Source organism: Eubalaena glacialis, chromosome 13, assembly GCF_028564815.1.
Source record: "Eubalaena glacialis isolate mEubGla1 chromosome 13, mEubGla1.1.hap2.+ XY, whole genome shotgun sequence".
NCBI classification, from domain to species: domain Eukaryota; kingdom Metazoa; phylum Chordata; class Mammalia; order Artiodactyla; family Balaenidae; genus Eubalaena; species Eubalaena glacialis.
Window position 1 is genome coordinate 64528480 of NC_083728.1, and position 130054 is coordinate 64658533.

General features: G+C 41.2%; 2 protein-coding genes and 1 non-coding gene across 4 annotated transcripts; 2 read left to right on the forward strand and 1 right to left on the reverse strand.

Moving 5' to 3' along the window:
* Positions 1 to 6972: 6972 nt before the first annotated feature.
* On the forward strand, positions 6973 to 66639 carry ATF7IP2 (activating transcription factor 7 interacting protein 2). Its single transcript, XM_061208974.1, has 12 exons — positions 6973 to 7023; positions 18781 to 19637; positions 20664 to 20788; positions 24561 to 24695; positions 25256 to 25354; positions 28677 to 28837; positions 30750 to 30752; positions 48381 to 48451; positions 49555 to 49616; positions 50063 to 50123; positions 65538 to 65623; positions 66226 to 66639. Exons 2-12 carry the CDS (start codon positions 18791 to 18793, stop codon positions 66637 to 66639), a joined length of 2064 nt encoding a protein of 687 aa, XP_061064957.1. The 5' UTR covers positions 6973 to 7023; positions 18781 to 18790.
* Positions 66640 to 88862: 22223 nt separating this feature from the next.
* Positions 88863 to 129701, reverse strand: EMP2 (epithelial membrane protein 2). Of its 2 annotated transcripts, XM_061209318.1 has the most exons (6): positions 129600 to 129701; positions 127984 to 128199; positions 100218 to 100349; positions 97941 to 98031; positions 93623 to 93769; positions 88863 to 92414 (listed from the first exon to the last, which is right to left on the reverse strand). In XM_061209318.1, exons 3-6 carry the CDS (start codon positions 100293 to 100295, stop codon positions 92227 to 92229), a joined length of 504 nt encoding a protein of 167 aa, XP_061065301.1. In that variant the 5' UTR covers positions 100296 to 100349; positions 127984 to 128199; positions 129600 to 129701; the 3' UTR covers positions 88863 to 92226. The 2 variants fall into 2 exon arrangements, with proteins under 2 accessions (XP_061065301.1, XP_061065300.1); XM_061209317.1 differs by lacking the exon at positions 127984 to 128199.
* LOC133104559 (small nucleolar RNA SNORD66) lies at positions 117256 to 117333 on the forward strand. Its single transcript, XR_009703623.1, has one exon. It is a non-coding gene; the product is annotated as a small nucleolar RNA SNORD66 (small nucleolar RNA).
* Positions 129702 to 130054: the final 353 nt, after the last annotated feature.

The window sequence follows — 130054 nt, forward strand, 5'->3', positions numbered from 1 at the left end:
ATTAAGCGCAGACTCTTGCATCTTCCCATACTTGGAAAGTGCTAAATTCATTAACTTCAGCTGTCTGTTTTTTCTTTAATTAACAGTAATCTTTTGATGTTTGACTATTTGGTTTTTTGTAAAAACTCCTATGTATCCTGGCTCTTCCCTTACCTCTTTGGAAAAGTCCCCCAGAGCTACCTGAGAGGCTGTATCCAGGCTTAAGTCCTCAGTAAAGCTCCAAATAAAACATACTTCTCAACTTTCAGGTTGTACATTTTTTTCAGTTGACATCTATAAGGGTAGTAGTAATGTTCCCACAATCATCCCTGACTTTAGTAATGTGAGTCTTCTCTATTTTTTCCTTGGTCAGTTTAGCTAAAGATTTGTCAATGTTGTTGATCTTTTCAAGTAACCAATTTTTTTTTTACTCTGTTGATTTTCTCTATTTTCTGTTGGTTTTCTATTCTCTATTTCCTCTATCTCTGCTCCAATATTTATTATTCCCTCCCTTCTGCTGGCTTTTGATTAGTTTTAGGAACTTTCTCTAGTTCCTTAAGGTATAAAGTTTGGTTATTTATTTAAAACATTTTATCTCTTTTAATATAGACATTTACAGCTATAGATTTCTCTTGGAGCATTGTTTTTGCTGCCTCCCATAAGTTTTGGTATATAGTGTTTTCATTTTCATTTGTCTCAAAGTATTTTCTGATTTCCCTTGTGATTTCTTCTTTGGCCCACTGGTTGTTTAAGAACATGTTGTTTAAGTTCAACATACATCTGAATTTTCCAGTTTTCCTTCTGTTACTGATTTCTAATTTTATTCCATGTGTCCAGAGCATATACTTTCTGTGATTTCAATCTTTTTAAATGTTTTGAGACTTGTATTGTGGCCTAACATATGGTCTACCCTGGAGAATTGTTCCAGATGCACTTGAGAAAAATGTCTAGTCTGCTGTTTTGGTGGGAAATGTCCTGTATGTGTCTGTTAGATCTGGTTGGTTTATACTATTGTTCAAGTCCTCTATTTCCTCATTGCTTTTCAGATTAGTTGTTCTATCCATGTTGAAAGTGGGGTAGCAAAGCCTTCAACAATTATTGTAGAATTATCTGTTCCTTCAATACTGTCAATTTCTGCTTCATATATTTTTAGCTCTGTTGTTAGGTGTGAATATGTTTATAATTGTTATATATTCTTGAAGGATTGACCCTTTTGTCAATATACAATGGCCTTCTTTTTCTCTTGCAACAGTTTTTGACTTAAAAACTATTTGTCTGACATTAGTATAGCCACCCCAACTCTCTTTTGGTTACTATTGGCATGAAATATTTATTTTTATCTTTTTCATTTTCAACTTACTTGAGTCCTTGGATCTAAAGTTAGTCTCTTTTATTTTTTTTTAATTAATTAATTAATTTATTTTTGGCTGTGTTGGGTCTTTGTTGCGGTGTGCGGGCTTCTCTTGTTGCGGAGCATGGGCTCTAGGCATGCGGGCTTCAGTAGTTGTGGCATGCAGGCTCAGGAGTTGTGGTGCACAGGTTTAGTTGCTCCACAGCACGTGGGATCTTCCTGGACCAGGGCTCGAACCCATGTCTCCTGCATTGGCAGGCAGATTCTTAACCACTGCACCACCAGGGAAGTCCTAAAGTGAGTCTCTTATAGAGAGGATATAGTGAGATCATGGTTGTTGTTGTTATTTTTAATCTATTTTGTCACCCTCTGTTTTTAATTGAGAGTTTAATTCATTTACACTGAAAGTAGTTATTGATAAGGAACTCCTTACTCTATTATTTTGATATTTGTTTTCTCTGTCTTTTTTTTTTCTGGTTGTGCCTCAATTTTTCCATTACTCCCTTCTTCTGTCCTTACTTTTTTTTTTTTTAATGGTGTACCATTTTTATTCCCTTCTCATTTCCTTTCCCGTAAAATTTTAAAAGTTATTTTCTTAGTGGTTACCTTGGGGGATTACAATTAGACTCTCACACTTATAACAATCTATTTTGTATTAATACCACTTTAACTTCAATGGTATACAGACACCCTGCTCTTTTACAGCTCTTTCCCTCCCCCTGTCTGTTGTTGTTATCACAAATTTCATCTTTACACATTGACTTTACTTAAAGTCAACTTATTTGTAGCTGTTAATCATATCTACAAAATACCTTCACAGGAACATCTTTTATAGTGTTTGACCAAACAACTGGGTACCATAGCCTTGCCAAGTTGACACATAAAATTTAACCATCACAACAATCACACCAACAAAAAATTATTCAAGATAATAATAGTTTTATCCTATAACTTAATGTTGTATTAATAATCAGCAATAATGTTTTAAAATGCCATTTTCCCTTAAATAAAATTTAGTTGTTCTGTTTTGATTTATGCTAACAGAAATGATACCATAAATGATATGCTGAAAAATTCCTTCTGAATGAATTCATTCATTTGCTTTCATTTTATGGACTTTTAATGAGCACTTATTATGTACCAGATAATGGAAATAGGAATATATAATGATAATGAGAGGGTGGCAATGATGATTTTATTAGTAATAGTAGTTTTAAACATTTATTAAGTACATACTATGGGTCAGGCACATCTTATTTAATATAATACATAAAAGATTGGTCACTGATCTCAAGGTGCTCATAAGCAGTGGGAAAAGACAAATGAAAAAAGAGACAACACAGTATAATAAGCGTTATGCTGTAGATAAAGATGGAACCACCTGACTTAACATGTGCATAGACATTAGCCAGGTGAAGAAGAGGAAAAAGACTTTTCCAAATAGTTGGAGCAACTATGCAACAAATGCAAATTCCCAAGTCTTGATTTAATATGGTATTATTATCTCAATAATAATATAGCCTCTGGAAAGGCTGGAGATCAAGGGGATAGAAATAAGAATGGTTAGCTAGGCAGGGGTTACTTCCCTGGAAAGTTACCACAAAAGTGTTTTTTCTCTCTGCCATTGCAGGCTTCCAGACTTCTCCTATGGCTTTTGAAAAAGATCCAGTAAAGACTGGTATAAAATAAACTGTCGGGCTTCCCTGGTGGCGCAGTGGTTGAGAATCTGCCTGCCAATGCAGGGGACACGGGTTTGGGCCCTGGTCTGGGAGGATCCCACATGCCGCGGAGCAGCCGGGCCCGTGAGCCACAACTGCTGAGCCTGCGCGTCTGGAGCCTGTGCTCCGCAACGAGAGAGGCGGCGATGGTGGGAGGCCCGCGCACCGCGATGAAGAGTGGCCCCCGCTTGCCACAACTAGAGAAGGCCCTCGCACAGAAACGAAGACCCAACACAGCCATAAATAAATAAATTAATTTAAAAAAATTATTAAAAAAAAAAATAATAAACTGTCTAACCCCAGAGTTGTTTTTCACAGTTGACAGTGCTGAGAACTATATATAGTCCTGAGTTCTTATGTTATAAGGTACTTTGTGGCTGCTAAAACTCCTCAATAGGTAAAGTAGTGACAATATGTATGTGTTTTCAAAATAGGAATGTTGATGATAGGTTTGGAAAAAGGTACAATAAATTGGCATTTGGTAGTGTCAATTTTGTTAATCATATGAATAACCCTTTAGATAAAATAGTAAAAAACATTTATTGAGCACATACTATGTGTTCAATATTCAGCACTTAAAATGGATTTATCCATGTAATTTAATCTGTCATGCATTATTGGTAATTTCACTTTATAGATGAGGGAACTGAGGCATGGAGAAGTCTGTAAGTGGGTTCAATCATGAAAATAGAAACTGCTCCAGGTATTTCAAGCATAATGGTATTTAGGACAGAGAATTAGGTGCTTAAAAGCCTTTGGAAGGGCTGAAGGAGCTAATGTCACATTAATTTTCATTTGTGCCACTGCTTCTATGGTTGGTCCAGAGAATAGAGAAGTTGCTGCTGCTGCCACCCAAAAGCCAGAAAAGTTCAGAAAAGCACTGTTGACTGTCTACTGAGGCAGAAACTGGCAGGCAAGCAAGCCAAAGCCCAAGCAAAAAACACCGAGCAATAATTTATGTCTTTCTGCCACTTTCCAGATCTCAGGAAATACATCCCACTTGACAAAATGTAAATGAATCCAGAACACTGGTGGTAAGGGCATCTGGGAAATGTAGTTCCCAGGATTCCAGTATGCCTTGGGGAGAGCTGAGAAGGGTATGAGAATGAATGCTATTATTAGTTTTCTATTGTTGCCATAAAGTTACCACAAACTTAGTGGCTTAAAACAATACCCACTTATTATCTCACAGCTCTTTAAGTCAGAAGCCTAGTGGACTCAGCTGGGAGCACTGTTTAGGTTCTCATAAGACTGGAATCAAGGTGTCAGCCAGCCAACACTCTGGGGAAGAATCTGCTTCCAGGCTTGTTCCAGGTTGTGGACGAATTCATTTCTTTAGTGTGGTTTTCATGTGGTTCCTTCCATCTTCAATCCAGCACCCGTGGTTTGGGTCCTTCTTACGTATGAAATCTTTACGAATTTCCTTTCTGCTGCATCTCTCTGACCTGCTATTTTGCCTTTAGGGGTTCATGTGATTATAGTGGGTTCACCTGAAAAACCCAGGCTAATCCCTCCATCTTAAGGTGAGTTGATTAGTAAGCTTAATTATATTTGCAAAATCCCTTTTGCCAAAGATGTAACATAACCATGAGAGGAATACCAGGGGACAAAGATCATGGGAGTCAAAATTCTGCCTACCACAATTCTCACTGGAAGAAACTATCAAACAAAAAAATTCCAACACAAAAGGCTAAGAGATTTGCTCAAGATCATCCATGTTATTCAGCTTTATCAATTTTAATAATAATACCTACAATGTACCAAGTGTCTACTATAAGTCTGGAAATATGCAAGGAGGTGTCTCCCTACTATCCCATGTATTTTTTAAAATCAAATATAGACAATATTTTATAAGAACTGTAAATGGAGTATAACCTTTAAAGATTGTGAATCACTGTGTTGTACACCTGTAACATTTAATACTGTAAATCAACTATACGTCAATAATAATAATATAAAAATCAAATAGCAAATTGAGAGACTTCATAGTACTTCATATATTGAGTTATGATAATTAATTTAAATAACATGGATAAGTGCTTTGTGCAGTGTCCGGGACAATTAAGAACTCAATAAATCCTTTGTTGTTATTATTCCCATTTTAGAGACAAGATCATTGTGGCTCTGAGAGGTGACCTAACTTGTCCAAGACTACATGGCTAGTAAATGACCCAGCACAATTTTGAATACAGATTGTCCAATTTCAAATGTGGAAATAAATGGGAAAAAATGCATGTAATGAACTTAATTAACATAACGTCCGGTAAATATCAATTGTTATTAAAATGGCACACAAGATACCCAATCACCCTAAATAGACATGATATTTCTAAAGGCTACTTACTCACTATTGACTGAATTAAGTCTAAATTCCTTATCTGGCTCTAATTTACTTGCCTCACACTCTCTCCCACACCATCCTTCTCTCTCAGCAACCCTATACATACCCTTCAATTATATTCAAAATTGTTATTTTCTCAAGAGATCAGATTTGTGGTTACGAGAGGTGTGGGGTGGGGGGCGCTGGGCACGGAGGGAAGCAGTGGAAATCAGATGAAGCCGGTAAAAAGGTACAAACTTCCAGTTATAAGATTAATAAGTACTAGGAATGTAACATAACAACACGTTAAACACAGTTAACACTGCTGTATGTTATATGTGAATGTTAAGAGTGTAAATCCTAAGATTTCTCATTACACACAAAATTTTTTTTCTGCTTCTTTAACTTCGTATTTATATATGATGGATGTTCACTAAACTTATTGTGATAATCCTTTCATGATGTATGTAAGTCAAATCATTATGCTGTACACCTTAAACTTATACAGTGCTGTATGCCAATGATATCTCAGTAAAACTGGGAGAAAAAATTTTTATGAAACAAAAAAATTGTGCAAAGATTGGCAATGTTTTACATTTTCCCTAGTGTTTGATGTAAAACAGCTGGATTCTCACATCTGTTTCTGCATTCAATCTGTTGCAAAAGACGTCAATTTTCTAGAAGCTTCTGGAAAATTCCATTGAACACTTGAGACTATGAGAATGAAAAAGGCCAATAACATCTTCCTATTGTTATGAAAATAGAGTGACCTTGTAGACCTCCAGGGATCCCTGGACCATATTTTGGGAACAGACTGGGTTAGAGTATGTTTTTCTGTTAATGACCTACTTCTAGATCGTCCTGCCTTGTCTCATTTTTCTAGTAGCCAGTAGTTACAAGCAGGCAGCTCCACCCTCCATGGTGAGGAGGCCTTAATCGAACTAGCTGATGGTGATATTTCCTGCACCGGGTACAGTGAGGGTACTTACCTATTCAACGAACGCAGGATAATCACCAAAAGTGTGGTTATTCGGCCGCAGAGTAGGTCTCATGAAGTCTGATGCAGCCTAGCGTGGCAGATCCCTGGGTCGATTTAGGAAACTCGAGAGAACACGATGGGGCCGTGACCACTCGCCTGGGTCGCAAAATTTAAGGAGTTGTCACAAACCTCTGAAACCAAGATCAATTATATTTTATTGTAGTGTTTTAAAAATTCAAATGGGCTAGCCAGTGCTTGCGGACGGGCCGCCTGTTTTTGTAAATACAGTTTTTTTAATAGTGATTTTCGGAAAACTTTCAGTCGCTCAACGGAGAGGCCCACTCAGGCGCTCAAAGGAGAGGCCCAGCTCAGACGCTTGGTCGCGTGACCCGCTGGTAGGTCTAACGGCCTGACAGAGAGAAGCGCGGGAACGCGAACTTTCCGCACCCCACAGCAGACTTCCACTTCCCCGCCGCGTTCTCCCCTCCCCCTCCACCCGGTCGTCTCTGATTGGCTGGGCTGTCGCAAGTGCGCGCTGCCATTGGCCGGAAGTCCATCGGGGCTGGGCGCAAGGGATACTTACCTCAGCTGGTCCGCGCGGAAGCGCTATTGTGATCGGCGGCAGCGGTTCTCGAAGGTTGTGGAGAGAGAAGCGGCCGGCGCGGCGCCGCTCTAGGTACGTTGGGGCCGGGCGAGAACCCCGCGCGAGCGACGGTTGGCCGGGACGGAGGTTTCTCGCGCGCCGCGCGCCTCTCTGAGGGCCGGCCCCCGGAGGCCTCGGAGCGCCGCGCGAGCCGGGCAGTTGCGGCGGGGTTGATTCAAAGGTGTCCGCGGAGTCGTTGGGGCTCCGACCCGGCCGGCAAGACAACGGCGAAGGGCGAAAGGACGTGTCTCCGCCCGCTGTCCGAGCGGGCGGCGGGCGAAGCGGGAGTGGTGGGCGGCGGCGCGGACGAGTCGGGGCCGCGGAGGGACGTTGCCTCAGGGTTTGGTACTCGCCGAGTAAGTAAGTGGAAGCGTGGGGCCCGACCGCACTGCTTTTACAAACTAACGGAGAAAATGTAGTCCTCCCCTCAACTTTGGGATTCCGTCACCAAATTTCCAGGAGTTTCAGTTATAATCTGTCTGAGGAAACCAGGTGCCAGAACAGTTAAGTGATCTTCATCAGGCGGTGGGGAGGCTTTCCTTGATGTACATTTTATGCAGAAGGCACTAGAACATCAGGGAAAATAGAAAATTCCGAGCCTTTATGACCACATGCCTTTTTAAAGGAAAGCGCCTGGAGCACAAACGTGTAATGTACACCTGTGGAACTCACCAGTGTAGGGATGCTGTGATTGAAGGATGAAAGCCGTGTACTGGCAGGCGTGGTTCTTTAACACAGTTTATTTTTGAGGAAGTTAAAAAAAAAACCATTTCCTGCTTGTCGCCCTTCCCCCACCTACTTTCAATTTTGGCAAGTTCAAGAATGTGTCCTGTACAGAGGAAGCAATTATTTTGCGTTGTCTCTCTGATTACAACCTTGCTGTGCTTGGAAAATTGACTTCCACCTTTCCGTGATACTGTGTTGAAGATGAAGTTTCCAACATTGTAAGCCAGCACGTGTTGCTTGCTTTGTGACGAGTCGGTATTTACTGCTCTGAAGACTCATAGATGGTCAAGACCTAGAAAAAGATGATCGTACTGAGTAATTCATTAGGAATAAAATGTTAAAAAATAGAAGAATTATGTAAAACCCACTTAAACGGGCTGTTACGCTAGATTGGAATTTAATACTCTTTTCATTATGATTTTGTCCTATATTGTAACCAGTAAATGACTGGCGACATAACTATTTGCAAAACAAATGGGGAAGAACATTCAAGATAAAAATAATTTATATCACAGGAAAGCTATTGAAAATACAAAAATGAAGCGTCCGGCTGAAGGACTGATTACACTGAGTTCAGCTCTTGTGAAGTATGTCTTCTTAGTTTGTTCATCCTTCAATACATTTTTGGAAATGTTGAGTCTGACCCTAATCAAATTAATCTACTTAACTCTCAGTCTTATCTGCAGATTTGTACAGACTACATCCTAAGATTGACTTCTGCCTCAACAGAAATGCATGAACAGTGTCTTAATGGAAATGATTTGCGTCTTTTAAGAACTGGTGTATCTAGGTACATCTTGAATTTTCAGCTGTTTATCTTATTGACGCTTGTACTTCACCTCAACCTTCAGTTCTACTGTATTTCCTTGCTACTTAATATCTTGAATTCTGGTATGAAAATATTGCATGATCCCTGCATCTTTGCCTGTGCAAATCATGTAGTTCTCTTATAGTGGGTGTGTACAGATGTATTTCATTTGATATAATCAAATTTTAAATAATATATTGGATACTTGTTAAAAATAAAAATAAACTATGATTTTAAATGCACAAGAGTACTAGTTCTCATTAAGTTGAGTGAGATTATATTCAAATACAAAGAAACATATTCTTCTATCATATTTTGTCTCCTATCCTTACATCGTTTAAATACTTATTCTGTTCTCTGAGGCTTAATTAAACCTTGACCCATACCTTTAAAATGCATTACTATAGACTCAGGTAACGTCGTATCCCTTTTTTATCTTTACCAATCTAAGTAGGACAGAAAGATTGTAGTCAGGCAATATCTAGAGGGAAGTAAACATAACTGTTTGGGTAGGGGAGATAATTGGATATAATGTGAATTTTTGAACTTCTGATTAAATTTCTAGGGATATAAGGGGCGTTTGTATACAGATCTTATTAAATTTAACCATTAATTGTATTAGAGGCACTATATGTATCTACTAAATGTGGTATCATTAGTATACCTTTGAGGTTCTACTGTGTATAGTGCTGCTGATATGAAATAGCTTATGGTAAAGCTATGGCAAAAATTGCTGAGGCCTGTTCTCGTACTCTTTATTAAGGAAAAAATAACCCTGGGTGGCTTTCCAGAGGTTCATTTTTATAAGTTGAGTATTCATTTAAGCAGCATTTAATAAAACTTCTACATGAAAAGCATCTCACTGAGGATATAAAAGTAAGACAAGTCTCTGCCCACAAATATCATGACTAAAATATAAATTTCTAATGGGAAATTCAGATAAGGAAGTAGTTCTCTTGGGGGAAGGCTTTCTCTGAAGAGATGATCTTTAAACGTGACCTTGAAGGAGTGGAGAATAAGGGAAAATGTTGGTATATGACCGTTCTGATGAATTTGAAAAAAAAGTGAAGGATAGGTTTATAGGATATTTGGAGATAAAATTTGATAGCTTCAGGAAAAAGGAAATATAAAAAAGATAATGCAGTCGTGATTCTCTGGTTATGTATTTGCTTGTAACAACTCAAGTATTAATTTAATTACAAATGTGATGAAAAGGTGTATAGGGTATAGAAAAGAGCTAAATCCTCATCTGTATGTATAGGACCTTGATAGTGGCTAAAATTTGTAATTCAAGAAATACTACTGTGAATGTATTTTAAAATACTGAGATTTAAAAAAAAAGTTAGTTAAAAATGATTGTTACTAGGCATTGAGTGTTGACAAGCAACTACTTTATTTCACTGTGAGCATTTTATGCTGCTTAATTTTATACCACTACATCGATAAAATTTTTTTAAGTAAAAGCAAAATTCTACTAGCACTTAGAAGATGCTAATGCTGCTGGTCCATGGACCACACTTAGAGTAGTAAGGATTAGTTCGTGCTCATTATAAGATTGTCACCTGGCATAAGTTGGTCACGTTTTGTCCTTTTGTTGACCACTATATATCCCTTAAAGGTAACCTTGTTACTTCATAATATCTGATTTGTACTTGTGATATGAGATTTCTTTGAGTCTTAAGATCCTGGGTTTAAATACTGGCTCTGAACTGTGTTTTTTTGAACAAGTTATACAACCTAGCTTAGATTTGTTTTGGTGTAAATGTAAAATATAACAGGAATTGTGCTTTGTTTAGTATTGATATTTATAATGTATTAAGGTAATATCTCAGCAACAAGCATCACTAGAGATAGAGATATTTTGTAATGAGAAAAACCAGTCCACCACCAGGAATAGAGAAAATAAACTCAATCAGTATGTACCCATGGCTTCAAACTATATACTGTAAGGGGGGAGAGACAGTGATTCAGTTAAAAGAAATAGACAAGTTGTGGAATCATAGTGGATCACTCTGAACACACTCCTGTTTTAATAGCTGGAAGATTATAAACAACACAGCTAAGAAATTTGAACTAGTTGGCGTCGACATAGAATAACACTGTACCCAACAGTGTTGGAATACAGGTTTTGCTCAAATACACATGGAGCTTTTGAAGAAATTGGCTGTGAAACTAGCCTCAACAGATAATACAGGATGGAAATTATTCAGAGGATATTCTCTGATTACAGTGGAATTAAATTAACCTTCAACAACAAAACTGCAACTTGGAAATCTGCAATTGCCTGGAAATAAATGTATTTCTAAATAATGCACAGATCATAGAAGGAATTACAATGGAAATTAGAAAGTATTTTGCACCAAGTAATAATCAAGAGGGCTTATCAGAATTTGTGAGACTTGACAAAGACAGGACTTAGAGGAAATTTTGTAGCTTTAAATGCAAAAAAAAAAAGGGACTGAAAGTTAAAGATTTGAGTTTTATCTCAAGCTGGAACAAAAATCAAGCCTGAAGAAAATTGAATGATAAAACTAACAGGAAATGATGAAATAGAACACTACATACAATAGAGAGTCAGGAAAGTCAGAATATTAGTGCTTTGACAGTATTGATTAAATGGATAAATTTCTAGTAAGCGTGACCAAGAGAAAGAAAAACAAAACACGTCAGTGATACCAAGAATAAAAAGAGACATCACTACAGATCCTGCATATATTACACATGTAATTAGAGAATATTATGAAGAACTTTATGAACTTGAAATTCTGTTAAATTTTGAAACTTTGTGTGAAAAAAACAACAGAAAAATAAAATATGAATGACTCCTGTATCTATTTTTAAAAATTCAATCATAATTGAAAACCTTTATCACTAAGTTAACTCCAAGCCCAGATGGTGTAATGATGAATTATTTCTAACATTTAAGGAAGGAGTAATACTATTTGCAAACAAAAACTCTTCAGAGAATGGAAAAAGACTTTCCAGTTTTTTATATGAAGCCAGAATAACCCTGATTTCAAAACCTGATAAAGGAAAAGAATGACTCGTCTTTCTCATAACATTGATACAAAGTCCTAAACGAAATGTTAGCAAGTTGAATACAGAAACATGAAGCAAAAAAAATGGCCATATTATGACTGACTGAAGTTTCTTTCAGAAATAAGCTAGGTTTAATATTTTAAGAGATCAACCAATATGATAGAAGTTAATTGAAAAAATGAGATATTATCATCTAAATATACATGAAAAGGATAAAATTGAAAATGCATTAATGATAAAATCTGGGAATAGAAGGGTATTTTATTAATCTAATATAGAGCATTTGTAAAACGTATAACAAAAATCATACTTAGTGGTGTTAGTAAAACCCCACACCCCTTTCAAAATTGGTAATGAGTGAAGGATGCCTGCTAACAGCATAGCCATTCATAGCATACTGGAGGTTCTAACTAGTGCAATAAAAATAAATAAGGATTAGCAAGAAAATTATGACACTACATAGAAAGTTCAAAGGAACTTATTTGGTTTAATAAGTGAATTTAATGAATTAGTTGGAGATATGATCAATAAAAAAGCACTGATTGTATTTCTATATGATACTAGGCAGAAAAATGAAATTTTAAAGTGATGCCACATAGAAAGTATTAAAAAATGGATACCTATGTCAGTAATGGAATAGAGGAACAAAAGACATGAAACATATAAAACAAAGTAAAATGGTAGCCAGAAATCCAGCTATATCAATATTAATGTCAAGTGTGAATGGATTAAACAATCCAGTCAAATAGCAGATTGTCAGACCAGAGGAAAAATAGCATCCAACTATATGCTGTCTGTAGGAGACACACGTAGATTGAAAGATAGAATTATGTTGAAAGTAAAAGCATAGAAAAAATCATGTGAATAGCAACCATAAGAAAACTAGAGTGGCTATACTAATTTTAGACAAAATAGACTTTAAATATTAGAAGTAAAGAGGGACATTTTTTAATAAAAGGTGCAGTCCCTTAGGAAGTTATAACAATTACAAACATGCCACTAACTAGCACCAAAATATATGAAGCAAATATTGACAAGAATTGAACAGAGAAATAGAAAATTTCAACAATAATAGTTGGAGACTTCAATACAACACTTTTCGTAACGGAAAACTAGGTGAAAGATCAATTAGAAAAGACTTGAATAACACTGTAAATCAACTAGACCTAAGAAACATCTTTTGAACACTCAACCAAACAAAGCAGATTATATTCTTCTTAAATGTACATAGAAAAATTTCCAAAATAGACATTATGCTAGGCCATAAAACAAACCTCAACACATTTTAAAGGACTGAAACCACAACAAACTACATTCTCTGACCACAGTCTGAATGAAATTAGAACCTAAGAAGAAGAAATTTGAGAAATTCACAGCTATGTGGAAATTAAACAACACACTTCTAAATAACGAAGAAGTCAAAGAAGAAATCATGAGGGAAGTTAGAAAACACTTTAACATTAATGGAAATGAAGACATAACATACAAAACATTTTGGGTGCAGTTAAAGCTTTTCTTAGGAAATTTGTAGTGATAAATGCCTATATTTAAAAAGAAGACTTCAAATCAATAAACTGACTTTTAATCTTAATGCAGAAAGAGGAAACTAAACCTATGCAGAATGAAGGAAATAATAAGAATTAGAGTGGGAATGATTAATAAAATCAAGAAAGAAAAAGATAAAATAAATAAAATCAAAAGTTGATTTTCAAAAAGATCAACAAAATTGACAAACCTTTACCTAGAGTGACCATGAAAAAGTCTCAAATTACTGAAATTTGGAATGAAAGGGTGCATTACTACTGATCTTGCAGAAGTTAAAAAGATAATAAGAGACTCCTATAGAACGATTCACTTATATACTGATCAGTTTTATAGATGAACTAGACAAATTCTTAACAAGACCAAAATGAACAAAACTGACTCAGGAAGAAATAGAAAATCTGAAAAGCAAGTAAAGAGATTGAATTAGAACACAAAGAAAAACTCAGATGGTTTTTATTGTTGAATTCTACCAAACGTGTAAAAATACCAATTTCTTACAAATTCTTCAGAGAGATAGAAGAGGAAGGCACACTGCCTTGATCATTCTGTGAGGCCAGTATTATCCTGGTAACAAAATCAAAGACACTGTAAGAAAATGATAGAACAATATCTCTTATGAATATAGGTGCAAAAGTTGTCAACAAAATACTAGCAAGTTGAATCCAGCAACGTCATGACCATGTAGGATTTATCCCAGGAATGCAAGGTTGGTTTCACATCCAAAAATATATTAATGAATGTACCATATCAATAGAATAGAGAACAAAGCCATATGGTCATGTTAATGCTGAAAAGGCATATTCTGACAAAAATCCAAGGTTCCTTCATGGTAAAAAAAAACAAAAAATCAAAGAAGTAGAGTTAGTTGGGAAATTTTTTAACCTGATAAAAGGCACCTGTGAAAAATCCACAGGTAACATCATGCATAATGATTAAAGACTGAAGGTTTTCCTCCTAAATAGGGAGCAAGACAAGGATGTCCACTCTTGCCACTTCTAGTCTACATTGTACAGGAGGTTGTAGTCAGGACAATTAGGCAAGAAAATGGAATAGATTGGAAAGGAAGAAATAAAGCTATTGACAAATTACATGATTTTGTATGGAGGAAATCCTAAAGAATCTGCAAAAAACTATTGTGAGGTGAGAACAAGATCAATAGAGTTGCAGGATACAAGATAAATATACAAAATTCTATTGTATTTCCATGTACTTGCAGTGAAAAATTTTGAAGTTTCATTAACAATAGTATCAAAAAGAAGTGTAAAACTTTAACTCTGAAAAGTAAACATTATTGAAAGAAATTAAATATCTAAATAAATGGAAAGACATCCCATGTTCATGGATCAGAACACTTGATAGAATGAAGGTAATTGCTCCCTAAGTTGATCTAAAGATTCAACACAATCCCTATTAAAGTCCCAGCTGGCTTCTTTGCAGAAATTGTTAATCTGGTCCTAAAATTCATATAGATATTCCAAGAACTCAGAATAGCCAAAACAGTCTTGAGCATTGAGGACTCACACATCCTGAATTCAAAACTTAGAAAGCTATAGTAATCAAGACAGTGTGGTACTGGCATAAGGACATACCTATATATCAGTGGGATAAAATTGAGAATCCAGAAATAAACCTTCACATTTATGTAGGCAATTGGTTTTTGATGAGAGAAACAAAACAATTCAATGCGGGAGAAGGAATGGCCTTTTCAAAAGGTGCTGGAGCAGCTCTGTGTCCACATGCAAAAGAATAAATGTGGACCTTCTCCCTCACTTTATTATTAACACACATAAAAATTAACTCCAAATGTATCCAAGAGGTAAAACGATAAAATTTTTAAACAGAGATAAATCTTCATGACCTTGGATTAGGCAGTGATTTTTTTTTTTTTTAGATATGACACCAAAAGCACAAGCAACAAATGAAAAAGTAAATTGGGCGTTATCAAAATTTAAAACTTCAGTTTCTCAAAGTATACCATCAAGAAATTGAAAAGACACCCACAAAATGTGAGGAAAAGTTTGGAAATCATGTCTATAGGGACTTAGATCTGGAATATATAAAGATCTCTTACAAGTCAACCATGAAAAGTCAGATAACCCAATTTTGAAGTGGACAGATGAGCTGAATAGTCATTTCTCCAAAAACAATATACCAGTGGCCAATAAGCTCATGAAATGATGTTCATCATCATTAGCCATAAGGGCAGTGCAAATTAAAATGACAGTGAAGTCATCACTCACACCAAGATGCAATACTAAAACAGACAGATGATAATGAGTATTGATGGTTGAAGAGGTGCTAAAATTGGATCCCTCGTACTTTCCTGCTGTGAATGTAAATTGGTCCAGACCCTTTGGAAAACAGTCTATTTCTTAGAACGTTAAATGTAGAGTTACTGTATGATCAGCAATTCCATCCTTGGGCATATACCCAAGAGAAATGAAAACCTGTTCACACAAAAATTTATACGTGAATGTTCATAGCATTATTCATAATAGCCAAATCTGGTTCTTTAGCAAGATGTGAATATCCAAAGTTATTCTTGAAAGTACAGTTTACCCTTGAACAACATGAGTTTGAACTATGCAGATTCACTTATGTGGGTATTTTTCAATAGTAAATGTTATAGTACTACATGATCTGCAGTTGTTGAATCTGCTGATGGAGAACTGTGGATATGAAAGCATCATAACCACATATGTGGAAGGCCAACTGTAAGTTATACGTGGATTTTCAACTGCACGAAGAGTTGAACCCCAACCCTTGTGTTGTTCAAGGATCAACTGTGTGTGTGTGTGTGTGTGTGTAAATATAATGTAAGAGTAAAGTAAAACCTGGGGTATAAAATTCTAAATTCAGTGAAAAGAAATCTCTTGACCTCAGTAGTTAATGAAATGTTGGCTGAAAAATGCTTTTAGGGAATGTTTAAATATACTAGGCTCCACGGAATTGTAAAGCTTTTGTAGACCTTAAAAAATAGGACATTTTCATACTAAAATGACATGGAGGTAAACATAAATAACAAAATGTAAAACATAACAAGTTATAAAAATTGGGGCATAAAACCAAATGTAAACTAAAGCTTTAATGTGTTGTTTACAATAAATGTAATTGGATTAAATTCTCTTATTAAAAGACATTCATTAGTTTAAAATATTTTCAATAGGTTTTACAAGAGACATCTTAAAAAAGTTGGTGGGATGGACAACAGTATATTCAGCATGAGTTACATCACCAGATAAAATAGAATAAAAGGGACAGATTAGATTATGTTTTTAAAGTTTAAAATTAATAGGATGCTTTCAAACAATTACAGGCATACCTTGTTTCATTGCGCTTCTCTTTATTGTGCTTCGCAGATAGTGTGTTTTTTACAGATTGAAGGGTTGTGGCAGCCCTGTGTTGAGCAAGTCTGTGGGCAGCATTTATCTAACAGCCTTTGCTCATTTGTGTCTCTGTCACATTTTGGTAATTCTTACAATATTTCAAACCTTTTCATTATTATATTGCTATGGTGATCTGTGATCAGTGGTCTTTGACGTTCCTATTGGACTTGTTTTGGCATTTTTTGGACAATAAATTATTTTCAAATTAAGGTATGTACATTGTTTTTTTAGTCTATTGTACACTACACTACAGCATAAATAGCTTGTATATGCCCTGGGAACCAAAAAATTCATGTGATTCACTTTATTGTAATATTTGCAGTGTCTGGAACCTAACCTGCAGTATGTCCTAGGTATGCCAGTATACATCTGAGGGAAAGCAAAATTAGATCCCTTCCTATAACTATATCCTAAAATCTAGATGGATTGAGGATGTAAATTATAAATGACAAATCTTTAAGACTTGAGAAAATGTAGATGACCTGTCTTTCTGACCTTGTGCTGCAGGACAGTACCATGATTCCAAAGACCTATGTGAAATGTGGCTTATTTGCAGCAAAGGATTCAAGCCTAAATGTCAGGATGGTGATGCCAGTGATCCCCCAATTAGACTGAGTTGTTGCTTTTTATGCTCCCAGTAATAAATTTCACTCACCCTCTCTACAACATGTAAATTATTTCTTCACCTTTTAGGCAGTTACCAGTACAGTTGACCCTTGGAATTATTCTCTCTTTTTTTTGTATTCTTTTATTTCTATAGCTCTTTTTTTTCAAACTTCATTTTTTTTAGAGTAGTTTTAAACTCACAGCAAAATTAAGAAGAAGATACAGAGATTTCTCATATATCCCCTGACCCCCACATGCATAACCTCTCCCATTATGAATATCCCCCACCAGAGCGGTACATTTGTTATAATTGATGAATCTATGCATCATTCTCTTCTTGATCTTGATTCTGGTTAAATGGGTGTATTCAGTTTGTGAAAATTCTTTTAACTGAACACATGATATGTGCACTTTTCTGTAGGTACTTCAGTAAAATGTTTGAAAAAAAAAAAAACCCAAAAAATAAAAAAATTAAAAATTGATCAACCTTGCTAGAGAAAAGATTTGGTTTGTCTTTGGGGAATATTACAAATATTGTATTCATGAAAAGGCTATCAAATATGTAGTCATATAGGGAAAATAGAGTTCTGTCTTGTATCAGGCCCTTAATGAAAATGTGCTATTTTTCTGGATTTCCTGATTTTTATATATACACGACAGGTTTTTGCAATTTGAGTTTGTGATTTTTTTCTTCTTCTAAATAAATATTCACTCAGCCTTCAGGTCTAACAAATCCTGGAACTGTTCCTGATCAAATGATACAGTGAATGAAAAAAATACAGTAAATGAAAACTAAGTAAGAAAATAGATAAGGATAAATCAAATTATTCAGGTAGCTTTGACTGGGTTATTTGCACCTTAAAAGGTCTTAGATTCTGTCTTCGAGTTTAATAAGTGCTCTATAGTTTGTTAGGTAATGGTCTATCATGTATTATGTAATTTTTTTTTTTTTTTTGCTTGTATTATGCCTTTAATTGCCTTGTAATTTGGCAGTTTTCCTTTCTTTTAAACCATTTACTTACCTATGGTTCAGATCAGGCTTGATGTGGATACTGAGAGATAAATACTAAAATATTTTTCCCTGCTATGTAGTAGATTTTTCTTAAAACAGAAATAATTCAGAATTAAGGATGTATTGAAACCTAACTTGGCTTTCTTATTTGAACTAGCATCACGTTGTGTATTTTAGTGCTCATTTCATACTGATGATTGTTGAGAATTACTCATGCAGTACCATTAATTTGGAAATTTGAATATTAGGAAGGCTTTAAAAAGATGCCACAGTATGTAGAAACTGGAATATTCCACACAAAACATTGTTTTTTGTTTTTATGAAGAAATGCAACTTAATCTTTAGATTATCTAAAGTATGGCCTACTTGGATTATTTAAATCAGAACTTAATGGTTATAGTAGTGAGGTGATATAACAAAAAGAGGCCAGATAAATTATCAGACTTAGTATCAAATAGAGGCTTACTGACAGTATAAATTTTGACTTTATATAGAGTTATAGAACAAAATTAAAATTATCAATGACAGATGAAAATGGGTATATTTTTCAATAAAAATAATTATCTAAATCGGGAAAGATTAGTCTCAACATTATTTTAATATTGTAAGTAAATGTTAACTTTTGTCTGCTAGAGATATTCATTTAAATATGGTATCTTAAATTCTAGGATATGAAAGATGGCAAGTCCAGATAGAAGTAAACGGAAGATTTTAAAGGCGAAAAAAACAATGCCTCCAAGTTGCCGGAAGCAAGCAGAGATCTTGAATAAGTCAAAGAATGTTGAAGCACTAAAAACAGCAGCAATTGGGAATAATGTGTCAAGTGGTAATCAGAATTCAAGTACTGATGTCATAAGTAGCAAATGTAGACATTCTGAAAATGATGCTTCCTCTTTGGACTCTATCAAAAATTCAGTATGTGCACCAAAAAGTAAAGTATTTTCTCAGAATTTAATAAAACCACTAGAAATTGTTGATTCCAAAACAAGATTAGAATACACTGAAGAACAAGTTGTGTACCCTTATGAAAAGCCAAGTAAAACAGTAGAATCTCCCAGGAAACTCTTTACACAAGACGCAAAATATTCACGAAACACTTCTGAAAACCATTTTGAATGTCAGGCAAGTGTAACACGATCCTTTTTTGAACATGAAGAGGATTGTAATCTGAAATCCATTTGCTGTCCATCCAGTGTATTGAGTGGTGTAGTTCAAATGTCAAAGTCTACAATAACCAATACCTTGGATGATAAGAGAATTGACAAGATAGTTTCCTATTTAGAAATAAACTCCAATTCTGAGTTACATGATAAAAGACAAAATAACACTTTAATTTTAAGTTCAGATACCTCTTTTGTGCCTGTTGATAAAATACCTAAGTTGGTAAATTCAGTCATTTCTAGTAACTGTGCTGCTGACATTTTGAAAAGTGAAGAATCCTGTAGAACCTGTCATTCCAGCATTTTAAGTTGTGAAAGTACAGATGCAAAGTGGCTGTCCTCATTTGACACTGATAGTAATAACAGTAAGTGCATACTTATGTATCTCTTGGAGAAGTTAAAATAGTTATTTTGCTTTGGGCGGTTTCATAATCTCAGAAACAGTAGAGTACACATAGACAGGAAAACAGTAAATGATAATTATTTCAGAGTATCTTATTTCTGAACCATTCTTGGCGGGGAGGGGGAATGGTATCCTCTATGTCCAAAGGGAAGTAAATTCTGGCAAAGAAGGAATCAATCACTTTCCCTTGAAAGTACAACAAAATCAAAAGGTGGTTTATAGAAATTGCTTGGTTTATTTCATTTACACCTTTTCTTTTTTTTGAAGTTTTATTAAGTTAATGAGGCTAGTTGAAAGAGAGAGTGGGTTTTTTAAATAGTTGGTGAACCCATTTCTTTCCATAGAATTGGCCTGTATATCACATGCCAAATGTAAGCGGATAGATAATAAGAATACATACAGGTTTGTGTGTAGAGTGAGAAACACATCAAATAACCAATGAAGTTCTAGGGTTATAAAGTTATTAAAATAGCACAAGTAAATTTCATTAAAAGGGTGTTTTTGTAGGTTAATGAAATATAAGAAAAACTTGATTTACTAGGATAAATTGTATTTGTTTTCTTGTGTATGCTACAGAGTGATCATTTAACAAGGTGAATTTTAAATTGCTTAAAAATAATAGTAGGATCACCTATTAAAAATATGTAGGACTGCCTAAGTAACTCTAAAAATAATGTAAGACCACCAAGTAAATAACTGTAAACAGAAGATCAAATGCTGTAATTTATTGTTTTTGTTAGTATTAAATAAGTATTAAATGTGTATTAAATACGGTGGAAGGAAAGTATATCTGAGACCAGGACTAAGATATTCTTTTTTTTTAAGGATTAGTTTGTCAGAATTTTTTATACAATTACGTTTTCTAAAAAATGCTGCCATGGTCACATTTTAGTTTTTTAATTTGCTTAGGGGTCCCTAAATTAGAGTATTCCCCTGTTTCCTTCATTAGAAGGAATATTTTTCTCTCTGATCTTTCCGTCTCCCCAAGGCCATAATCAAAAGAAGAGGATGTTTTCAGAAAACAAAGAAAATGTTAAGCGTGTGAAAACTTCAGAGCAAATTAATGAAAATATTTGTCTAGCTCTGGGAAAGCAAACAGCATTGCTGGAACAGGTAAAATATTGGACTTAAATATTTGCTTCAGAAACTTTTACTTTTGATTAGTAAAAAATGGTAAAAGTTAATTGATCTAAACAATGAGTACAGATAACTTTCATGATGCAGGGCAGGTATATGAAAACTGAATTATTAGCAGGTGGAGGTATTAGGGAAAAATAATTGTTTACATCACCAAAACATCTCTAGATCCTTGAAAATGATCCTATGCAGTGTAACCTACAGAATCACGTGAAGGTAGAGTGCTGTGGTAGAAAGAGAATGGGCTTTTTAGTCAATATTATGCTCAAATCTCTTCAAGTCAGACACTACATGACCTTGAGCTTTGTGAACAATTCTGTCTCTTTTGTACTGGTCATGGGGTTCTTGATCTGCAGCTATAGCTGTTTATTATCACAATTGACCACTACTTCATAGACCCAGGCAACCCGGAAGTTCATTACAAAGTCCTGCTACATTCAGGTTTACTTGCACTAATTTCCAAGAAATTAGGGAAAGGTTTACTTACCCTAATTTACACAGATATGGTGCATTATCTGACGTTTTGCTTTTATAGCATCAAGTGTACTTTTCTTTTTGCCCCATTTCATCTCATTGTACTACAGTTTCCATTAATGTCTGATCAACTCTGAGTTTAAGTGCAATGAGCTTCAATTTTAGTAGGTCCTGTATCAGGACTTGTTTTGATGATCATGTTTTGCTATTTTATTACCACTGAAATGCCACAACTAAAAGTCATTATGTGATAGATTAATGTCTGTCGTCAGCTATAATGGACCAAAAAATGTCCCAATCCAAACTATCCTGCTGTTTCAGAAACAAAAACACTGTTTCTAAAACAGGCCATTACAATTACATAGTTACATGTTATATGAACATATATTCACATAATAAATGGAAACCATTGAAAGACTCATGCAGAATCAGCTTAAAAGGTGAGTCAGCACTTCCCCTTTCTACCTCTTATTTTCTTCTGCAAGACCAAAGGAGACATTAATAAAAAATATGTAAATATTCTATTGTTTGCAGGATGGGGTAGCGGAATTATGTTAAGCATGGATCTAGCTTAAGAGGTTGGGGATTGCAGCTGTGTTACTCCCAGTGATTAGTAGCTGAATTCAGAAATAAGTTCTGATATTGACATATAAATACAAAATTTAATCTTTGAACATTTTAATTTCACTGGCACAGAAAAATCAGGGTTTTCATTCACTACTATTATGTACCTCACAAAATACTTGGTCCAAGTTGACACAGAATATGGTCCTTCCCAGTGAGGTTTAAGGAATGCAGTTTATTTGTTATCCTCCCTCACCACTGCCACCAGAAGTTTCTTACATTGTCCGGTGACAGCGTGGGTTTTAGCTAATTCCTATCTTTTATCTATCTCTCAGTAACTAGCTCTCCCTCACTTGATATTTTAATTCCTGTCTGAACAGTTAACTCTCTAAACCACATCTGTTTGTTTTTCTTGTTTGAATCCCAGTGGAATAGGGCCTCCCATTCTGACATTGTTCTTCCCTACTGAGAGAGTCCCAGAGCTGTTGACTCTTTATCTTTTGAGGTTTCAGAAGGATCTTGGCCTTTTTGATTCCAATTAAATTACTGAAGTAGAGGGGTTTTTCTTCCGAAGTCCAAGTTGTTCACCCTACCCATCATTGCAGAAAGTTGAGGCAGATAGGGGAGATATATATGTATATACACACACACATACACACACACATAATTTCCAGTTTTTCTCCAATCTTTAGGCCGCTTTGCCTACCATCTGCAAATTGTAGCTAGGACTTCATCTGATTCCATAATTTTTGACACATTACCATCTGCAGAAGATATTTATGAGGTATTTGGTGGAGGTTATTGTGTCTTCCTTCTGTATGAAGAACATAACCACTAAATGAGAACAAATGTGTACTCTACACTAGAGGACTCATGCCTTGGTGGGCAGTTAGTCCAAAGTAACCAAGTTTTAAGAGTCTGCCTCCATCTGAATCACCAGGAGTACTTGTTTAAATTGTGGTGTCTTCAGCTCACTACTAATTGTTTTAAGGTTCTCTTTTCTCAGACTTACCTGATAAGAATCATTAGTGGTGCCAGGCCTCTTGCCAGGCCTCTTTTCAGGAAATTGTTTGGTGAATCAGGGTAGGTCCTAGGAATTTGTGAATTTAACAAGTATTCCATATGATTCTTCCTTACCAGGGAAGTTTGACGAACACTGTATGGCTTTTGCTTCTTAGCAAAACAGTATTTCCATATTCAAAACAGTTAAGTATGTATTCCAAGATTCATCAGGGTATGAACTTCACGTATTGACCTCAGCCAGTGAACTGGCAAGCATGCAATAATCCATAAAAACACACATGGGGACAGGTAATGGCTGTCAGTAAAAATAGTATGATTTTCTGAGCACTTATTTACATAATACATATGTTTTGAGCAGTTATTAATCAGATATTTAAAAGTTGTGAGAGTACAAATGACAGTCATGTCTAATAATGTTGAGAAACCACTGAAGAAATGTTAATGAAGCATTACAGAAGAAATCGAGTAGATGATAATGTTGAAGATCAAGAACAATTGGGAATGAAAAGGAAAAACCTGGGAATAATCAAATAAAATTACTGAATATGACTAATCATCTAAGTGACATCAGTATAAAAGAGTTTAACATAGAAACTATGTGTTCCAGTTTTGAGCACTAAGAAACAAGATGTTATGGGAAGATATAAATATTACTAATAAATACCTTAAATATATCATGACACATTTTGTTATTAAGAGAGACTATGTACTCTGTTGTGAAAATTGCTAAAAGGGGCATATACATTGAGCAAACACCTGCAGTGGATATTTCTGAATGTATGGCTCAGCAGAGCCGTTCATATCAGTAGGCATTGAGATTAATTATGCTCCCTGAAAATAGGCCAACCTATTTTCTGAAAACTAGCCAGATAATGAAATTCATTAATGTTTCATGTGCTAACTACTATAATCTGATAGAATAGCATGCATTATGCCAGATAACATTAGTCACATAATTGCTTTTTTCAATTTTAACAATAAGTCATCCCCTCCCCCTGCAAAAAAAAACTAAGGAGATTATCTTGCATATTTATTTCTTTCATTTCAATTCAATATTTTCCATTTTATGGAGCTCTTATGCATATTATCTTTTTATGTTCTTATGAAAATCCTATGAGCATCACTTGTTCAACATTGTATGACATCTGCCCATTTGTGGACCAGGCAAATGAAGCTCAGAGATGTTGTGACTTCCCGAAGGTCATATAGCTTGTTAATGGTGGGGTCAAGGCTCAAATTTTCATAATTTCCTTTCTGTCTACTACAGATCAACCAGCCATTCTCACTGGGCTCTGGTTTTCAGATAAGTGGAGTCCCTTTTTATAGAATACTAGGTTTCAGTTACGGTCATTAAAAAGTATAAATGGGATATATATATAGACTTTTACTCTTCCTTTAATTTGTATTATGGAATTCAACCAAAACTGTAGGAAACTAAAATTAGCACTAGGAGAATAAATTTAATTTCTGACTTACCCATATATTTAAATATTAGATGTGTTCTGCTGAATTTGCTATTTAACTTTTATAAACCTTATTGACATAGTAATATAAATATATAATTAAAGTACCTTTTATTAGTTACAGTAAATCCAGAAAAGAGCAAAGCTGTTTTTAAGAAGTAGAAAATAAAATTGCTTTTAAATTTGAAACGTGGAGTGTTTTGGTTTTTATTTTAAAATTCTAGGTCAGACATTTGATTCGACAGGAGATCTGTAGTATAAATTACAAACTATTTGATAACAAACTGAAAGAATTGACTGAACGCATTGGGAAGACACAGTGCAGGAGTAAACATGAAGCAATAGCTGATGAACTCTTTGTAAGTTTCTAATTTCATTTTATTTCATTTGAGTCCTTTTAAAAAGTAGAATTTAATGATATTTTACATATTAGGAAAGGAAAACAGTAAAGGTGGACCCAAATCTGATCCCTGGCCACAACCCTGATGTGCTATACCATCGGTAATATAAGTTATTATATCTCAGCTGTATTGGCCCTTGAGAAATACTTGTAGAACTATCAGCCATTCTGTGTCAGTTCAAAATATATTCTGTATTAAAGCTTGTATAACCTGTTTCAAACTTTCTTTAGGTTTTTTGTTTTGTTTTACTCTTGTAGGGTTACTTGCTAATTGGTGTTTCTACCAACATTAATTTTATTGTGAACCAATTAGAAGGTTGATTTTTTTAATCTTCTATTCTTGAACATCTTGTACTAGATCAAACCTGATTTAAATGTTTGGCTTACATAAGAATTTCTCATTTATTTGGTGGATGCCTAAGTCTCACAAAATTACATTGGCAAATAGTTTTCTCTCCATCTCTATAGGATATATTATTTGGTACTCTGGTTTTGTATTTATTTGTTTTTCTCTTCTAGACAAAAATAACAAAACTTCAAAGACGTATTAAAACGGTAATGTTATCTCAAAGGAATTGTGTGGAACCAAACGTGGTATCCAGCAATACAGCTTGTAAGGTTGGTATAAATGTATAGGAGTTTTAATAACTTACTTGCCCCACATTATAAGTAGTTGGATTGTAAGAGCAGAATATGCTTCCAACGAAGACACAGGTTTAAAAGACAGTAAATTTATACTTAGAATGTTCCTCTGACTCTATCTCTGGAGAAGATACCCTCAGATAGCCAAAAGTAAATGCCACCTGTGTTTCTTTCATAAAATGAGTAGAGAGGTGATTTGTGATTGCCTATACTGCCTCCCTCCCCACCATTTTATCATGATGAAAAATTTCAAACATACACAGAAAAACTGAAAGAATTTTACAGTGAACGCTTGTATAATCAACGTCTAGCTTCTACTTTTACTATTTTAATATATTTATTTTTGTCATGTATCTGTCAGTCTACTCATCCCCTAAGCCATCTTTATATTTGGTACATTCGTAAGTACTAACATATTTTGTATCAAAATACACTTTGCAGTGTACACTTCCAAAATATTTCAGCATGGGTATCATTAAGTAGAGTTTAGTATCTGTTTATATTTTTTATATAAAATTTAAAATAATCATAAGTATACATTCACTGAATTTTTTCTTGTGTCTTTATTCCCTTTAGTATCATATTTGCGCTAGCCTCAATAAATCAATTGGGAAGCATTTCCTTCCCTGTTTTCTGAAAGTTTGTGTAAGATTTTTATTACTTCCTTAAATGTTTGATAGAATCCACCTCTGAAAACTATCTGGGCAAGGACCTTTCTTTGTAGGAAGACTTTTTCCTGAAAATGTAATTCTTTCATAGGTATAAAGCAATTCAGATTTTCCTATTTCGTTTTGTGTATTAGTTTTGTAAGTTATCTTAGCAAGGAATTTGTCCATTTTATCTAAGTTGATGATTTTGTTGGCATAAAGTTATTGATAAAATTCCCTTGTCCTTTTAATCTTTGTAGATCTGTAGTGATATACTCTATTTCATTTCTGATACTAGTGTAATCTATGTTTTCTTTTTTTCTTGATCAGTCTTACTTAGGATATAATTTGTTCTTCTTTTTCCAGCTTCTTAAGAGAGAAAGAGCATTAATTTTTAACCTTTTCTACTAGAAAGCATTTAAAGCTATAAATTTTCTTCTAAGCACTGCTCTTTCTAAGCACCTTTTAAGCATCTTCTTAATGCTTATATTATGTACTTCTCAGTGTAGAGAGTATAATATAATCTGTATTATATTGTATTTTTGTTTTCCATCAGTTCAAAATAATTTCCAGTTTCCCTTATGGTATTGTTCTTTGACCCATGGGTTATTTAGAAGGATATGTTTAATTTCCAAACATTTCTAGGTATCTTATTTTTATTGATATCTAATTTCATTTTTTTTAAAGGAATTCCTTTATTTTTATTTTTTATTTATTTATTTATTTTTATTTTTGGCTGTGTTGGGTCTTCGTTTCTGTGCAAGGGCTTTCTCTAGTTGCGGCAAGCGGGGGCCACTCTTCATCGCGGTGCACAGGCCTCTCACTATCGCGGCCTCTCTTGTTGCGGAGCACAAGCTCCAGACGCGCAGGCTCAGTAGTTGTGGCTCACGGGCCTAGTTGCTCTGCGGCATGTGGGATCTTCCCAGACCAGGGCTCGAACCCGTGTCCCCTGCATTGGCAGGCAGATTCTCAACCACTGCGCCACCAGGGAAGCCCCTCTAATTTCATTTTGGTCAGAGAACATACTGTGTAAAATTGCAACATTGAGAGTTATTGACACTTATTTTATAGCCCAAGATATGCTTTCCCTTGGTGAATGTTTCATGTACACTTGAAAAGAATATTGGGTATAATATTCTATAAATGTCACTTCTGTGCTAATTGTGTCAAGATGGTTGATAGTGGTGAATCATGGGCCCCAAAAGATGTCCACGACCTAATCCCCAGAACCTGTGATTATGTTACTTAATGTGCTAAAAGAAGCTTATAGATGGGAAGATTATCCTGGTGGGCTCAATATAATCACAAGGGTCCTTATAAAAAGGAGTCAAGAAGGTTAAAGACAGAAGATGGAACTGGGACAATGAAAGCAGAGGTTGGATGATTGCACTGAAGATTGAGGCAAGGGCTACAAGCCAAGGAATGCTGGCAGCTTCTAGAAGCTGGAAAAAAGGAAACAGATTTTTCCCCTGAAGCCTCCAGAAGGGATGCAGCCCTGCTAACAACTTGATCTTAATGAAACTGATTTCAAACTTCTGGCCTTCAGAAGTGTGACGGAATAAATTTCTGTTGTTTTAAACCACCCAGTTTGTGGTAATTTGTTATCGCAGCCTCGGGAAACTAATATAGAATGTGGTACCAGGAAGTATGGCATGCTGTTGTAACAAATACCTAAAAATGTGGAAGTGGATTTGGAATGGTAGAGGCTGGAAGAATATTAAGGAGCATGATTTTTCAAAAACCTGGATTGCCTTGAACAGACTCTTAGTATTATAGAAATATAGATGGTAAAGTCTGCAAGTGAGGGCTCAGGAGGAAATGAGGAACATCATAGAGAAACCCTGTATAGTCTTAAGAGAATACCTAAATCTTCATAAACTGTTGGTAGAAATACGGACATTTAAAAGCACTGTTGGTGAGGACTCAAAGGAGGAACATGTTATTGGAAATTGGGGAGGGGAGGGGGTTCTTGTTACATAGTGGCAGGAAGCTTAGCTGAAATGTGACCTAAGTGATATGGAAAGCAGAATTTGTAAGTGATAAACTTGCATGTTTATTAGGCTGATGCGATTTTTGAGCAAAGTGTTGAAGGTTTGGCTTGGTTTCTTGCTTCTTACAGTACAATGTGAGAGAGAAGAAATAAATTGAAGGAGAAACTGTTTAGCAAAAAGGAACCAGGATTTGATTTGGGAAATTCTTAGCCTATCCAAAACTCATCACCTAGAAGAGCAAGTTGGAAAATTGATTTATTTCTGGTCTTTACTCTTATTAGAAGTATAACAAAAGTAAAAGTTTCCTTGTTAAAGTCTAATGTTTATTAATTCCTAAAATTTAGTATAATAGGAATAAAATGTTGTCTAAGTATTTAGGTATTTGTTTCTCCTTCTTTCCGTTCAAGCTAGGAAGTTGATTTGTGCTGTCATTATTTTTATTTATTTTGAAGTATTTTTTTAAATTCATTTTGGCAGAGTAACTGCAATCATGGTCATCAGCCATTGATATACATATAATTTAATATATGTTTTATTGTGTGTATGCAAGAATATTTTGAGAACACTTTCCAAGTGGAATTTTAACCTATTATCAATTTTGTTGGAAGAGCACAATTGGTAACCCTCCCCTCAACTGCTTTTTCCTCACCCAACTAACAGGTTGCAAATTCAGAGACTATGAATTTGGATAAGAATCCAGAGTCAGTTAATAGTCCACAGGAAAGAAAAACTTCTGTGAACTCTGAACCTTCTAACCCTTCAGAAAAAGCAAGTGAAAAGATTAATTTGTCACGGGAACATAATGAGGCTGTTTCTGAAAGGTAGGCATTTCTATAAATGCATAAACTTACTTATCTAAATATGTTTGTAAACACATATACTCAATTAAGCATAAAATAGCTTAACGCTTCATATTTATATGAATGCTATTTTTGTCCATTATGAAGAAATTGGTTCTTAAAAGCTTTTATTGTTGTTTTAACTGTACTAAATAAAATTTTGAATTGGTTAGGTGATCAGGTTTTTCATTGTGATGCTTTCCATCTTTGGTATGGCAACTGGAGTGATCAACTGGATCACTCCAGTAGTTTCCACTTCTACACATGGAAGAATCAAGGCCCTGTGAAACAGTGGTTTTAAAGAATTACACAGAGGAGTAAGACTAGGAGAAAAGTGCCTAAAATTAGTTCCCTGCATGTTGAAAGTAGTATCATGATAACTTCAAACTAGAGTGAATAGGTTAACTTATTTGTCTGATTGATCACAAAGCAGCTGAGACACCTGATCTCCAATCTAGTCTAATAGAAGATTTGGGGCTGGTAGGGAAGAAGTAATTTAGTTTAACAAAGACACTTGATGGGTGATCCTGGCCTGGATTGATGTTCAAGGATAGGGGGATGGGGACATTTTAATGAATTCTCTTGACTGGTGATTCTCAACAGTTTTGGAGCTTTATAATATTATTTATTTATTCTTAACATTTCACTCCTTAAAATGTCCTATGGTTTTGCTTTTATATGTTAAATTATACATCAGCTTTTAAAAAGAGGAAAATTTATAACCAAAAATAAGTGAATTAAATGATGGCCATTGTTTGAAGAACACCACTCTTTCCCCCAAATAACTATGCATACTCAAGGATGCTATAAAATGAAAGAGAAGCATTACAGATCTACACCATTTACAGGAGATTCTTGGTATTTGGGAATTCACATGCAGTTCTGGCTCTTCAGAAGAAACCCTAATATTCCATGATATTGAGGCCTGCATTTTAGTTTTTTTGTTTTTTTTTTTAAATTTATTTATTTATTTATTTTTGGCTGTGTTGGGTCTTCGTTTCTGTGCAAGGAGGGCTTTCTCCAGTTGCGGCGAGCGGGGGCCACTCTTCATCGTGGTGCGCGGGCCTCTCCCGTTGCGGAGCACAGGCTCCAGACGTGCAGGCTCAGTAGTTGTGGCTCACGGGCCTAGCCGCTCCGTGGCATGTGGGATCTTTCCGGACCGGGGCACGAACCTGTGTCCCCTGCATTGGCAGGTGGATTCCTAACCACTGCGCCACCAGGGAAGCCCCTGCATTTTAGTTTTGAGCCAGGAAGCTGCTGTGAAGAAGGCATTTATTTAGTTGACAAGGGAAGGAGTCACATTTCAGTGAGTGTTTGTTGTTACCACTTCTTGATGCCCGTGCTGAAACTCATAAAGTGACAAAAAAAAATGCTGTTGATGGAAGTGAAAAAGTGAAGACGCCATTAAAATAGTATTTTATAGACTGATATGTTAACTTTATCAGTGGCTTATACCCATGATGTGAACAATTCGCCTCATGCTCTATGATGAAGGAAGAATGTGCAATTATGAAACTGTTTCAGGCAGCACTGTCAGCCCATGGTGAGTGTGAGAATAGGTGTAACAATTGTGTAACTTGACCCTGATGAGTAGGTTCAGTGGTGAATTTTATAAAACATTTAAGAAAGAATACCAGTTTTAAACAAACTATCCCAAAGAATAAAAAAAGAGGGAATATTCTTCATTTTATGGGACTAGATGCTGAAATTTGATATAACTCTGATACTTTGATAATAAAATCAATTTTAAAATTTTACAGAAATGGAAAATTACAGTTTACTTTTACCCACAAAATAGATGCAGATATCCTAAACAGAAACTAGTAAACCAAATTCAACAGTCTATAAAAGTTGAATTTGTTCCAGGAATGCTGCAACATTGGTTTAACAATAGCAAGTCAACTTACGTGATGTGCCAGGAGAATAGTCATCATTAGCTCAAAATAGATGTAGGATTTTATAAAATATATGTTTATGATTAAAAAGAAATTCTTGGCAAACTTGGGATAGGAGGTACCTTCCTTAATCTGATAAAGAGTATCTATAAAAACCCTAAAACAAATCTGATAGTGAAATATTGGAAATATTCCCTTTGAGATAAAAATAGAAGGATGCCTGCTGTTACCACTTTAAGGTTATACTGGATATCTTAGCTAATGCAAAAATGCAAAAAAACAAAAGAAAGGAAAATATAAAAGTTTCAAAAAGAAGAAACAATAAATATTATTACTATTCCTAGATGATTGGGGGTATATATGTAGGAAATCTAAAGGAATTTACAGATAATTTATTAGGATTAATGAGAGTTTAGCAAGATTGCTAAATTCAAACATAAGAAATCAATTGTATTCCTATAAGATATAAAAAATTAGGAAATGAAAAAATTTTAAACATATAATAGTATTAAACGTATCAAGTACCTAGAAATACAATTAACGAGGCATGTAATAACTGAAGAAAATTACGAAACTTTGAGATATCGAAGAAGAATTCATTGGAGAAATGTACTATGTTTATGGTTTGGACAATACAGTATTATAAAATGCTTTTACTTTTGTTCAAATTAATTTATAGAGGACAGTTTCAATCACTTTCCCAGTGTGCAATTTTATGGAACTTGACAAGCTGATTTCATTCGAAAATGTATATATAAATGCAGTGGGTTAAGAGGCCAAGATACCCTTTAAGTAGAGAAACAGAATGGAAGGAATTTGCCATCAGATGTCAGGACATTACGAAACTGCAGTAATTAGGATAATGTGATATTGGCAAATGCTAGACAATAGAGCTGTGTAACAGAGAGTCCGGAAACCTATACCTATATGTATATGTGATTTGTGTTGGAGATTGTATGGCAGATCATTTGGGAAATGATTGACTTTAGTAAATTCATATTGCTATTCATATTGTGAGAAATATAAAAGAAATTGGATCCCTGAGTCCAATCACTGTACATCAGTCTCAAGTGAATTAAGGAACTAAATATCTAAAGGAAAATTATGAAGCTTTTAGAAGGTAACATAAAATGTCTTCATGAACTTCGGATAAGGAAAGATATCTTAAGACACAAATACCCTTGCCATAAAAGGAAAAAAATAATCAATTTTACCACATTAAAGTTAGAAACTTCTTTTCTCAAAAGGCTCTGTAAAGATAGTGAGAAGACAGGCCATCAAGTGGGAGAAGATACTCGCAGCACATATAACCTATAGAGGACTAGTACCCAGAATATATATAAAGAACTTCAACAAATCAATGAGTAAAAGCCAGATAATGCAAAAGAAAAATGGGCAAAAGACTTGTACATCTACTTCACAAAAGAGGAATTCCAAATGGCCAATAAACATATGAAAAGGTGCTCATCTTCACTAGTAATCAGGGAAATGCAAATTAAAACCACAATGAGGGCTTCCCTGGTGGCGCAGTGGTTGGGAGTCCACTTGCCAGTGCAGGGAACACGGGTTCGAGCCCTGGTCTGGGAGGATCACACATGCCGCGGAGCAGCTGAGCCCATGAGCCACAACTACTGAGCCTGCGCGTCTGGAGCCTGTCCTCCGGAACAGGAGAAGCCTTGACGGTAAGAGGCCCGCGCACCGCAATGAAGAGTGGCCCCCGCTCGCCGCAACTGGAGAAGACCCTCGCACAGAAACGAAGACCCAACACAGCAAAAATAAATAATAAATAAAACCACAATGAGATACCATTTCATATCAGGTAAGGAAAAGTAACACATTTTAAAATCTGACAATACCAGGTATTGGTGAGGTTTTGAAATAAAGGGAATTGGTTTTATTTAATATTTTGTTGGGTGAGTAAATTGGTATAGTACTTTAGAAAAAATTTGGCATTATCTAGAAATATTGAAGATCTGAATATCCTTTGACCTAGCAGTCCTATCCCTTCGTATATACCCTAGCTAGAGACGTGTTCACATGTGCAATAGGACATATCTAGAGGAATGTTTATTAGCAGCATTTTCCATAATAGCCAAAAACCAGAAGGAAAAAAGTCCATCTACAGCTGAAAAGAAAAATAATTGCTGTAAATCCATATGGTAGAATTTTGTACATTAATGAAAGTGAAGGAACTACAGTCACATGTAACAGTATGTTACTCCCACAAAAAACATTGAAAGGCAGACACAAGAAATAGTATGATTCCGTTCAAATGAATTTCAAAAATAGCCAGCAAAAAGTACATTATTTATTCATTCAAAGCTAGATGGTAAATCTAAAGAGTAAAACAAGGGGATTAGTACCACAAATGCTATTTATGAAGGAGATTAATGATTCAGGATGGAGGCACGTGGGTTTCTGAAGTGCTGATAATTTAAAATGTATTTATCTGAGTAGTGGCTACATGGATGCTAGCTTTATAATTATTTATTAAGCTGAACATATATTTTTAATCCTATTTGAAAATAATTATTAATTGGAAATTTTAGATTATGTTTAATTAATCTTACTGATATATGTGGGCTCATAACTATAATCTTAATACTTGTTTTCTATTTGTCACATTATTTTATGGTCCTTTTCCCTTATCTGTGTCTGTTTTTTCTCTACTTATTTTAGCCTTCTTTTAGATTTCTTTTTCCCATTCCCCATTACCTCATTAATTATACATCTTTCATTGTACCTTTTGAAGTTACCCTAAAGATGATATGGATTCTTGACTCTAACATTAGAGTCTAATATGAATTGCTACTTTTACCATTTTATAGGCAATGCTTGACCTTAGAACACTTTTAACTCCATTTAGTGCTCCCTCCCATTGTTTGTTTCATGCATTTAAGTTTTACATTATTTTAAATCTCATAAGACAATATCATTACTTTGTACAGTCATTCATTTAGAGTTACCCAAATACAGTTGACTCTTGAACAACAAGGGTTTGAACTACTCGAGTCTACTCGTATACATGGAGTTTTTTCAATAAATATAGTACCTATAAACAAATAATTTCTTTTTCACATTTTCTTTTCATTTTTGATGTCTAATGTTTGTAATACATATAACATCTATGGTATTTGTATCATTAGGACAATATTGATGTAGGTACTGACAGACAATTCATCTTGTAAACAGACAACATAAACTTACAGTATCAATAAATACAGGACACTACTGTAACTGTATTTTCCTTATGATTTTCTTAATTTTTTTTCTACCTTTATTGTAAGAACACAGTATATAATATATATAACATACAAAGTATGTGTTAATCAACTGTTTATGTTACCAGTAAGCCTTCTGGTCAGCAGTAGGCTATTACTAGTTTTGGGGTGAGTCAAAAGTTATACTTGGATTTTCTAATGCCCTCATTGTGCAAGGGTCAAGTGTATTTACCCTTTCTGTTGCTCTTTATTTCTTCCTGTATTTCCATCTGGGATAATTTTTCATCTGCCTGAAGAATTCCATTTATTATTTATTTTTAAAATTCTGCTCAGGATAAACTGTTTGTTTTTATTTGTCTGGAAATAACTTCATTTTGTCTTTATTTTTAAAGGGTATTTCAACATGGGTATTGAATTATAGGTTGGCAGTTATTTTTAGCACTTTCAAGATGTCATTACATTGTTTTCTGGCTTTTATAATTTCTGTTGAAAAGTTAGATATCCATCTTCTTGTTCCTTCTTTGAGGATGGTGTCTATTTCTCTAGCTGCTTTCAAGATAGTCTATATATTTTTGTTTTTCATCAGTATATTCTATGATGCTGGTGGTGGGGGGGATTAATTTATCCTAATTGGGGCTCATAGTTTTTCTTGAATCTGTGACTTCATGTCTTTCATTATCTTTGGAAAATTCTTGGCTATTATCTTTTTAGATATTGCTTCTGCACCATTCTCTCTCTTCTCCCCTTCTGGTATTCCAATTTTACTCTTCTGTGTACACTCCATTTATTTTGTTCTCCATGCTTTTGTCTGGATATTTTCTACAATTTTCTAGTTTATTCTCTCTTTAGCTGTAACGAAGTGGCTGTTAAACTCATGTATTTAGTTCTTAGTTTCAGTTTTTTTTAATTTTCCAGTCTCCTCTTTTCATTGGATCCATTTTCTCTCCATTATTATAACTCTAGAGAAAGCCAGGAGGCTTTATAATTGTGTCTTCTGATACCCCAAGTGTTGAGGGAATTAGTGCCACTACTAACTTTCTATGTCTATAGTCATGGTTCGATTTAGAAGTTTAAGCATTTTCTTTTTAGAATGTGAAGAAAATGGGAAAGACAGTAACAGCTGAGCTGAAGAAGCTCATAGAAGAGAAGGCCTGTGGACCAGAACACATATTTGATGAAGAAGGAACTTGCTTAAATAGAAAGAAAATGCTTTCATATGCAATCTTTTCCAAAGAGGAAAAGTAAGCATCAAGGTCTAAGGCACCCAAGAACAGACCACTTAACCAGTGTTGATGGAATGAAACATTAATATTGTCTGAAAAATAAGTCTTGCATTGAATTTCATGTGAAGAAATGTTTACAGAGATACAAAGGAGAAAAAAGTACTTACCAGTCATAGTATTATAAGAAATTTTCCACTGTTTTTCATGTGCTCCTTCCTACTCATTATTAACACTTATTTAATCTTACGTTTATTACATATCCCTCTTTAACAGATCAGGAAACCAAGTTTCCTGCCCCCAAACACTGAGTTAGTAAATGGCAGAGCCAGGATTTAGACCTAGACAGTTTTGTCTCCAGATCCCATGTATTGAACTATGTACTACATTATAACGTTACCTGGAGAATTTTAATTACTGATTTTAGACACAGAAGTTTTTCTCCAAGGTAGAATACAAGTAGAAATATAGGTGCATCTAGAAGACCACGAAAATCATCAGTGTCCTCAGTTTTCCTCCCAGATATGGTTCATTAAAAAAAGAGTCATCATTGGAAGCAGTCAGTGGAACAGTTTCATGAAAGTTACGTATCATTAAATGCTCGTGGAATTCCAGTCTTTAGTGTGTAGATGTATAAATGAATTTCTCAGGATAAGCATTAGCAGCTTTACATACATACATACACAGACACATAATTTTTAAAATAAAGTCAATTGACCTATAATACCTACTGAAAACTGCACAAACAGTAAATGTAAATTTACTGCACAAACAGTAAAACAGTCTGGTGAATTTTGACAAAGTTAACACATTTTGTAAATATCACACAGATCAAAAAACAACACCAATGGCATCTGTTCTGCCTCATGCCAGTCACGAGTCCCACCCCTACCACACTGACTTCAGTAAACATCATCCTAACCTCTAACACCATAAGTTGTTTTTGTTTACTTTTCACCTTTATGTAAATGGAATCATACTCTATGAACTCTTTGGTGTCTTGCCTCTTTTGCCCAACTTTATGTGTTGAGAGATTCATCCATGCTGTTGCTTAGCAACAGTAATTTGATCATTCTCATTGCTATATAATGTCCATCATATGAATATACCACAACTTATTCCATTCACAACTGTTGATGGACATCTGAGTTATTTGCATATTGGGGAAATTATGATTAGTGCTGCTATGAACATTCCTTTACGTGTTTGTTGGTGAATGTACATAGATACATTTCTGTTGGACCTTTGACTGGAAGTGGAATTGGTAGGTCATAGGATATGTGTATTTTCAGGTTTAATAGATACTACTAAATACTTTACCAAAGAAGTTGTACCAAGTTACACTCCCAATGAGAGTATATGAGGTTTTTGTTATTCTATATCCTTGTCAACACTTGGTATTATCTGCCTTTTTCACTTTAGCCACACTGGCATGTTTATAGCATCACATACAGGCATGCCTTGTTTCTTAGTGCTTTGCTTTATTTTGCTTCACAGATATTGTGGTTTTATACAAATTGAAGGTTTATGGCAACCCTGTGTCAGTTCTGTTGGCACCATTTTTCCAATAGCATTTGCTCACTTTGTGTCACAGTTTGGCAATTCTCACAGTATTTTTTTTTCCTCACAATATTTCAGACTTTTCCATTATGATTTGTATGGTGATCTGTGATCAGTGATCTTTGATGTCACTATTGTATTTTTGGGGGGTTGCCACAAACCACACCCATATAAGACAGCAAACTTAATAAATGTGTGCATTCTGACTGCTCCACTGACCCCATCTGTGTCTCCCTTTCTTCAGGCCTCCCTACTCCCTGAGACATAACAATATTGAAATTAGGCCTGTTAATAACCTTACAATGGTCTCTAAATGTTTAAGTGAAAGAAGACCTACATGTCTCTCACTTTAAGTCAAAAGCTAGAAATTAAGCTTAGTGAGGAGGGCATATTGAAAGCTGAGATAGGCCAAAAGCTAGGCCTCTTGCACCAAATAGTTAGCCAAGTTGTGAATGCAAAGGAAAAGTTCTTGAAGGAAATTAAAAGTGCTACTCCAGAACATGTGAATGATAAGAAAGCGAAATAGCCTTATTATTGATATAGAGAAAGTTTAAGGTCAAACCAGCCACAGCATTCCCTTAAGCCAAAGCTTAATCCAGAGCAAGGCTCTAACTCCTCAATTCTGTGAAGGCTTAGAGTGATGAGGAGGAAGCTGCTGAAAAAAAGTTTGCAGAGGTTGGTTCATGAGGTTTAAGGTAAAAAGCCATCTCCATAACATAAAAGTGCAATGTAATGCAGCAAATGCTGATGTAGAAGCTGCAGCAAGCTATTCAGAAAATCTACCAAAGATAATTAATGAAAGTGGTTACATTAAACAAAAGATTTTTAGTGTAGAAGAAACAACCTTACATAGCAAGAAGATACCATCTAGGACTTTCATAGCTACATAGAAGTCAATGCCTGGCTTCAAAACTTCAAAGAACACGCTGACTCTCTTTTTGAGGGCTAGTGCAGCTGGTGACTTTTAGGTTGAAGCCAGTACTCATTTACCATTCCAAAAATCTTAGGGCCCTTAAGAATTATGCTAAATCTACTTTGCCTGTGCTATATAAGTAGAACAACAATGCCTGGCTGACAGCATATCCAGGCTTGAATTACTGAATATTTTACTCAATTGAATGTTTGAGACCTACTGCTCAGAAAAAAGATTCCTCTCAAAATTTACTGCTCAAAGGGGACTTCCCTGGTGGTGCAGTGGTTGAGAATCCGCCTGCCAGTGCAGGGGACATGGGTTCGATCCCTGGTCTGGGAAGATCCCACATGCCGCGGAGCAACTAAGCTCGTGTCCCGCAACTACTGAAGCCCGCGTGCCTAGAGCCCAGAGCCCGTGCTCCACAACAGAAGAAGCCACCGAAATGAGAAGACCGCACACCACAACGAAGAGTAGCCCCCGCTTGCCACAACTAGAGAAAGCCCACGCACAGCAACAAAGACCCAATGCAGCCAAAAATAAATAAATTTATTAAAAAAAAAAATTTACTGCTCATTGACAATGCACCTGGCCACCCAAGAGCTCTGATGGAGATATACAATGAGATTATTGTTGTTTTCATGCCTGCTAACACAGCATCCTTTCTGCAGCCCATGGATCAAGGAGTAATTTCAACTTTCAAGCTTATTATTTTAAATACTTTGTAAAGCTGTTGCTGCCATAGATAGTGATTCCTTCAATGGATCTGAGCAAAGTAATTTGAAAACCTTCTGGAAAGGATTCACCATTCTAGATACATTAAGAACATTCATGATTCGTGGCAAGAGGTCAAAAGATAAACATTAACAGAAGTTTGGAAGAGGTTTACTCTAACCTTCATGGATGACTTTGAGAGGTTCAAGACTTCAGTGGAGGAAGTAACTGCAGATGTGGTAGAAATAGCAAGAGAACTAGAATTAGAAGTGGAGCCTGAAGGTGACTGAATTGCTGTAATCTCATGATAAACTTTAACGGATGAGCAAAGAAAGTGGTTTCTTGAGATGGAATCTATTCTTGATGAAGATCCTGTGAAGACTTGAAGTGACAACAGAGGATTTAGAACATTACATAAACTTAGTTGATAAAGCAGTGGTTGGGTTTAAGAAGATTGACTCCAACTCTGAAAGAAGTTTTACTGTGGGTAAAATGCTATCAAACAGCATTGCATGCTGCAGAAAACCAATCACTTGTGAAAGGATGAGTTAATTCATGCAGCAAATTTCATTGTCTTATTTTAAGAAATTACCAGAGCCACCCCAGCCTTCAGCAACCACCACCCTGATCAGTCAGCAGCCATCAGCATCAACACAAGACCATCCATCAACAAAAAGATAACAACTTACTGAAGGCTCAGATGATGGTTAGCATTTTTAGCAATGAAATATTTTAAAATTAAGGTATGTATTGTTTTTTTAGACATAATGCTGTTGCACACTTAATAGACTACTGTATAGTATACAGCACAGTATAGTATAGTAAACATAACTTTTATATGCACTGGGAAATCAAAAAATTCAAGTGATTCACTTTATTGAGATATTCGCTTAATATTGTTGTGGTCTGGAATCAAACCCGCAATATCTCTGAGGTATGCCTGTATTCGTTTTAATTTGTTTCCTTCTAACAATGAAATTAAGCCCTTTTTTATATTTGTTAGTCATTTGGATATCTTCTTTCATAAAGTTTCTCTAAGACTTTTGCATGTTTTTCTTTTGAGTTGCCTGTCTTAAGTTTTTTATCAGATATATTGACCACAGGTATCTTTTCCCATTCCAAGTCTTTCCACTTTCATAATAGTGCCTTTATATGTATTGACTCTTCTTAATTTCAGTGTAATCTTTTTTTCATAGATTTTGCTTTTCTGATTAATGTTCCATCTGGTTTTGACTATTTTCTCCATCTTTCCTCAGTATTCTTTTTTTTTTTAATTTTATTTATTTATGACTGTGTTGGGTCTTCGTTTCTCTGCGAGGGCTTTCTCTAGTTGTGGCAAGGGGGGGCCACTCTTCATCGCGGTGCGCGGGCCTCTCACTATCGCGGCCTCTCTCGTTGTGGAGCACAGGCTCCAGACGTGCAGGCTCAGCAGTTGTGGCTCACGGGCCCAGCTGCTCCGCGGCATGTGGGATCCTCCCAGACCAGGGCCCAAACCCGTGTCCCCTGCATTGGCAGGCAGATTCTCAACCACTGCGCCACCAGGGAAGCCCTTTCCTCAGTATTCTTAAAACTGTTCATCATAGTTTTTTTTTTTTAATGTCCTTGTTTTATAACTCCAGTACCTCAATCATCTGTACATATGTTTTTATTGTTTTTCTCTGTTCCTAGTCATTTGATTCTGTCTGTTAGTGTGCTTGATAGTTTCTGAAGAATTGGTGAGGCTCTGAATAATATCTTTCTATAGACGAGATTTATTCTGTTCTCTGGCAGGTAGAGTAGGGCCTGGTCACCTAATCTGCTCAGGTAATGGTATAAATTCAGGCCTGTTGTTATTTTGGTAAGTCTCCTTCTATATCTACTTCACTCTGGCTTTTAAGATGTAGCCCTTAATGGATTCCAGCTGAAAGCTTGGAGTGTTCACCAGGGCCTCTCCGCCTTGGTGGCTTCTAAATCTTTACCTTACCTCCTCAGCCCAAAATTCCAATGAGATTGCCAAAAATTTCACTCTGATTTTTAAAGTCTTTCTGCTTAATGTCTTAGACTCCTTAATAACATTATATTTGATATACTGTCGCAGCAAGTAAAGATATTAAAAACATGAGAAATATTAAATGAAGAATTTTGAGATTGATAAGACATTTTGACTATAGTGTAATGAAAAGAATTGCTTATAGTTGTCTTGTAGTTAAGCAACAAAATAAATACAGCTATTAGTGTTTGTTTCATCCACTATATGACTATTATTGAATACTAGTAGAAAAAAGTATATACAAAATAAACTTTGTAAGATGTGTTGAAGGCCAAAAATGAGTAGAAGAGTAAAATATTATTGATAAAATTTAGATCTGAACTTTTTTTTTGTTAATTGAACTTAGAAATAATAGCTTTTGTCAGAATCTTTTATTGATAAATTTGATATGGAAAAAATTATTGAATTAAATCTGTTTAAAAGTGCACATGAAAAACAGTTGATTTCACAAAATGGAAATCAGTGTGTGGGAAATGTATCCTTCTGCTCATGAAGTATTAACTGCGCAGGAATTGTTCTTTTGCTGTAAACAACCAGAAAACTAGACTAAAGAAAAGAAATTGTGTTTAGACATTGTTCAACAGGGAGCACACAATTATGATCCCTGTGAGAAAAGAAACAAAAGAAATGCACCCTACCATTGTGCCAGTTCTGCCTGGAGGCATTTCCCAAGTTGAAAAGCAGGGGTGGAAGGAGCCCAAACAGCCTGGTGGTCTTGGTGCATTTAGATCAGATATTGGAGAATATGAATTATCTAGAATTTGTGAGGCAGAGCAATGAAGAGAGGTAATTGCATAAAGGTAGAGCTCTGGAGATCTGCAAAGGGAACCCCTTGAATCATTGGCTGAATACAGATCTATATGTGCAAAGCATGAAACTACAAGAGGCTGCGGCAAGAACCACTGAAAAGAAGAAGGCCATACATTTTTTTGGAGGTTGCACAGGGCTGGGAACATTTTGCTTTCTCACTGGCTATAATGAGACTTAGCATGCACCAACAGGTAGAGTCCTTGGATGGGTATAGCTGTACTGAGGCTAAATTAATTCTGGACTAAAAGACTCCAGTGGACCTACCCCAGAAAGCTAAAAGGACTCAAAGGAGTCAAAACTAATCATGGGTAATTTAACTGTATGCCAGAACAAAGTCCAACACTCTGATGGAATGAAACATCATCCAACAGTGTGAATTTTACAATATCTGACATCTAATAAAAAATTACCAAGCATGCAAAATATGAAAAGTAACCCATAACAAGGAGAAAACCAAAATGATAGAAACAGACCTAGAATTAATATGGTTGTTGGACTTAGCAGACAACGTAAAATAGCAATTATCAGTATATTCTTCATATCCAACAACACAGAGGAGAAGGTCAACATGATAGAAATGGAAGATGTAAAAAAAAAAGACCCAAATTGTACTTCTAGAGATGAGAAAGACAATAAAGTGAAAAGTACGTTGGATAGGATTAATAACAGAATAATTACTGGCTTTTTAAAAATCAGTGACATAGCAGAAACTGTTCAAACAAAAGCATGGGGAGAAAAAAGACTAACAAAAAAATGAACGGAGCATCAGAGACTTGTAGACCAGTATCAAGCAGTCTAATATATGCATATATCATTGAAGTCATCACTAGGCAGGGGGCAGGAAAATATGATATCTAAAATCTGTCCAATTCTAAACCCATAAATAGAAGGAAAGAAAGGTTAACAAAGCTAAGCAGAAGAAGCATAAAGGAAAAGCACATCATAACCAGATTGCTAAAAATCAATGGTGACAAGAAAATCTTAAAAACAGCCAGAGAGAAAAGACACATTACATAGAAAGGAACAAAAAATAAGATGAGAATTCTCACTGTAAACTATTCAAACTTTAGAGATGTCAAAAAGGAGACCTCTCTAAAGTACTGAAATGGAGAGACATCTCTAAATTATTAAAAGAAGAACTGTCTACAGTTTCTGCAGTTCTACACTCAGTGAAAATATCTTTCAGACGTGTACAAGAAAACGGACTTTTTCATACTCAAAAAAAGCGAAAGAATACATCAGCAGCAAACTTGCACTACCGGGAATGCTAAAGGAGTTTCTTCAGGTAGAAGGAAAATAGTATCAGATGGAAATTTGGATCTATGCAAAGGTAAAGTTATGAAGGGTGCTGGAAATTATAAATATGTGGATAAATATAAAATATTTTATTGTTTCTATATAGGGAATATATGTGTGTATATATCACACTATTCCTTTGTACTATGTGGTGTGTATATATATGTTTTATATATATAATACTGGTTGTCTATAGTATTTCTGTGTACAGGCAACAAACAGTTGGAATTTTAAATTAATACCATTTACAATAATATCAAAGAGTATGATATTCATAGGGGTAAATTACCAAAATACATATAAGACCTAACTTCAAAACTACAAAGTAGACTTAAGATTTCTGGTCCAGCCTGTAAGGTGTCATCACTCCATACTAACAAGTAAAAGCTGAACAGACTGAAAAAAACCACTCTTCTTTGATCCACCAGAGAAGTAAGGTCATAGAGCAAACTACTGCCACCCAAATTGGAGAGAGAAACAGGCGGAAACAGAATCAAAACGTCCTGGAAGTGGAGCAGAAACCTCCGTGGCAACCACTGCTGGGGTAGGGAAACCTAAATTGTAATTGCTGGAGGCTCAGAGTAAATAAATCTCAGAGACAAAAACTCCAAGGGGTGGGGGGCGGTCCAGGTAAGGGCAGGGCACAATTTTGTGAGTTTTACCTTTAGAGCTCTACTGATCTTCACAGTGAATATTGAAGAAAAATCCTCTCATGCTTCCAGGAGGGCGCAAGGTAAAAAGAAGCTTTTGAAATACACCAGAGCACTGTGTTCTTAACAGGCCTGTCCTCCGGAGAAAGTATTACCAGAGATTAACCTACCTGGGGGAAAGGAAATATCTAATACCTATGCCCTCCAGCCTCCCACTTGGAGGAAGAGAAATACCCAACTCTAGCCCCCTCTAGCCATCCTGTCCCACCTAAGAGGGGTATGGGGACTGAGATGCATTAGTGAGTTTCATGCTCTAGGGGCACAGGCTCATTAAAAGACTGAGACCTAATCATAGGACTAGTAGAATGCTTCCCCTTCTGCCACATTTTACCACTGCATTACTAAAGGCCTGTTTACCATAGTTCCTTTTACCCAGTACATCATGTCTACCTTTCAACAAAATGTTACAAGATATATTAAAAACCAGAAAACACAATTTGAAGAGACTGAGCAAGCATCAGAACCAGAGTCAGATATGGCAGGAATGTTCAAATTATTAGATCAGGAATTTTTTTAAACTATGATTAATATGCTTTAATGGAAAAAGTAGACAAAATGCAAGAACTGTTAGGTAATGTAAGAAGAGAGATGGAAATTCTAAGAAAAAGAAATGCTTGAGATCAAAACTACTAACAGAATGAAGAAAGCCTTTGATGGGCTCATCAGTAGAATAGACATGGCTGAGGAAAGAATCACCAACCGTAAGAATATGACAATAGAAACTTCCAAAATGGAAAAGCAAAGAGAAAATAAAAGACAAAACAAAAACAACCCAGAATATCCAAAAACTTAGGACAACTACAAAGGGAGTTATATATGCATAATGGGAATTCCAGAAAGAAAAAAGAAAGGAACAAAAGCAATATTTGAAGTAACAGTGACTAAGAATTTCTCCCAAATTAATGTTAGACACCAAGCCACAGATCCAGGAAGCTCAGAGAACACCAAGCAGGATAAATACCCAAAAGAGTACACCTAGACATATCATATTTAAACTTCAGAAAGTCAAAGCTAAAATCTTGAAAGAAGCCAAGGAAAAACACCATACCTATAGAGGAGCAAAGGTAAGACTTACATTCAACTTCTCCTTAGAAACTATGCAAACAAGAAGAAAGTAGAGTGAAATATTTGAAGTGTTGAGAGAACAAAACTTACCAACCTAAAATTCTTTACACTGTGAAATTATCTTTCAAAGGTGAAGGAAAAATAAAGACTTTCTCAGGCAAACAAAAATTTAGGATATTAGTTGCCAGTAGATCTGCCTTGCAGGAAATGTTAAAAATTCTTCACGGAGAAGGAAAATAGTATGTCAGAAAATCAGATCTACATAAAGAAAAGGAAGATCATCAGAGAAGGAATGAGTGAAGATAAAATAGAATGTTTTATCTTTCTTATTATTAATTGATTTAACTGACAAGAGTTTGTTCAAATTAATAGCAACAATGTATTTATGTATGCTTTGTGTGTGTGTGTGTGTGTGTGTGTGTGTGCGTGCTGCATTCACGCACTTATATATAAGTGAAATGAATGGCAGCAATGATTGAAAAGGAACAGGAAAGAGGAATTAGGAATATTTTGTTATTATAAGGTACTTGTACTACTTGTGAAGCAGTATAGTATTATCTGACAATTGACTTGGATTAGTTATCAATGTGTATTGCAAACTCTGGGGCAACCACTAAATACAGAAGTATAGTTTGCTAAGAAAGGAGAGAAAATGGAATCATATAAAATGTAGTTTTATTCATAATTGCCAAAACTTGGAAGCAACCAGGATGTCCTTCAGTAAGTGAATGGGTAAACAAATGTGGTAGAGGGTTGGCCAAAGTTTCCATCGGTTTTTAAGTAAAAATAAAAGAAACATTTTTCATATTCACCAAGAACTTTGTTGAACAACATATTCACCTTTTTGTTCCACTACCTTCTGACATTTTTCAGGCAACTTCATAATTCCATCTTCCCAAAACTTGTTACCTTTTTGAGCAAAGAACTGTTCCAGGTGCCTTTTACAGTCTTCCAGGGAATTGAAATTTTTTCCATTAAGAGAATTTTGTAAAGACTGAAATAAATGGAAATCCAAGGGTGCAATGTCTGGTGAATACAGCAGATGAATCAGAACTTCCCAGCCAAGCTGTAACAGTTTTTGCCTGGTCATCAAAGAAACATGTGGACTTGCGTTACCCTGATGGAAGATTATGCATTTTCTGTTGACTAATTCCGGATGCTTTTCATCGAGTACTGCTTTCATTTGGTCTAATTGGGAGCAGTACTTGTTGGAATTAATTGTTTGGTTTTTCCGGAAGGAGCTCACAATAGAGGACTCCCTTCCAATCCTACCATATACACAACATCACATTCTTTGGTTGAAGACCGACCTTTGGTGTGGTTGGTCGTGGTTCATTTCATTTGCCCCATGATCTCTTCCATCCGCATTGTTGTACAGTATCCACTTTTCATCACCCGTCACAATTTGTTTTTAAAATGGAATGTTTTCATTATGTTTCAGTAGAGAATTGCATGTGGAAATGCGGTCAAGAAGTTTTTTTTTGCTTAACTTATGTGGAACCCAAACATCAAAGCGATTAACATAACCAAGCTGGTGCAAACGATTTTCAACGCTTGATATATTTTGAGTGTGTCGGCTATCTCTTGCCTGGCATAACGTTAATTGTTCTCAATTAATGTCTTGATTTGATCTCTATCAACTTCAACTGGTCTACCCAACCATGGAGCATCGTGCAGCAAGAAAATCTCCAGCACGAAACTTTGCAAACCACTTTTGACATGTTCGATCAGTCATAGCACCTTCTCCATACACTGCACAAATCTTTTTTTGCATTTCAGTTGCAAATAATAAAGCATAATGTGCTGAAAATGTTGCTTTTTTCTTCCATCCTCAATATCAAAATGACTTCACATAAATTTACCAATTTTGATAAGTTTTTTTAAATTCATGCTGATATGGCAGCTGACACAATACAGTCTAACAAAATTGTTTTGAATGAAGTTAAAGACAGCTAAGCACTACTAGATCCATCTTACGGAAAAAAACGAACAAACGTTTTGGCCAACCCAGTACATTCAGGCAATGGAATACTGTTTAGTGCTAAAAAAAGAAATGAGCTATCAAGCTATGAAAAGACATGGAGGAAACTTAAATGCATATTATTAAGGGAAAGAAGCCAATCTGAGAAGGCTGTGTACTGTATGATTTCAACTATATGACATTCTAGAAAAGGCAAAACTGTGGAAATAGTAAAAAGATCAAATGTTGCCAGAGGTTGGTGGGGAGGCATGAATAGGCAGAGCACTGGGGATTTTTAAGGCAGTGAAACTATTTTATATTATACTGTAATGGTGGATACATGTCATTACATATTTGTCAAAATCCACAGAATGTCCTAACACTAAGAGTGAATGTTATTGTAAACTATGAACTTTGGGGGTAATGATATTGTTAACGTAGTTTCATCAGTTGTAACGAGTACCCACTGGTAAAGGATTTTGTGGGAGGTTGTGTGTGGGAGGGATAGGGGGTATATGAGAAAACGCTGTAGTCAATTTTGCTGTAAACCTAAAGCTGCTGTAAAAAAAAAACCCAGTTATTTAATAATTTTTAAAAGTACAAAATATTGCTGAGAAAAATTAATGGAGATATAAATATATGGTGAGATATGCCATGTTTACAAATCAGAAAATTCATTGTTAATGTCACTTCACCCAAATTTTTTTGTATATTTAATGCACCCTTAAACAAAATCATGGCATCCTTTTCTGTAGAAAGTAACAAACTAATCATAAACTTGTATGAAATGCAAAAGACCCAGAAGGTGAAAACAGTGTTATAAAAGAACAACGTTGGAAGACATACACTACCTGAGTTCAAGACTTACTATAAAGCTATAGTAATTAAGAGAATGGTGTTGGCATAAGGATAGAAATATAAATCAATGGACAAATTAGAGAGTATATATAGAGTCCATTGGTTTTCAGCAAAGATGCCAAGGTAATTTAATGGGGAAGAGAGAGTTGTTTCAACAACTGTTGCTGGAATAACCAGAGGGGAAAAGTGAACCTCAACTCTTACACCATACACAAAAATAACTTGAAATGGATCATAGACCAAATACAAAGGCTAAAAATTAAAAACATCTATAAGAAAATGGTACAACCCTGTGTATAGAAAATTCATGTAGCAAATGAAATGGGCTTACTGAAATTTGTGTCAAGGTTTTCTTAACAAAAATTCTGATTTTAAATGTCAAATTCAAAAAAGTGGAGTCGGGGTCAAATGGTAGCAAAAGACAGTCTCATGACTCAGAATATTCTGTAACCATAATCAGCATCATTTATCATCATTGCCTCAGTTTAGTAAATGCATAGTAAATATTGCTACTATAGTGATATAATGTAGAGTAGTGGCAGAATTAATTTTTTAATATCTTTATTTTTTATAGTTCTACATCAGTAACAAAGTTTTAATCAGTTTCTTTTATACATTGTTTCATTTTCAAGAAGGCAAGTATATGTGCTAGAGTGACTTTTGTATATTTTGTACATTTATATATGTTGAATACTTACAGTTCATACATTTGGATTTATTGTAAATGGATTTCTATTAAGTTTTTTTTTAATAAATTTATTTTATTTATTTTTGGCTGCATTGGGTCTTTCGTTGCTATGCGCAGGCTTTCTTTAGTTGCGGCGAGTGGGGGCTACTCTTCGTTGCAGTGCACGGGCGTCTCATTGCAGTGGCTTCTCTTGTTGTGAAGCACGGGCTCCAGGTGTGCAGGCTTCAGTAGTTGTGGCACATGGGCTTAGTTGCTCCGCGGCATGTGGAATCTTCCCGGACCAGGGCTCGAACCTGTGTCCCCTGCATTGGCAGGTGGATTCTTAACCACTGCGCCACCAGGGAAGCCCTCTACTAAGTTTTAAGGGTCTGTGTTTATTGTATATCATGAACTTTTGGTCATATAAATAATTGGCTATACACAGGGTTTCTTGGGTACTTGGTTTTATCATTTTCATTCCACATCCTCCCCATTGTTAGATTAAAACATATCAGTTATGAAATGTTAAATTAGAAGAATTAAAACCATTGATTGCACGTCTCAGCATAATCACATTTATTTTATTTATTTATTTATTTATTTATTTCAGTAATGATGATATCATATTGATTTCTGTGGAAGGTCCTAATTTGACAACTCCAATTACATCAGATCCAACAGGTATCTTAAAATATGACCTATCAAATCAGAAAGCCTCAAATCAGTATTTGTTTAAAATAGAGAATTGAATATTATCTTTTAATAAAATAAAAGTTTTAATTCTGCTCTCAAAAATGTTTAATTTATATCTGTGATTAATATTACCTGAGTAAATCAGTGATTGCTTAATAAAATTGAGGTTTCTTATTAACCTTGTGTTTATCAATTTATGGCCTTTTGTTTCTTTACTGTGTTTAATGGCTTTGTAAATTATAAAACTACTTACCTTTCATATCCGTTATTTGTACCTGTTTACTCTGGTCTTGTTGCTGATAGTGATGGTTTATTTTTTGTTTGTCTTTTGTTTTATCGAGTTAAAGTCTACTTAAGATTTAAAGTTTGGCTAATCTTTAGTATCTTTGATTTTTTTAAACTTTTAAAAATAATACTTCTGTTACTCTTTAGAGTTTCTCATTACACTTAATGTAAAAATCTTTAACCTTAGATTTCCAATAAATTTCCTTTCCCTTAAAATAGCTATCTTTTTTGGCTCATAATTTCTCCTTCAAAATTCCTCATTTCCTTTTCATTTTTACTATATATTAGAGAGTTTAATTTGCATCTTAATTTCAGAAAGCTTTGTCTGCACTTATATAGCTACTTAATTGCCACCATGATTTGGGCTGTTAACATTGTAAATCAAATAGTTAAGGGATATTAAGCATTTATCTGAGGCTTTTACTGGTTCTGTGAAGAATCCTCCTCAGCCATGTCAGGTGGTCTAGTCTAAAGATACTATGAATAAAAAATGTGTAAATTTCCAAGTTATTTCCTCAAATGCTATAGTAGTTTACAGATAGATACTCAAAAAAGAGTTACTAATATAGCTGTAAAGTTACAGAACGAAAAAATCTTTTGAACCAAAATTAGAGTTTGCTTTTTTTGGACTGGTTCATTGGTTTTTGGAATAAGTAAAGTCGATTGAGTTACATTTTTTATGATTATATAATGGTTAATTAGCATCCCCATTATTATTGTTTCAGCATTCACATATTACAAAGTCCATAAATATTTAATAGTTAATAAACTTGTCAAATGTTCATATTTTAATAATTTTCTTTCAGATACTGGAAAAATTACATCAGGAAATTCTAACAGTTCACCTGATGCTGAAACTGAAGCTATGGTAGGTACTACATATTGTCTCTGAATATTGTTTATTTGAATATGTTAGTTCTAGGAGCTTTAGTGTTGCTACCTGTTGGATGACTCATCTTTCTCGTTCATTCTTTGGGAGATTCATTCTCTGAGAAATTAATGTCTCCTAGTTAGTGTGACCAGGTTCCAGTCCAGCTTAAACATTAAAAAGCAAACAGCTAATGATAAACATATTTCACAACCATATTTATTACCAAATTAACTCATTTAGACTCTGCTTAGTTATATTCACAGAAACCATATAGCATTTCACGAGCTTCTCTTTCATAGTAGAGTTAAATTAAGCTGTAAGACTTTTAGAATGTTCAGTCTCTAGCTTCTAAATGGTAATTTTAAATGATATGTGTTTTATTTTTAAAAAACATTTTCTGTTGAGGCAGTCTTATTTTTTTAACAACTTTTCAGGCTAAAGAGAAGAAGAAACTTGATTCTGTGATTGATCTAACGAAAGAAGGCCTGTCAAACTGCAACACAGGTAAAGGATTTGTCTTTTTCAAGAAAGAGGGAAGGGTAACAACTCAAAATACATTTGACACATTTATGAAGTTTTTTTGTGTGTGTTAGTGTGTGTATTTAGTAGCTCTATGCAGTTTTATCACGTGTGTAGATTTATGTAACTGCCACCACACTCAAATTATACAACTGTTCTATCACTACAAGGTTCCCTCATGCTATCCCTTTATAGGATGTTTTTTAGAGTTTGCTCCCAGTCCCTAAACCCTGGCAACCACTAATCTGTTCCTCACTATTATAATTATATGTTGTTTCATGGATGTTATATAAATGTGATATAATATGTATCCTTCTGATATTGGCTTCTTTCCCTTAGCTTAATTTCCCCCAAGGGTCATCCAAGTTGTTCAGTAACTATTCCTTTTTATTGCTGAGTAGCATTCCATGGTGTGGATGTGTAATAGTTTATCCGTTCACTCACTGAAAGACATCTGGGTTGCTTGGGACTATTAGAAATCTCTTTTCTACCTGTGAGACACACCTTTTTTCCTTAACCATAGCAATACTGGCTGTGAGAGGATGCTAGGGCATAACATGAAAATGCAGAGGGAGAGTGACAGCAGTGCCCTCTTTCTCAGATTTAAACAAAAAGAAGTAAAATAGAGTCTTCTGGGGCTGGTAATCAATCATAAGGTTTCATCTCTTAATTGCACTTGAATGTTTATGGTACTCTTTTGATGAAATATTTGATTCCACTTATTAGCATTAGTAAATTAATATTAAAAAATGGAGATTACTACAGGAACTATATAGTCCAGTTCATTCTCCAATCTCAGCTGTGGATCCAAACAAAGGTTGGAACCATTGGAATCTTTAGGCACCCCATGATAGAATCAAAAAACCCTTCAGTTTCCAATTTCATGAAGATTAGAATGAATTAAAAAATGAAATTGGAGCCCATAATGAAGTATCATTAATGATTAACAATTTTAACATTAATTTTAAGGATTAAGATTACTAAATATTTTTTAAACTACACGATACAGGATTCGAGTTGCAGTAAAATAAAAACACAGATTCATTCAGTGCTTGATAAAATAAGTTATACCTGTAATGGGGTTGAGGGGGGCTTCACTTTGAAATCGAGCAGTTGGAAAGATAGATCATGCCAATTCATGATGCTAACTCACGATACTGTGAATGTGAATCTGTCTTGTAAAATGTTCAGTTCTGAATAAGGGTATAGTTAGTTAGTCAGATGAAACTTGGACTGTTTCTCATATTCCCAGGCTTGATGAATGGTATCACCAACTCATCCAGTTTCTCAAGCCAGAAGTAAGAGTCACTTTTGACTCATAGATATGCCTCTTTCCACTATGTAGTCAGCTTTCAAGCTCATCAGTTGTCTCCCGAAAAGCTAACAGATGTAGTCCATATATTTCCTTATTTCAGAATTCTATTATCTTTAGTCTATTGCCATAACTTAATAACTAATATTTCTGCCCTAACTTACTGCTTTTAATGAATCTTCTAAGTTGCCACTAAAATATTATTTCCTTATACAAATCTGGTTATGTTTTTGTCTTTAGGATAAAATCCAAATTCTTTAACAAGATATACAAAATTCTTAATGACTTGGACCCTGAAAACGTTTCTAGGTTTATCTTCTACAGATTCCTTACCTCTTCCTTAATGGCTTCTCAGTAGGTAGTGCTTCTTCTCTCCTTGCCATCACCACATATCCTGTTCTCTTTGCCAGGAATGCTCTCCCCTCTGTACCTCCCCAGGCTTGTCTGATGACCCCACTTCTCATCCTTCAATATTCAGTTTAGACACTTGTGACAAACTGTTCCGGCAGAAATTGTCATCTTTGCTCTCCTTACCCTTGGTATTTTGTGCATGCCTATATTATACCTTTATTTTATTGTTTCTATACATATCTGTTTTCCTAAAAGGACTTGAAATTCGTTTCAGCAGCATTAATGTTTTTATTAATCTGTACGTTTTCATCTTTTTAGCACAGTGCTTGGCACACAACATACGTTCCAAAAAAAAAGTTTGAATTAATGCAGATTTTCTACTAAATAGTTTTAAAAGAAATGTAAATTTATATACTGTGAATGGGAGTGTAAATTAATCTTTCTGGAAGACATTCTGTCAATATCAAAACTTTACAAATATGCAAGCCTTGTGACTCAATTCTTTGAATAGTTACCTGAAGAAAATATAGTATAGGGGAAATATGAAAATGTTCATTGCAGTACTATTCATGAAATATAAAACTTTGGAAACCCTTAAATTTCTAGGAGTAAGGAATTAATTACAAAAATTAGATTTATATGGTACAACCATATTCAACCATTAAAAATAATGTTGAGGAAGTATATGTATTGATGTAAACATGTTAATAATATAACAAGAGAAGTTATAAAAGTATATATGTAGAGTCATGGTGGAGTAAATGGGCTCAGACTTAACTTTTCTTCAGTAAACAAGTAGAAGACTAAACAAGATATAAGAAAAAAATTTTTAGATATTGCAGTACAGGACTGCAGTCCCTGAGAGAAGGGAAATGCATGAGATGAGCCCTATGGGCTGCCCCAGCTTTCTTCCTAGATTGCGGTGCACTGATGGAGATCCCAAGCAGAGAATGGCTGTCTTGCTGAGGTAAAGAGAGATTGGCATTCAGAGAGGCTGAGGCAACTGGAATGAGGGGAAGAGTACTATCAGACGAGGAAGCCACTCAGAGAAAGAGCTCCAAGAGGTTAGCATAGGAGTCCTTTTGAGTCTTTGCTGAAATATTAAGTCACACATGCAGAGTGAAGTTGCATGAGTCTGGGCAAAGAATGACCAAGGACCTTTACACTAAACAATTTCCAGAGCTCAAACAGCAGTGGGAAATGTTTCAGGTCTGACCAGCCATCATGGTAGATTCTTACTGAATATACAGGTGTAAACTCATCTTAGAGCAAAGGCAACTCTAGCATTGCCCTAATAAAACCGAACTCAGAATTCAACTCACAACCATGTAAAATTCATAATATCCATCCAATTTTAAAAAGTCACTCGAGATGTGAGGAAGAAAAATGGAATCCATAACCAGGAGAAAAATCAGTCACAGGAAACAAACTTAGAAATGACAGATGACAGAATTAACAGACAAGGACCTTAAAAGAACTGATAGAAGTACACTCAGAGATTTAAAGGAAAACATGAACATAATAAGAGAAATAAAAGATATAAAAGAGAACCAAATGAAATAAAAATACTTGAAGTTCAGTGGATGGAATAAATAGCTTATTAAACACCAGAGAAAGAAAAACAAATTGGTATACTGGGATAAATAGTACCTGACCATATAATTTGGAAAGAAACTATACAAATTAAAGAAAGAATATGAAAAGAAAAGAAAAAAGACTGGGAAAAAGGAATCAGACCTTTAGTAAACTGTGGGACAATATCAAGTGGTCTAACATACATGTATGGTCAAAAGTTTTACAAATTTAATGAAAAGTATGAGCCCACCATAACCAAGAACTTCAGTACTCTGCATGCAGGATAAATACAGAGAAAACCATATCAAGGAACATCATAATCAGTTCCTGAAAACCAGTGATTTAACAGCAACAACTTTAGAGCAATCAGAAAGACACCATATATATAGGATATATAGGGAAGAACAAAGAATGCACAGTTTTCTCAATTGGAACTATGCAAAACAAATCAAATGGCATTATTAAAAGGCTGGGGGAAAATAATTGTCAACCTAGAATTCTATATCCAGCTAATATATCTTACAAACATGAAAGCAAAATTAAGACTTCTGTTTATTAAGATAAACAAAAGTTGTTGCCAGCAGACCTTCACTGTCAAAAATAAAGGAAGTTCTTCAAGCAAAGGGAAAGTATCAGATGGAAAGTGGATCTACACAGAGGAATGTAACAGTATGTTGTGGAGTTTATAATTTATGTAGAAGCTAATGTATGCCAACAGTAGTGTGAAAGATGGTCAGAGGAATGGAAGTATGCTGGCTGTAAGGGTGTTACATTATGAGTAGTATAATGTTATTTGAGGATAGACTATACGTTATTAAAGATACTAGATACATACATACGGCAGTGCCTAGAGCAATATTTTTTTAAGTGCAAGTATGGCTGATAGACCAATAGTGGAGGTAAAATGGAATTTTTAAAATACTCAATCCAAGAGAAGGTGCAAAGAACAAATGACACTAAATAGAGAACAAATTACAGGATTGTAGATTTAAACCCAACCATATTGATAGCTAGAATAAGTATAGAGGGTCTAAACACTCCATTAAAAAGCACACATTGGGCTTCCCTGGTGGCGCAGTGGTTGAGAGTCTGCCTGCCAATGCAGGGGATACGGGTTCGAGCCCTGGTCTGGGGAGATCCCACATGCCGCGGAGTGGCTGGGCCCGTGAGCCACAATTACTGAGCCTGCGTGTCTGGAGCCTGTGCTCCGCAACGGGAGAGGCTGCTACAGTGAGAGGCCCACGCACCGCGATGAGGAGTGGCCCCCGCTCGCCGCAACTGGAGAAAGCCCTCGCGCAGAAACGATGACCCAACACAGCCAAAAATAAATAAATAAATAAATTAAAAAACAAATTTCTATGAGAACAAAGTTTAAAAAAAAAAAAAGCACACATTGTTGGACTGGATAACAAAACAAGACCCAACTATGTGACAACTACATGATGTACGTTAAATATAAATATATGGATAGGTTAAAGTTAAAAGGATGTAAGAAGATAAGCCATGCAAAAACATACAAACACTAATCATAAGAAAGCTAGAGTGACTATATTATTATCAGATAGACTTCAGAACAAGAAATATTACCAGGGATAAAGAAGGTTGTTTCATAACAGTAAAGCAATCATTTCATCAGAAAGACACACTAAACCTACGTTTATGCATATAATAGTAGAACTTCAAAATTCCTGATATAAAAACTGATTGGACTGAAATTGTAAGTAGACAATTATAATTGGAGGTTCCAACACTCCCTTCTCAGTAATCAATATAATATGTAGTCAGTAAAGTTTTGGAAGCCTGGGCAATACTATCAACCAACTTAACCTACTTGACATTTATAGAACACTCAAAGCCAGCCACAGAAGAATACACATTCATTCTAAGTGTATATGAAACATATCAGGTTCTGGACCATAAAACTAGTCTCAGTATATGTAAAAGTTTAGAGAACATACTCTGTATGATTACAGATACAATTAAATTAGTAATAACAGAAAGCTAGTTGGGAAATCCCTAGATATTTGGAAGCTAAAGATTACATTTCTAGATAACCCATGAGTCAAAGAAGAAATCAAAAGGAAAGTTTAAAAATATTTTGAACTGAATGAAAATGAAAACACAGCATATCAAAATCTGAGGAATGCAGCTAAAGCCATGGTTAGAAGGAAATTGCTAGCATTAAATGTCTATAGTAGGAAAAATGGAAAGTCTAAAATGAATAATCTAAGATTCTGCATTAAGATGCTAGGATAAAAAGAACAAATTAAACCCAGAGCAAGTAGATGACACTTCACTAGAGAAGATATGGGGATGGCAAATAAACACAAGACATCCTCAACATTGTTATTCATTAGGGAAGTTAAGACCACAATGAGATACCACAACACATCCACTAAAATGGCTAAAATGAAAACAACTGAAAATATACAAAGTGTCGGTGAGTATGTGGAGTGACCTGGAATTATCATGTTTTGCTGGTAGGAGTGTAAAATGGTGAAACCACTTTGGAAGTGGTCTGGCAGTTTCTCAAAACATTAGCTATATTCTTAGCAAATGACACTATTATTCCACCTTTAGGTATTTATCCAAGACAAATGAAAACCTACATCTACACAAAGACTTTTACACAAATGTTCATAGCAACTTTATTCATAATAGCACTGAACTATAAACAGTCCAAATGTCCATCAATAGATAAATAGGTTGTGGCATATCTATCTCTACAGCTAAGTATTACTCAACAATAAAAATGAACAAAATATTATTATATGCAACAACATTGATGAATCTCAGAAACAAAATGTTGGGCAAAAGAATTGTACATACTGTGTGATTTGCTTTATGTCAAATTCTAGAAAAGGCCAATCTAATCTTTAGTGACAACAGACCTGTGGTTTCATGGGGCCAGCGGTGAGAGAGGGATTGAGAATGTTACCAAGACCAAGTTCATACTGCTCGCTGCACAACAGGCCAATAAATCGAGAGATGAGTTGTTGGGTCAAGGAATGGCGACAGCAGATGGAGAAGATGGTGGACTAGTGTCCCAAAGAACCATCTTCTCCAAATTAGAATTCAGGCTCCTTTTATACTAAAAGAGGAAGGGTGTGTGGTTGGTTGCTGCAAACTTCTTGGGGCTGGAATCCTTTTTTCTTGGCAGCTAGCTGTCCACGTAGGTCATTTCACAATGTTGCTATAAACCTCCAACAAGACAAATGTTATTCTCTGTTCTACAACTTTTTATCTCTATTTAAATGGATAAGTGTTACACCTTTTAAGGTCAGGGCCTTGAGAAGGAGCTATCCTGTGTATTTCAGGCTACCAGCAACATTTTTAACTTGTAGCAAAAGCAATAGAATACAAAGGTTAAAGTAAAACAAACAGATCCAATGTGGAGTCAGATTTGTTCTTCCATATTACCAGAAGGGACACTATTTGGGGTAATAAAAACATTCTGTCTTGATTTTGGTGGTGGTATCACAACTGTACATTTGTCAAAACCCAAAGAATGGCACATTTAAAATGGGTACATTTGGGGGACTTCCCTGGTGGTCCAGTGGTTAAGACTTCACCTTCCAATGCAGGGGGTGTGGGTTTGATCTCTGGTTGGGGAGCTAAGATCCCACATGCCTTGGGGCCAAAAAACCAAAACATAAAACAGAAGCAATATTGTAACAAATTTAGTAAAGACTTTAAAAATGGTCCACATCATGGAAGCAACCTAAGTGTCCATCGACAGATGAATGGATAAAGATGTGGCACATATATACAATGGAATATTACTCAGCCATAAAAAGAAACGAAATTGAGTTATTTGTAGTGAGGTGGATGGACCTAGAGTCTCATACAGAGTGAAGTAAGTCAGAAAGAGAAAAACAAATACCGCATGCTAACACATATATATGGAATCTAAAAAAAAACAAAAAATGGTTCTGAAGAAATTAGGGGCAAGACAGGAATAAAGATGCAGACGTAGAGAATGAACTTGAGGACATGGGGAGGGGGAAGGGTAAGCTGGGACAAAGTGAGAGAGTGGCATGGACATATATACACTACCAAATGTAAAATAGCTAGCTAGTGGGAAGCAGCCACATAGCACAGGGAGATCAGCTCGTTGCTTTGTGTCCACCTAGAGGGCTGGGATAGGGAGGGTGGGAGGGAGACAAAAGAGGGAGGAGATATGGGGATATATGTATATGTATAGCTGACTCACTTTGTTATACAGCAGAAACTAACACACCATTGTAAAGCAATTATACTCCAATAAAGATGTTAAAAAAAAAAAAAGGTCCACACCAAAAAAATCTAAAAAAATAAAATGGGTACATTTTATTGTATGTAAGTTATATCTGAATAGTTAATTTTTAAATACAAACTTTAAAAATCATGTCTATAATGTAAATATTTACATAAGTGAACATGCGTCTACATGTGCATATACATGCAGCAAAGGATCTGAAAGGTCAAACACCAAAGTGGTAAGTTGAGACCAGAGGCCACAATTCTCATGTAGCAGTTTAATGAGGAGGAACCTTAAAATAATCGGGTACTGGCTCCTGTTGCTTTGAGAATACAAAGTGCTAAAGTAACCATTCCTGGGACTTCCCTGGTGGCGCAGTGGTTAAGAATCCACCTGCCAATGCTGGGGACACAGGTTCGATCCCTGGTCCGGGAAGATCCCACATTGCCGCGGAGCAACTAAGCCTGTGCACAACTACTGAGCCTGTGTTCTAGAGCCCGTGTGTCACAACTACTGAGCCCACGTGCTGCAGCTACTGAAGCCTGCGCGCCTAGAGCCTGTGCTTCACAACAAGAGAAGCCACCGTAATGAGAAGCCCACGCACCACAACAAAGAGTAGCCCCCACTCACTGCAACTAGAGAAAGCCTGCGTGCAGCAACCAAGACCCAACACAGCCAAAAAAATAAAATAAATTTTAAAAAAGTAACAATTACTCATTTTCATATAGATAAGGATAAAAGCTGCAGAGTATTTACAAGACATTAACATTGGTGACACAAAGGATCTAAACGTAAACTGGTTTGGGATAAAAGTCCTGTTTTGTCTCTTATAAAGTTGAGTTTCTGTCTTAGCCTGTTTTAATTTGCCAAGGGCTTGTTGACTTACTACCTTGAAAGAAGGAATGTTAGTTATGGGAAGTTATATCTATTAGAATTTTTTTTTGTATGAAACTGTTCACTTGAAAATTTAAAGGAGGTTATTTGTATCAGCTCTTGTGCATTGATTAACCTGCAGATTATGATTTCACAAATCTAGTTCTAATTAACAAACCAGTTAAAAAGGGTGTATAGATTCTCTTACAATTTGTAATTTTTAAAATTTATTTCTTATACAGCAGGTTCTTATTAGTTATCTGTTTTATACATATTAGTGTATATATGTCAATCCCAATCTCCCAGTTCATCCCACCACCCCCCCCCCCACTTTCCCCCCTTGGTGTCCATAGGTTTGTTCTCTACATCTGTGTCTCTATTTCTGTCTTGCAAACAGGTTCATCTGTACCATTTTTCTAGATTCCACATATATGCGTTAATATATGATATTTGTTTTTCTCTTTCTGACTTACTTCACTCTGTATGACAGTCTCTAGGTCCATCCATGTCTCTACAAATGACCCAATTTCATTCCTTTTTATGGCTGAGTAATATTCCATTGTATATATGTACCACATCTTCTTTATCCATTCATCTGTTGATGGGCATTTAGGTTGCTTCTGTGACCTGGCTATTGTAAATAGTGCTGCAGTGAACATTGGGGTGCATGTTTCTTTTTGACTTATGGTTTTCTCTGGGTATATGCCCAGTAGTGGGATTGCTGGGTCATATGGTAATTCTATTTTTAGTTTTCTAAGGAACCTCCATACTGTTCTCCATAGTGGCTGTATCAATTTACATTCCCACCAACAGTGCAAGAGGGTTCCCTTTTCTCCACACCCTCTGCAGCATTTGTTGTTTGTAGATTTTCTGATGATGCCCATTCTAACTGGTGGAGGTGATACCTCACTGTAGTTTTGACTTGCATTTCTCTAATGATTAGTGATGTTGAGCAGCTTTTCATGTGCCTGTTGGCCATCTGTATGTCTTCTTTGGAGAGATGTCTATTTAGGTCTTCTGCCCATTTTTTTATTGGGTTGTTTGTTTTTTTAACATTGAGCTGCATGAGCTGTTTATATATTTTGGAGATTAATCCTTTGTCCGTTGGTTCGTTTTCAAATATTTTCTCCTACTCTGAGGGTTCTTTTCATTTTGTTTATAGTTCCCTTTGCTGTGCAAAAGCTTTTAAGTTTCATTAGGTCCCATTTGTTTATTTTTGTTTTTATTTCCATTACTCTAGGAAGTGGGTCAAAAAAGATCTTGCTGTGATTTATGTCAAAGAGTGTTCTTCCTATGTTTTCCTCTAAGAGTTTTATAGTGTCCAGTCTTACATTTAGGTCTTTAATCCATTTTGAGTTTGTTTTTGTGTATGGTGTTAGGGAGTGTTCTAATTTCATTCTTTTACGTGTAGCTGTCCAGTTTTCCCAGCACTACTTATTGAAGAGGCTGTCTTTTCTCAGTTGTATATTCTTGCCTCCTTTGTCATAGATTAGTTGACCATAGGTGTGTGGGTTTATCTCTGGGCTTTCTATCCTGTTCCGTTGAACTATATTTCTGTTTTTGTGCCAGTACCATATTGTCTTGATTACTGTAGCTTTGTAGTATAATCTGAAGTCAGGGAGTCTGATTCCTCCTGCTACATTTTATTCCCTCAAGACTGCTTTGGCTCTTCAGGGTCCTTTGTGTCTCCATACACATTTTAAGATTTTTTGTTCTAGTTCTGTAAAAAATGTCACTGGTAATTTGATAGGGATTGCATTGATTCTGTAGATTGCTTTGAGTAGTATAGTCATTTTCACACTATTGATTCTTCCAATCCAAGCACATGGTATATAGCTCTCCATCTGTTTGTGTCATCTTTGATTTCTTTCATCAGTGTCTTATAGTTTTCTGAGTACAGGTCTTTTACCTCCTTAGGTAGGTTTATTCCTAGGTATTTTATCCTTTTTGTTGCAATGGTGAACGGGATTGTTTCCTTAATTTCTCTTTCTGATCTTTTGTTGTTAGTGTATAGGAATGCAAGAGATTTCTTTGCATTAATTTTGTATCCTGCAACTTTACCGAATTCATTGATTAGCTCTAGTAGTTTTCTGGTGGCATCGTTAGGATTCTCTATGTTAGTATCATGTCATCTGCAGGCAGTGACAGTTTTACTTTTTTCTTCCAATTTGTATTCCTTTTATTTATTTTTCTTCTCTGACTGCTGTGTCTAGGACTTCCAAAACTATGTTGAATAATAGTGGCGAGAGTGGACATACATTTCTTGTTCCTCATCTTAGAGGAAATGCTTTCTGTTTTTCACCATTGAGAATGATGTTTGCTGTGGGTTTGTTGTATATGGCCTTTATTATGTTGAGTTTCCTTCTATGCCCACTTTCTGGAGAGTTTTTATCATAAATGGGTGTTGAATTTTGTCAAAAGCTTTTTCTACATCTATTGAGATCATATGGTTTTTATTCAATTTGTTAATATGGTGTATCATACTGGTTGATATGCCTATATTGAAGAATCCTTGCATCCCTGTGATAAATCCCACTTGATCATGGTGTATGATCCTTTTAATTTGTTGTTGGATTCTGTTTGCTAGTATTTTGTTGAGGATTTTTGCATCTGTATTCATCAGTGATATTGGTCTGTAATTTTCTTTTTTTGTAGTATCTCTGGTTTTGGTATCAGGGTGATGGTGGCCTTGTAGAATGAGTTTGGGAGTGTTCCTTCCCCTGCAGTTTTTTGGAAGAGTTTGAGAAGGATGGGTTTTAGCTCTTCTCTAAATGTTTGATAGAATTCACCTGTGAAGCCATCTGGTCCTGGACAGTCCTGGGCTTTGGTTTATTGGAAGAGTTTTAATCACAGTTTCAATTTCATTACTTGTGATTGGTCTGTTCATATTTTCTATTTCTTCCTGGTTCGGTTTTGGAAGGTTATATCTTTCTAAGAATTTGTCCATTTCTTCCACGTTGTCCATTTTATTGGCACAGAGTTGCTTGTAGTAGTCGCTTATGATACTTTATATTTCTGCGATGTCCGTTGTAACTTCTCCTTTTTCATTTCTAATTTTATTGATTTGAGTCCTCTCCCTCTTTTTCTTGTTGAGTCTGGCTAAAGGTTTATCAATTTTATTTATCTTCTCAAAGAACCAGCTTTTAGTTTTATTGATCTTTGCTATTGTTTTCTTTGTTTCTATTTCATTTATTTCTGCTCTGATCTTTATGATTTCTTTCCTTCTACTAATTTTGTGTTTTGTTTGTTCTTCTTTCTCTAGTTCCTTTAGGTGTAAGGTTAGATTGTTTGAGATTTTTCTTGTTTCTTGAGGTAGGATTGTATTGCTATAAACTTCCCTCTTAGAACTGCTTTTGCTGCATCCCATAGGTTTTGGATCGTCGTGTTTTCATTGTCATTTGTCTCTAGGTATTTTTTGATTTCCTCTTTGATTTCTTCAGTGATCTCTTGGTTATTTAGTAACGTATTGTTTTTCCTCCATGTGTTTGTGTTTTTTTACGTTTTTTTCCCTGTAATTTATTTCTAATCTCAAAGCATTGTGGTTGGAAAAGATGTTTGATATGATTTCAATTTTCTTAAATTTACCAAGCCTTGATTTGTGACCCAAGATGTGATCTATCCTGGAGAATGTTCTGTGTGCACTTGAGAAGAAAGTGTAATCTGCTGTTTTTGGATGGAATGTCCTATAAATATCAATTAAATCTATCTGGTCTAATGTGTCATGTAAAGCTTGTGTTTCCTTATTAATTTTCTGTCTGGATCTGTCCATTGGTGTAAGTGAGGTGTTAAAGTCCCTCACTATTATTGTGTTACTATCAATTTCCTCTTTTATAGGTGTTAGCAGTTGCCTTATGTATTGAGGTGCTCCTATGTTGGGTGCATATATATTTATAATTGTTATATCTTCTTCTTGGATTAATCCCTTGATCGTTATGTAGTGTCCTTCCTTGTCTCTTGTAACATTCTTTATTTTAAAGTCTGTTTTATCTGATATGAGTATTGCTGCTCCAGCTTTCTTTTGATTTCCATTTGCATGGAATATCTTTTTCCATCCCCTCACTTTCAGTCTGTGTGTGTCCCTAGGTCTGAAGTGGGTCTCTTGAAGACAGCATATATATGGGTCTTGTTTTTGTATCCATTCAGTGAGCCTGTGTCTTTTGGTTGGAGCATTTAATCCATTCACGTTTAAGGTAATTATTGATATGTATGTTCCTATTATCATTTTCTTAATTGTTATGGGTTTGTTTTTGTAGGTCCTTTTCTTCTCTTGTGTTTCCCACTTAGAGAAGTTCCTTTAGCATTTGTTGTAGAGCTGGTTTGGTGGTGCTGAATTCTCTTAGCTTTTGCTTGTCTGTAAAGCTTTTGATTTCTCCATTGAATCTGAAAGAGATCCTAGCCGGGTAGAGTAATCTTGGTTGTAGGTCTTCCCTTTCAACACTTTAAATGTATCATGCCACTGCCTTCTGGCTTGTAGAGTTTCTGCTGAGAAATCAGCTGTTAACCTTATGGGAGTTCCCTTGTATGTTGTCATTTTTCCCTTGTTGCTTTCAATAATTTTTCTTTGTCTTTAATTTTTGTCAGTTTGATTACTATGTGTCTCAGCATGTTTCTCCTTGGGTCTATCCTGCCTGGGACTCTCTGTGCTTCCTGGACTTGGCTGGCTATTTCCTTTCCCACGTTAGGGAAGTTTCCGACTGTAATCTCTTCAAACAGTTTCTCGGGTCCTTTCTGTCTTCTCCTTCTGGGACCCCTATAATGCGAATGTTGGTGCATTTAATGTTGTCCCAGAGGTCTCTTAGGCTGTCTTCATTTCTTTTCATTCTTTTTTCTTTATTTTGTTCCATGGCAGTGAATTCCACCATTCGTCTCCCAGGTCACTTATCTGTTCTTCTGCCTCAGTTATTCTGCTATTGATTCTTTCTAGTTTATTTTTCATTTCAGTTATTGTATTGTTCATCTCTGTTTGTTTGTTCTTTAATTCTTCTAAGTGTTTGTTCTTTAATTCTTCTAGGTCTTTATTAAACATTTCTTGCATCTTCTCGATCTTTGCCTCCATTCTTTTTCTAAGGTCCTGGATCATCTTCACTATCATTATTCTGAATTCTTTTTCTGGAAGGTTGCCTATCTCCACTTCATTTAGTTGTTTTTCTGGGGTTTTATCTTGTTTCTTCATCTGGTACATAGTCCTCTGCCTTTTCGTTTTGTCTGTCTTTCTGTGAATATGGTTTTCGTTCCACAGGCTGCAGAATTGTAATTCTTCTTGCTTCTGCTGTCTGCCCTCTGGTGGATGAGGCTATCTAAGAGGCTTGTGCAAGCTTCCTGATGGAAGGGACTGGTGGTGGGTAGAGCTGGGTGTTGCTCTGGTGGGCAGAGCTCAGTAAAACTTTAATCTGCTTGTCTGCTGATGGGTGGGGCCGGGTTTCCTCACTGTTGGTTGTTTGGCCTGAGGCAACCCAGCACTGGAGCCTACCCGGCTCTTTGATGGGGCTATTGGTGGACTCTGGGAGGGCTCATGCCAAGGAGTATTTCCCAGAACTTCTGCCAGTGTCCTTGTCCCCACGGTGAGCCACAGCCACCCCCCGCCTCTGCAGGAGACCCTTCAACACTAGCAGGTAGGTCTAGTCCAGTCTTCTGTGGGGTCACTGCTCCTTCCCCTGGGTCCTGATGTGCACACTACTTTGTGTGTGCCATCCAAGAGGGGAGTCTCTGTTTCCCCCAGTCCTGTTGAAGTTCTGCAATCAAATCCCACTAGCCTTCAAAGTCTGATTCTCTAGGAATTCCTCCTCCCATTGCCGGACCCCCAGGTTGGGAAGCCTGACGTGGGGCTCAGAACCTTCACTCCAGTGGGTGGTCTCCTGTGGTATAATTGTTCTCCAGTTTGTGAGTCACCCACCCAGCGGTTATGAGGTTTGATTTTATTGTGATTGCGCCCCTCCTACCGTCTCATTGCAGCTTCTCCTTTGTCTTTGGATGTGGGGTATCTTTTTTGGTGAGTTCCAGTGTCTTTCTGTTGATGAGTGTTCAGCAGTTAGTTGTGATTCCGCTGCTCTCGCAAGAGGGAGTGAGCACACATCCTTCTACTCTGCCATCTTGAACCAATCTCTCATGCATCGATTCTCTTACAATTAAAAGCGTAAAATCATTACCTTTACAAAAATGTTTTTTAACACCAGTAAATAAAGCGATTAATAAGTTATCTTTGAAACACAGTGCAGAATTTAATTATCCTTGTCAGTTAAAAGAAAAATACAAATAAAAAATTTTATTGGGGGAGATTCATAAAGTATGTTAAACAGTTATATCACTGCACACACAGTGGATTAAAAATAATTTTTGCTGCTTGTTAGATATGTTCAAACTTCTGAAATTTTTAGCTGTCTGGCCCTATTACTTTCCAACATGGAGCCCCTTTTCGTACCATCCCCATGATACTTTCCCCAGTTGTCCTCAACCATTCTTGCACCTACTAAACCTTCTTTCTCTCCCTCACACCCACATTTTCTCTATTTTCCTCCTTTTCTTCTTCTAACCATCTCTCTTTCTTCCATTCTCTCTTCTGTCTCTCCTCCTTCCCCCTCCCTTTCAACAGTCCACAATTGATGTCTAATTCCCTCTAGGCTACCATGGGATACCTCCAACCCCAGCCTGCATGAGTTTTAGTTTGAATTCCCAGGCCTTGTTGGTATCACACATTCTTATAGGATTGTAAACAGTTCTGTGTTTGCAAACATCCTTGTTGACCTAACAGAGCAAAATCTGCCTCTGAGACTGCTAAGCAGGAATTCCCTCTCCCATGAGTAATTTTTCCTAGTTCCCAGTTGCATCATGACATTAGTGTTTACCTTAAGTGAGGAATTTTTGTCACATTAAAGAAAAATTCTCTATATTTGATACCTTTGCGTATCAAAAGTTGTCTTCTTATTTCACAGTTTTATAATTTTAGTTCACATTTAATTACTACCCAAGATGTAAACTACTGTTTGCTTTAAAGGCTATGGGATTGATTATTGCAGATACATTTTACTTTTAAACCTTCTGTTGTTCACAGAAAGTCCAGAATCCATGCTTGAGTTACCTACGAAAGCTATTTCAATCTCAAAAGAGACAACCCCAGTGGCACAAAATGCAGCCCAGGTACTGATATGAAATGTTCTGTGAGGGATAGTCATTCCAAATTGAGTGGAAGTACCCATTTTATTCATAAAGAAACATTTGGGTTACATTTCATCTTAGAAAGCACTTTAATATGCTTTTTTAAATGTGCTATTGTGAGTCTACTTACTTACTCAATTAAAATAATTTAATTGAATTTTCCAGAAGCTACAGAATTAAAACAACTACATTTTTTTAGGCCAACAAATTGGAAAAGATTTTTAAGAGTAATAACCATTGTTGATGAAGGTGGATGGAAATGGGTGTTCTCCTACATTCACACTTTTCATGTTTGGGAACACAGGTTTGGAAATGAGATGGAATATTTCTCCAGAATGTCTGGGACCTAACCCATTCTGGATTAGTGATATTCCAGAGTGTAGAGATCTTAACTCTAAAAGAAGATTATGCTTGAAAGAAACTGGATCTGGCCTCACGTATCCTTGAAGCATCCTTTTGTTCTTATGATTTTGATAAATGGATTGAGGAATGGGAAATATATATTGTAGAACTGCAGTTGACCACTTAAAAAAAATCAGACCCCACCGATTCAGCTTGCTAAACTTTTTATAAATGTGTTTTAGGTTCTTGAGTCCTTTGAGCACCTGCCACCTCTCCCAGAACCACCACCACTACTACCCGAACTGGTAGACAAAATCCGAGACACACTTCCTCCCCAGAAGCCTGAGCTCAAAGTAAAACGGGTGCTGAGACCCAGGGGCATTGCCCTGACTTGGAACATAATCAAAATCAATCCCAAGTGTGCCCCCGTGGAAAGCTACCACCTCTTCCTGTGCCATGAGAACCCTAATAATAAGCTGATCTGGAAGAAAATTGGAGAAGTTAAAGCTTTACCACTCCCAATGGCCTGTACTTTATCTCAGTTTTTAGCTTCCAACAAATATTATTTTACTGTCCAGTCAAAAGACATTTTTGGGCGATATGGACCATTTTGTGATATAAAATCTGTTCCTGGGTTTTCTGAAAATCTTACCTAAAAGTAAGAAAAGTATTTGATAATTATATATTGTACTACATATTGTTTTTTCATACTTCAGTTGTTTACAATGTTTCTCTAATGCTATTCGATGTCTTAAAGGGCCAGTTCAGATTGTGAACCCTTTATACAGGGACAGTCCTCTTCCCTATGTTGTAAGTGGCCTCTAGTTTCATGAATTTCTGATTTGCATTCAATAAATACTTCCAATGGATATGTTCTAAGAAATACACTATCATGGACCCATGTCGCTAAGCTGTGTTAGGTACACTACGTTTAGTGACTGTGGAGCTACTGCTTCTATCAGAAGCCCTAGGATGTAAGCAACCACCATTTCCTCTCTTGAAAATCAGCTTTTGGTGACCTGCTTGTGGTCAGTATAGGTACGGGAAAATTCAGCTCTTTACTGAGGCCAGATCATCCTTGGGGTGCATCTCCACCAAGATTTTATGAAAATAGATGTCTTCCCATTCTGTTCAAATTCTAAGGGCTATTAATTTGTGCCCCTCCCTACTCCCCCCTTTTATTTCAGGCCATGTCAATCATTTAGGGAAATAGTCAAGGTTTTCCCGAAATCGGTTTGTATACTTACATACGTAATAAAACTAGTTAAACGTTGTGTGCTGTGTACACAAAAAATACAGTATCTCTTGTAAAATAAAAAATTACCCAACCTGCTATTTCAGTTGAGGAAAATGGAGTTGTCTGCCTTAGATTTAAGGCTTTAATTTGCTGATTCCCTAATGAGACCCTTTGCTTATTTCCTGGCTACCATCATTACTTACAACATAACACTAAGGGGCTCCCATAGATGTCCTGCTTACCTCTGTCTGAGGGAACACTGATGTGAGCTGTGGCTCCTACAAGTAGCCCAAGAAACTTGATGGGTGAGCAGACTGGGTAAGTGTAAGTCAGGCCCTGATGGGACAAACCGTGGATAAGTAATACTAGGACACTGAGAAAACAGAAAAATAACTGTTAGTGTGAAAGTCTGTTCAAGAGAGGCATTCTTTTCTGGTATATAGTGAAAGTTCAGGCCTTAGAGGCTCTGAGATTTAAAAAATTGAACAGGAATGGCTTTCCTTGGCATTTTGTGAATGCTGTCACATCTTCAGTCTTAAATAAAGATGTTATTTTTCAGTCTCCTGTGTCTACCTTTTAAAACATTATGACTGAAAGAGCCAAATTCTGAGCTGAATTTGAAGAGATGAGCCGCCCTCTGTGAGGCCCTGTTTCAGGCTCGGAGCCATGGAGGGTGTTCTGCAGCACAGGACAAGGCTTCACTTGAGGACGCCTGCACCCTTGGGCTGGCATCAACTAGCCATTCACTCACTAAGCGAAGCCCAAAGCCTTGATGCCACAACAAGACTTCAGTGTGCATCAGCAGAGCGAAACTGCATCCCAACCAGCAGATCTTCTGGAATATTGGTAGGTACACAAGTCTTAAGCAAAAGAGCTCTTCACAATAGTAGAATGAGGAGGAATGCTGATAGCAAGCAAGCATCTTACAGCTGGTGGCCCAGAAAGCATTAATGTTTCTTGCCTTTTGGAAGGGCAGGAGCAAGATCTTCACCTGTTACCTATCAGGGACACCAGAAGAGAACCGGCCTGAGAACAAGACCCAGGACTGTACAGTTACATAGTACAAGGTGAACACTCCACCTCCACCCAGGAAACGTTTCATGCGCTTTTGGTGGGAAACCTTTATGCCTCCTTTAAGCAATAGAACCAAACTCTTGATTGATAAGCTAAAATTGAATATATTGAGAAAAGGCTGTGGGGCGGTTCCTGGAATCAGCAGGGAGCTGAGAGACTCTGGCTTGGAAAACAGGAAAGGGGAAAAAAAGATACTTTGCAACAAATTCCCATGAGGTTTCAAACCTGGGACAGTTTATGCAATTTATACCCCATAATGATATGTTAAGATATTTTCTGCCCATTTTAAAGATGTGGAAACAGGTCCAGGGAGCTTGGTTGGCTTGCCCGAGTCACAGAGACCCAGCCCATTCACACGCGGCACCCTGGTCGTGGGTTCCGGCTGTACACACAGGCTGTGCAGCCTCGTGGGGACAATGGGCAGAACAGAAAGCCTTCCGCACTGTCCTTGGTGCCTTGTGGTTCCAGAATCAAAACCCAGACATCAGATTGGCTTATCCTAGGGCATGTGTCAAAGCTGCAAGGTGAACAAGAAAGCAAACCTCTGGCGTTTTTGGTCAGTGAGAGGTCTACTCCGCTACTCTTGACACTCAGGGTAGGTGTAGTGGCTTTGGATGATGTCCATGTCACTAAGCTGGAACTACCTTTCCCAGGATGTCCTTCCCTGGCTGGTTCAAGTTTAGCGTTGGTCACGAGACACTGCATGCAATTTGGAGCAGAAGCGAAACATCAGTTCTGTGTTTTATGTTCTGAAGATAGATACAGGGCATCAGAGCATGGAGGCGAAGTGAAGGGCACCTCTGTGTGCTGCTCTGTGCCTTTCCTGTAGGCCATGTTTCCTGTGGCTTCGAGGCTGGAGGTAGTCACACACAGACGTGCTTCCAGTTTGTACTTGCTCTTGTCCGCTTCCTTCCTTCCTTCCTGACGGCCACCAGGCTGACCTCGCGCGACTCCAGACTCAACACTAGACCCAGAGGGAACAGTTTGCATAGGCTTCTCCACCAGCTCTCCCACACTGGGCCAAGTCTAGCCCCTCTAATCAGTTCCAAGTTCTATAGTTTTGATGGCTTCCTCACCAAGACCACAGGGCCCCCAGACAGAGGAGGCGCATCCTCACCCCGGGAGTTGAGTATCAGGGCAGTAGCTTGTCCAACTGTCCTGGACACTGAATGTCTCATATGTTGTTCTCGTGGGATAAGGAATTCACAGACAGACCCTGAGTCTGAAAGCCAGTTCCAACACTTACTGTGAGGTCGGCATCTCTCTGAGCCTCCTTTTTCTCAATGTGTAGAATGCAGTGCTGACTTCTTCCTTCTGCCTCTTTCTCCCTCTCTTGCCTTGTTTAACTGGTTCTGCTGCCTGAGCTCAAGAGCCCTGATTCAGGGTCATTGTAAGGAGTTAACGATGTAACATAGAATACCTAGGACAAAGCAAGTCCTTTATTAGTAAATGGTAGAAAGCAAAAACATAAAACCTTTGCTGGGGATGGGTAAATTAGAAATACCTTGTTTCCGAGGTAACTGCTAATTTACTGGGCCAAAGGGTCAGCAGGAGATGGCATGTCACTCAGAGGTGGCCATGGAGATAGAAGAAAATTCTTCTAAAAATCATAATGTGAACACGTTTCCAATATGGAGATAGAGGCAGAGATTGGAGTGATGCAGCCACAAGCCAAGGAACACCGGAGCCACCAGAAGCTGGAAGAGCCTCTGGAGGGAGCACAGCCCGGCCAACACCTGGATTTCAGACGTCTCTAGAGCTATGAGAAAATACATATCTGTTGTTCTGAGCCACCAAGTTTGTGGTAATTTGTTACAACAGCCCTAGGGAAACTAACACAAGCACTCTTCCCTGGGACCACGATTTGTTCAAAACGTGGACACCTGGCCCTTACCCCATATGCTGCAGAGGTGGGGCCTCCTGTGTGTTCCTAGACACTCATGTTGGCCGGGGGGTGGTTTTATGCCCCCAACATGGAAGATGCAAAGCCTCTGCCAATCATTTCACAATGTCTTCTGTCAGTGAGATGTGCCCGACATCGTGAAATCAGATGGTGGCTTTAACTGGTAGATGGCAGCTGTTGAAGAATAATCAGTATCAAGGCTTCAGAGAACAAAGAGCCTTATTTGGGGTCCTAAGAATTGCAATTCGGGAGTCACAGATTCAGGTAAAACTAAAAGAGTGTTCTGGGGAAGAGGGAGTCAGGGCTTATAAAGGCCAAAGCCACAAGATTATTGTCTGGCAAGAATTATGACTGACGCAAAAAGGAAATATTTGTCTTTAAGGGATAGGCTGAAACGAGTTATTTAGGGTAAGGGTCTAATAGGTATCTTGAGCTTCTGGAACATTGTGCAGATGTTCTGGATGCCCGCGTTAAGATACTAAGTGGTCAAAGGTCAGATTCCACCCGGAATGAGACATGCGTGAGTCCCACTTCCTCGACAGCCTCCTGGCTCCTTTTCGGAGAGCTCTCTTAGCAATACTCACTCCATCTTATTTTCCTTTGACACAGCTGAAGTGGCAAATGCTCAGAGATAGATAGACTTACATTACCTGTTACCACAAATCCAGAGGATAGAGTTAAATCATTGAATTTTAAAAATCAGGAGTCCTATAATGCAGACAAATCTAATTCAGTCAGTTCCTACCTTTCAGCCTCCTGAGATTTTCTCAGGGAGGATGTGGCTACTTGATTTTTTTTATCCGTGTTGAAAGGGATCAAAACATGCCACCACAAAATATGCCACTTTGGCGTAAGGATTATGTTGAGCTGAACGCATTTGAGAAAACCGAAGACACAGGAAGAGCTCGCTTCGCTCCCCCTTTCTGCCTAAAATCAAGGCATAAATTTCCACTTGTAAAGGTGACATAAATTTCCCTCTGTAAAGGGGTTTCCCTCTCCAGTACCTGGAAGACCTGAGATGAATCTGCATAACAAACCCTATTAAGCAAACCTTTATCTGCTATATATTTCCTAGTCACCTTCCCACAATTTACCACCTCTAGGAGCCCCAAATCACTTTCCTTTGTCACTTCCCCATAATTTAATCGCCCTTTGTTAAAGCCCTCCAGGTCTAACCACTTCTTTGGGGTTTCACATGTTTTCTCTGAAACCTCTGTGCATGTAAAAATATTAAAATTTGTATTCCTTTTCTCCTGTTAATCTGTCTTTTGTCAGTTTAATTCACAGGCTCCATTCATAGCCCCTAGAAGGGAAGAGGAAGTTTTCTTTCTCTACAGTGTGAACTATGGGTGGTAGAACTGTGTTGGGGTAAAGAGTCCCACCCACTGGGATCCAATCCTCCAAATGCACAAGCAAAGTCTGAGACGAAAGAGACCACAGGAATTACGATGGGTGGTGGGAGAGCTTAATAGATTAGCTATTTAGATGGTGGAAAAGAACAAACATTAGTTAAAACTCAAACCATCAGTGGTCAACAAGCAACAACTCTTATACATAGACAATGAATTAATCATCCATATACCAGGATGTTTTTCTCAAATTTCTTTGAAAGGAAAATTTCTTATAATTTTAAAACTAGGGCCAGGGTTTTGTGAGATTGAAAGCGAGCAGGACCCTGCGGGGCCTTCCTGGTGGCAGATCCCTCTGTGTCCCCTGTTTCTTGTTTGTAGGAGAAAGGCTTCAGTCTCCTAGGCCTTCCCCAGGATCCAAAGAGCAGACTCAAGCAGTTACTAATTAGAGAAGGGAATGCAGAAACGAAGGAAAAGCAGTCCAGCAAGAAAAGTAATGATAGTTTAAACGATAGGTCAGCCATAAAACAGAGTCACAGGACCCCAGTTCCTCCTCAAGGGATATAGATAACAATCGGACACATATCCTTGAGTTGTTTTACAGAAACCAGGGCCTCACTGGATAGAAACTGCTGACCACAAGCACGTAGACCCCAGATTGGTTGGAGTCAGAAGGCTGATGGTTAAGGTTGCCCAAACACCTCCCTGTTACCTCACCACCGACCAATCAGAAGAACATCCATGAGCTGATCGTGTACCCTGCAACCCTCACCCCTAACGTTGCCTTTAAAAATCCTTCACTAAAAGCCATCGAAGAGCTCGGGTCTTTTGAGCATAAGCTGCCTGTTCTTCTTGCTTGGCACTGTGCAATGCACCACAACCTGGTAGATTGGCTTTGCTGTGCGTCTGGCAAGTGAACCCGAGTTCAGTTCAGTAACAAGATGGACAACTGTTTGTCAATGCCAGTGAAATAAAACACCTTAAAGATTGCAGTAAGTTGGATCAATAAAGATGATATCAGAAAACAAATCTGTAGATGCTATGACTGACCACAGGGGCAAAGACACCTGAAGTTTCTTTTCCTTACTTTGATAGAGGGAAGTGACGTCTGATGTATGAAGAAAATATTTCTACACTCAAGATTTATTTAAAACGCTTTCTAACCCAATTATGTTTCCCTGGATTTTGGCTGTAGGGGAATATAGTGAATGCAGTTGGACAGGTTCGGATGGAATTTGGGCCAAGATAATACAAAAGGCAGATCATATTTGATTTTTGCCATACAGAGTTTTAACTATTCACATTAAAGAGAGTATTGAGTTTTGGGGGGTTCCTAAAGATCTGAGTAATCTGTGGGATGGATATCCAGAGTGCCTGTGAAGGAAGGATACAGATGCAGCACGGCTGGTTCTGTAAAGATAGCAAACGGCCAATTCTGGCCGTGGCAAACTCTGCCACCATGGAAACCACACATGGTGGTAAGGATCATGGGGAGTGTGAATTACCCACAAATTGCCCCCATCACCTCCACAGCTTGAGGTCAGTTCCTTTTGAGCTAATTGTACTTATCTACCACTTCTCTCTCCATGAAAAAAAATTATCCCTTAGCCTGGGGATACTCACCCATGTCTTGCTCACAGACTGGGACCCATGTGCAGCAAGCAGAGATATTTGGGCTAGTTTAAGTAGTAGGATTGAGGGCCCTGTTTCAGGCCAAATAGGCTCTGTATAAATGCAATTTGGTAAATTTGTGGGCAGGGGTTATTCATCTGAGCGAAACAGAGGCCAAGCTTAGGTAGGCTGGATTGTAGCCCAAGACACAGGAGAAATTCTTAGCAGCTGTGTTAAGAGGTTTACGACATGGTAAAAGTTTGGTAAAGACATCAGCCCCGGCAACCCAAAACTCTATTTTCACCCATTGGTTAAAATTTCGCAGTGAAATATTCATGTGTTCATTCATCAAGGGATCTGCCAGATTCCAGACACCGTGCCAGGTGCTAACATGGAGAACAAGGCTTATCACTGTCTCTGCCCTCTTGGAGCTGACCTAGTGGGGGACACAGGAGACAAATGGAAAGTACACACATGAGATTTTCAGGGAGCAATGTGATGTGGTCCATATGAAAATAAGGAGGGAGATATGATGGGGCATGATGGGGGCAGTGGGGTTATGTGAGACAGGCTGGTCAAGAAGAGCTTCCTGGAAGAGGAAGCACTTAAGCTGAGGGATGATAAAGAGAAAGGCATGAGAGTGCCTGGGGGAAGGGCTTGTGCCTGACCAAGAAGCTTAATGCACATGGGGAAAGTCCTCTGAAGGAAAAGGATTTGGGTGTAAGAGGGGATCCCACAGGACAATGAAATGCAATGCATGACCCACAGTGGATCCTGGATTTAGAGGATATTATTTGGACCTCGGTGAACTCTATGGATAATAGTGTTAAATCACCTGAAAGTGATCATCGTATTCATCGTATTGGGCTTACGTGGGAGGACAGTCTTGTTCTTAGGAGATACTGCCGACGTCCTTGGAGGCAAAGTGCCTTGATGTCTGCAGCTGACACGCAAATGGCTCATAAAATATTTATACACACACACACATACAAAGAGAAAGATAAAAGCAAATGTGACAAAAATGTTAATAGTCGGTGAATCTAAGTAATGTTATTCTTGCAACATTTCTGCAGGTTGAAAATTTTCAAAATAAGCAGTGGGGGGACAAAACAATGGATCATGGACTCTTAGAGTCCACGTAGGGTCAGGTGAGACTACCCTCTAGAAATCCTGATTTAGCTGAAATCTGCAGAATGGGTAGAACTCACCAGGTTACATGCACAGGGAAGGACATTTGCAAGAGGCAGGTGGTTCTGGACAGTCTGGTTTGGGGCCTGTGGGAGGAGGCTAGACCTCCTAGTACCTCCCAGGCCACTTGCCTCTCTCCCCTGCCTGGAGGTGGAGTCTCTCTCTCCACCTCCTTGACTCTGGGGAGATCTATGATTGCTTTGACCAATAGAATACAATGAAAGCAATGCTGGGCCAGCTCTGGGAGCCGGCCAGGTGGCTTCTACTTCCTGCCTCTTGGACACCAGCCACCACGTAAGAAGTGCAACCACCCTGAGATTACCAGGCTGTGGGAAGCCCAGGCCATGAGACCCTGGAGGACAAGATGCCACATGGAGAGAGGGAGAAAGAAAGAGACAGGCCAGGGCGCACTAAGATGGCAGACCCATGAGGGAAGAAACCATCTTTGGAGCAGATCCTGGATGGCAAATGCCCCAGCTGAAGCCACATGGAGCAGACGAATAGCCCAACTGAGTCCTACCCAGATCTGGACCCACAAAACTGTAGGCAAAGTAAGTTATTTTAAGCCACTAAGTTTGCAGTTTGTTTATGAGGCAACAACAGCACCTGGGACACTGCTAGAGACTGTTGTCCATGTTAAGAAGTTTGGTCATCATCTTGGGAGTAAGAGAGCCATTGAAGCCTTCAGGCCCGATGGGTGACAGGACCAGAGTGGAGGCTGTGGTCACTCTGGTTGCCACGTAGAAAATGGCCTGGGGGCTGGGGTGGGGGCGATGGGTAGGGGAGAACCAAGATGACAAATTACAAGTCCATCGCAATGGTCAGGGTGACACGACAGCAGCTGGGACTGGGTTTGTGGAAGTCATGTCCAGAGGCAGGGGAACTGAAGAACAAATCCTTTCCAGGGAAACATCAATGCACATACCAGCCCCAGAACCCAAGGTCCAGTTATTCTGTCCCGATGCCACTAAGGAAGCCAGAATAAATGTGCACACCCTTCTTCCTCCAGGAAAAAAATAACATGGCAGAAGGAAGTGTAGAATGACCACAAAAGGAATCACTGTAATGATTTCTCTTCTTTGGGGAATATCGGATTTGGAAAAAAAAAAAAAAAAGATGGAAATTTTATCTGACCAGACCAAACCAAATTGTTTTGGTTTATGATTGGGATTGTAATTGAATATAGAAATGTATAATATGCAGGGTCAGTAGCCAAATGTTGAGGCTTTGGAATGTTTGCGGTTTACTGCCGGCCTTCAACATCACAAATTTCATCCCTACAAGACCTGAACGAACAGTTTGGAAAATTGGCCACCAGGTGGCGGTAATGCCCCTTCTCCACCTTTCTGAAATTGAAAATAAACCTGCTTTTTGTCACGTTTGGTGTTGAAACCAATCGATTGTCACAAAACTACCAAACAACATATTTGAAATATGGTGCCAGTGTAGCGAGACTTTAGCTAATATTTAGGTATAGCACACTCCTTTCTTCCCAGACCTCCACATTGATTCTCAGTTGATTTTGAGTCTTGAGTCAAAATTTTTAACTGGAATTGCTTCTCTAAACTTAGAGTCAGAAGCTCTTCCTCGACTGTGTTCTCCACTCCAGAGCTTCAGTTCCATTTAGAAACAAAAGCCCTTGCAGGTGGATTTTATCATCCTCACTTCATTTCATCAAATTGGAATTGATGTAGATTAGAGGCAATTAGTTTAAGCTGAAAATCCAATGCAAGTCAAAAAAGACTCAGATCTCAATGAGACTCTGGAAGCAACTTACCCTTAGTTGTCTGTGATGAAAATGTAAAGCTTTTCTGAGGGACTGGATTGAAAGTGGCAAAATGTATAGCATAGAAACGACTCACATTACCGCCCCATCTCCGCTCCTCCTCTCTCCCCATGGCAAGTCAAAACAGGACAAAGCTTTCCAGAACTCTGCAGCAGCATGCGGACATAGATTAAGAGAGAGCCTGGGACTTCCCTGGTGGCGCAATGGTTAAGAATCCACCTGCCAATGCAGGGGACATGGGTTCGAGCCCTGGTCCGGGAAGATCCCACATGCTGCGGAGCAACTAAGCCCGTGTGCCACAACTACTGAGCCTGCACTCTAGAGCCCGTGAGCCACAACTACTGAAGCCCGCGCGCCTAGAGCCCGTGCTCCGCAACAAGAGAAGCCACTGCAATGAGAAGCCCGCGCACCGCAACGAGGAGTAGCCCCCGCTCGCCGCAACTAGAGAAAGCCCGTGCACAGCAACGAAGACCCAATGCAGCCAAAAATATTTAAAAAGAAAAGAAGGCAAAATATTAGCATCTGTTAAAAAAAAAAAAGAGAGAGAACCTTAGTTCCCAGAGTTGTCTAGTGGACCAGAATTTCAGCAGCAGGGGGGTTTATGGGAGGGGCCTGGGGTAGCCCACAGAATTGTGCTGTAGGCTAGAGAAGGCTCAGGAAGGGGCACAGAGAATAATCAAAGGGACAGGAGCTAATGGAGAGAATAAGATGCAGCTGCTTGAGGGCTGGGTTTTCCACCCTCACAAGCCTAGGAGAGAAATGTTGATTGACTTGGCTTGGGTCACGTGCCACCAGACACCCTGATGGATCAACCTGCCCACCCACTGGGAGGGAGAGATGATTCCAAAAGGAATTTGGGGTGTTGCTACCAAAGCAAGGGGAACTGCATATTAGGTGACCAGAAAGAAAGCAATCCGTGTCAACATGATTCACAGGTATTTTGAAAACCCGTAGACCATGAAGTGAGATTTCCTTTCTTTTTAAAATTTATCATTTTTGATTGGACTGCAGGTCACTGCATTTCCAAACCACCTCTGAGGTCTGTTTATCCTGCTCAGTGAGACAAAGAAGAGAACCAGCAGAGAAGAAAGGACGTTCAGGTTGGATGGGCTACGAACACCTCTTAATTTGGGCTGTCTGGCCTGGTTTTCAGTGTTAAGCATCCCATGAAATACTCCCAGCTGTGATCCACCAACATCGTTTGGTCCAAATCCCTGGAGAGCTCGATAAGATGGCCGATTCCAGGGCCCCACCCCTTGAGGGTCCCACTCCACAAGTCTGGGGTGTGACCCAGGAATCTGTATTCTCAACATGCTCCCCAGGGAATTCCAAGGCAGCAAGTCCTTGGACTAGACTTTAAGAATCAGCCCCCTGGGCTTCCCTGGTGGCGCAGTGGTTGAGAATCTGCCTGCCAATGCAGGGGACACGGGTTCGAGCCCTGGTCTGGGAGGATCCCACATGCCGCGGAGCAAATGGGCCTGTGAGCCACAATTACTGAGCCTGCGCGTCTGGAGCCTGTGCTCCGCAACGAGAGAGGCCGCGATAGTGAGCGGCCCGCGCACCGTGATGAAGAGTGGCCCCCGCTTGCCGCAACTAGAGAGAGCCCTCGCACAGAAACGAAGACCCAACGCAGCCATAAATAAATAAATAAAATTAAAAAAAAAAAAAAAGAATCAGCCCCCTACCCCACCCCTTCCCCACCAGCAAATTATAAAGACTTTTTCACGTACAAGGAGACAGAAATTTAGGCTGAATTTGAAATCAGTTGAGCTGCTGGCAAAATCTGGCAAATCACACATTTTGCTCACTGGCTCTCTGCCTCCTTTGCCAGAAAACAAGCCAAGCAAGACGGGGGCTGGAACTGGAGGCTGAGTCATCCATCCTTTAAATAAGCACTCTGGTTACTGCGTCAACTCAGCCAGGGGCAGGGAGGCTGCAGGCCACACCTTGCTAACAAGCGGAGGCAATTCTCCGAGGCTGGTTGTCTGCAGTTCACACTGAAGGCTCCAGATCCCGGCTTGGAACTCCTAGCAGCCCATCTCGCCCATTAATCCCTTGGGAAAGCCTTCCCCTCCAGCAGCTGCTCCGCATGTTGGGTCCACACTTTCCGCCTCTTCCTGGAAGAGCCTGGAGGCTCCTCCTCCAGGAAGCCCTTCTGATTCAGTCCCCCTGTTTTCAGCCTCTGCCCACCCTGGAGCCTTCAGCACTTCCCTGAACCACCCGTTTGAGCCTGTCTTTTTTTTTTTTTTTAAGTTGTGGTAAAAAATTTTATTTTTTTCATAACATAACATGAGGTTACCCTCTTAACAAAGTTTAAGTGTATGGAGCTATACCGTTACTTATAAGGACTGTGTTGCACAGCCTCTCTAGAGCTTTTCCGTCTTGCAGGACTGAAACGCTGAACCCATTGAACAGCAACTCCCATCCCCCCTCCCCAAGCCCCTGGCAACCATCCTTCTACTTTTTGTTCCTATGAATTTGACCACTTTAAATACCTCATGTAAGCGGTATCAGATGATGTGGAGAAAGAAATGACAGATGAGTGGAGAAAGAAAACGTGATACGTAGATAGGATGGGATATTATTCAGGCACGAAGAAGAAGGAAATCCTGTCGCATGCTACAACGTGGATGGACATTATGTTCAGTGAGAGAAGCCAGCCCTGGGAGGTCAGCTTCTGCCTGAGCCTGAGTGTCATTCACCTGAGTTATAAGGCGGCACATTAGAATCACCTGGAGACCCTCAACAATCTCCACACCTGGCTGCTCCCCAGACCAAGGAGATGGCAACCTCTGCAGGATCCAGCCTTCAGAAGCCTCCCAAGTGATTCCAGCATGTGGCAAGGTTGAGAAACCAAGATTTGGAGTCAGAAAATCTAATTTTAATCCTCAAGTTTGCCGCTTACTTGGTAGGTGGGCTGGGCCCAGTGACTTGATGATAATAAAAGATGAATAGCCCTCACTGAGCGCTGGGTGTAGGCCCCCTGCTGTTGTTGTCACAGCTGTTCCCATTTTACAGGCAGCAGAGGCCCAGAGAAATCAAGCAGCTTGCCTGAGGTCATACAGCAGGAAAATGCTGAGACCTGGTTTGAAGGCAGCCAGCCAGCTCACCGGGAAGAGTTAGCCCTGGCGTGCAGGTCTCATTGGTCCTAGTGAGATATTTCCAGACATCACACCTTATTCTGAGAACGTCTGGGGACATTTCAGGGTCCTTTTTCTCAGGACAAAAGACCATCCACCCCAGGAGACAGAGGGTAACAAAGAGGGAAAGCGGGCTTCAGGAAAATGCACACCTAAGCACAACTAAGAGGACAGAGGCATGGCGGCCACCTTGTTACACCCTGTTCCCCATCACCATCTCAGCGTCAGACTAGGCATGTGGATGCTTTCCTGGCCGGGCTCTCCTCTCCAGCAGCACTCATCTCTGGACGAGGCAGCAGCACGTCATTGCAATTTGACTTCCCCTCCTGGCAAAAAAGAAAAAAAAAAAAAGAACGCTGTTATTTAAGGGAACCCTGTGTCAAGGTCAAGTCACACCTCTCTTTCCTCACATGTGTCCAAGTCCCCAGTGAAATTACACTGTTGTCCTTCTACAAACACGGAGAGGCAAGTCTTTCCTGGTTCCTCTGGTCTCTGTTCTAGTTGATGACAAATATTGAGCTAATATGCAGTTTAAGCTTTGGGACCAGGAACATCCTGTGCTGTTCAGAGATGGGCCAGAGGCCACGGTGGGGTGGGCTGGCACTGGCTTCTCCCTGTTTCCTCTCCCAGTGGCCTGACCTGCTGTGGACCCTGGTGGCCTCCTCATGGTTGCCAATCACCGTATTTCCTGGTATATAAAGCCCTACCAGTGGAGGCTCCCAGCTGGGGGCAATTTTGCCTCCCCTCCCCGGGGGACATCTGGCAATGTCTGGAGACATTTTGGGTTGTCACACTCGAGGGGTGCAGTTGGCATCTAGTGGGTGGAGGCCAGGATGCTGCTAAACATCCTGCAGTGCACAGGACGGGCCCCCACAGCTGAAAACTATCTGCCCCCCCAATGTCGATTGTGGCAGCGTTGAGAAACCCTGACAGATAATATGAAGCTTTTTCAAGGAAAAATTTTGAGAAAAAACGTTCACGAGTACTTTTCATAATACAATTATTCAAAATGCCTTCAAAGTGGTTTTGCACTTAAAATATATTCTTCTTCTCATGCAAGAATAGTAAATTCTACACTGACATCCAGCTGCAAACTGTAAATCCCTCTCAATGTTGTAATATTCTACTAGCTGAAAACAAGAGTACAAATTTTAAAACTGAGCTGAAAATTAATAAATTGAGCTCAATGAAAATAGCTACATAGCCATGTCTGGTAGTAATAGATTAAACTGTAAAGCAGTGAGGAATAACTCACATTAGCTTTTATCAGCTGTCTTGTATTTGGCTGAATTGTATGTGAAAGAAAAAAATCTTTGCTACGGTGCTTTATTGCTCTGTTGTGTTGCCACACACCACCACTAGGAGGTGGTAGTATTACCTTCTATTTCACTCCCTGGCCACTTGGCCTGTCGATGCCCGTAAAGCAAATGCATTGGAAGCAGGATAACTTTTGGACACATATGTTTTGGAGGGAGGAGTAGAGATTCATATTCATGTCTATACATAATATACTTCTTGTTCCAGTGTTTACCTCCAAATGTAAAATGAAAACCCATCTGTACATAGGTCTGATCCCTTAAAATGATGGTTTGCAAACTTTTGTGATCATCAGAATAAACTGAAAGGCTTATAAAATTCAGATTCTGGGTCATGCCCTTAGAGATTTAACAGGTTTAAAATCTGCACTTTCACAAGTATTCCATCTGTGCCCTAAATGGTTCAACTGTTTCACACACACATGTACACACACACACTGTTCTCTATTGCATGGCCCTAATTGGAAGCCTGCCGTAATAGATTACATCAATGGCCCCAATCTGCTCCCACCCTCACCTCCCTATCCCCATCCTTGTATTCCTCTCACTGAAGGAGGGAGTTGATTTCCCCTCCTGTGAACCTGGGTAAGATTTGTAAACTGCTTGGCCAGTAGAAGGCAGAGAAGTAATGGTATCTTAATTGCAAGCCTAGCCCTTAAGAGGCCTTATGTTTCCACTTGCTCTCCTGCATCTCTGCCATCATCTGAGACTATACCTGAGTCAGTCTGATACAGGACAGGAGACATATGAACAAGGTTGAGTTGCTCCAGCCACTTCAGCCAAGGGCATTATCAGCCAACGCCCAGACCTGTGAGCACATCCAGCCAAGGTCAGCAGGGCTGCCCATCCAAACTCCAGCTGATCCCAAACACGTGAACAATGAACACTGATTGTTGTATGCCACCATGCATTGTGGCTATTTGTTACCCAGCAGTAGCTAACTCACCAGCTGCTGTCTTGCAAGCATCCACTGTAGATCAAAGGAGGCGACTTTTGGGGATCCGAGAGACCAAAGGGAAAGGCTTTGCCTCCTTGCTCTACTTAACTGTTCTTCCCATCACTTTCCCACCAATAAACTGGGCACACCAGTGTCTGCCCTCTCTATTTGGTGAGTGGTCATAAGAATCAAATTAAATGATACAATTCATATGAAGGTGCTTTGTAAACTGGAGTTCTGGGTATCTCTGGAAGCACAATGTTCCCTACGTGGTGCCAGGTCCTGTATATGCATTACCTTATTTAATCCTTACAACCGTATATCCTAACTGGCCCTGCTGCCCAGTCCTTCCTGCCCTCAGCCCTCCTGATACAGGTCTTAGCTTAAACGTCATTTCATCAGTAAGTCTGTCCCACATGGCCTAGGTTGCTCTCTTTACATGACAGTATTTCCTTCACAGATTATATGCCAATTTGTAATTTTATTTATCTTTTTTCTTGCCTATTGTCTGCTCCTCTCCCCCACTATAATGTAAGCTCCGTGAGCACATGGGACTCTTCTGTCTGGTACATCTTTGTGTCTCTGGTGCCTAGCCCAATGTGTGGCACATAGTAGGTGCTCAACAAACATTGGGTGAAGGGGAGACCAATGCAGTAAGCATTACCCTGGTTTTGCAGACTAGGACACGAGGTTTAAAGAGTCTAAGTAGCTTACTCAAGCCTCTTGGCTCCTAATTGCAGAGTTGGATTGGAACTGTGGTTTACACTGCCTCCCAGGGAGGGTTTGGTTGGTCGCAGAAGTCCTGGGTCACGGCCTTGGGTGGGGGCAAGAAAAGCAGCGATCAGAACAGAAAAAGGCAAATGAAAGCTCCTTCCCCCTGGGCGATGAGTCAGAAACCTCAGCTTCTTAAAGCCAGGCAGGCTCTGTAATTAGCGCGATCCAGGCACCTGGCAGAGACGCCGCTGTGTGGGGTTACACAACGCACCTCATCCAGCCCCTTCCACCCGGGTCCCTACAAGCCCAGAAGCTCAAGTGGGAATTGTGCTCAGAATGGGGTGAGAGGATGGGGCATGATGGGCTTTCTTGGAAGCTGGAAGCATCTGATGATACACCCAGGTGTGGCTAAACCAAAGTATATATTTCTAATCTCCTGTTGGATTGGGATGTCCTACAAGGTCAGCTTGAGAGAGGAAATCCAGTTCAGAGAGAGGAGACTCAGGGGAAATCTGACACGGGAGGAACGAAGCACACATGTGAATTCCCTTGCACCAGTGAGGACATCAGCGTTCACGCTTTCTTGTATTACATATATCCTCCCCCAATGCACCCATATAAGAAAGACAAGATTGGCGGGGGTTGTGGTAGGTGGAATCACGGCCCCCCGAGATGTCCATATTCTCATCCCCAGAAGCTGTGATGTGTTACTCTACATGGCAAAAGGACTTTGAAGATGTGATTAAGTTAAGAATCTTGAGATGGGAAGATTATCCTGGATCATCATGGTGAGCCCAGTGTAATCACAGGGCCCTTCTAACAGAGAGGTGGGAAGTCAGAGAGAAGATGCTTTGAAGATGGAAGGAGGGACCATACGCCAAGCAATGTAGGTGGAAAAGGCACATACTCCCAAAGGAAAGAAATGAATTCTTCTCCTGGAGCCTGTAGAAGGAACCAGCCCTGCCAACGCCCAGTGAAACTAATCTGAGACTTCCAACCTGAAGAAATGTGAGATAATAAATTCACGTTGTTTTAAGCCACTGAGTTTGTGGTCATCTCTTAAAGCAGCATCAGGAAACTACTACAGGGTTAAAAGTAAACTGCAAGGCAAATACTCCCAGTGGTACCCAACTGATTCAAGTGGTACCTGAAGTCATATCACGTAAGAGGAATATTACTCAGCCATAAAAAGGAATGAAATTGGGTCATTTGTAGAGATGTGGATGGACCTAGAGTCTGTCATACAGAGTGAAGTAAGCCAGCAAGAGAAAAACAAATATTGCATATTAACGCATATATGTGGAATCTAGAAAAATGGTACAGATGAACCTATTTGCAGGGAAGGAATAGAGACGTAGATGTAGAGAACGGACAGGTGGACGTGGTGGGGAAGGGGAGGGTGGGACGAATTGGGAGAGTAGGGTTGACATTTATACACTACCATGTGTAAAATAGCTAGCTAGTGGGAACCTGCTATAAAGCATAGGAAGCTCAGCTCGGTGCTCTGTGACAACCTAGATGGGTGGGATGGCGGGGGGCGTGGGAGGGAGGTCCAAGAGGGAGGGGATATAGGTATACATATAGCTGATTCACTTCATTGTACCGCAGAAACTAACACAACATTGTAAAGCAATTATACTTCAATTAAAAAAAAAAATGAGGAAGTGATCGTCTTCTCCGTTCTCTGACTAGCTTTCTGATTAGGTCAAGTACATATGGTCCTGAGCATTTTTAACACTTACACATCTGCTACTAACCTTTCGAAATTAAGAAAGAGCAGTCCTCAGGCTCAAAAAATCCTGCAAACAACCATTTACAATATGCATTTAATAACATTCTTGTCTTTAATCGTATCTCGTTTTTAAACTGGGTCACTAATGACAACGGATGCTAATCTCCAACTTACTCTAGAAATCTGAAATTTCAAAAAATCATAAATTTAGTTTTTCTTCTGAATAAATGTATTTATATAAAAAGAGTTGATTTAAGGAAAAATGTTCAGTGAATAATAGTGTAGTATGTACATACGTATGAGCAAAGAGCATGTGGATGGGATATGGATCAATAAAGTTTGGGAAGCACTAGCTTGGCTGTGGGTCAATAGGGAACTGGGCTTCTGATGGGATTTAGCAAGCATTGGCCTTTCTGTTTGCCCAGTATCTGAGTTTCCTTCCTTTGTTTGGGGCATTCCCTTCCTTCTGAGTCTCGGTGGGCTGCAGAACTTACCTCCCACTGTAGAAACTGAAGATGCTTGCTAATCATTTCCCAGCCTCCCTTGCAGTAAAGCCACGGTCACGTGACCCAGCCTTCACCAATCAGATGCACCATGCCCGGCTCCGAATCTAAATAAGTAGGGGTAGCACAGATACTTTCCATAAGATCAAGTTCTTGGTGCAAGAACTTGGTGTCATGTTGTGGTGACAGCAGTGGTTTCCTCAGCAAACTGTGCTCTGTGGGGGGCATGGCTATCTGATTTCCTTTTAATGAATTCCTTTTCTATTTAAATCGACCAGTCGCTATTGCTTGCAACTAAGAACCCTGATTTATACAGAATGTGGGTGCTACGGGCAACAGACACAGGTGGCAGAGCACCTGTGGGTGCTCTGTGGCAGAGGGCAGCTGTGACCCGCTTCCCATGCTGGGAAGCAGTGGCCCTGACATTGCTATTGCAAAACATTTGATTTACACCAAGGTTTGGCAAACTTTCTGTAAAGGTTCAGCTAGTAAATGTTTCATGCTTAGGTCATATGGTCTCTTCTGCCGCTACTCAGCTCTGCCTTTGAAAGCAGCCTTGAACAATATATAAATCAGTGGTTGTGGCTGTGTGCCAATAAACCTTTGTTTACAAAATCAGGTGGTGGGCTGGATTTGGCCCTTGGGCCATGGTTTAACCCTGGTTTAAACTGTCACCTGTTTTACACCAACCATGTACCCATGGATGTTGTAAGCATCAGAAAAACTTGTAGAAACACATCAGGATGTTGCCATGTTCAGCTTCTTAGAGCCTTGAGTAAGTTCCTACAAGAAAAAGTCAATCTTGGGTCAAAGATGGTCCATTTAACAACAAAAATGGAAGAAAATATGGCTTTATTGAGACTCTTTCTGCCTGAGGCCTGCAATCTAAATTGGTGGAGAATCCAATGATTTGGAGATTTGCAGGGATAAGCAAGTCAAATTCTGAAGCAGGGGCTGGTAAACTTTATTTGTAGAGGGCCAGACGGTAAATATTTTAACTGTTACAGGCCACATAAGGTCTTTGTTGCATATTCTTCTTTGCATTTTTAAAAATAACTCTTAAAGAATGAAAAAGCATTCTTGGCTTGAGGGCCATAAAAAAGGCAGGGCTTTGGCTAGCAAGCCAGGAGTTTGCTAAGCCCTGCTCTAGACTAAGGGTCCATGGTGTGGAGGCAAAAAGCTTAGCAAAGACATATGGGATGACAGGAAAAGATATGCCAGATCCTCAAGCATTCTTCACCAGACAAAGGACCAGCCTGGGGACATAGCTTGGATCGAGGGCTTGAAGAGACAGAGTCATAAGACTGGGAGGCAGACAGAGAGAACAGACCTGTGGTTACCAAGGGAGAGGGGTGGGTGGGGGAGGGGTGGAGTGGGAGTTTAGGATTAGCAGATGCAAATAGTATATATAGGACGGATAAACAACAAGGTCCTACCCTGTAGCACATGGAACCATATGCAATACTCCGTGATAAATCATAATGGAAAAGAATATGAAAAGGAACGTATATATAACTAAATCACTTTGCTGTACAGCAGGAATTAACACAACATTGTAAATCAACTATACTTCAATAAAATAAATTAAAAAAAAAAAAAAAAGACGGGGAGGCAGGAATTCTCAGGCTCAAAGATGAGGTCCACCTCATTCATATAAGACTGTAAAGCAAAACCACCCTAATACACTGCTACTGGATTCCTGACTGTCAAAATTCGTGTGAAGGGGCTTCCCTGGTGGCGCAGTGGTTGAGAATCTGCCTGCTAATGCAGGGGACACGGGTTCGAGCCCTGGTCTGGGAAGATCCCACATGCCGCGGAGCAACTAGGCCCGTGAGCCACAACTACTGAGCCTGCGAGTCTGGAGCCTGTGCTCTGCAACAAGAGAGGCCACGATAGTGAGAGGCCCGCGCACCGCGATGAAGAGCGGCCCCCGCCTGCCGCAACTAGAGAAAGCCCTCGCACAGAAATGAAGGCCCAACATAGCAATCAATCAATCAATCAATCAATCAATCAATCTTAAAAAAAAAAAAAAAATTCGTGTGAAAATAAATGTTTGTTGTTTTAACAAAAAAAAAGTCCAGATAAGAGCTCTGGCTGGCTTGGCCTTCCATGGCCAAAGGAACCGAGAACCTCCTGCGACTATCCAACCCTGAGGTACTTCTGAGACCCTAGGCTTCATGCCCACAGGAAGGAGGGAAGGGCGTCCTCCCCACTGCCCGTCTTAGATACAACCCTGGAGGACTGCGGACTAGAGAGATGGTCTCTCTGAGCGGAACCAAGGGCCCTGCATTGACCACCCCCGGATCTTACTCCCCACCAGGGAAGGGCGTGCTTGGTGTTGGTAACCAGCACTAAATGTGGGCCACTGGGCATTGATGTCCATTCTGCTCATCCGGTTTCCAAAGGGGAACATTTATGGTAGGAATCCTGTTCCTTTTCCTCCATTCTATATTGGGTACCTTTGGGAGTATATGACAACTTTTACTCATAGGTTGCTGGGCCATGAGGAGACACACTGGGCCTGATGAGAGGATATTAACACATCACCAAGTGACCCTGGAGTGCTTGTGACTTCAGGGTGTGTACCTCCCAGGAAGGGGTTGGTTCATTTCATGAATGTATAAGAATTTTTAAACTTCTTATAACGTTGTGCATGGATTTAGACAGCAAAGGGATGGACTTGAGTAGATAATTATGTTGCCCAGCTCACAGTCAATCCCCTCTTTTCTTTCCTAATAGTGTGGTTCATAAGTCTATCCCTCACTGAAGGAATCTGACCCCCAGCTCGGAGGTCAATGCTAAGCGTGGTAATTTAATTACCTCTGCCAGTGGTTGGGTTAAGTGTGAAAACTGGAATCCTCAAGCCAATGACACCAGGGAGAGTTTGCTAAAGGGCTTCTGGGAAATCTCTTCTTGTTCCTAAAAAAAGACCTAGAAAAAAGACAGTTCCTTCTTACCTGATTAAACCAGGGGATGGATGGCAACATTTTCTACTAGCCAGAGAGTACTGAAGGCTTTGCAGGCCATGTGAATTGGGTGGTAACTCTGCCATTATAGCGTGAAGGCATCCATACACAGTATCTAAACAAACACGGCGCGCCTGTGTTCCAACAAAACCTTCTTTATGGACACTGACATTTCAATTGCATATAATTTTCATGTGTCACCAACTACTATTTTTCTTGTCACTTTTTTGGGGGGGAAATTGGGACTAAAATAGTCTAGATCAGAGCAGGGACTAAGTTTATCACGATGTACCTGACACCTAGCCCAGTGCTTATGCCATAATTTGTACACAAATGTTTGGTGAATAAATATTTACAAAATCCTTGTGATGAATTGACCCCTTTATCATTATAAATATTTATGTACCCAACATCGGAGCACATATATAAAGCCAATATTAATAGATGTGAAGGGAGAAATTAGACAGCAATACAGTAACAGTAGGGGACTTCCATACCCCACTTTCAACAATGGATAGATCATCTAGACAGAAAATCAATATGGAAACATTGGATTTGAGCTACACTTGAGAGCAAATGGACCTGATAGAACATTCCATCCCACAGCAGCAGAATACACTTTCTTCTCGAGTGTACATGGAACATTCTCCTGGATAAACCATATGTTACGCCACAAATATTTGGTGAATGAATGATAGGTTGATTTCCTGACTGGAAGAAATATAAAATTGAGTGCTCTGGGGTGAACACTATCCACTTGCCACATGGAAAAAAACCCAAAAAATCTAGAAACATGAAGAATATGGACGGCAACCCCTGTGTGGGGACAAGGAAATGTGGGTCCCCGAGATAGAGCGCTTTTACTACTTTGGGCATTCCTTAGGTTAAAATGAAAGCGCTCTCTCTCTGGTTGAATTTTTCTTCCTTCCTTCTTTCCTTCCCTCTCTCTCTCTCTCTTTCTTTCTTTCTTTTTTTTTTCTGGAGAGTGCGCTATTACAATAGTCTTATTTTCATCATCACCAAACTCTTTAAAGCAAAAGTCTTATTAAATACAAACTGAAGAACAGGACCGGCTACATAACGTGCGGAGACCATCACAAAATGAAAATGTGGGGCTGTTTGTCCAAATATCATTCAGAATTTTAAGACAGGGCTAGCAGATCATTAACCAAGCATGGGGGCCCTTCAAGGTGTTGGCTCCTGTGCCACTGCCACTCATTCGTCCAGGAAGCTGGCCCATGAAAACCACAGAGGGAGTGGGAAATTGTCCTATGACCAATTGTCAGACATCCCTGGCTCACTGTAAAAGCCACATGTTATGATCTTGATGAGAAATCAAACGACCCCTTGCCACTCCAGACAGCAGCTTCTTCCTCTAGATACTGGCACCGCTGGGAACATTAGAGTCTGTTGCTCCGGGCAATTTGGTTTTAAACTTTATTTTTCAATGTACAGTTTCAGATTATACAAAACATAGAAAATGGACTACTTTAAAGGCACATTAAGTAGAAAGTATCTAACTACCCTAAAATCACATTTGTCCCCCGACCAAGATTCAAACTTAACCTCTACGCCTTTCCCTAGCATCTCCCCATCACCACTGCCCCCCAATATACAAAACTATCCAACTTGCTGTATTGTAAGTAACCTTTCAACTATTAGCAAGTTTAGTAATTCCCCCCCAGGCAGATTTTAAATGATGCTACAGCTTCTATTCAAGCTACCGTGTTTAGTGTGCTTACGTATGGGCTTGGGGGTCTAGGTTTCTTCATCACCAGTGAATATAGAGCATCCTAGGACTTCAGCCTGATTAGGGATGCGCATAGGCACACAACCCATAGCAGAGAGTGTGTGGCAGGGTGGGGGGATGTCTCCAATTTCCCTGTATTCGGGTATGAGCAACATTCACGCAGAGCAACAAATCAAGCATTCTCCAAACTCATTTGAACAGAGACCCGAAGTAATTTTAATGCAAGTAACAAAAATGAGTTAGTCTGTCTCCATCCATAGCCCCTCGATGAACGAATTACAGTACTTTATAAAAATGTCCTAAAATATGCAAACTATAGTTCCCTCAAATGCAGTTGTTACCAGTAATATATTTGGTCCTAATATTCGCTTCTTGGATGTCTTAGCTAATTGTCTTTGTTGTTGTCTGTGAATAACTGATCATAAGCACCAAGTAAGGGCTGAACCTACTGACGGGTAAGAAGGCTGGGTATTTTCTCGCTCATGCCATCCCCTCTTTCCCACCTCCCCAGGGCACATCACACCACAGGGGGAAAGGCAGCACTCCTGTTTTGCAAAAAACCCCGGCATCACAGATGGACGTGGGTACTGAATGCTAAACAGTAGTGGAGACCAGCCAGGAAAATCCATGGGTCATTTCAGATACTCACTCCTGAAGTTTTTTGGGGAAGGAAATTCATGCATTGCTTGGGGATAAGGCTTTCCAGATTTCTGGTTCGAAGGGGTTTTGTTTGTTTCCATTGTGACTACCAGGGAATTATAGAAAAGCCGCGTGAGCAGAAAGCTTGGGGCACTTAGACCCACCTTCCTCCACGAGGTATACGTAGCAGCCTGCCAACCCCAGGGGTGTGACCCGCACTCCTACCCAAAACAGGACTAATGACAGTTTTCCATTGAGGCAAGAAGTGACCATTTGTCCTGCCTCTGGCCCCATGTCCCCCTGTACTGTGCTGGTGGCCTCTGTGGGAGGGGCCCTGTCTCAGGCAAGATGTCTGGATTTGCTTGCCCCTGTGTTTTCAGAGCCTTGCACAGTGCTTGGAACACAGTAAGCATTTAATATTCTGTTGAAGCTGAATGAATGAATGAGTGAATGGGTAGCGGGAGAGAAAACCCAATCCTGCACTAAAGAGGTATCCACGGTGGCCCTAAACGACTCAAAGGAGGCATTTCCCCAGCTCCACTGGAACTGCACTGAGGGCAAACCACTGCCCCACGTAGCAGAAGGTCATTTACATGGTGCCAGTGCTGACATGCGCAGACGGGTCCCAGGCGCACCTCCCAGCAGCAGGCTCACGACACACAAGGGAAAAGACAGTGAGGTGCAAAGAGCTTCTCCCGTAGGCACTTCCCAAGGTCCCCGCATTGCCACACACCTCACAGCACTGAGGACCAGCTCCCCAGAGCCCTACCCCTCAGTACAGTCTCTGAATCCCTGGCAGCACTTACCCAGACCCTAGCAGGCAGCATCCCCCGAGAGGCACTTGTACCCACTGAAGTTTGAGAACCACGGCAATCTGGGACCCTCCCAGGGCTTCGTTCGCTGTCAGGACCCTGGGCCCCTCCAGGGAAGGAAGTGTTCTCCGGGTGTAACGCACACAGCACCGCCCCATCAGTGCCACCTTGCTCGGGCCGAGTGGAGTGATATTTAGGCTGATCTAAATCCTAAATGCTTTTAACAGGCAGGCATAGGGCAGGTTCCCTCCTGCCCACCCCACGGGCCTCTCTTCTGAATCCTTGGTTGTGTTCTCTGCAGCCTTGACTGCTCTTTGTAATTCGTTTTCCTAATTGGTTTTTAATCTGTCTCCTCCGCTAGACAATGAGCCCCACGAGGAGAGAGATTGTCTCGACATGGTTTCCCCTGTGCCTGGCACAAGCATCCCATCATTTATGTTGACGGATGAACGAAGGAATGGTGAATGGTCCTCTGAGGCTCCAGAAATGGGGGTTAGTAGAGGCCAGGCAGTCTTGAAGGCAGGCCAGGAAGAGAAGGAAAAGGCCTTCTGCATTCCGGTAGGGAGGAGGCTGCACCCCCATCCCAGGGTGTCTGGCTATCGGGACCAAGGCCTGGGACTGGAGTTTGGGTGGTCCAGATGTGAGCAGCTGTGCAAGAGACAGTGAAGAATGAATAGCTGATGGAGGCCAAGGTTTGGGCCTCCAGTGGCGTCTAGACCCACCTCCCCATCTCGACATGATGAGATCTTTAACATTTGTGAGGCAGCTCTGCTCACCTGGCCCTGGGACCGTGGTCCTCAATCTTAAGGCACCTGAGCACCACCAAGGAGCTTGTTAGAAATGCAGGTTCCCCAGCCCCATCCCTGAAGACTCTGATTCTGTAGGTCTAGGGAGGGACCGTGATAGCCTGCATTTTACAAGGTGCCCTAGGGGTCACATGCTGAGATTAGGGTGAGCCTAAATCTGAAACCCAGGTTAAAGCTCACCTTCCCTAAGGCAAGCAGGTGACTTTGTCAGCAAATCTGGGTGGCACTTTCTGGACCCAGCCCATTACAGGAGGGTCGGGGCTCTGGTCTGGATGTAGACAGAACACCAGGGGCTATACCTGTTTCTCACATAGAACGTGGCTAAACATCTGAGGAGGTTTCCTCCCTTACCGGGACCCCCCTCACTCCACCTTCTACCACTAACACAGAGAGATTCAGGAAGGGAAGCTGAGGTGAGGGGGGCTCAGCATAGCCCAAACCTAGGGGAAGATGTCCCCCGAGACCTGGCTTTCTTGGCCTCTTGTCACATCACATTACATCCCCATGGTTAAGAAAGATCCTGCTGAACACTTTTGGATTTGAGCATTGCTGGATTTTTGGCTTTGTTGTGTTGAGTCTTTCGGATGGGCAGGATTTCTGAATTCCAGCCTTCATAGTCTATTCTCTGATCTCAAGAATGCAAAAATTCTTCTCTTCTTTTGGCTTTTAAAGGAAACAATGTGTTTGCTAGAAAAACCACAAAAAAAAATTGATTATATACAAAACGGTTATCTGAACGTGGATTCTGTACTGCAGCGAAAGCGACCCAGCTCCTGGGCTCTATTTGCGCTTCCTCAGTATCAGGTACATGAGGCCGCTGATGAAGGTGAAAGCAAATGCCACCCAGGCCAGGATGAAGGAGTAGCCGTAGCTGCCGTCCGAGGTCAGGGCGTACAGTCTTGAGTTGTTCTTGTGAATGTCTTCGCGCCGGTCTGTATAAATGGAAGCTGCAATCATGACACACAGGCCTGTCGGAAGAAAGCCAGGGTCCAAATAAATCACAGACCACAGCATGCACCAGGGACCTGAGGGGACTATGGTCAGAGCTGAAGACGAACTTCAGTTTTTGTTATTAGTAGGTATTTATTTTAGTCTCTTGGAAAGATTACAACTAATATTTTGTAGCAGAATACTGCTGCCTACCCTGTAGCCATTTTGCTTCCCATTCTTGCTAGCTGAACTCAATGTTGTTTGGGCAGCCAGCTACTCAGCCCAGAGGGTCATAATTGGTCCAAGCCATCGGTCAGCCAGGCAGGAAGTAGTCTGCTTTGCAGGCCACGTACGGTCTCTGTTGCAACTACTCAACTCTGCTGTCGCAGCATGAAAGCAGCTATGGATGATACATAAATGAGTGGGCGGGGCTGTGTTCCAATAACATTTTATTTGCGAAAACAGGCAGTGGGCCAGATTTGGCCCATGGGCCATAGTCTGCCAACCCCTCTTGGCAATCCTGTTCCTGTTTACTTGCTATAGTTTATGGTTCCATGTGTCCCAGTTCTGGCCACAGAAAATCCTTCAGTGAAAAATATAATACCCTGAAAAGAGGGAGATGTGGGAGGAGAAAGCATTTTTTTTGTTGCTGTATTTTCCCTTGCTTACTGTTTTAGAACCTGTTAGGCCAGGATGAATGTCTGGAGCTGCAGCAGCCTTTTGGGGGCCATGAGGTCATTACTGACACTCTGAAGATGACAGCATGGAAGGATGGAAGGAGTGGGGCTTCTTGATGATGATGCTGAGCTGCCAAACCAACTCTGACACCTTCCACCATTAAGCGATTTGTTATATAAAAAAGTAAAGGTTTTTGTGGCCGAAGTCATTGTTATTGGATTTTTCTCTTCCTTGCAGCCAAAAGCATCCTCACTGAATCACCAACACTGACAGATATTAGTGGTAGGATGAGGTTAAGTACCCAGATTTTCCTTGGGGGACCTATGCTTCTCTGTACCAAGACAGCAACTCCTACTTACCCTAGAGATCCCAGCTCAGGCTTCATGTCTTCAGGACGCCTTTCTTGACCCCCTAACTAAATCTGAAGTCTGAAGTATAAAACATCCCACTGTGGCACAGCTGCCAACCTCTCCTTTCCAAGTCCTCACCTGCCACACTCCTCCCGGCTTCTACTCATGATTGGCTGGGAAGAGAGTGTTTACTCCAGGAAGTCCATCATTTTACTTACATGACATGAGCTGGATGATGGAGGTTAAAACAAATCTCTCTCCCTGCTTGAGGCGGAAGAGCTGGAGCACGAAGATCAGAAAGGCAATGCAGCAGAGAATGGTGGACAGGATCATGGTGGCCTGGACCGCCTGCACCGTGGAGAATTCTGTGGGGAAAGGGCAAGAGCTCATGACTGAGGACCACAGACCGCCCGGGCCCCTGGGGTACACAGTGACAGCTCCAGAGCAGGGAGGATGGGAAGCAAAAGGGCACCAGGCTTTCATCTGCACAGAATGAGCACAAGGGCAGCCAAGGAGTCTTCCTGACACCCCCTCCCTCCAGCGTCCATTTGTGCAATTGACCAGATGATCTCCAACATCCTTATCTGGAAAATGGAGCAAGAACCACCCACTCTGCAGTCTTCCTGGTTTGGGTATTGCCCCCAAGTGCCTGGCTCATGGTCAGGTTTTTTATTTAAAGTACAAATCATCAGGTTCTAACCTGGCAGATTCTGGATCAAGAGGCTGGAATGGGATGGGTTGCATCAGGATTGGGGGTCTGCACCGTATAAAGACCTCCAAAGGGATTCTTGGAGATACAGGGCTCATGGGGCTGAGGGACCTTCTGGAAGTGTTCTGTGGACACAAAATACCCTCTAAGAGAGTGAGCCTTGTGATTGTTATTTAGGAAAAGGGAAAGTGAGGGCTTTTTCAGATTAGCCTTAGTGAGTGGGGCGTGAGAGCTTGGGGCTCAGCACCGGGAATTTTCAGGGAAGAAAGGAGTTGGTCTTGGGTGGAGGGCACTGCATGTGGGAAGGACACAGGTGAGGCTATGACGGGGTCAAGTGCAGGGACTGGAGCCACTTTGTGTGGGTCTCAGTTTCCTCACCTGTAAAATGGGGATAGTAATAGCTCCCACCTCATCAGTGGGGGAACATGGAATGAACTCAACTATGTAAGGATTTCAGGCAGTGCTAGCAAAAAGGGAGCCCTGTGTAAGGGCTGGATGTTATCACCAGGATGCAGCTAAGACAGGTGAGGGAACAGCGCCCAAAGCTGCAGAGGAAAACCTAAGGACAAATCCTCTTTTTTTTTTTTTCAATTTTACCTGAAACTGACTGGAGGGAAGTATGATTTGTAAGTACATAATCCAACATTTACAGCAATGGATCCTGGTCCATTGGATCTCTCAGAGAGCATCTAGCCCCCTCGCCATTCCCTACGGTAAGAACAGAAGCCAGACCCCCCCCCACCCCCACACATACACACCATATGATTTCATATGAAGCCCACGAGCAGGAGAGAGAGAACCATGGTGACAGAAGTCAGAAACCCTGCTCCTTGGGGCAGGGGGTGGTGGGAAGTGAGTGGAAAAGGGCTCGAGGAAACTTTCTGAGGTGATGGGAATGTTCTCTATCTTGCTTTGGATGATAGTTACATGGGTGTATATATAATTGTCAAAACTTTGAACTGAGCCCTTAAGAAGTGTGCATTTCCTTGTTTGTAAATTATAGCTCCATTAAAAATAAAAATCCTGCAGGCTACCCTGAGGTGAAATACATCAGAATCTCTGGTGTTGGGATCAGACAAGAAGGGGGGCAGGGCATGTAAAGTCCCCCAGGGAATTCCAACGTGGGGCCAAGGTTGTGACCCTCTGGCTTAGAGCAGAGCTTCCCAACTTTGCCCAATCCCAGGAATCACCTAGGGGCTTCTTAAAATAGATTCCTGGGCCTCTTCCTCTGAGATTATGATACAGTCATTCTGGGATGGGCACCAGGAATCTGTATTTTTAGCAAGTACCCCAGGTGATGGGGTAAATATGGAAAACATGGCTGCTGCTGTAGACTGAATGTTTGTATCCCCCCAAAGATTCATATGTTGAAATCCTAACCCCCAATGAGATGGTATTAGGAGGTGGGGGCCTTTGGGAGGTGATTAGGTCATGAGGGTGGAGCCCTCATTAATGGGATGAGTGCCCTTATAAGAGACACAATAGCTTGTCTTGCTCTCTGCTCTCTGCATGGTGAGGACACAAAAAGAAGGTGGCTGTGTGCAAACCAGGAGGGGAGGCCTAACCAGACACTGGATCTGCTGGCACCTTGTGAGAAATAAGTATCTGTTGTTCAAGCCACCCCATCTATGGTATTGTCTTAGCAGCCCGAATGGACTAAGACAAAGGCTTTAGAGAAAAAGATGGATTCATTTTTTTTAGAGCAGAGTTTCTCAAAGCTGGGGGGTGGGTGCAGCATGTACCACTGTTGGCTGATGAGATGAACGTAGGTGGAACCCAACCAGGTCACCGAACAACCAAACCTCACCTAAAGAGAGGAATGTTCCCTTTGCTCGTGTTTAAATTCGTCCAAGGACCCCAAGGAGGAGGAGGAGCTCTACACGTGGTGCTTTTGCACTTTTGTAACACCTGCCAGTATCTGGGTGTTGGTGGGGGTTTTGGTTTTTAACCAGGAAAGAACCAGAAACAGATTCAAAGCCATCAAAAGGCAAGTGCATCTGTTCAGAATTTAATAACATCATTTGGTTTTCAATGTAGTTTTTTTTTTTTATGTTTTCTTTCTTTTATGGTAAGTCATACCAGTGTGTCACTTACAACAGGCAGATAAAGTTCCCTTTAAATTAAATTTATGTAGGGAAAAAGTGAACTGTTTTAAAGCAGGTGTTGGCATGGTTTTTCTGTAAAGGCCAGACAGTAAATATTCTAGGCTTTGTGGCCATTCGGTCCCTTGTTCATTGTCTTATTTTGGGGGTTTTTTGCTTGTTTTTTTTTACAATGCTTTAAAAATATAAAAACCATTCTTAGCTCATTGGACTGAATCTGGCTGGTAGTTTGCCAGCTAGTTATTTTAAAGGAAAATAAGGGAATTCCCTGGTGGTCCAGTGGTTAGGACTCCGCGCTTCCACTGCAGGGGGCCCAGGTTCAACCCCTGGTCAGGGAACTGCAAGCCGCATGGTGCAGCCAAAAAAAAATTTTTTTCAATTTAAAAAAATAAAGAAAAATAAGAGGTAAGAAATGCAGATAGGGGATGTTGTATGCAAACGACAGAAGCTTGGAAACATTGCCTCAGAGCACAGCCAGTGCTCCCAGCTGACCAGGCATCCTGGCAACGATGGGGCTCCAACAGGGAAGAATGGCTGTTTCCAGGGTCAAGGGTTAGCACAGCAGAGAAACAGACCCAGAGGGGAGGTGGCGTGGATTGCATTATGTGTTTTAGAATGCAGGCTTCAGAGTTGGTCATGTCTAGACTGGAATCCTAACTCCATCATTTACTCCTGACTTTGTGAACTTGGGTTTCTTCTCTGTGTCTCAGTTTCCCCATCTTAAAACAGGGCCAACAGTCACTTATGTAAAGGACTTAGCCCAATGCCTCCCAGTAAACCTTCAATAAATGATGCCTTCTATTGGTATTTTTGCTTTTATTATGAATGTTGACATTGTTATTGATGGAATAGCGAGACTTTAGGACCCAGTGATCAAGGTCCCTTGCTCTCTAAATAGGATTCCAGGAAACAATACATAAAAACAGGATGTTTGTTAAATTTGAATATCAGGTAAACAAAAACAATTTTTTTAGTATAAGTATGTCCCATGTAATATTTGGGACATACTTATACTAAATTATTAGTTGTTTATGTGAGATGTCAAATTTAACTGGGCATCCAGTATTTTATCAGGCACTGGGAGCCAAAACGCGTCTTCTATCAGTTCTACAACAGAAAACCAACCCAACCAACCCTTCCACAGTGAAGGAGAGGGGTTGGCATGTTTTTAGGTGCGATTTTCTGTATTTGCAAAGCCCTTTTGTCTACTGTGGCTCCTGTACAGGGACAGGCATGGCAGATGCATTGCTGTCACCTGCATGTACAGCTGAGGCTATTGAGAGTCTGAGCACTCACATGACCTGCCCAAGGTAAGGTCACACAGCTCTTAAAGGAGCCAGCTCTCAGGTTTCTGCCCATTAGGCTGCTCAGATGCAGGGAAGTAACACAGATGTCTCTGAGCCTATTTAGAGGTGTGGGGAGAAGATTTTAGATGAGGGCGGAAGCTGAGAAGGGGTGAGGGAGGGAAGCTCTGCTTGGCCAAGAAAGAGAGAAGAGAAGGGTGGGGCCCAGCATTCCTGGAGTTGGTGCCCTCTGGCCTCTGGTTTCCCCACCCCCTCCTGTCCCCAGCTTATGCTGACCCCTGCTCAGCATGCCCTGAGCAGCAGCCAGGCCCCTCTCTGCACAGGCTGTGATGAAGGAGGGGTGAGGAGTCAGACAACAGGGAAACCTTTCTCCCGAGGGATCTTTTGTCACTCAGTGCTTTCCCATCAGCTTCACACCCACCTTGAATGGAGTCATCGATTTCTGTACAATTCGTGTTGTTGACGCATACTCTCCAGATATCTGCAAAAAACTCCTCTCCTACCCACCAGGCCTGTAACACGAAATGGAAACACAGGGAAAGGCTGTTCGTTCATTATGAAAACACGGGCCCCTAATCAGGTGAGGCACAGGAGTAAATGAAAATTCGGGACCGGTGCTTCTCAACCTGCGGTGTGCACGCAGGTCACCTGGGGATCTGGTTAGAATGCGGATTCTGATTCAAGAGGTCTGGGGTGGGGCCTGAGAGTCTGCATTTCTAACAGGCTCCCAGGTGACGCCCACTCCACTAGTCTGCTGAAAGGGAAGGTCCAGGCCCTCCCAGGACGTGGACGAGGAGGTGAGGCTCAGCTGGTGGTGATAAGAGCAGCCGGTGGTGAATTCCACCAGAACTGCAGGGGCGATGCCGGAGGGGAGGAGGGAAAGGATGAGATCTAGCGGGGAGAGCCTGTTACGGGTGAAATAATCAGACAAAAGACCCTCCTGCTTCCCATCCAAAGGCTTCCGTTTCTCTCTGTGCTCCCGCCGCTCTTTTGCCCCCGGATGGGCCTCCTTCTGCTTTCCGTCCACCCGAAGACTGGAATCTCCCCCCAACCCCACGCCCATCCAGGCAACAGTCAGTCACTGAGCTCCCACTACGTGCCTAAGGACAGTGCCAAGCGCAATTCCTAACTCACAACGAAGACCGCATGACTCACCGACTGGCCAGAATGCCCACCTGTGTCTTCTCAGTAAGGGCCATGGTAACAGAAACACCCACAGGATTAGCTGGTGCTGTGGCTGATGGCTTTTCTGCCCTTAATGTTAATCTATCCCTTTCACTATGTCTGGGACCTTTTCAGGATCCCAAGGGACTAGATGAAAGCAATAGAAAAAGATTCTAAAAGCACATGCAAAACCACTTAATAATGGTAGGTCCCCGGGACTTTAACTTACAGCATCAGTGTGGTCCCTGCCCTGGCCACTCATGGCAGCTCTTCCAGAACCTCCAGGAACCCAAACCCAAACACTGCACTCCTTACAGGATCCTTACAGGATGTAGAGCCAGGAGCCTCTGGAACGTTTCAAATCCCAGCTCTGCCACTTCCTGCCATGTCAATTCCAGCAGGCTCCCTAAATGCCCTGAGGCCCAGTTTCCTCATCATAAAATAGTGCCAGGAGAGGACCTATCTTGTAGACCTGAGGGGGGGGATCAGATGAGATGACGCACATAAAAGGGCCGCACATACGCGCTGCCAGAGTAAGTACTCCCTAAGTGACAGGTGTTGTCCTGGTCCGTGCTGTTGTTATTTTGATGATTAATTGACAGGAGTCTATATGCAGCCAGACTGGATGGTTGCTTGTAGGTGCACTTTTTGGCTTTCTGAGCAGACTTTCTGACTCTAAATGTCTCCACAGTCTGAAACCATCAGGATTGAAGCCAGGCCTTTGAATCAGGGTGTGGGCCATAGGGCATCTCTGGTAAAAAGCTTCATTTCCTGCCAGGAGGGATGTTAATCTATGCCCATAGGTTATTTATGAAATGCTATACGGCTGTGAGCTGGACACTCAAGGAAAGAACTAAATTTTTCATGGGCTCATGGGCAGAATGGGGAAAGTTCCAAGCATGAGCTCTGCTGGGAAGAGCATGGCTGGGTGGGCTGGCAACAAGGGATCCTGTCAGTAAGCAGATGTCAGAGACAGGAGGGGGCAAAGATCACCTGGGATGGGTCATCTGGGAGATCTAGGGCAATGGTCCTCAACCAAGGGTGATTTTGCCTCCCATGGGACACTTGGCAATATCTGAAGACAGTTTTGGGCATTACAACTAGGGGCTAGAGTGCTGCTGGCATCACGTGGGTAGAGACCGAGGATGCTGCTAAACATCCTACGATGTGCTAAACATCCACAAAAAGAATGATCCAGCCCCAAATGACAACCGTGCCACGGTTAAGAAAATGACCTGCAGAGGGCTGAATTTAAGCCACATCCTCATAGGGCTTCCTACAGCCAAGGCATCTTGCCAGGCTCTGTGGGGGACTCAGGGATGAGAGGACCAAGGTCCCTGCCCGTCCAGACACATGTGATGCTTCGAACTGCCACACTTAGGCCAAGAGTCCTCGGGCCCAGGCTGAGGAGACAGGTGTGCTTGGTAGGGAGGATAACCCCAAATTATAATCACCTTGGGGGAGTTCTCAATCCTACTTCTACCGACTCTAGGATCCAGGGGTTCTGGGATGGTCAAAAGGAAAGGGAACTTACATTGTCGATGGTGGCAATGAAAAGCAACGCCGCAGACGTGATGTGGAAGAGGATGATGAAAGCCAGAAGCACCAACATTTTCACGGGGCACGGTGGCGCACGGAGTAGCGTTTAAAGCCCAGAGGAGATGTGCTAAAGAGGGTGAAAGAAATTCAAATTTGTCAGTGACAAAGCACGAGGAAAATGAAAAATAAGCAACTTTTCATGGGGTTTTAGAAAATCTTAAACAGCTCTCCCCATCTTTCCTTTGCCTAGAGACTTTACTGGACAAAGTCTGGCAGGAGAAGCTCTTCTCTGTTGCATCCAGACGCCAGATATTCCTTGTGGAGGAGAAGAGGTGAGGACCAATTAAAATCCCTCATTTAGAAAAGCATGGCAAGTCTTCGAAGCAGCACACCGCGGGCACCAGGGCAGGAAAGAGTAGCTCTGTGTGTGCTAAAATGCTGTTCCGGATCCCCCACCCACCAGGCAGTGCCATGGGGATTTCACAGCACCAGAGTAAGCCCACTGTCTGAGTAGTCATTAACACAGTCCCTGCTGCCCTGCTGCGTAACAAAGCAAACGTGATCAAACAGGAAAATATTTCCTAAGGATCTGACCATTTATAAAATTAATCCCAATGTAAGTTGGTGCAGCCACTATGGAAAACAGTATGGAGGTTTCTGAAAAAACTAAAAATAGAATTGCCATATGATCCAGCAATCCCAGCCCTGGGCATATATCCACAGAAAATTCTAATTTGAAAAGATACATGCACCCCAATGTTCATAGCAGCACTATTCACAGTAGCCAAGACATAGAATCAACCTAAATGTCCATTGACAGATGAACGGATAAAGAAGTTGTGGTATATATGTATACATAATGGAATACTACTCAGCCATTAAAAAGAATGAAATAATGCCATTTGCAGCAACATGGATGGACCTAGAGATTAACATACTGAGTGAAGTAAGTCAAAGACAAATATCATATGATATCACTGAATGTGGAATCTAAAATATGATACAAATGAATTTATTTACAAAACAGAAAGACTCACAGACACAGAAAACAAACTTATGGCTACCAAAGGGGAAAGAGGGTGGGGGAGGGATAAATTAGGAGTTTGAGATTAGCAGATACAAACTACTACATATAAAATAGATAAACAACAAGGTATAGCACAGGGAACTACATTCATTATCCTGTAATAAACCATAGTGGAAAAGAATATGAAAAAGAAAATATATGTATATGTGTGTGTGTATATATATATATATATATATATCTGAATCACTTTGCTGTACACCAGAAACTAGCACAACACTGTAAATCAACTATACCTCAATAAAAAATTAAAAAATGAATCCCCACTCAAACACCCCTCAATATCTAACCCCATCTGAATAATATCCAACCACAAAAATCAAACACAATGTGTGGCCGACAGCCGCAGTTTCATTTTCCTCTCTCTGCACATGAAAAGACTGCATTTCCCAGCCTCGCCTGCAGTTAGGGCGGAGCCTTGTGACTAATTCTGGCCAATGCGCTGTAAGCAACATTGGCTTATGTCATTTCCAGGCTGAAGCATTTCCGGTCTGAAGAGCAGGTGTGAGTTCTCCATGCTCCGTCACCTTGATGAAGTAGCTGGGATGGTGGAGCCGTGATATGTTGAAGCCTCACACTTTGGACAGATACTGTGATTGGGAAATAAGCCTTTGGATGTTAAACCACTGAGATTCCAGGGTAAACTTTTTTTTACTATGGTTGGACAGTCTTAATCATAGAAAACGGAAAGCAATGACAAAGTGACATTGGAAATCTTGCAAAAGAACTAGGGTTGTATCAAGTTGATGAAAGTGACACTGAAGAACAGGTCAAAAGGCACCGAAGGGGTTAATACATGAAGACCTGTCCAAGCTGAACTAGTTAGCAATAAAAGAGGAAAAAGATAAACTTGAATGATGTGGAAGAAGAAGAAAAAGGAGAAGAAGAAGGAGGAGAAGAAGAGGAAGAAAGCAAAGAAAGAAAGCATTCAAAAGAATGCTTTGAATATCAAAGGATAAACAGCAACACTTGGGAAAACTGATGAAGTCTTTGAACATTTTTGCAAAAATGACCATCGTCTTGGTCAAACGACACACAAATGTCAAGCAAAAATGTCACATCAACCAATCCTGTTGGACAAGTGAATGCTACTAACTCCCCAAATCAACACTTGATTCATTCTTCTTTCATTCCAATAATTTGTACCAGTTACTATTACTAAAATTTTGTGTAACATAAAATTAAGTTTTAGTTTCACTTTTAAAAACCAAATCAGACCTTGTTTTCACTATTTATGATAACATTATAGCACCAGTTTTAAGTGGATTGATTTTATTTGTTAACAGTCTCTTTCTCTCCCTCCAAATACTCCACCCCCCAACACACATTTTTTCTGAACCATTTGAGAATAAGTTGCCTATGCCATTATTTACGTCTAAATATTTGTGTGCATCTCTGAAAAACAAGGACATTCCCGTACATAACCACAGCATGATAATCACAAAAATTTCACATTTTACAATGTTTTATCTCACCTACAGTTCATATTCAAATTTCTCCAATAATCTCAGTAACGGCCTTAGCTATGTTTTTGGTCCAGGACAAATCCAAGATAATGCATTGCATTTTGTTATCACATCATATTAGATTCTAATCTAATCTAATCTAATCTAGAATGGTTCCTTAGCCTTTCTTGGCCTTTCCTGGCATTGATATTATGTAAGAGTACTGACCATTTATTTTGTAGAAAGTCCCTCCATTTGTTTAATGCTTCCTAACGATTAGATTCAGGGTATGCTTTCTTGGCAAGAATACTCCATACTCATGTGTCCTTAGTGTGTCCCACCAGGGGGCATAGGATGTCAGGTTGTCCATTATTGGTGATGTTAACTTTGATTAACATCACCAGATTTCTCCATTGTGCATTTTTCCTTTGTAATTAAAAAGTAATCTCTGGGGAGGTATTTTTTAAAGTGTGATAAAATGCACATAATTTTAAAATGTACTATTAATGACAATTAGTACATTCACAATGTTGTACATCCATCACCACTATCTAGTTCCAGAACACTTCCTCACCTTGAAAGGAAACCTTGTACTCATTAAGCAGACACTCCCCATTCCTCCCTCCACTCGGCCCCTGGCAACCACTAATCTGCTTTCCTTCTATGGATTTTCGTATTCTGGATATTTCATAGAAACGGAATGACACAAGATTTGTCCTTTTGTGTCTGCCTTCTTTTATTTAGCAGTGTTTTCAAGGTTCAGCACATGTAGGGAGATATTTTGAGATGATGTAAAGATTTAATCTCTCATCAAAATGTCACCCCAATAGTTTGAGCATCCACTGATATTTCTGAAATAGAATCATTTAAAATAGACTTTTTGGACAAATACCATACGATACCACTTATATGTGGAATCCAAAATACGACACAAATGAACATATCTACGAAACAGAAACAGACTCACAGACGTAGAGAACAGACTTGTGACTGCCAAGGGGGTTGGCGGGAAGGAAGGATTGGGAGTATGGGATTAGCAGATGCAAACTATTATATATAGAATGGATAAACAACAAGGTCCCACTGTACAGCACAGGGAACTATATTCAATATCCTGTGATAAACCATAATGGAAAAGAATATGAAAAAGAATATATAAATGTATGTATAACTGAATCACTTTGCTGTACAGCAGAAATTCACACAGCATTGTAAATCAACTATACTTCAATGAATTTTTTAAAAAAAGAATAAAATAGCTTTTTTCTGATACCAACTCTCCCACTTAGAGAGCTGCACTGCACAAACCCCTCCAAACCCTCCACCCTTTCTCTGACCAGGCTCACTCTCACTCGTGGGATGCATTATTCCCTCGTGAGACTGAACAAGGCTCGTGAGCTCACACAGGGGCCCCTCTTTGAGACCCAGGACTCATTAACCACGAGCCAGGAGCCATGTGGCTTCAGAGCTCAGCCTGGGCGGTCCCAGCCGCAATTCTGTGCATCATTTGGAAGAACCCTGTGAATCAGCTCAGAGATTCTTCCAATTCTTTTAAAAAGGACAAATTCCCCTTTGTTTAGGCCTGCATCATTCTTAGCTGCCATGCCATGCTGCCTCCAAATCGATGCGTTTCTGACCCTCACAAAAAAAGGTGCATTACCACACTGAATGCCACGTTACTTTAATATCAGCTGGAATGCCAAAGTGCCAGCATCACAGGCAGTGCCAATAACTACAGGGTGATAATAGCTTTACATATTGTCCAGCTCAGATGACACAAATACGTAAGGACACATAACTAAAACTTTCTAGAAAAGGAAAGAAAGGCTTTAACTAACTCTTTCCTAAAGTGTGGAATTCAAATGTTATAAGGCATGATTTTGGATGGTGCATTGATATGGCATTAAATAACAGTGAACCACTGAACAGTGAACCACTGAAGAGTGAACCACGTAGTAAGAAAGTCCCCATCCTAATCCTTCCAAGTCCATCAAGGAAAAAGACCCTGGGGTGCTAGACTGTCTCTAACACTTAGCAATTTTCTTTCAAACAAAAAGAAAGAGCAGAACTCTGGATGGGCCACAGTGCACAGCCAGAATTTAACAACGTTGTTTAGATTTTATTATATTTCTTTTTGAGGTTCTTTCTTTTTATAAGAAGTAATATCATTTATAGTAGTGATAGAAAGTCGCCTTTTAAAACAACTTTATTGAGGTTTTAAAAGTCATTTAAGAAAAATATTATGTAAATAAAAGGGCAGGTGGTCTTCAAGGTCAGCAAAAATCCTGAAGGTGGTTCTCAAGTGCCTAGTGTCTGGGCAACACTGCTTTCACACCTGGGAGTGATTTCAGTTGGAATTCCAGACATTAGAAATAAACTCCTGCAGAGAAAAGAATAAATTTTTACAAGAGGTCAAGTAAGGTCTTGAGCTCAGTGTAAGAGAAAAGTCTAGAGGCATACAAGGGTGGCTATGGCTTGGTTTGAACCATTAGGAGTCCAGGAAAATTAGGGAAAACAGACATGTCACCTACTTAGTACTCTCCCATGTTGGTGTCTGGAATTCAGATCCCCAGTGAAAAACCAAATGAGGTAAATCAGTGACAGAACTTTCAGACCTAAGGCATTGCTTGGTAACCTCACCAGAGGCTTTGGAGTCAATTATTCACAAATAGAGAAGACCCATGAACTTTTAAGAGACTAAAAATGATCCTCTACCCTTGCATCTCTATACCGAAAGAAGTTCCCCTTCATCACTATCCCTGACTCACTCTTCAAGTTCCTTTCCTTTAGTGACCCACTCTTCCCAGTTTCCTGTGCGGTCTTCCAGAAATATTTGTTAGGTGGGAACACTTACTCCACACTCTTCAGGTTTCCATGTTGGGGGGAGCTGCCCCAGGGGAACACTCCTGACCTCAGGTCCCGCCCCTCACTCACTCCTTTGATCCTGATTGGAGGGTGCATCAGTGTCCACTTTCTGGATTGGTGGAGCTCAACCACTGAGAGGCCACCTTGCAGCGCATTTTCTTTGTCCTTCCCCACACCTCCTCCCTAGACAGCGAGTGGGTGCGTCTGTCCCCCAGAGCCCCAATTTCCCTTGGCTTAGGGGTCCAGGGGCTCATGGGGGGCAGGGGTGTGGAGCTAAGAGCCCATCCTCCAACCCAGCATTTCTCACTCGATAATATCCCTAGAGATCACTCTTTTCCAGCATATGGATCCACCTCATTCTCGCAATGGTTGCCTGGTGTTCGGTTGGGTGGCTATGCCACCATCTACTCCACTAGTTCCCCACTGATGGCCATTTAGGGCGTTTCCAGACTTTTTGCTACTCCAAACTACACTGCAGTGAGCATCCTTGCACTTATTTCTTTGCACGCTTGTGTTAGTATTTCTGAGGGGCAGATTCCAAGAAGTAGAGGTGCTGGGTCAAAGGATAAGTACATTTAATTTATTTTACTTTTAATTTTTCAATTCAATTCAAACTTAATTTACTGCAAAGCATACTGGACACTGTTAGTGCTGTGCCAGCCTTGATCTGCAGAGGGTTTTCAAAGGGTATAAAGTACTGGACCAACTGTCATGTATGGACTGGGTAGGTAGACAAGCCTTGATGTCATGTTTTTTGAGTTAATAACATCCATTAGTTCCCCCAGAAGTATAATCCTGGCCTATACAGACTAGCCTCTGCCGTCCCCATGGCCCTTCCCAGCGGTGCTCTCTCCTTCCCGTGTTTTCTCCTGCACTGGGACTCTGGGACTCTCCCTCTCTGGAGACACTGAAGAACAGAGTTCCCTGGGCTACAGATGTTGCATGAAGGCCAGCCCAACAAACGCAGGGTGGCATCACATTCGTCTTTGCCATTCACAGAAATTTATTTTCCCTTCCAAAAATGTCATACTGAACGCTGATCCCTCTGGCCTCCCCTTGTCCTTGTGGGCTTCAGCGCTCTGCCAGCCAGGTCTGGCCTCAGCTCCTTGGAGCAGAGCTTCCGGAGCACCCTCAGCTGGCTCTCTCGCGTGCTGTCCGGGTCTCAACTCGAGCATCCCCTCCTCAGAGAAGCGGCCCTGATCACCCAGTAGCCACGCCCCTCCAGTACTGTGTATCCCATCAGTATCTATCCCATCCCCCTGGCTTATTTTCTTTGGAAGAGTTTCACTGTCAGAAAGCATCTTATTTGTTCACTTGATTATTATCCATTCCCCCTCTTTCTCTGCTGTGCTGGGTGTGCAGAAAGCTATTTGCTGTCATTTCTAGTTCTAGGAATGTAGAACTATAAAGGCTCTGGAGAACTCAAAGCCCTGATTGTCCAGAGGCAGGAACTGAGGCCAGAAAGGGCCATGACACGCTCAGATCCCACAGCAAAGCAGGAGCAAGAGAAGGACTAGGGGGTCTCCTGGCCCCCACTCCAATTGCCCTTTTGACCTCAGTGGGAGACCCCTCACAGGGTGCACAGCAATCTTTCAATAGTCAACAACCATTTCCCAAAAGCCTCTGTCACTTTCAAGCATAACTTTCACCGAGCAGTCCGAATCATGTTGTTTTTCCTTTGGTGATTTCTTCAGGGGCTGAGCAGGACATTCTGAGAGGCCACCTGGGTTGGGGTGTTTACCTGTCTGAAGGTGGGAGACTGTACTAGATGAGCTTTAAGTTCCTGTCGAGAAATCAAAGTCTTATGATTTGCAGAACTTCTCTTTTAAAAATGTTTTGATCTACATAATACATGTGATGATTAAGAAAAAAGAAGGTAATAGAATCAAAGGCATATGATGAAAACCACAGCCTCTGCCCTACCCCAGTCCCGATCCCCGGAAGCAATCTCTCTTAGCACTTTCAGCTGTTTATTTTCCCCATAGTTCCATATGTCCAAACAATATTCATACATTTCTCTTCCCTGATTCATCTGTTATAAACATTACTGACTTCCTGCCTAAGGAAGAGTTTCTTTCACCATCATCACTGTCATCTTTCTACTCCCACCATCCCAATATAGTATTATCACACATCGATAATTCTCATTTACGCTATGATCACGCAAATGTTGCACACTGCAGGGCCAAATAGTGTACTATGATTGCACTTTTTTCTTAAAAACTCTTCTCTTCCCTAGCATTACTAATTGTCTTTTCCCTGCTCTCTCTGTGGCTCTGTCTATTTCCCCCATTTCTTCAGTTCTTTCCAAACTTCTTATCACTCCAAGACTTCTATTGCAGAACCCCAGATGCAAAGCAATGCACAGTTTCAGTTGCAAGCCTGTAATTAGACTCCTCCTTTGCAGTGTACTGTCTCAAGCCAGTCCCTCTCTTCCAACTCTGTCCTCCCCTGCTCTCTGCCAGGCGCAGCCTCAGCAACTGCTGCTGTCACAGGACAAGCAAGACAAATATTCTTCAGGCAAGACCAGCAAATCTGCTCCTAACTGTGACCGGGGCACAGGATGCCAGCATAACCTCAAGACATGTAGGAGACAAAGCAGATCCCTGGGGAGGGGGTGTGCTCAGGGGGGGTCATCCCACATGAAATGAGACTCCTCATGATTAAAGGTCGAGTTGCAGTTTACACAGTGTATCTTGTGTTGGATCTTCATGTCAACCCTGTGAAGCTGGCAGGGCAAGGTATCATTATCCCCATTTTACAGATGAAAAACTGAGGCTCACAAAGGCATCACATGATTCGCCAAAGTTCACAGAGTTGGGACTCTAACCTCTGGTTTTCCAACTCCAAATCCAGGATATTTTTATACTACCCACCTTCCTGCTCCCATGCTTAGAGCCTAATGAAAATCAGGCGAGAGGGCACAGGCAGCATCAAGTCATCTTTGTATGCTTCACCTTTGGCTGGATTTCCCTCAAGCTTTGCACCAGGCAGGGGGGATTTGGGAAGGCAGCGTCTCTCTGCCCTGGCCATTAGCTAAAGTCGAGATATGACTGGGCTCATTAAGAGAGGACTTCATTAAAATCTATGCTTTAGTCATCATTTGTACTAAAAATAGAATTTCTTGCATTTTTAATCCTATTAGCTCACCGGCCCAGCTGAAGCATGTGTTGTCTTTATTTAGTCTGAGATTGGTTTGGACTTTGGATAGAGTTTTTCCCTGATCACTAAAAGGATTTATTCAGACACAGTAGAATGGACTCAGTTCTGTTTTCTAAATTTATCACCCCTTTCCACCCAGAAACTCAGGTGGATCTCGCCACCTTGATTTAGGTGCATTGTAGGAATCATGGTAAAGCATTTTCAGACTGAAGGCCTAAATACTCCCTATTCTATAAAACACCCATAACAATAATCACATAAAATAATAGAGAACACAGAATATTAGAACTTAAGATTTCTTCTTAAGGCAGAAGAATCAGCAGCTGGAATAGAAGGAGGAACAAATGGGTTTCCTTGCGCAGGAGCAAGAATCCCCTGGGGCTCAGACCTGGAGCGAGTAGGGGCGGGGGAGGAGGGGGCGAGGCACTGGGAGGTGTAGGTGGGGCTATGGAAATTCTGCACACAGAATGCAGTGTTCGTGGTTCAGTGAACTTCAAGTTCTAAAGGCTGATGGTTTGGGATAAGGGATGGTACTCCCAGAAATGTCCATCCAGACCTCCGATGACAAATAGGATATGCCAAGAACTGGCATCTCCTCGCTGCCTCCTAAGTAGCAGTGCTGTCCTACTACACCTTGGTCCAATGTTTGCTTGAAACGTGTGTGCACGTGTGTGTGTGTGTGTGTGTGTGTGTGCTGCACATCTAGCACTGGGTGTGGAGAAAGTCCTGCTGGTGACTCACCGGCCCTCCCTCCCCCAGAAGCAACTTTTGATCTGTCGTTGATGGTGGGACATCACCAGCAGGGTCTTCCAGGTGAAGAGAAGGCCAAGGGACCTTCCCACGGGTGATGTGAGTGTCCCCTCCTCTCCTTCCCTTCAGAAAAACACAAATCCCCACCACAGGGAGCCCCGGCCCCTGCCTGCTGTTGCGAAAAGGAAGCTGCTTTGGCCACGTTCCATTACGTGCAGGGGAGCGAGAGAGTGAGCCCGCAGCTTCCCGCAGCTGTTAGGATGACCACTCGACCACCTGATTCTAACCCCACCCTCGGGAGTTCTCCCTACAACTTAAACCACGGCCCATTCTCAGCTGAGTCGGAGCCTTTTCCCGGAATTGTAAGCAAAAAGACAATCCTGAGGTCTAGAACCTTTCAAAACAGACCTGAGATGTTTGGTGTCTGAGGTTTCCCCAGCCCAGAAGGGCTCCACCCACGGGCCCCGCTCAGAAGGCCAGGGAGGCTCTGGGCGCTGAGCCCCGGGGAAGGCCAGCTGGTAAGCTGTCTCCCGGGCCCCACTGCCAGAGGGACTCCAAGGCCCACTCTGGAGCTGGCGGTTCTGCCCCAGGCTGGCTGAGACCCCACCCCTCCACCACATACCACCCACAGCACTCAGAAGAGACAGTGGCTTTGGCCTGTTTTCAGGAAGGCAGAGGTCAGCTCAGCCTCCTTCCTGCCCTGGTATCTGGACACCAACCAGCCCGAACGGCCAGGCGTCCAAGATGCCCTGGGGATGATGGAAGCCCTTCGCCCTGGGTGGCCCAACTTTGTGCTCACTGGGTCTGCGGCTTCTAGGCACAGAGCCAACGCTTGCCTCTGTCTGGAAATGAACACTGGGATTTGGCAGTGCTCCAGGGCAGAAGCCACTGAGGACGATTCTGCCTGAGTCTTTCAATCCACTGTAATAATAATAACTACTATATCAGCAATAATGATAGCCAACATTTATTGCCTAGTATGGGCCAGGCACATGTATTAACTTACGCATTCCTCACAAAAACACTACGCTATAGGTGCTATAATTAGCCTCATTTTATAGGTAAAGAAAATAAGGCTCAGAGAGGTTAAGCAACTTCTCTAAGATCACACAGCTAGTAAAGGCTGGAGCTGTGATTTGAAGTTAGACAATCTGCCACCCGAGAAGCCACCATGTTGCCCACCTTAAATCTGAATTTCTCTTCCCTTTTGGGATCCTGTCATCCTCCAGCCTGATCAGGAGATGGGTCCAAAGTCCTGGGGCCACGTGTGGCTTTGGATGCTGGCCATCGTTACATGTCAGGCAACAAGCGTTCATTGAGCACCCACCGCTTACCGGTCCCTGGTGACACGCGGGTGAATAAGGCAGGCTCCACGTCCCGTGGGAGCTGCCAGGTACATAAAGAACAAGGGCGTATAAATAAATAAACATGACGTGATGACATGCGTGCTATGAGAACGTAAAGGAAAGTGTGACTAGCCCCGTGCTGGGGTCGGGGCAGCATCAGAGGCTTCATGGAGGAAGCGACATCTGGGCTGGGTCTCAAACGATGGGCGGTTTGCCAGGCAGAGCCGTGGGGACAGGGTGTTGCAGGCAAAGGGAACGGGATGCTCCGAGGTACAGAAGCATTACCAGTGTGAGCAGGGGGTGAGCTGGGCAGGGCCCGGGGCTGAGCCAGAACTCTATGCCGGGTGAGAAGCTCGATGGGGCTTGGAAGTTTGAGTGTTATCCTGGGGGCAGTGGGGAGAGGGGGAAGGCTTTGAAGCAGGAAAGGAATAAGATCTGCCTCTAGAAGAAAAACATCCCACAATCAGGAGGACGGATTAGAAGGAGACGAATTGGGGGAAGCTGTCAGAGAAGCCCTGGTGAGAAAAGGAGAGGGTCCAGATGAAGGTAAAAACTGGGAGGTGAGCAGAGGGGAGGGATGGAGACCCTTCAGAAGGAGAATCAGCAGGACCCGGGGACGGGTGGGGCATCGGGCAAAGGATTCTGGGGGCTCAGAGTGGCCGCTGGTTCCGCTAACGTGCTTGGCTTAGGGCAGGAGGAGCACATTTGAAGGGTGAGGGAAACAGTTCACCGGTGTTAGAAATGTCTGGTTACCAACGGTGGAGATGCTCCCGGGCAACTGGAAATATGGGCGGCACTGTCACCCAGGAGGAGACAGGAGCTGGGCACAGAAATCCCTGTGTCGTGGGTGTGTGGATGGGAGATACAGCCGCTAGTAACTATGAAACAGCACCAGGGAGAAAGGGCTGGGAGAGAGGAGGGGTCGGGGGAAAACCAAGAGCGGATGGTGGGACCCCAAAGCCGAGAGAGAGAGACAGAGTAGGAAAAAGGAATCAGGATGGAAAATTAGCTCACTGGCAAACTTGGTAATAACAATTTTAGTGAAGTAAACTAAAGCCCTTCTTTATTTTTCTCCTCTTAGTACCTCTCATGGCCCGATGTTACGTTGTAGTTGTCATTTGGGGGTTAACTTTCCCTCCGGCCACAGTGTCAGGGACCTGGCAGGTTCTGCAGGTCGGTATTCTCAGCACTTACAACAGTGGCTAGTTTATAGATGGTGCTCAACAAATGTGCTGAATGAATGAAGCAAAGAAGGAAGGAAGGAAAGAAGGGAGGGAGGGAGGGAGGGAGGGAGGAAAAGAGCCAGATTTCAAGGGGCTAAAGCGCTAAGAAGTCAAGAAATGTTAACGAACATTGTAAATCAACTATACTTCATTTTTTAAAAATATTGAAAAATAAATTTAAAAGGAGTCAAGAAATGGAGCCAGACTTTTCCTTCCAGTTTGGCAATACAAGAAGAAAGAAATATTTATCAAGGCTCTGGAGTCCCTCCCCAAAGAGAGAACTCCAGGCCCAGATGGCCTCACTGGTGAATTCTGCCAAACATTTAAGGAAGAATAATACCAACTCTACACACACTCTTCCACAAAATCGAAGAGGAGGGAATGGCTCCCAACCCATCCTATGAGGCCTGCATCACCCTGATCCCCAAACCGGGCATGGCATTCCAAAGACAGGAAAAATACAGACCAGTATTTCTTATATTCATACATGCAAAAGGTTTTAACAAAGTGTTATCAGCAAATTGAATCCTCCTATTAAGAAGTGGAATCTCCACTAAGATCAGGAACAAGACAAGGTTGCCCACTCTCACCACTATTATTCAACATAGTTTTGGAAGTGTTAGCCACAGCAATCAGAGAAGAAAAAGAAATAAAAGGAATCCAAATCGGAAAAGAAGAAGTAAAGCTGTCACTGTTTGCAGATGACATGATACTATACAAAGAGAATCCTAAAGATGCTACCAGAAAACTACTGGAGCTAATCAATGAATTTGGTAAAGTAGCAGGATACAATATTAATGCACAGAAATCTCTTGCATTCCTATATACTAATGATGAAAAATCTGAAAGTGAAATTAAGAAAACACTCCCGTTTACCATTGCAAGAAAAAGAATAAAATATCTAGGAATAAACCTACCTAAGGAGACAAAAGACCTGTATGCAGAAAATTATAGGACACTGATGAAAGAAATTAAAGATGATACAAATAGATGGAGAGATATACCATGTTCTTGGATTGGAAGAATCAACATTGTGAAAATGACTCTGCTACCCAAAGCAATCTACAGATTCAATGCAATCCCTATCAAACTACTACTGGCATTTTTCACAGAACTAGAACAAAAAATTTCACAATTTGTATGGAAACACAAAAGACCCCGAATAGCCAAAGCAATCTTGAGAATGAAAAATGGAGCTGGAGGAATCAGGCTCCCTGACTTCAGACTATATTACAAAGCTACAGTAATCAAGACAGTTTGGTACTGGCACCAAAACAGAAATATAGATCAATGGAACAGGATAGAAAGCCCAGAGATAAGCCCACGCACATATGGTCACCTTATCTTTGATAAAGGAGGCAAGCATATACAGTGCAGAAAAGACAGCTTCTTCAATAAGTGGTGCTGGGAATATTGGACAGGTACATGTAAAAGTATGAAATTAGAACACTCCCTGACACCATACACAAAAATAAACTCAAAATGGATTAAAGACCTAAGTGTAAGGCCAGACACTATCAAACTCTTAGAGGAAAACATAGGCAGAACACTCTATGACATAAATCACAGCAAGATCCTTTTTGACCCAGCTCCTAGAGGAATGGAAATAAAAACACAAGTAAACAAATGGGACCTAATGAAACTGAAAAGCTTTTGCACAGCAAAGGAAACCATAAATAAGACCAAAAGACAACCCTCAGAATGGGAGAAAATATTTGCAAATGAAGCAACTGACAAAGGATTAATCTCCAAGATTTACAAGCAGCTCATGCAGCTCAATAACAAAAAAACAAATAACCCAATCCAAAAATGGGCAGAAGACCTAAATAGACATTTCTCCAAAGAAGATATACAGATTGCCAACAGACACATGAAAGAATGCTCAACATCATTAATCATTAGAGAAATGCAAATCAAAACTACAATGAGGTATCATCTCACACCGGTCAGAATGGCCATCATCAAAAAATCTAGAAACAATAAATGCTGGAGAGGGTGTGGAGAAAAGGGAACACTCTTGCACTGTTGGTGGGAATGTAAATTGATACAGCCACTATGGAGAACAGTATGGAGGTTCCTTAAAAAACTAAAAATAGAACTACCATACGACCCAGCAATCCCACTGCTGGGCATATACCCTGAGAAAACCATAATTCAGAAAGAGTCATGTACCAAAATATTCATTGCAGCTCTGTTTACAATAGCCAGGACATGGAAGCAACCTAGGTGTCCATCATCGGATGAATGCATAAAGAAGATGTGGCACATATATACAATGGAATATTACTCAGCCATAAAAAGAAATGAAATGGAGGTATTTGTAATGAGGTGGATGGAGTTAGAGTCTGTCATACAGAGTGAAGTAAGTCAGAAAGAGAAAAAGAGATACAGTATGCTAACACATATATATGGAATCTAAGGAAAAAAAAAAAAAAGGTCATGAAGAACCTAGTGGCAAGACAGGAATAAAGACACAGACCTACTAGAGAATGGACTTGAGGATATGGGGAGGGGGAGGGGTGAGATGTGACAGGGTGAGAGAGTGTCATGGACATATATACACTACCAAATGTAAAATCTATAGCTAGTGGGAAGCAGCCGCATAGCACAGGGAGATCAGCTCGGTGCTTTGTGACCACCTAGAGGGGTGGGATAGGGAGGGTGGGAGGGAGGGAGATGCAAGAGGGAAGAGATATGGGAACATATGTATATGTATAACTGATTCACTTTGTTATAAAGCAGAAAGTAACACAGCATTGTAAAGCAATTATACTTCAATAAAGATGTTTAAAAAAAAAAAAAGAAGTGGAATCTATTTCCCCACCCACTGAACCTGGCTGCCCTTGTGATTTCTTTTTATCAACAGAAGGCAGCAAAAGTGCCAATTCTGAGCCCAGGCCTCAGGAAGCCTCACACACTTCCTGTCTGCTCAGCTACCATGCAAACGAGCCCAGCCTGGCCTGCTGGATGGTAGGAGATTACATGGAGCATAGATGAGCTTTTCTCCAGCAAGGGCCACCTAAGACCAGCCAGCCCCCAGCTAACCCACCTGCTGGCCACAGAGACGTGACAGAGACCAGCTGAGCCCAGCCCATATTGCCCACCTACAGAATCATGAACTAAATGTTTTCTCTTTTAAGCCATTACAGCCTCGGAGATACTGCATGCTCAGTTCCAGACCACTGCAATAAAGTGAATATCACAATAAAGTGAGTCATGTGACTTTTTTGGTTTCCCAGTGCATATAAAAGTTATGTTTACACTACACTGTAGTCTATGAAGTATGCAATAGCATTATGTCTAAAAAAACAATGTACATACCTTAATTTTAAAATACTTTACTATAAAAATTGCTAACCGTCATCTGAGCCTTCAGCGAATTGTAGTAGTAACATCAAAGACCACAGATCACAAAACAAATATAATAATAATGAAAAAGTTTGAAATATTGTGAGAATTACCAAAATGTGACAGACATAAAGTGAGCAAATGCTGTCAGAAAAATGGTGCCAGTAGACTTGCTCAACGCAGAGTGGCCACAAACCTTTAATTTGTAAAAAACGCAGTACCTGCAAAGTGCAATCAAGAGAAGGGCAATAAAACAAAATGTGCCTGTGGATTTCAGGATGGTTTGTTACACAGCAAGAGATAACTGATACAGGGGAAACTCTGCATTGTTAGATTCAGAGTTCCTCAAAGACAGAAACCATGTCTTACTCATCCCCAGTGCCCAAGGTTACTTAGCAAACACTTGGTGAATGTCTGCTAGTTTGCACGGCTTTGGTGGAAGACCTAATAACCGCCATTCTGCCAATGACTGCTGTCTGACCCCCTCAATTAAAGAGCTCCCTGCTAGCTGCTGTCATCCAAGGAGCTCCCGATAATTATGCCACCCACTAAACCCACACCCCAGGCCCAGAGAAGGCTGGGACCTGCAGGCACTCAACATGTCATTCAGATTAGGTGGCTGAGGTGAGGCAGGTGTCAGACTCAGGGTGTTTGCCATCCTCACAGCCATTAGGTTAGGAATGTTCTTCCCTTCACAGAGCATCTCGTATTAGTGACTTTCAAGTAACCCTCAGGAGATCAGTGGCACTCACTTCAGCAGCCTTTTCATCTTTCCTAAACTGTCATTTCTGTGGGTGAATTTTGCCAGCAAGTTAGGGACTGGGAATCACTGCCTACGACTCAGCCAGACCCAAGGAGCCCCAGGACCAGGAAGCCAGGCCTCCACCTCCAGGTAAGTTAACCCATGAAGGGGACAAAGGCGAGAAAAACAGCAGGAAGTAATACGTGCAAAACACAGAAGAGCACAGACAGAGCCAGACTGGATCGCAGTCTAGCAGCCTAACAACTCAGTGCCTCAGTTTCCTCATCTGTACAATGGGGATGACAATGGTATGCCCACCTCCTAGGACCACTGGGAGATAACAGAGTGAAAGTGCTTAGAACAGCATCTGGCACAAAGCAAGTGCTTTGTACATGCACCGATCATGACCAGCATCACGGTCAAGGAGTTTCTTAGAACTGCCACCCCCAGACCTTTCCCCTCCCAACAGAGTTCTCTCCTTGCCCACTGCCACTTTCAGGTGGCAGTCATCAAGTGGAAATAAATCACCCAGCTGTCTCTAGAGGGGAAGAAGTGCAAACAGACAACAGGCAACTCAAGGCATGTGGACAGTTAGGGGATATTTCAGGCACCATCCTCACCGTGCTTGCGTCAATGTTCTCCCAATCATCCATTCCTGCACCACCTGCAGAATCTCAGGTATATCCGTGTACCACCTGTGTTACTAGTAGCCTACTCACTTTTTAAACTTACATTTTTATAAAAAGAAACCTTATATCACAACCGAAATGGAAAGTTAGCAGTCGCCTGCCATAAATAGAGGGTGCTGGGAAGAAAGAAATACAAGGAAAACAGAACAATGTTATTCAATTCCAGCTAGAAACTGTTGCTGCTCAAGACTCTGAGTCCAAGGCCAGCTTCCTTTCCCTTTGCTGAAGCAGGATGTCACGTGTGTTTGGGAAGTTCTATTAAAGACATATTAGCACAAAACTGAGATTTTCTCCTTGGAGGGTTGGGAGGGAATTTAAAAGAGAATGATTTAAAAGGGATTCTATCTTATTTAATGCTGTGTATCTAGTCCACCTGAAGTATCTGTGATCATTAATTTTCTGTGTCAGCTTGGCTGGGCCACAGAGTTTCTGTGAGGGTGTCTTTGTGGATGAGATGAAGATTTAAATCAGTGGGCTTTGAGTAAAGCAGATTGCCCTCCATAATGTGGGTGGGCCTCATCTGATCAGGTGAAGGTCCAAATAGAACAAAACACTGACATCCCCCTCACCCGTGAGCAGCCTTCGGACTTGAATTGCACCATCAGCTCTTCCCTGGGTCCCCAGCCTACCAGCCTAGCCTGCTGATTTTGGACTTGCTAGCCTTCATAACTGCATGAGCCAATTCCTTAAAATAAACCTCTCTCTCTCTCTATAAACACACACACACACACACACACACACACACACACACACATCCTATTGGTTCTATTTCTGGGAGAACCCTGCCTAACACAGCATCTCTCCATTGGGGTACCCAGCCCATACAGACTCACTAACCTGAGAGCTGGCAGGTCATGTCCTTTAACTAGGGGTTTGGGGGCAATAACAGGAAGGGATGCCCTCTATTAAACACCCAAGATCAGGCAGATGCTGAGCCAGCTGGGGAGCCATCCCCATGAACTTGAAATGACACTCTAACATTTCCCCACCAGCATGACCCGGGGGACTGTGAGGTCGCCCTGTTGGAAAGAACGGCAGGCCCCCAAACCTCTTGCCCTTCCGACTGGGGAACCTCTGATGACGTGCGTCTGCAGCTATAACACGGTCCAGCCGTGGAGCTGGGAAACAGACCCCACACAATGAGAACTGCAGACTCATGCAGTCTTAGCTGAAAGGCGCTGTGTGATCATGCAGAACCACCCCTGCCCCAGCCGCTGCCTGGATTATTTTTATAGCAACCAGTTTCCATTTGTATGGGCCCCAGGAATGGAGACCTCACCACTTCCTGACACGGCACCTGATAATTGGGCCCTAAGCATTAGAAGAAGGTTTTCCAAACTTCAGTCACTGGCTTACCTCCTTCCTGAGCACCACCATGAGATTTTACTTCATATTTGTCATTAAATAAACCCACTCTCTAACAGAAATACATGTATTTCAAGAAGAAATATTTTGCTCCTGGGAATGGAGAATCAGCATGACCTGCCACAGAGATGGATCGTGAAAATTAAGAGCCACCCCCCACAAAAAAGTTCACAAGTTCTGGTTCAATGCTGTTGTCCACCAAAGGGCTGAGTGAAGACCTGCTCTGTCTGGTTAAAGAAGGGAAACTAGAGTCGAAGAGATGTCTTCTCCTTGATGGAATCCCTGGTGGCCAGTGGTTAGGACTCAGTGTTTTCACTGCCATGGACTGGGTTCAATCCCCGGTCAGGGACCTAAGATCCCACAAGCCATGTGGCATGCCCCCGCCCCCACAAAAAAAAGGAAAAAAAACAACAGAGTGTGACAGCCATAAAGTGGAATACTACTCAGCAATGAAAAAGGAACAAAAGGAACAACATACTACATGTACAACACCATGGATGATTCATAAAACCTTATGCTGAGTGAAAGACGCCAGACACAAAGAGTGCATACTGCCTGTGACATTGTGACTTATAATAAAAAATATAGCTTTAAAAAAAAAAAAGAAAAAGGAAAACTAGAGTCGAAGAGGTATCTTCCCCTTGATGGAATCACAAGAGCTGAAAGACCATTGAAAAGGGAACCACTTTGTCATTGAGTGATTTAATGTCATTTAATGTCGTATCCAGCAGCACCTAAAATCACTCTAGCATCGTGCAGAAAACAGCCTTACGGAGGGCTCTGCCTTCCACGGATTCCAATTCTCTCTCAGGTGGTCCCCATGTGCCCTCTAGTCCTTCCCACCATCCCCCAGCCTACTCAGGTGGGCCCAGCCTGTCCCAGACCTAGGAGCCTCGCTTAGCCCCAGGGGCCCTGGCCCCCAGCAACCTGCTCCAGATCTATAGGAATTTCACCAGTGGAAGTTTCTTAGGAGCCAGAAACTAGGACAGGACTGGACACTGAATTAAAACCTGGGGAAGCAGAGAAACTGGAGCCCTCATCCACTGCTGCTGGGAGTGTAAAACGGTGCACCCACTTTGCGAAACAGTCTGGCCGGTCCTCAAACGATTAAACATAGAGTTATCATAGGAGCCAGCAATTCCACTCCTGGGTAAATACCCAAAAGAAATGAAAACACTAGCACAGAGAACTATACTCACTATCTTGTAATAACCTATAATGGAAAAGAATCTAAAAAATAATGTATATATATATATATATATACACACATATATATATATACACAATAACTGAATCACTTTGCTATACACCTGAAACTAACACAACATTGTAAATCAACTATATTTCAATAAAAATTTTTTAAAAAGGAAATGAAAACACATGAGCAACAGAAATGTACAGGAATGTTTACAGCAGCATTATTCACAATAGCCAAAGGGTGGAAACCACCAAAATGTCCATCAACTCATGAATGGATAAACCAAACGGGTTATATCCACACAACAGAGTATTATTAGGCCATAAAAAGAAAAGAAGTACTGATAGACTCCACAACATGGATGAACCTTGAAGACATTATGCGAAGTCGAAGAAACCAGACCCAAAAGATCACACAGAGTACGATTCCATTTATACAAAATGTCCAGAATAGGCAAATCAATCGAGACAGAAAGCAGATTTGTGGTTAATTAGGGCTGAGGGGGATGGGAAAATAGGAGGGTGATCTCTAAAGGGTATGGGGGGGGGTTCTTTTGGCCGTGGTGAAATGTTCCAAAATTGACCGTGGTGATGGTTGCACACATCTGTGGATATACTAATATACACTGAACTGTACACTTTTAAAAACTCATTAAGAAAGAGATTTTTAAAAATACAATGAGAGAGCTCTGAGTTCACTGGAGGCTGGTATCTCAACACCCCCAACCCCCTGGGTCTGACACAAGGACACCTAAGAGCCCTCTGTGGCCCCGGAGGTGGGAGGGAGGGTAGAAACCATGGGTCAGGACCTCAGGCCTTGAGTTGGTCTGAGCGAGAAGTCCCGCCCCACCCACCATGGCGCCCAAAGGTGACCATCCCACACCTACAACTGACCACCCACCCCCTAGGGCTGGGACTGAGCCAGCCCCTCACTTTCCAGGACACCCCAAGAGGTGGGGAGCATGTGACCCCATTTCCCAGCCATCTGTTCCGAGCATACAGTAGGTTCTACTCGAGGACATGAGGACAGGGACCACTCACTCAGTCCTGACCCTCACAGAGCGCCCCAAAGAACCAGCGGGATGAGTCAGGACCCCAAGCTGTGCCCTTCCTTCCCCAAGGCGGGGTGGGGGGGAGGGGAAGAAGACTGAGCTTGCTTCGCCCCCCGACCCAGGGCACCAGGATGTTTGCACGAGCCGTTCCCTGTCTAGAAAGTTCTTAGATCTGGGGGTGAATGGCTCCTTCCCTTCATTCAGCCTCAACTCCAAAGCCCCCTCCTCAGAGAAGCCTTCCCAGACCATCCAAGATAAGTGACCCTGTTTTATTTTCCTTAAATCACTGCACATCATCTGCTGTTTTCTTCTTGACCTCTAGTCCCTTCTTTTGTTCTGTCTCGTCCCTCTAGACTGCAGGCAGGGGCTTATGTCTGTTTTGTCCCTGCTGTGTCCCCAGTGCCCAGGACAGTGCCTGGCACACGGTGGCTCGAGGGACGGTGACCTGTCGGGCGCTCTCCTCCCGACTCAGGCCTCACCCGGAAGGCCCAGAGCAGCGAGGAGGTGACGACCGGGAGAGTGTCCAGTGAGGGGCCCTCACTGGTGATGAAGGCTCAGCATCCTCCTATCCCTTGGGATTCTCACGGCCTCCGGCTCACCTCTGAGTGCAGGAGCATGAATATTCCAAGGCTCCTCATCCCCTGCCTGGAAACTGCAGAAAAAGCACCTGGGACAACACAGATGAGGTTGAGAGGGGCTCAGGCCAGGCTCCGGGACACACCTGGGGCCATGAGCCCAGGGAATGGGGAGCATAACTTCCCAGGCATCTCCAGACTTCTCAAAATTCCTGGGGAGAAGGGGAAGCTGCGAGTCCTTAGCAGCCAATACTCACCGCAGCTGGGGGTGGGCACATCACCCAGTAAAGGGGACCTGGATGGGTCACCAATGGTGTCAACACCACCACCATCATTCTGCCCTGTGTCCCACCTGTACTATTCATGACCCACACTGTCTTTAAAACACGAGTCTCGGACTTTCCTGGTGGCACAGTGGTTAAGAATCTGCCTGCCAATGCGGGGGACACGGGTTCGATCCCTGGTCTGGGAAGATCCCATGCGTGGAGCAACTGAGCCCATGTGCCGCAACTACTGAAGCCCGAGCGCTTAGAGCCTGTGCTTCGCAACAAGAGAAGCCACCGCAATGAGAAGCCCGCGCAACGCAACGAAGAGTAGCCCCCGCTGGCCGCAACTAGAGAAAGCCCACGCGCAGCAACGGAGACCCAACGCAGCCAAAAAAAAAAAAAAAAAAAAAAAACACGAGTCTCACTTGATTAATTTTTCAATGTGTATTATACCATAAATGGAAAATCAGTATCACTTGCCAAGCGACTGACATTTTACTAATACACTTTAAAAAAAATATGAGCGTATTACAGTTTATAACCTTGCCTGTATGCTACAGAAATCATCTCCAAATGCCTGTGGGCGTGTAGACCACACTCTGGGCGGGAGGATGATTAAGTCTCTTTTGGGCTCCGGCCTAGAAGAATGTGACCCCGTGTCACGCTGACATAAAGGGACGCTGACCATGCCACTTGGGCCTGATGCCCTCCAGGCAAGACCAACTGCAGGAGGGGGAGGGAGCCGCTGCCCGAGCCCCGAGCCCCTCTCGTCCCCCACCCCACCCCTGCCGCCCCTCCCTGGGGTGGGCTAAAAAGCAGGAGGCCGGGAGGACACCCTCTCTCAGCTATTCATGCAACAGATTTATTGAGCACCTACGGCACACTTAGCTCTGTGCTGGATGCTGGTGTTACCCCAGGGAACTCAACAGATCTGGTCCCTCAAACAAAGACCATCAGAAGTAATGGAAGTGATTACCGATTAGACAGAGGGTTCCTGTCCAAAGCAGGGTTCCCAGAACACCCTTCTCCATTCCACACACGTGTGAAATACAGGAATCAAGATGGTTTTGCCCAGGGGAGGGGTGGGCGTGAGTTCTGTTCTCTGTGACCAGGCTGTTAAGGGCACAGGACCCTCATGTGGTCCAGCACCCTTAGGACTGACAAAGCTGACTTTGGAGGAAGAACACTGGTGTCCAAGACACCCACCGGCACATCTGCAGCAAAGGCACTTTGTTGGCCCAAAGGGGCAGGATTGTTTCAAGAGAACGCATACATCTGTATTGAAAAAGAGGGATGTTGATGGGATATATCCATCCAATAGAGCAGGGTCTGTGGGGTCCATGAGACTTGGGTTCAATCCTAACCCAAAATTTTTAAGACTCCATTTCTTCATCTATAGGGCAGGGATAGTCCTTACCTCATAGGGTTGTTGTTCATCTTAAATGAGATAGAGGATGTAATGCACATGGCCCAAGCTGCTCTGCACCCTATAAATGCTATACTAATAGCAATGGTAAATTATTGCTACTAAGACTGGCAAAATGAAAGTCATTTTCTCCTATTCTCAAACACCAACCTAAAGCACAGTTCCCGACCCAGGTCTTTATGTGTCTCTCTGAATTCTCTTCAAAGGCCCAGACTCCCATTCCCAATGGTCTCCTCGATACCTTTCCAGGGATCTCATAATGGCCCTATTAGCACACCTTAAATGTACCACGTTGCTCCCTCCCCAGACCACCACTTGTCTGTTAACAGCACCCAGACGGGAAACCCGTCACGCCTGTGAGGGGGCCACAAAGGGATGTTTCAAGGGGCATGTTCCATGGGGGCTGGATGGCACACGTCCCGGTTACCTTGCCCCTGAATTACTGCACTGCTGCCACCTAGTCTGTCTACCATGCCCCCCCATCTCCTAAAGTTCCCCACCCCAAAACCTACAAAACTCGCACTGCTTACTGAATTCAGGGAAGACTATTTCATTATTATTGAACTTCATGTACACACGTAACCCATGAATATATTCTCTCTGTTACAAACAAGACTGGAGTCCCGTGGCCCATTCCTTCCTCTCCCCTCTCCCCACGGCAGCCACACTGATCGATTCTGATGTATCCTTCCAGACACTTTTCTTGCATACATGTAATAGGTATGAGGCCATAAGAATGCAGCGACATTTATAAATAGCCTATTTTTCCAAATATTGTTTTGCTACTTGCTCTTTTTTTTTTTTTTAGTTCAATAGTGTCTTATAGATTTTTCTATATTGGTACACAGAGATGAACCTCGAGATTTTTTTCTCTGCGATCCAAATTTTTTTAAAAATTTTTATTGAAAATATAGTTGACATACGATATGTTAGTTTCAGGTGTGCTACATAGTGATTTGACATTTGCACACATTTTGAAATAATCTCCATAAGTCTAGTAGTTCAATATATTACATCCCATGGCTTATTTAATAACTGGAGGTTTGTACCTCTTAATCCCCTTCACCTATTTTGCCCCTCCCACCCACCTTGAACCTTGTTCTTTTAAACTTCTGTAACATGACTGATGGATATTTAGTTGCTTCTAGGTTATTTCCACTTTTTTCCTTTTTCTCTCTCTTCTTCATCCCAACATTGCTGTGGGAACATCCTCATGCCTGCCTCCCTAGCCAGGTTCATTGGGATGTGGAGGGAAGCCCCCTTCACCTTCGCCCTCCCAGCTCTACCCCCCAGCCCTGCCCTCCCTTCCCACACCTTGCACTGCAGGCTAACTGCACGCTCAAGGCTTCTCAAGCAGGGCTCCTGCCTGCAACCTCTGCCTTTTCTTTCCCTCCCTTCTGCAAACCCGGAACCATCAGTGCCCAGGGAAATTCTAGGGACTCTTCCGAGTCCATCTCCAGTCCTACAGCCTTAAGGAAACTCTTGAACACCACGACATGGGCTTCCCTGAAACCCCATCTCGTGACCCCGGTCCTGGCGCGTACATCCTTGGACCCACCATCCTCTTCGCTAGACTGTAACCTGCTTTGAAGAGAGAGAAATCCCCCTTTGCCTACACAGCTCACTGCCCAGAGTCACTTAATAACAGCCATCAAGATGAAAGTGGGCAAGCCAGCCCCTCCCTCGGCTTTCCTTTGGTTCAAGCAAACCACAAACATCTCAAGCCACTTCCATGTATGATACATCAATATACCGACTCCTCCGATCCCTGGAACAACCATCCAAGGTCATCCAGGCGGCACGATGACCCTCACCAAAGATGGGGAGGACTCCCTTGGAAACTGAGTGGCGGGTTTGGTCTGAAGCTGAACATCGGGGCCTCTTTGCAGAAGATGAGCTTGGGTGGGGAGCTTACAGTTATTTCAGGTTTAGTCATGTCAAAAGGATGAACATCTCAGCCCCAGTTATGCGATCTCCCAAAAGGCAGTCACTCCTGCACTAAGATTTGTGCCAAATCCAAGGATCACCTGTGCTTATTAATTATACCCTTCCATTATTTAAAAAAATGCTTTAAAGTTTAAAATATCAACTTAAGTTTCACCCTGCACAGTAGTGAAACTATGGGTCTGTGTGCTGTTTGTGTTTTTTTCCCAACTACCAACTGAGAAAAAGACATAATTACTCTTTTTCGTTTCATGTTCAGCTGTGAACTTTTAAAAACGATCTTGGTTACCGCCAGTGACAACACAGTTTGGGAAACGTTCATTAGAATAAGATGAATGAGACTTTGGGTCATATTTATTCACTGCAAAATTTTTAAACTAATTTCATTTTAAGGAAAGAGAGCCCTCCAGAGAAGTTTGTGATCAGAAGCGCCAGAAAGAGAAATCTTCAAAGAGACTTCTCTATCAGGCAAACTTACTCGGTCTTAGGCTACAAGCAATTTTCACTGAGGGACTTAACTTGTCCATCTCTGCATCCTGCAGGGTGATAGATGTTTCACATCCAAATTTCTCAGAACAATCTTGATGCCAAATATCACACCGGCTACCCCTCCCTCAGCTCTAGACCCAGGAGTGCTAGGAAGCTTCTAGAAGCTGATGTCATCCAACCTGTCCGAGGAGGGCAGGAAGCTGGGCAATCTCTTCACCCTCAGTTCCCTTTTGGATCAACAGAAACCCAGCCTCCCCAGGAAAGTGAGAGCCCTAGAAATTCAACTATTCAGGTCAACAACTCCTTGTTAAACCCTTGAGATACCATGTGAACAAACCAAGTGTCTTCAGATGGGAAGACGGTCCTCCTCCAGCCTCCGTCTTCCTACTCACCCCCACCCCCAGGATGGACGACACCCCCAGAGCCCGACAGCTGTGGCCGGGAGCGACACAATGCCAGTGGGAAGTGACCCACTGCCTGAGCATGGCTCCTGGCCCACCTTTCTCTGATCAGCATCCCAGATGGATGACACATGCCATAAGGGTCCCTGACCCTGGGGACCTGGCCTGGAAACCCACTGACCGCTCCCAGCCATTAAGCTCCTCAGCAGTGAGTCCCCAGATCCAGATCTCGTCCAGGTACTGCCGCCAACTTGCTGAGTGACCTCAGGTGAGTCACTCCACCTCTCTGAGCACCCTTAGCTGGCAAACTGGGACTTTCTAAGGCCCTTATGTCCCTGAAAATCTTAGTCCATGGCTACCCTGAATGCAGAGCGCTCTCACCCCTCCCACCCTCTGCCCAAGGCTTGGCTGCCTGGAAGAGTCCCAGTGACCGGAGCAGAGCAGAGCTAGTGCTGCCATGGGTGTTGGGTTACCAGGCCGGCACTCTCCCTGGGTAGCAGCTCTGCCTCAGATATTTTTAGACTCCCCCCTCGGCCTGTCCCTAACAAGAGCCAGATACATCTGACAATTCGCCCCATGGGTCAGTCCTGCCAAAACTGCACTTCTGGGTCACTCCTGCAGGGAGCCAGACTCCATCGCTCCTGGGGTGAGAAAGGGAGCCTCCTCTTCCCACCACCCCTACCCCTACCCCCATCCTTCCCTGGACAAGATGAAGCCAACATCCAAGGGTCAGGCCCCAGTTCTGTCTAAGGCGCCAGCTGCCCTCGCTCCCTGTTCCAGCTGCTGCTGCCGCCAATCGCCTACGCCCAGTAAGACGTCCCCGGAGCCCATCCTCCTGCACTGGAGTCCTGTCGTCGACCTTTAACTGCCTTTTCTGGAAGGACTCTGCTCCGCAGTCCCAATGCCTGGGACCTCACCCCACCTTTGGGGGATGGCTGCCACCACCCCGTGGCTGGAGAGCCCACCCCCATCCTGCCTTAGCCCCCAAAGCCCATGTCAGAGGCCTCACTTGTCCACAGAGCTGGGCAGTGGCCGCATGTTGCAACACACACACACACAACTATCTGCCCCTCCCCAGGACAGTGGCTGCACTCCTGCCTTCCAGACAAATCCCGCCGAGCAGCCAGCAATCTACCGCCACCCCATCTGGCCTGGGAAGGCATTCATGTATTTTTGTCTCGACAGACTTCCCTTCCTGGTCACGTCTGGCACAGTTTACTATGACAAAGAGGCAGGCTCAGCTGTGCCCCTGTCAACCAGGAAGGCCGCAGAGGGCAGGAGAGTCAGCACAGGCCTGGGATGAGAAATTAGCCTGTTGAGTCTCCCCGTGAATCACCTGTTGCTGGAAAATGGAGAGGCCGTGCGCACACACTCGTGGTTTCAGCTCCTGCCCTGCAGATATTATGCACAAGGCAGAGAAAGGAAATCTAGGTGAAACACTCACTTCCATTCCAGTAACAAAGGGCCTTAGACATTACTTGTGTGTGCAGGGGAGTGGCCGGGAGGGCTGGATGGTTGTGCCCTGTATTTACAATCAGCGGCCACAGACCCCTCAGCCCCTCAAGAGCTGTGCCCTAAACTGGGGCCAGGAAGCCAGAAGAGGGCTCGGCCCCTCCCCTCTGGGTGGGGCAGTGCAGTGTCAGCCCCACCCGGCTGGCCCTGCCCTCACCACCCCCCACCGTGGGACACCTCTGCGGCTTCCAACACGAACACCTGTCCCCAGATTTCAGGTGAATCTCAGTTTCCCCACTGGAGGGACAGAGGCGGCTACAGGCTATGCGGCCCACGCCCGGCCTCCCCTCCCCCATTCCCGGCGGGGCTGGAGGCAGCTGATCCAAAAACCCTCAGTGGGAAAACAGGTTCCCCACGCCCCTCCCTCTGCTGTGGCCTTGGTATCTGCCAAGGCCCCCGTGGGTGTCTGGGCCCTGATTTCCCCAGGAGGGTCTCCCCCTGACTCTCCAAAACCCACCAGGGCATCTCCGGGTGGAAAAACGGGGAGGGCTTGCAGGGAAGCGGACGGAGGTTCAAAGCCTGGCTCTTGGCACTTAACTCGCTCAGGGACCTTGAGAAACTGACTTAAGGTCTCTGACCTGGCTCTCCCCACCTGCAGCCCAGGAGTGGGGATGGGCCGGCGCAGGGGGAGGCTTCCAGGAGCCCTGGAGGGCACGGGGCAGCGCGCTCCATCAGAGGCTGATGGAGAGTCAGCACGGGCCTGGGAAGAGAAATTGGCCAGTTGAGCCTCCCTGTGAATCACCTGTTGCTGGAAAATGGAGAGTCTGTGCGCACACGCTTGTGGTTTCAGCTCCTGCCCTGCAGATATCATGCACAAGGCAGAGAAAGGAAATCTAGGTGAAACACTTCCATTCCAGAAACAAAGGGCCTTAGACATTACCTGTGTGTGCAGGGGAGTGGCGGGGAGGGCTGGATGGCTGTGCCCTGTATTTACAATCAGCGGCCACAGACCCCTGTGGCAGCTCCAGCAGCTGCGGCAGCTCCGTCAGAGGCTCCATCAGCTTCTCTTCCCTTCCTTGTCCCTTCCAGGCTCCTGGGGAAACCCGGCTCGTGTCCCTTCCTCATCCGCCGTCCACTTCCTTACTGAGGCCAAATTCTGGGGAGAGGTGGCCAGCAACCGTGAGCGGATTCTGGAATTTCTAACTGAATCACACTGAAGCACAGAGGAGGCTGCAGACTCTCTGTTTAATTGTGGTAAAATATACATCACAGGATACTGATCATTTTAACCACTTTTAAGTGTAGAATCCAGTGGCATTAAATACACTTACAATGTCGTGGAACCATCACCACTCCCTATACCCAAAATGTTTCCATCCTCCCCAGCCCTGTACCCATTAGCAATAACTCCCCATCCCTCTCTGCCAGCCCCGGGTACCTCTGCTCCACTTTCTGTCCCTCTGAATTTGCCTATTCTAAGTGCTTCCTGTCAGTGAAATCATACAATATCGGGGCTACTGGCTTCTTAAGACCCTCTCCAAGCCCGTTACCTTACACCTCACTCTTCTTACCTTACACCTCACTTTTTAGACTGGCCTCTGCATTTCAGACACAACTCAGTTAAAAGATCACCCCACCTCACCCCACATACACATCTTTGCAGCTCGGGAGGGGGCACTGCCCCTTTTTCTCAAACCTGAAACGGGGCTGTCATTCTTGTTCCAAAGCAAGAGATGGGTCCTGTGGTCTGGTGGGAGGGCTTTGCTCTATGTAATCTCCCTCAGGCACAGGTGCCCCCAACTAACCCCCATTTACAAGCTTCCCATGTCAGTCCCAAATTAGGGCCTCCCTGGGGTATATTTAGGACCCTGGATTTGGGGAGAGTGTATAGTCCTCCTGTATACGAGCTCTAGGCTCCCCCTTCTCCGGACCCATGGGTGGGGCCCTCGTAGCCTCCCAAGCCCAACCGGAGTGGAGAGGAGACAGGCGTCATGCAAGCAGTGCCCCCAGCTCCTCCACTCGTCCAACCTAAGGCAGTTGCTCCCTGCCGCTGGGGGGCGCAACGGAGCCGCCGCCGGGGCCGAGAGGGGCCCCAATGACCCAGCCAGGGCGCAGCGGGTCCCGCGCGCTCCGTGAGGCGGGGGACCGTGCGCCGAGGCGCCGGGGACCTTCACACGACGAGAGGGGGGCTACCCGGGACTCCGAGAACCCTGGGAGTGGAGCTGGCGGGGGCGAAGGGAGTCGCCCTGACTCCTCCCCAAACTTTTCCCGCTCGCCTCGACGCAAAAGGCGAAGGAAGCAGTCCGGGGTGGGGAGGTGGAATTCGGGGTCCCGAGCGAGCTCGGCGCAGGCGGGAAGTCCGCGCCCTCTCAATCTGGCAGAGGAACAGTGGATTTTCGGCAGGGAGGGGCCTCGGCCCCTCCCTGTCCCCCCACCAATTGCAGGGACCTCTCTGGGTCCGGTACGTGCAGGGGCTGGCGACCCCGCTGCCCCGTCGCCCGCAGCCCGGAGCCCCCCGCTACCTGCGCGCGGCTCCCGGGCGAGACCCCGACTCACCGGACGCTGGCGGCTGGACAGAGAGTCGGGCTGGGGCGCGAGGCGAGGCCGCCGGACTGTTTTGAAGCTCTGGGCTGGGACTGCGCGCCCTCCCTCCTCCCTCTCCGTGGCGCCGAGCCGCCTCCCCACGTCCCCCCTCCTTCCCCGACCCCGCCTCCCGGGTCGTGATGTCAGGAGCCAGGAGAGCAGAGTGGGAGGGACCGCGGGAAGCGGGTGGGGGACACTGGGGAGAAAGGCCGGAGCCTGGGGAGCGCCCCCAGCCCCAGCCCGCCTCCCTGCGCTACTTTGGCCAAGTTTAGGGCAGAGCTGGTAGCGCAGTTCGGGGGAAAGAGGGAGAAATCCGAGCTTCCTCGCAGCTGGAAGGCTCTCCGCGCTGCGCTCGCCCGTACGGGTTTCCAGTTCCCCCTCCAATCCTGCCCTTATTCTCCCCCGTTCTTCTCTTCCCTTCCGATAAG

Bases quoted from the DNA above. Each gene is read 5' to 3' on its own strand.
- EMP2 (XM_061209317.1), bottom strand. From the start codon at position 100,295: ATGTTGGTGCTTCTGGCTTTCATCATCCTCTTCCACATCACGTCTGCG. The intron at 93,770-97,940 runs GTGGGTGTGAAG...CTTTCCCCACAG, and splicing joins AATCGATGACTCCATTCAAG to AATTCTCCACGGTGCAGGCG. The intron at 92,415-93,622 runs GTAAGTAAAATG...TTCTTCCGACAG, and splicing joins CATCATCCAGCTCATGTCAT to GCCTGTGTGTCATGATTGCA.
- ATF7IP2 (XM_061208974.1), top strand. From the start codon at position 18,791: ATGGCAAGTCCAGATAGAAGTAAACGGAAGATTTTAAAGGCGAAAAAA. The intron at 48,452-49,554 runs GTATCTTAAAAT...ATTTTCTTTCAG, and splicing joins AATTACATCAGATCCAACAG to ATACTGGAAAAATTACATCA. The intron at 50,124-65,537 runs GTAAAGGATTTG...TGTTGTTCACAG, and splicing joins CCTGTCAAACTGCAACACAG to AAAGTCCAGAATCCATGCTT.